Consider the following 122,429-nt stretch of genomic DNA (forward strand, 5'->3'; position numbering starts at 1 on the left):
AAGGAAACAGATCTTAGCAGAACGTATTGTGCACTCAGTTCTTTCAAAACAGTGAGATCTCCACAAGCTTCAGGATAGAACTTATTTTTTAAAGACAAGGAATAAACACTTCACTACAGCCTAGAGCTCAATAAGCAATTTCTTCTGGGAAGGTTATTAGCCTGTTTTCTGCAAGACCTCTTGCATTTTCTTCAAAAGCAGATGGTGCCCCTAGCTTCTGCTGCCAACAGGTTACTGGGGGGCAGAGACTGAGGGTGAGAGAAGCGAGAGGCGAGGCAGGCAGCTGCCGGCTAGAGCGAGACACGTGAAATGCCTCCTAAACCCCGAGCATCGCTGTGCCTGGAGCTGGCACAGGGAGAGCTGCATTTTAGTGCTCCACTTTGGACTCATAGGCCGAAAGCGCGGCGGTAGGGAGGGGGCGGGGGACGGCCAAGAAAAAGGAGTTAATTTTCTTCTAACCTATGCTAGGATACAATTCATACAAGCGAAGCTCATCGGTTGTAAAAGCGTGTGCCTCGTTTTGCACGGAGCCGAGCAGCCCGGTCCCCACTGCTGCCGCTTCTGGCTGGCGAGTGATGGGGATGCGGCCGGGCTAGGGCCGGGGACGCGGACAGGGCCGGCGCCGCAGCCCGGGCCGCTCGCGGGGCCCGGCCCGGCCCGGCCCGGCGCCAGCGCGGCCCCGCCCGCCCGCCCGGAAGAGCCGCGGGCCGGGGCCGCCTTCCTGCGGCGCGGCTCCGCCTCTGCCGGGCAAGATGGTGGCGGCGGCGGCGGCGGGGCAGCCGTGAGCCGGGGCAGCCGTGAGCCGGTGCCTCGCACGCCGCTCTCTCCCTCCCCGTCCCTCCGGCCGCTGTGGCCGCCGCCGCTGCTGCTTGGCGGCCCGGGTGTGCCCGGCGCGGCGGGCGATGCGGGCGGCGGGGCTGCGGGGCTGTGTGTGAGCGCGCCGCCCATGTGGGTGTCCCGGTGAGGCCGGGGGCAGCGGGAAGATGCTGCTGTCGCTGGTGCTGCACACCTACTCCATGCGCTACGTGCTGCCCGCCGCCGTCATGATGGGCACGGCGCCCACCTACATGCTGGCCTGGGGCGCCTGGCGCCTGCTCTCCGCCGTGCTGCCCGCCCGCTTCTACCGCGAGGTGGATGACCGGCTGTACACCATCTACCAGAGCATGGTTCTCTTCTTCTTCGAGAACTACACGGGCGTGCAGGTGAGCGGCAGGGCAGGGCAGGGGGCGTCCCGGGAGCGGTGCCGGCTCTGGGCTGTCCCCCGGCCCCCTCGGGCCCGCGGGCAGGTGCGGCCGTGGCCTGTGCCCGGGACCGCAGAGCATCCGCCTCGTTCCGCAGCCGCCGCTGCTCCTCGGGTGATGCTTTTCACGGAGTGTTGGTGTTGTGTTCGTTTTGCAGGTCGGGGAACGGAAGAGATGCGACACCGGTCGTGCTCTATTCAGCACTTGAATGGCAGCCGTCTTTGCACACTTGAACCCCTGTGGCCTGTGCTGCACAGCTGTAGCATTAAATTGGCAGCAGATGAGAAAGCTGTCATCAGCTATAATTGTACATAATGCACGTACAAGTTTTTAATAAATAGATTACTTAATCTCTCAATTATTACAGATTTTTAGTTTTCGTGCAGTCTGCCTCATGTCGCTCTTTGGCCCTTAAACTTTGGATCAGCAATGGATTGTGATTATTCAGGATCTCGGTTTCAAGTTAATAAGTTGGAATTGGAGGCCTCTCTTGTATGTTCAGAGGGATATTTGCATTCAGGTGATAATACCTCACAAAGTTCTCAGTGTTTGAGAGGTTATATATTTGTCTGTAATTTGGAAAGTAGGCAAGGAGACTTTTAATTCTGCATGTAAAAAATAATAAACGACAGGTCTTTCTTGTGTCTAAACATGGCCTTCAAAATTTTTTTAATATACAGAAGGCTGTCTGAACATAGCATCAGCTCTAGGTGCTTGAGACCAAAGAATAGCAATACATGTTGACAGATGACAGAGCTCATACAAATAAGGTTTTCGCATATTCATGGCTAAGGCCTTTTTCCACTCTGTAATGAAGCATTTATTTCAGAATCAGGCTGGATCTCCCCTAGTTTCCACTCTTGAGTGCAGTTGTAGGCCTTGATTTCATACTGACTCTTGGAGAGAGTGACAAAGCCAGCTAAAGGTAGAAGAGTTGCACTCTGACATCAGAGTAAATAGAACGGATACAAAACTGAAGCAAGGTCTTTCTTTTGTGGTAGTTCTTGATTCAGCTTGTAATTTATGCAGTTTTGCATTATCTCTTGTCCAAATAAGCTAACTTGTGTTGTGCTTGATATATTAAAAAAAAAAGGAGCAGTAGTTCACACGTACTTATAGTTTTAACTGCCTTCTGTTTTATGTAGTGTCTCTGGTGCAGATACTTTAATGTGTAGTAACATATCTTGGTCATTAACTGCTAAAAATAGTGGTACAGAAGTTTAACTTGATTATTCTAAAAATGAGAGCCAAAAATCAGTGTATAAATTGTAATGAAAAAGCTACTCAAGCTGCCTACAACTGGTGTGCAGACAGTAGCAAACACTTAGAATTTTTAAAAAGAACTTTTATCCAAAAAATACCTGTGACATTAAAGAAAGGAAACTGCTAACCAAAAGAAACAGGAAGGCAACCATCATCTGTTGACCTCTGTTTCATTGCGTTGATAAACTTCATACAAACAGAAAAAAGGTGATGATCAATTGTAGGCCACTAACAGGAGATCAATTAGAAGAATTGAAATAGAGATGTTTTATCACAGTAAACAAGAAATAATGATAAGAAATTGTGGAGGAGGCATACGTCATAGGATAAATAAAATAGTAACCATTACTGGAAGGTAAATAAAAGCTTGGAAAATACAAATACATGTGTAGAGAGATAAGACCCTTAAAATCCATGAGTCGTTTAACTGGAAGATAGTCCCCATTTGTTTAAGGAAGAGAAACAGGGTGTCCTTTTAGACCTACTCTAGTGTACGCTGCACGTGTTTTAACTTGAAACTCACAGTGGAAAGTTAACCATGTGCCTGAGTATGTGAGATTGGGATGGTAACCTGAGACCTACTGTGGATGGGCTGTCTTAAGGCATGTAATTAGATGCAGAAGTGTAGCATCATTAAACTTAATTCAAATAAACCAGCAAAAATAGTAGCTTCGTAAAGGCAGTTGTAGGGCTCTACCAGCATTAAGGCACCATAAGGGCCATGGAAGGGAGGAATTCTGCATCTTTTTCAAGTCTATTAATTTATTCAATTGATTGAAGTGTGTTGGGGTGTTTATTTTTGTGACTGAATACATAGGAGACAACCTCATCCATCAGAATACTGGAACTTGTTGTAGTCTCACTCGAGTCGTTAGGAATCTATAGATACTTAAGTGACTTTTTGTTGATGTCTTTAAAATGTCTTTAATGTTATGTACTGTTTAGCATTCTTTGGTTTTACACTTAAGGTATTTGTGGTTTTTCAATACAAGAATACGCTGAATCAGTTGTGGATATTTGAAGTGTCTGATCTTAAAATAATTTTCCAAAATTCCCAGTAATGGTGAGTGGGTATTAATAGGGTAGAGTTGGTTACAATCATAAACATGGATAACTATATTTTTTATTCAAATATTAGTGTATTGTGATATTTTCTATTTATTTATCTGTCAAGAGGTGATGTTCCTCTCTATCATTTGCTGTTAATCCATTAAGTATCTAAATCTGTCTCCCCCTCACAGCTACATGCACAAGTGTATTTTTCTTCGTTTTGTTCTTCTTGACTTGGATGTTCTTAGCCAATTCTTTAAAAACAAAAACCATAGTTCATGCTAGGAAGACTTTTTATCTTTATAGCAAACTCCTCTGTTTTGATATGTAACTAAGTAAGGTGATAACCTGGTCTGCATGATAGAAATTCTTGAAATACTAATCTTTCCCTTTCTCTTAAGTATTTGACTTGAGATAGAAAATAATTGCAGAGCTATAATTGCTGTGAGCTCTGGGTATTTTAGGTCCTAGAGAGTGGCTCACGAACTACATGTAAAAGTTTTTTACTTGGTAAGTAAAAAAGTATTTAGTTGTAAATACTTTCTCTTTTTAAATTTTGGTCAGACTCTTTTTTCCACTGAAACAATTTTGTTTTACAAAGCCTAAGAGAACTCAAGTTTACTTGGCATCAGTTTAGGTTTTCCAATAATATTAGAATTCACTAACAAATTGCCAAAAATAATCCTTTTTGCTGACTGTCATGCAAGAGTTGGCAGTAGAAGACTGAAGAGCCAGTATTGAGAGTACAGAAAGCAACAACAACATCCCAGTGCTGTGAGGTAAACTCGACAAAGCCAGTATGCCTATAAAGTAAAATCCTATAATGCTGTAAATTTATCGGTGCAATTACATTTTAGCAGGCATCCATGAATTCTATTAAGCAGCTATAAATAGATTAATTAATCTGTGGCATTGTGATAGTGCTGCTCAATAATCTCTAGGATTATATACTCGCAGTAACGAAATGTGTAGATGTGGTATTGGAATGTGGCACAGAGAGAACATCCCTGCTTTGGCCCTGTGTGGCTTTGTACCTGTCCTGCCATAAGATGCAGGTGCCCTACCATTTTCCTTCTGTTTTCTAGAAGGAATATTGTATAAAGTGAAAATAATTGTATGTAAAGAGAGTCTCAGAGAGCAAAGGATGTTAATTTTATCAGTGATGAGCTAAAGCAGTTGCTGGTACAAACAGGTACAACTTCGGAGGACTTGCATCTGCAGGTGCTAATAGTTGGTTTGGCCCCAGGTTTCTGGATCATCAAGTAGCTGATGAACTGTGGTTGTGGTACTGCTTTTCTCTTTACTGTGTCAGGGGAGTCTGGTCTCTTCCACTTCAAATAGGCTATAAACTGTTGAATCTTGCCATAGAATGTGAAAACCAGGATGGCTGCAAATATGCGTGTGATTAGAAGGGTTGAAAAGACTAGTAATTCAATATGATGAATGCTCTCATCTCTCTTTGACCCTGAGTGTCTTATCCCAGTTGCTGTCAGGGTGATGAAATTAATGCCTATTGTGTTTGTGCACATGTTTTAGATCAGATGAGAACTAAATGTTCTTCAACTTTTTTTGTTTTAATTGTGTTTGATATTTTGTACTGAATGCTGGTGAAGAAATAATAAAGAAATCATCACTCATTCTGCTTCCTAAAGGATCATTTTCATCTGAAAGGTTTTGACAATTGAATGAAATCCATAATTGAATTAATGCTGATGGATTTTGTTCAGTACTTGTGTTAGCTGTGTTCCCTACCCCCACTTCCTGATGAATAGAATTTTTTTGAAAGCGATGTTTTTATTAAAGACATAATGAAATTCTGGTTTTCATTGTCTTTACAGGACTCTGGAAAGGCTGTAAGAATCAGATAATACCTCGGTGTCGTTTAGTAGAGCTAATTAATTATTTTATAAAGTACAAGAGATGCTTGTTTAACAGAGCAGTGTGCTTCCTGGATTGATATTGAAGCTTGGACTTGCTGTGTCTCAATAGGGTTAAAAACTACTTAGGTTTAGAGCAAACTAAAACTTTGTGGAGCAAATGTGTCTCAGAACTCTTGAAGATACTTTCCAGTGGAGTAGAGCTTGGGATTTTTTTCATACCTTGGCTTCCTGGGAAATGTACGAGGAGTGCTTGGTGTCTGAGATTGGGATGGATGCTTAGTCTTGGAGCTGTTGACCAATTTGGAGTGAGAGTGCCTGTGTCCATCTCTGTTCCAGGACAGCAACCTTCCCAGACAACATTATCTTTACTTACTTTTTGCTTTTCCTTTTGAAGCTGTTCAGCTGTCCAACAGGTAATTCTTGAGGGCCCAAGGTGGAAGTGGGAGGGCAAGAGGCAGCGCAAGTTTGACAGCCAAGTTGCAGCATACAAGGAGGTGCTCTGGTTGCTGTTGGTGGGGTGGTTTTTCGTCTCTTAGGAACTGGTTCTTCCCTCTCTGCACTGGGGGAGGCATCATAACTAGGCTTCATCATAGCAGGGTGAAGGTTTGGTTCCTGACTGCTTCCTGTTGGTAGATGTGAGTGACAGGGCTTGGCTTCTCTTTAGATGAGGAGCCATTTCCCAGGTAAATCAAGTAACCAGAAAGTCCAAAGGAAACATAACTTTTCACCTTTTTTCAGTTGTGTTTGGAAGGAAAGTGCTGACAGTTGCATTTTGGCATGAGCCTGGGTATATGAACCTGCTCTTGAGTTTCCTGAGCTCTCCTCCCTGTGTAGCAGCTCAGGAGTGGGAGGATTCTGGAATGGTATGGGAGCTGAGCGGGAAGGTGCAGAGCTGCCATCAAGGCAAACCTCTAAGCTTAGGCTGGAGCTGAGCAAGCTCTGAGGGCTCGAGCTTTCCTCGTTCATGTAGCTTGTGGCAGTAACCCCAGTTAGTGCCTGCTTACATTGCTGCTTTGTGAAACAGTGCTAGTGTTGTAAGGCATGTTGAGAGGTTAAAATAGACATACTTGTAAGTTAATTGTGATGGTAGAAATAATGAAGTAAAGGTCTTGGGGGAGTGATAGAAATGTGGGGACTGCTGCAATGCAAAGACTGAAAAGAAACTAGGAGAAGGAAGGAAAATGTATCATGTTTGTGTGGTAAACTTTTAAAAGAAGCCCAGTGAAATTTTTCTGCTGTGATGAATTTTTTTCTGGCTCCATTAAGAGGGTTTACCTTGCTTCATTTCGTTAGAGATTTCAGTGTACAGCTGTCTCCAGGCATATATGTCTTTTGTAGTACATAGCTACGTTCTGTGTTATTAGAACAGAAATTAAGTGGTACCTGCTAAGCCCAAGGGATGCAGCTTTCAAATTGAGATGCATGCCTAGTTTTAGACTCTTATGTTCAACTGTGGTATGAGGTATCAAAAACAGATAGATTAGATATATTAACTTTGTGCTTTTTCTGGTTTAGATATTGCAAACCAGATATTCGCATATATCTTCATTTTTATTCTGTGCTTTTGACCGTAGATATGAAGGTGAAAGTGATATCCTTCACGACTCTTGTTCACCAATATACCATCTAGAGTTCCAGTCTATTGCAGATCTGACTTTGGGGCAATCTGGAAAGAATTTAGTATGGAGAGGCTGCTCTGCATTCAGTGCTGGTCCTGATCATCCTCCACTTACTGCCTAATATATGAAAACTAAAATAAATAAATAAAAACTGAGGTCTAGTTAGCATTTTCTGAAATCAAGTATCAGCTACCTGAACCAAAATTTCTGTTTGGATTCATAAACTAGTAGCTTGGTGTGGAGATTTGCCTAGCGTATGTTTCATAAATGGCAAGTCACAACTGAATCTGAATTTTGTATCAGCCTTATCTGTCTCAGTCCACAATTTAAAAAAATGTGTGTTTACATTTTTAAATTAGCTGCATGTACTTATGAAAATATTAGAAAATATGTGTCAGGGAGGAAAAGCTAAGGAGTCAAAGGGCACATTTGACTGCTCTTAAAAATTCTGTTTCCAAGTATTTGACCAGTAAGTTTTGCAATATCAGGGTTTGGTTTTAAAATTTTCAATTTAAATATACTTTATTTTAATATCTTAAGATTTTTGGTGTATGGATTTTTCAGTACAATATGTTCTGACTTAGCATAATTTGTTCCATTTGAAAATAAAAATTGTATTTATCACTGTTTTTTTTAGCCAGCATTAGTTTTATACCCTATACTCTTTGTGTTTGTGTTCTAGTATATGCTAGGCTGTGGAGTTTTACAGTGCTCTTCCATAACCTTTTCTTCTGCTTACATAATATGTCCAGATACTTTATGTAAGGATGATTGTTAATTTAGATGCTTTTTCTCCTGGTACTCTACCATCAGACACTGTTCTTGCTAACAGAAGATTCTGTTCATGGTTAAACTTTTGAGTGCACTTATTTCAAACTTTTTGCCGTAGGCTTGCAGGTGGCATATCTTTCTTTTCTCAGTTTTAGTTGTGTTAGATAAAGTAGGCTCAGATGTCAGGGATTTTGACATTGCAATTATGAGGAAGCATATCTTCTCAGGGGAAAAATACTCTTTAATCTCTCTTCTGTCATTTTGAATTTATCCTATGAAGGGATTTGGTATAAAAAGCCAGGAGAATTATTTTCTTTTGTTCATTTATTTTCTGTCACATACTACTTGTCATCTTCTCTGATACAACTAGATCCTCTGTGGGAGTAGGAAATAGCATTTATGCTAGTTTGATTTTTTTAAATGTAAAATAAACTACACATTATTTGGTCAAATTTGTATTTTAGCTCATGACTAGATATAAAAAAAATAGTAGTTTGGATTGCTTTGAACTATATTGTGGTAGTTGAAATAATTTTACCTGGTGAACTTATGGATTGACTTGAAGACTTTGTTCCATTTCCTATGGCTACGTGGGAATCTGAGGGCATGCATGTTTCTTTTTGAGTAAGCAAACAGTGCATAGTTCTAAACAAGCTGCAGGTGAACTGGCTCATTCACATGCTGTGGTGGTTAGCAAATGAGAGTGATTTTAATGTGGCAATTTTTGAGGCTGATCAGTTTACTGGGTTCAATTCTGGAGGCAGAATTGTTGCAGATACCTCCCTACATGTTCTTGTGTTGTGTGGCGATTCCTTTGCCTCCCTGTTCACAGCGTGCTTAAATTCTATATACTTACTGACGATGTGTGGAAAAGCTTTCAAAAATCCTCTTCCACAATCACAGAGACTAGAAATGTTTCATAATCATCCTCATTCATGTCAACTCACTGATAGCTTCCCAGCAGCTTTCAGTCTCTACTTGATACAAACACTTGGAGCAATATTACAGCTAGAGATGCAAACACCTCTTCCGTGGAGTCCCAGGCATTTAAAAACAAAGTTCCTGTTACAAAGAGCTCTGGCCGGAGGAAACACAAGGCTGCCACAAGGTTTCCTGCTCACGTGTGGTGGGCAAGGGTATTTCCAGATTAAGCTTAAAGAGACATTACATATTTTCCACTACAGAAGGGTAATAAAGTAAACAATGACCACATTAAGTGTGGGTTGCTTTTACTCTTCTTTTAAGGAAATTACAAAAGTGTTCATGATGAAGTCTCTAGAGATGCAAAAGGCTTATATAGGGGACTTTCATTGAGACAGGTGGAATACATACTTTCACTCTTGTACTAGAAGACGTGTTCAGGTTTTATGTAATACCAAGATGCCAAATGTTCAGAAAAACATTCCTGATGAAATCTCATAATATAAATAATCACCTTTCAGATATGTCTGAAGTATATGCAGTTATTATTTTAAAACTTTCATTACTAGTGATTTATGATGAAAGTTAGGTACTTTGTTTTTCCCAGGTGGTCACTGATTGTAATGGTGTATTTCTGCCATTGAACTGCACTGTAATCAAAAGCAAGTAATTTGGAGAAAGATCTGTCAATTATTTAGGCACTGAAAACAGGATTTCTTCAGACTTTAGATGTCAGAATCTTAAAATTAAAATCATTGTAAATATTGAGGGGTTTTCCTGCTATCGACTGGAACATTTAATATATACAGATGTTTTTAAAAATTTTCTTAAGGATTCATCAGAGAACTAAGGAGTACAAGGGACAATTATCTTTAATTCTGCTCAGAATCTGTAATGCCTTTACAGTCAGCATCAGAACAAAATTACTTTTATACATGTATGTAATATATGGAATGAAGTATAACCAACCACTCATAAAAGTTTGTCAATTTAGACTGTAAGGCTAAAAGGCTTATTTTCTTATGAAAATAAGAATGTACAGGCTTAATTAACATCTGATGGTATTATTTATTCCTACTTAATCTAAATAGGTTGCTATTATAGTTTTCTTACAGAAAGGAAATTAATGACAGTAAGTTGGCCCAAGTTTTTACCAGCAATAACCATTTGTATTGCCTTAATGCTGCTGAAGCAGAAGTCACACTATCAGAATATCTGCTTGCAGAGCAGCTTCTAACTGCCCCCATTATCAGCTGCATCTAATTACAATACTAAGGTAATCTCTTTGCTAGGACCTTGATGTGATCACCAGTTGGATCTGCAAGCAGATCTTCTGATAGTATGTTACTTTTACCTACATTTATTTTTGCCATGGCAGTGTTTACTGAGCTGATACTGCTAGGATGTGATTAAATTATCTGTTTAATTTTCTTTGGTATGTAAAGATTTCATAAGCAAGAAATAAAATCCTTAACTCTAAGTTTCAGTGAAAACATGTATAAATTATGGGTTATTTGGGTGTGGCTGCCATGCAGGACTGTTTCATATTGATACGTGACCTAGCACAATTAGCAAAGCCGTAGTTGAGTACCTTGCACTGGAAAAAGCAGTCTGGTAGGGAAGCTGAAACTGGTGTCACCAGATCACCCAGGAGGTCCAATTTGCATGCCTAGATCAGCCTATCACTGAATTAGCACATTCTCTCAGCAGAACTACTTGTAACATCCTGCTAATTCATCAAAGCTTCACCTGGACAGGACAACCTGAGGTGTGTTTTGTGGTTACTGAGCCAGTGAACAGCTTGGTGTATGGTATCCATGGAAGCTGGGTACCAGCCTTCCCGCAGAAGGGATCTAATAGAATCCAGCTTCCTGTATTTGAGACCTCACTGTATTGAGTTTGACAGTGCTGCTGTGTAAACAGATGTGAAATACCCACATTAACACTAACTGTATTACCCATTACTGTAAACTGGGCTGTGAAGCAACCAAAACATGGCTAAAAGCACACACTTCAGTGTTGTGTACACAAGTAATGTTTGCAGTGTTAGGCTGTACTTCAGCATTTTAAACATTCTCCCTCAAATCTCTGCTTACTTTGGCTTGCTGTGTTGCTTTTCCTATTGACTTGTTTTCTTTGCTTGACTTCATTGTGCCTTTTTTTTTAACAGCAGATTCTATTCTAAATGAACAGGTTCCTCACTTGCTTCATTGTGGCTGACAGGGCACTATATCAGTTCATTAAGCTGATAGGTAGAATATATGTATACTGTAGTGTCTGGAGAGCCATGCATGAAATATGTGAAACACTATACTAAAATTCAGATTGCCTCCCAAGCATGTCCTGCATGTCCTGTGCTGCTTCCCCGACACTGGCTGCAGGGGACAAGACCACCCCTGCCGATGCTCTGCACATCCCGGGAGCAGCACTGCTCCTCCGAGGGCTGGCAGTCTTTAAGCCACTCTCATATCTTCAGGTTGCATCCAAAGGGGCTTGAATACAGGTGGGCACTGTGAACTCATGTTTCTGCACTGCTGTCCCAGGTGAGTCACTCAAGTGCTGCCTTACAGCACAGTGCTAGAAGCACCATGGTATGGGTTCGTTCCCCATATGGGCATTTGCTTAATAGGTGGACTCGAGGATCCTTGTGGATCCCTTCCAAATCAGAATATCCTGTGATTCTGTAATTCACTGTGGCCTCCAAACATCTGCACCAGCTAAATGAGAGTTAGAGGCTGCACAGCCTCTGCAGCAAGGAATTCTGCAAAGTTAGCTAAGAAAAACAGCAGGGAGTCCAGGGTTTTCTGGAGGCCATGAAGAAGAGTATTGTTTCCTTCTGCAGCTTTAATGTACTTTAGGTGCTCTGGTTTACCTAAACACATCAGGTGCCAGAAATTGGAGTCTTGTCCTGAGCAGACTCTTCTGCTTATACACAGGCAGGTTAATTCCTCAGATACCATCTCAAAGGGAAAAGGACATTTATGTGGGATTCAAAGCTCTTAACTGTTACCCTTCTGTTTTGTATGGTGAATGTTTTCAGAAGCCTGATGAAGCAAAAATGCTTTGGTCTCAGAAGGGGAACTGCGTGGGTGCCCACAGAGTAGGTGTCTCCTGGGACTGCAGGCTGGAAGTTGCCATTCTTAGCTACTTGTAGTAACAGTTGTAACTCAGTTTGTAGCTGAGTTCTTTAACTGAAAGTGTCTAAGGTGAATAGCTGTTTTCTAGCCTTTAATGAACTCTGTAAGCTTTCCCTCGAGATCAGTGAGATGGGTGGTGCTGACGTGGTTGATGCTGTGGATAAAGCTGGTCCATCCTCTTATACTGAGCCATCTGAGCAAACTAAATAGAGCTTTAAGATTTTCTCATTCTTACCTTTGCTTTGAAATAAAACATCCAGTTTTTGTGTGTTTAATGAGAACTAATATAAATAAGATTTTTTTTTTCTTTTTTAGTTCTTTAGTTTAGTTCTTTTTTTTTTCTTTCTTTTTTAATTTTAGTTTGGCTATGTGTTTTATCATGAGTAAAAGATTTTGGTCCATTACATGTAAACACATCTAACCCTTAGGGTAAGCCATAATGTTGTGCATAGAAGTTGTTTACAGGAACAGTGAGTGGGTGTTCCTCTGGGGTTAAAAAGTGAACTAGATCCAATCTTACTGAAATAAAAAATTACCCAGATTAACTGTTATATTTGGCAGGCACGAGCATATATATATTTTTTATGGGAATGATCCTTTATATTTGTTTTTACCCATGCGATAGTCCAAAGTGAATGCTTTAAATTGTGAGTCTGACTGCACTGAGATTTTGACTTGGTACATTAAAGTGGGAATATTTACAAGTTTAAGTTAAAAATTGTGTATTTCAAACCCTGTTTCTTTTGAGGGGCAGCTCTTAGGGTCAAGGGCAGGTTTGTTTTCCTCTTGTTCTTATCTCTTTTCTACACTTTAGAAAAGCTCAAATAACATTCAAGACCTTCTGGTTTAATGATTTGTTGTATTGGGCCTTCTCTCTTACTCTAAAGTTCTCTTTGCCAGAAACTGCATAGTGGAGCCTTAACTTGAAATTAAAGACAACAGTGTTTATGGACATCATGCATAACAGTGCTAGGAAAGCATACACTTGTGAAGTTTTAACTCTATAAGTGAGAGTAGGAGGATTTATTTCAGAGGAATTTGGGCATCTGAACTGTAAGTTCAACCCTCAGACTGCTACCTTGTTGTAAACTTTGTGTGGTACCTAGTGTCAGCAGTAAGGTTATAAATTCTGGTACTTCAATGAGAAGATACTCCTATCGCAGAATCTTGTTCAAATTTCTTAGATACTGTTCAGAATATAATTGTCAATTGATTTGTTACAAATATTATTCAGTTAGAATTTATTCTGCATGCCTTTTCTTTTTTGTTTTTGGGAAAAAATAGCTCAAGTTATAGCCTCTTTTACTTTATGCTGAATGATCTCTTGCTCACATACCAGATATTAGTATCTCAGTTTGCCAATATCTGGTTTTGGCCTTGTGTGGTTGTATTTTCAAAAAAGAAACAGCAGGAATGTGAAACATTGCCTAGAGTTAACAATATGAGACATTAGCCATCCAGTATCACAGGTTACCTCAGAGATGGACAGAGTTTCCAGAGATGCTGATATAGAGACCTCCTATACAGATCAATATGAGACTTGGCATACTAAATGATACCAATTAAGATATGAATGTTAATTCTTCCTGATGAAATTCCAGTATTTTCCAGACTAGGGAAGTGATGAAAATAAGTGGGTAAACCTTCCATATAGCACTTTGCTTTTTAGGTAAATGGAATAATTTCAAAGTAGCATTTATGTGTGATACTTCTAGAAACAAAGAGTATGTTCATTGGCAGAACAATGGTGAACATCTACCTAGAATGTACTGGTTAGAAAAAATATGCTTCATTAAGTAGTGAAAATGTTTATTAAAGGTAATTGAACAGCTGGATTGGTTCTTGAGTTCAGAATTAAAATTATTTTCAAGTATAAAATGAGAAAATAATTGAATGAATCCATTTTAAAAGGGTGATGAAGATGCTAGCATCAGCATGTTGTTTTGCAGTCATGCTCTCTGAAGATTATTTCACTAGTAGTCCAGTACCTTTCAGGGGTGAGACACTACAAGGTTGAAGTGTGTCTTTAATGTAGAAGAAGAAAAACATATAAAAAACCCCTGCTATTTGGAAGCTACAGACTAATTTCAAGGCATCCTTTAACCTCATGCTTTTTTTATTCACTCTTTATGGTTAAAAAAATGGCAAATGGTTGAGATTTTGTTCTTGATCTAATCCAGGAAAATTTATAATTTTAGGTTCAATGACAGCAAGTGTCCAGATAAAGCATGTCTTATTCATTAGATGTATAAATAAATGGTGATTTTGTGCATGCCTGTGATTCCCCATTAACTTCAATTATATTAATGTAGGGAGCTTGTGGCTGAAGGTAACATTCCATGGATCCAGTTCTGGGGCTATGGCACAAGAACAGAATGAGTTTTCTTAAGCCCTCATGAATTAGTATTTACAGTTTTGTTGATAACACAGTAGTCTGTGTGGTGGGTACTGACGTAGTGATAGGGTGTTTGTTAATGATGTTAACTTGCTGACAGTTTTCTTAGTAAAACCTCTATTACTGCATTGGCTCTCATCACTGCCTAATGCAATGAAAATAAATTATAAAGTAATAATGCCTCTTTTTTTTTTTTTTTTTTGTAGGTAATTATCTACGGGGATTTGCCAAAAAATAAAGAAAATGTAATATATTTATCAAATCATCAGTGTACAGGTTTGTATTTTTTTTGCTTAACACTTTCATAGATTTTAAAAATCTGTTTGCCTTGTCTCTTTCCAGGCTTGCCCTAACAAGCAAGAACTTCTCGTTCAAAAACCCTTAATGACATTTACAGAAACAATATGTACTTTTTGTTTCATCAGTGGCAATTAAGAGGTAATTTAGCTGATTGCTTTGGGCTTTTGTCGCTGCAGTTGATTGGATTATCGCAGACATGCTGGCGATCAGGCAGAACGCACTCGGCCACGTCCGCTATGTCTTGAAGGATGGCTTAAAATGGCTTCCACTGTACGGGTGGTACTTTTCACAGGTGAGCCACTTCACTCTGCTTGCTGCCTGTGAGTCGAACATGTAAGATGTACTCTCTCTGTTTCCATGAATGCTGTGAAGATACAGTTCTGAGCTGGCATTCAATTATTTGAACATGAAAGCAACTGGCTTCACATGGTGTAGTTAGATGTGTATCTTAGTTGAGCAGCAGTTACTAAAGCTTCAGTTTACTTTTCTAAATGAATACTTATTATGGATAAAATTAAAACTTTAGAGTCTTTTAGGAGTATTTCAGAATATTCTAAAACTTGGTTCTTTTTACAGTCTAAAACTGCAGTTTGTAGTCATGCTTTCAGAAGATTAGCAGGAGGTGTAAACAGATGTTTTTTGCTGTGTATCATGCAACAAATTAGGAGTAAACTTGCATTACTCTTTGATGTACTTATTTGTATTTCAGTTTTTAGGTTTTAGCACAATATAAAAGAAAAATTGGATCTTACTGTAGTGTGGAAGAAAGGGAGATCCTGCCTCTATGCAAATGCTGGTGGTTATTTTGGACTTCAATTAAGCAAAAACCTGAATCTAACAGTATTCTCACCTTTTTCTTTCTCCTCTTTCTGCATAATAATCCTTTTGTTTCTTCTAGTCTGAGAGCTCAGCCTGATGTGATTTAATTTTATAGAATTGCTGAGAAACAGTGGGCTTCACTGAGCAGCCAACATACTGAGTGGATATGATCTTCAGTCTAAAATGGTGGAGAGCAATGTAGATGGCTTTTATCCCTAAAATCCTCTGTGAATTTGTCATGTCTGCTCTTTGCTTTTTCTGAAAGCAGGCCTATTTCTGTGTGAAACAAAATAAAATATAGAGGTGGATGGTTTTGGAAGTATTGGCCTTTTTCTAGGTGAGCAGAAAGTGCTTCATGGTACTTGTCTCAGGGTTTGGATGGGTGCTTAGTTATTAAAATAGAAATGGATAGAGTTTTGGGTAGTGGTTCCAAAGTGTTTGTTCAATAAGGCTTCTCTCCTTTGTCTTCTCCATTTGCTTTTAATGTATTCTTTGAATATTAATCTGCTTTCTGTCCCTCACCTTATTGCCCAGGCAAAGAAATGAAAAATAAAACAACAAGCCCCCCAAAAAGCCCAAAAAAACCCAAACCCCAACCAAAACAAAACAAAAAAAAAAACCCACATGCTTAGGAAAATGCTTCTAATACAATTAGACAGTTTGATTGAATTGACTGTCAACCCTGTCCAAGAGGGCAAGAAGGTGGAGAACATTGAGAAAAATATTATGCTGGGTATGATTGGAACTGTATATTAATTTGTAAGGGAATGTATGAAGAGTAGGCAACTACCAGTGTATGTCCAAATAGGAGGATTTACTCTCCCTCATCTTTGCAACACATCCAGTGTCTTCAGCTTCATGGATGAACATCTTTGTTGTCTTTTGGATGAGCACTTTAGTGAGTAGGCTATAGATCTAGTCTGGAGCATGGGTGATTGACATTGTTTCTGCTAAATGTAGTATGTTTGGAGAAGTATATGCTGCAGAGTTCTTTTATTGGTAGGTCTGCTGTCCCTGCCCCTAAATAACTACAAACTGTTAGACCCTGTCATACCTCACTAAGGGTATGCATAAGGAGAAAATGGAATTCTCACTTGTCTAATGCTTGCCCTTAGTGCATCTCTACACTTTTGTCCACCAAAGTGACTGATCTGCTGCATGGAAATATTTTGCTCTTTGTCCTTGCCTTTAGTCACTGCCTTTAGTGGTGATATAAGTCTGCTTTAATTAAAATACAAACAGGATATATATATTCCATCCACTATCACTAGATTTCCGGAAATTTTTTTCCAAGATTTTGGAAAATTACTTTTGCTATGTGGAATATCTGGTGCTCAGTTTCCTGAGCTGTATATTGACTGTTAAAAGGAGGTTCCTGTGGAAATTAATCTGAATGTCACCTACATTTTTAATCAAAACATGTATATATTAAATAAAATCTGTTCAGATTTGGACTCCTCAAAAAATAAAACTTCTACAAGATTTAGTGGGGGGTGATTATATATGCTTTTATATATATATTTAAATCAGTGACACAATTGACAGGCAGTGGTGATGCATATATGACTAAATGACTGAGACGGGATGCAGAAGGCCTGCAGTGCAAGCTAATAGGCATTTTTATTGTTTTTATCACACCAAACAGTGCAAAAACATAAAACACTTCCTGCCCTTCCTGTTGATGTTCTGTCAGTGATGTCACTTACACTCCACTAAAAGTTTCCAGAGCCATGTAATTACGCCATGCTTACGGAATTCATATTCCCTTCCTCAGGTAAACATCCTGTTTGGAAATAAACGTGGTCTGGATGTCCAGGAGAGCAAAATTCAGGCACAAAGGAAGTATATTTGTAAACACAATCCATTGTTGACTGAGAGAGGGGCTTTTAAAGTACAGCGGAAAAAAATTATAACTTTAAAAACAGTACTTCCAGAAATCTGTTTTGAAGAGCGTTCATATATTTGATCTCTTACTGAAAAGGAAATGCAATACAAGTTGGGGAATTTGAGCTATATACAATCACATAACTAGCATTCTTCTTTGAGGCAGCTATCTAATAGCAAGGAAAGAAAAGAAACACTTAAATTAGCCTATTATGTTCCAAGTGTGATTTATTAAGTAGAACCGATTTCTTTTCCTAAAACTGTCTTTATTATTTTTGGGTAGATCTGAAATATTTCCTTGCCCCTATCATTTACTACCAATTCATTCAATCACTCCTATTTGCTTATACTGTCCAGTTCGTTCCTATTTACCCCTGATCAGGCTGGGATGTAATTTTGAAAAGGATTTTTGATACCCCACATTTTGTTTGACTTTCTAACATAGAGAGTATGCCTTTATCTTTTCTGTTATCCAGCAGCAGCTTGTGCACACTTTTGACTGTTCCTGAGTTTTAGCCACATATCCTCCCTCTCTTTAGCTCTGTACCTCTGAGCCACAGGGACCTACCATAGTGGTGGAGTTGGAGTGAATGCAGTGAACACTGATCTTGTGATACTTTGTCTGTTCTTATGTTACATGACTCTGTGCTCATTTACTTGAGAAGTGCAAATCTATTTCTGAGCATTAAAATGTCTGACATGCAACACCAGATCTATCTTTGGTGTCATGGTGTGTGTCCCTGACCAAAAAGTCCCGTAGTAACTTCATTTGTCCAAGTTGACAAATCAAACAAGGAAAAGTTGGTCCAGTATTTTTCCAGTTTACTGCAGCTGATTAGTAATTTGATGATAAGGGAATACCTCAATTCCAGGTTTCTGTCATTTATCAAAGCTTGACCTATGTGAGCTCACAGAGAATGATGACCTACCCATTACATGGAATTCTTATATAGCAGATTAATTTTTTCCCATACCAAACTGAGTTTGCCCTTCCTGGAAGTGGTGCTTGTGTTGGGTGTCAGGATACAGCTGTACTTCAGTCTGCTTAAGACTTCTGTTTCCCTTTAATAGTGTCAGATCTTGAAAACAGTCTTATATGTGGCATGTGGAGATAACATGAGGCTCTCTGTTTGCTACACAGCTGAAGAAATGTTTTTCTGTTCATGCTGCTTTCTGTCTGAAACTGTTAAACTGCTTGTTTGATGGTCCCAATACCATGCCACAGCCAAGCTCAGTGAGCTGGGGAGTTCTGTTCATGGTTTTGGTCCCCTGCCAGTCACAGCAGCAGAGCTGAGTGTTAGAGCTGGCTACTTCACCTTGGGAGGGAACCACAGATGATAAAGACAGAATATTTAGTATGCACTTAATGCATCATTGGCTTTCTGTTCCCTTTCACTGCAGTTTTTGAAGAACAACTCAAAAGTCACATCAGACACCACTAGCTAAGCAGCCACCTCTCAACACCATGAAAAGCAAATCCTGAAAGCACTTTGTGTGACCACTTCGTCTTCCCACCTCCTTCTAACCCCTCAAATTTTATTCCTGTCCATGCCAAGGACACAGCTTTGCACCCAGCCACTACCCCTGTTTCTATGATGTACTGTATCTTTTCAGAGATCAGGTATTTGAATGAGGCTCAGCTCTTAATAGTTTTAGTCTTACTGTCACCTTTCTGTTAAGAGCATGCAAAACCATAAATGGACAGAAGTTGTCTAACAAATTGTAATACCAATTGTCATGGTGAACAGAAAAGAGTATTACCAAGTTATGGAGTCAGTCAGAAAACCCTTGAAAACAATGTACTTTAAACCTGAAATTCTGTTATTTGCAAACTAATAATGTTTTTTTCCAGACTTCATTGTATCAGTAGTTCATAGTTGGTGCATGTTCATTTACATACTCTTTCTCTGTAGATAAAACAATGTGGTGGAAGAGGGAAATTATAGAGAAAATTTTTCTTTGTGTGTACTTTTACTGAAGTTTTGTGATAAGTTGTGTGCAACAAGTTATAAAACTAATCTCTTCCAGGACATAGTTTTACTTTTTATAAAAATTTTCAGTAAAAATACCTCTATAGAATTCTTTGCTTTGTGAAGATTTTGGTTTACTTAGTCAATTATTATCCTGGTATATAACTTATTTATTAAAAGTCTGGTTCTCTAATAAAGTGCATGAAGGTTTTCAAGACCTAGGTTAGTTACTTTTGTGCTATTGATAAATTTTGTATGTAGAAATATGATACTTGCCTTCCCAGTATTTGCATTAGTTACTATTTAAGAGAAGGCACTTAGAATTGAAAGCATTGACGTGTAAGTACTGACATGTAACTTCAGTTTTCTGATTTTCCCTTGATACGCAAATGAAGCTGCATGTCAGCATTGCCAGGAATAAATACCCTGGGGTCACTTTTAATGCCATCTTCTAGTTAATTAGTTAACACCTTTAAACAAAACACTTCAAGTGTTTTATGCATTGGGGGTTTTTTATGTCTGATTTTTATTAAAATAAATTTTGTGAGCTAAAGTATATGCAAATATAAAATTAGTTTCACGTGTTTTTGCAATAGGAGAAAATGTCTTGTAGGCAATTTGCAGTGTGAGTCATAAAGGTGACTTGTCATTGTCTCTTGTTTGTTCTTTGATCAGCTATTTTACATTAAACTGCTTAAATACTTTCCCTTACTTACTTAAATGCTTTCCCTTTTTTTTCTCTCTGATAGCATGGAGGAGTCTATGTAAAAAGAAGTGCCAAATTCAATGAGAAAGAAATGAGAGAGAAGTTGCGGGCCCAGATGAAAGCTGAGACTCCAGTAAGCTTATACCTTCCTTCTCATTTCTTTGACTTTTTTAATGGCAAAGGCTTGTTGGAGAAAAGAGCCATGCCCGATATCCACAAACTACTAAGATGGTAATCATGGATTTGTTTTCTTTCTGTGTTTTTACAGTTACTTTCTGTGATTAGAGTGATACCTCTAATTAAACTGAGGAAAGTTTGACTGGCTCTTTATGACTGACAGGAACTTTGTGGTCCTCTCTGTAGAGGGCAAGGCGGATCTGGAATTAGAGCATGAACTATAGTACCTTTCTTGAGAAACCTCTATTTCAAAAGAGAAACACTGTTTCAAAAGACAACATTTTAACTACTGTGTGCTTGTCAGAGACTGATACACTCGACTTCTAGAAGTCAAGAACCTTTCCTACCAAATGTTAATTAGTCATCACAATGATCAATCATTTTTAATGACAGTGGCATCTTAGAATTGAATAACTTTGTCTGCTATGCCTGGAGGAGGGAAAAAAACCCAAAACAAACTCTTGATAATTTTCTATTTGAAGAATGACTGTTACTGCCAAGTGACTTTTCTCATGACTCCCTGTATGGTTTGTGGCTCAGTGGTTAGAATCACTGTGCTTTGCTTCCATTACTTGCTTTGCATTAAATTTTTTTTCTTCCTTTTTGGCCAAGCTAAAAGAAAACAACTAAGCAAGCCTTGATATAGAACAGTAAACTTCCATTTTATTTAAAATTGTGTTATTAGGACTTAGACTTCCCATATTGTCAAAACTTTTGTAAGTGAGACTTAGGTAAAAAGAGTTCATGGGTTGTTTTGACATTCATAATAGTATTTTCTTTTCTTATTTGGAGATAGTGAGTTTATGTTTGTGCATGTGTCTCTGTTGAAAAAATAAATTGACCTTGTGCTTACTGAGAGGCGTGAGTAGTGTCCCTATTTCAGACAATGCTCAAATTCATTTTGTCTTCAAAAAATAATTTAACTTTTTTTTGTTGTTTTAATTAAGAAAGGAAAGTTAAAATTGTTAGCATATAAGTTAGGTCAGAAATACATTACAACAGCTAAACAGTATGTAGTCAAAGATGTCTATGCAGAAGATGGGCATGTTCAGTGATGGCAACCTGCACCCTCATTACTAGGGAAGGTCCTGGGATGGAAAGAGGTTGGGTTGTGTTGCTTCATTATTTGCCATATGTCAGTAGTAAAGATTCTACTTGCTGTAACGTGAGGTGTAAGGGAATAAGCAAAGGCTGCTTGCAGGATGTATGAAACATTCTTGTAGTCATCCCACTAAGCAATTCTTCCCCCTGCAGAGTGCTGATTAAGTTCATTTTAGTTAGTCTGGATGAAATAAACCAGCAAGGTGTTTTCCAGCATAGGCCCATGGATTTCTTGCTAGCTAAAAAGACAGGTACTGCTTGAGTCTGGCTTTCTGGCTTCCCTCTGCACCCCCTAAAAAGTCAGGGTTTGTTGTTATTATAAGGTTTACATTGTGGTGAGAGTCTTAATTTGAAATCTGTATTAAATTAATCTCCTTTAGAAAAATGTGTATTTTTCTTTTAATACAATCTTGAGAAGATGTGCCTAGAAATTAGTCTCATTTTGTCCTTGGAAACCTGCAAATGGTGTTCAGCTTTGCTGCAGTGTGTCATTTTAGCACAGTTGGAATACAAGGAGAGGTTTAAGCAGAAAGCTTTTCTTTAAAGATAACAACTGATGTGGGCTCTGCTTTTCATGGGGTTAGTAAGTGAAATAAATCCAGAAGTCTTTGTTTGTGGAATAATCTTTCTTCTCCCTCCTGAGTTGTGTGTAGATTGAAAGCCTATACCTAGTCTATCAGTGTTAATGCCTAATAAATATGGGACCACTTGAGTACACTGCTGTTAGCTCTCTGGGAGTTTGGTGGTGTTGGAAATGACCACAGAACCTGGATGTGGATACCAGGGCCATTTGCCTCATATTATCAGGTGTTTCAGTATAGAAGAGAAATAAGACCTGCAGAAATTAATTGTTTAAAGTCTCTCAGTCAAACTCTATAGGGAGTGACACTTAAATTTACAAAATCAAAGTTCTTAAAAGCCTATTTATTGAGGCAAATGTTTGCATCTGCAGGGGTAAAAAGACACAGACCATTGAGCTGTCATTTGAGGGAAGACTAAATGTCTTATAGCCCACTTTATCTGAGAATTTAAATGTAGATGCTCTTAAATGGCCTTTAACCTACAGTAACTACTGTGAGAAGAACATGATAGCCTGTGTCCTTATTGCATTATTCATGCAGTTCTGTAACTTAGCATGACATTTACAAGCAACCATATTGCTTTTAAAATGAAGAAATTTTGATCAAGTATGCCCTGAATTTATCAGCTTCATGCAAAAAGAACTAATCTATGATTCTGGAATTTTCATGTGCTGTATGGTACAGCTCAGGGTGGACTTTCTCAGTTTGGTGGGCAACTGGTGTAGCTTAGTCATTCTGTGTGTACATGGTAGAGTTCTTTCTTTAATGTAGTGCTAGAGATCAGCTGGCCTTTCAGCTGCTCAGGAAAGATTTATATACCAATAAAGAAGAGATGGACAGGAATCTGTGTTAAGGGTCACATCGTTATTTACAGTTTCTCTCCACGTACAATTTAAACAGAAGAATCCAGATGATTAATGTTCAGTCTGTCTGGAGCCATTCCTTTTCCCATTAAGAAATTGAAGATGTGTAGTAAGACAGAACCAGTCTTTTGTTCTCTTTAGCATAGCAAGCTCTTTACTGCTTTACTGTGGACCTTTTGTTTTGTTTTTTGGGGTTTTTTTTGGGGTTTTTTTTTTCAGTTTTTTGGGTTTTTTTTAAGTTATGACAAGTAAATTTGAGTTAAAACCGGCAGACAAAGTAAAGCTGCTTCTTGGCCTCTTACATGCCCAGTATAACCTGATCAGTGCTCTGGTATGCCTCCTTTTGTGTAGACAATGGTGGACTGTGTGATTCTCCTTGCTCACCTTGTCTTCTGACTTCATCCACCTGTCTGCTATACAGCCCCTTTTCCTGCCATCAGGTTTGCAGCTGGTCCAAGCCTCTTCCCAGATGCAACGCAACAGTGTCAGACAGGCACAAAGCTGATAGCAGACTGAAACACTGTTGCACCTGTATTTTCTTAGTGGTGATCTTGAACTAGTATATTTTCTTAGTTATTTCTGGAATTCACTTTGCTTTTCAAACTCTCATTGAATTATATGCTTAAATGGTGCATTGTTGGGACTTTTGTTGATAAAATTCACTCAAGATGGTGTGATTTGGTTTAAAACTCCGTAAAGTTTGACTGATTGCTAACAAATTGCAATCTTATGTCTTGTGAGAGTAGAAACTGTCACAGTGTTTAAAGAACACTTTTGTGTTAATGTTGTTTTAATGTAAGCCATAGATGAATGTAAGCCAAATGAATGGGTATCCAGCTGTTACTTGATATGCTAATCTACTTGATTTATAAAGAAAGTTAACTCTTCTGAACAGCAGACTTCCATTTGATAAGTGAAAATGTCACTTCTATTTTTTAATCATGCATCGAGAGTAGGAAATCTTCATTCTGAGATGTGGGATTTAACTCCGTACAACCAATATTTAGCTGATTACTATGCGTTTTGGTTTTGTCATTCATTCAGTCATAGAATAAATCATTGCCATAGGAAGAAATGTTAATCAAATAATAAAAACATAGAGGGTTACAGACACATTAATACAATTGCTATGAGGTTTCATGTAATAATTTTGTGATATAGTTACTAATTTGCAAATCCCTGACAACTGTAAATCACAGATGTCCTTGCCTGCTTTTCCCACATCACCTTTTGTATTTTGTTTCAATGATACCAGATAGGTTTTCTCATACTGTATGCTTTTCAGTTATTGATCTGAGTGGTAATGATTCTCATCCAATTCACTAAAAGCATACTTTCTAGGCAGTGGTCTAAATGGATGCAGATATGAATCTGTCTAGCTCTCAGGATACAATAGCAGTAATAATATTATAACTAAGTAAGTGCATTGTTTAAGACAATTTTGAATTTCGTAAATTAAAATATTTGTTTTCCCTTTTTGACATGAGAACAGCATGATAGCTTTAGTCAGTAGTTACCACTTCTTCATGCCCTATGTTCTTCTACAGAGTAGCATCTACTCACTCCAGTATGTTCTCCAAAGCCCTTGGCCACCTTTTCTTGCTGTATGTTTATGGTTGTTCTGTATTCCAGGGACTCATGTGTCACTCACTTTGCTGCTTTCCCTTCCTCCATCCATACCTCAATTTGTGGCACTCTGATTTATATCAGGGACTCCCTCAGCTGCCCTATCCCCTGTCTGGAAGCACGATCCCCCCTTAGTGCCACTGCTCTTTCTGTTTTCCTGTGAGACCCCAACAGTGCTGGGAAAATGAAGCATTGCTCTTTGGGAGCAGTTACCATTCTCCAGTTACCATCTTCCATTCCTTTAATTTGTGGGTTGTGACAAGTGCACTGACATTGCACTGGGGACTCTTCAGGTAGCCCCTGACTGGCAAAATGCAAAAGACTTGTATCTTTTTGATTTTTTGGCTCCAACAAGAATCAGTAGGGTTCTACTAAATTAATTCTGATCCACTCCTTGAAGCTTTCAAATTGATGAGAGATACCAAGTTTATTGACACCCACCTGTTCCACAGAAGGAATGAAAGTACCACATACCTGAGCATAGGGACCTATTTCTTGGTTTAAAATTGGTGTCTTAATGAATCAGGAACTGTGGTAATTCAAAACTGTCTCTGCTGTTTTGAACATGATGACTGTATTTTGCAGCAATAAAGTGTGTAACTTTTATGTAGCTAATTGCCCTAATTGAAAAATCTGTATTAAAAATGGCCTAAACTGCAGCTAGTGTTTTGAGGCAATTAAAATGTTTCTACAAGTTCTTATTCCAAGTTCAGGGAAGCTCATTTAGTTACTAAAATCTTAGAGATTTGTAGTTCTTACTGTCTTTTGAACTTCTGCTGCCCATGGTGGGAGAAAAGCCAGTCGTACAAGTGGTTCTGACACTTGCAGGATATCTTTGTCTTGTGCAGCACTGTATGTGAGTATAAGTAGGTAATCTATTTACATTCATGAATTCTACTCTTAAAACAGTCCTGATGAGCTATATAGTAGGTTATTATATGCTGAATTTAAAGCAAAAGCCACTTCTCTTTCTTGTTGGCATGCTTTCAACTCGGAGATATTCAGATCAACAAACCTGTTTGTCTGCTTGTGTTGTAGAGGTTTACTAATAAGTAAAATACAATTTCAGTCCCTGGTTTGTGTTAAACACATAGGACTGGAGTAAGTAGATACTGTTCCCTGTTGTGCAACCTGCTTTGGGGGTGATTATCTGAGTTGAAGACCAGTAACAATGTTGCCTGCTTTTAAGTGCTAACTATGTACCAAGAATGGTATTCCTGTCCTGTGTGCTTCACTTCCTTTGCTCTATAACCTCTTGCAGTCGCTGTATTACCCTTTAGAGCTGAGCAATGCAGTCTTTAATGGGGGTGGAACTGGAACAGCTCATCTTGAAGTACCATTGTAAGCATCCAAATTACAAGTTTTGCACATAAGCACATATATGAAAAGAAAGAAAAATGCATATGGATTTGAATATTATGTCCTTTCCAGCTACCTCTGAAATATTTTACTTAGTCACTTAAATATCTCAACATTATACTTCATATATGAAATGTATAGATGACTGGGGGAAGTGTGAACTACATCTTGGTCTAAGGATTCCTGTACTTGTCCCTATATTTATGCTACAGTTATATATGAAAAAGTAAGCACCTTGACTCTTAAACCCATTTTCTTTTGTTGCCTCACCACCAAATCAATATGCATCTTGGATTTCTGCGGGTCCTTGAACATTCTTGAGCTTCACCTGCCTCTGCAGTCTGCCAGTTTCCCTCAAATATACTGTGACGAGTACAGCCTTTCTCCTAGCTCTCTTTACTCTACTGATACTGGTTTTACTATTTTTTATGTTTATTTTATTTTTTTTCCCTGTCAGGGTCTAGGGTATGTATTCAGCTCTCCTTTTTCTTGGTCTCCAGCTGGCTTCTCTGGTTGGCACATTTCCTAGATTTCTTCCCACCTCTGCATTTTAGTGCATCTTTCAACCTTCCTCACTGTGGGGTGATTCTGGAGAGGTCATTTGCTGGGGCTTGTCTTTTGGCACTCAGCCCTTTCTTTAGCTGTTCCACAATCATTAAGTGCAAATACCAGCATACTCTGATGTTTTTGCATTCCTGTGTGTCTCTTTTTGAATTTTTATTTAACTTTGCATCTTTATGTGCTGTGCACTCCCAATTATCAAAGTCTTTGTCTAATCACTGACAATATTCCTTGGACTGTTTTGTAATTCCATTATCTTGTTTTCTTTCAAATGTTTATTGAGACTGCTTTCTGCAAAGTTAATAAATTCAGTATTTACAGTAGATATTTTACAATGAATGTGTCATGTTCAGCTGTGCAGCAGTTATTTATGACCATAGTTGCTTCTGCAGATGAGTCTTCAATATGAAATTTTCAATGTTTAAGTGATGTTTTGCATCAGCTTTGTTTGTAGGAGATATGCAAGGCACACACGCAAAAAGAAAAAAAACCAAAACCCCTCTGGTCTGTTTCAAAAGAAAATGGAAAATTGTCAAATTTGACTCTTCCTATTTGGGTACATAATCTGCAGATAGGCAGATACTTAGGCAGTCTTTACCTGTGTAGTGATTTGAGAACCCATAGATTTGGTGCTAAACAGGCAAGCAAATTAATTTACTTGGGAAATCTAACCTTGCAGACATGCATGCTTAAAGGAGTGTGACTTTAAAGTTCAAATTACGCTAATTTGAGTTCCTAATATATTTAATATCCAATTTAGTGAGAGACATAAAAGGCACCCAAGATCTATCATAATTTCAATTAATAGTATTTCTAAAACTGAATGAGTTATTGTATATTTCAGTATAAGGAAAGACTAGGGGCAAGATCACTATTAAAAAAAACTGGTCACTTTGTGATTTATATGTTTTTGTTTTCAAAATCTCTTAAAACTGATATTTTTGTTGATATCAGCTGCTTCTGACTTGCTGCCTTCTGTTGACACATGCTGTCTCCCTTCCTAAATCACATGGAGTATATTCTATGGTGTATTTTCAAAGGAAATTATTTTGAACCTTGAACAGTAAGTTTCTTAGAGCTAAGAAATTTTAGCTCAAGTATTCTGATTTTCTTTTGATCCTTACAATAGTCAATGGTGTGAGCTAAATAGAATATGGACCTATAAAGTGTTGATATTTCTTTAAAAACAGTCAGTATACATTCATTATAAGAACTTGCCTGTTTTGTTTCTTTTTTAATTCCACAGATGTATTTAGTGATTTTTCCAGAGGGGACTCGTTACAATCCAGAAATACCAAAAGTCATTGCGGATAGTCAATCATTTGCTGAAAAGGAAGGTAAGCAAAAAAAATTTTGAAAGAATTCTTTTGGTTTTGTGCTAACATATATTATATAAAATTGTTATATAATATGAAGATCATCTCACCTTAACTGGACTTTTAAACCTGCATGATTGGTGTTTAAAGGTTTAGAATAGTACAAACTCCTGTTTTTATTACAGAGTAAGATTAAAGCAGTTCATATACAGACATTTCATGCATTTTACAATGTACAATAGTAACCATACTCCAGAAGGCTCGCTATAGTTTCTACCTATAGCTTTTGTATTTGCTTGTTTTCTTTCTCCTTAAGGTTGTAAGAATTGCCTACACTGATTCAGGGCACTGATCTGTCTAAGTTGATATTGTAACTCCAATTACAATTGTTAGTAAATATAAAGAATATTTTGCATAAAGCTTGTGGTGTCTTAAAGAAAACAGTCTTCCATCATTTCACTTTTCATTAGTGTTAGTACTCCTATGGCATTTTGGTTTTCTTCGTCTCTCACCTTCCAGTCTCACTGTTCCATGGTTGAACTTTATTCTGGAGTTGCTTTGATTGTTGACATTGTCACTATAATACAGATGGAATTACTTCATCTTTGGAAAGGTTTGCAAAAAATCCAAGAGTCCCAAGATTTTTCATATTTTCTCACATTATATGCATGTAAACTTTAAATCCAACAGTTCAGTGAACGTGTTTCCTGATCTTGTTTTTTCCTGTTGACCAAAAGTGAAATAATTCACTCTAAAAGTAAACAAAGAATAACAAACAGGTCTGGTAAATTAATCTCTGTGACACACACAGTGAAATGAATTCACAAGTCTGTGAATCAGCCTGTTGATATAATCAAGCTATTAAGTATTGTTAACTCTTGTCCAAAAGGATATATGCCTTTCTTCTCCTTGGGAAGAATGGAATTTGTTTGCGTGTATGAGCAGGAGAGTTGCAGTCATAATGTATTTGTTCATAGCTTCAGTTTCCTGTCGGAAATGAAAGGCAAATGTTTCATTTGGGTTGGTGGTTCTTTGAGAGTTCAGAGGGAGGGGTTGTTTGATAGGGTTTTTCTTCCTTGCCTTCTTTTTCAGGGAAAAGGCTCTCATTTTTTTACTATTATTTTATTTCACCTTTTAATTGCATCTCTGTAGAATGCAAAACACTAAAACACTGTGTTTGTGCTTTCCAAGCACCTGTTTGTTTCTTCCAACGGTTCTCTTCCCAGTAGTGGTCTGTTTTTATTTTACAACAATTACTCCTTTTAAAAAAATCTCACAACAAATAATTATTAAACAAGAAGTATCTCCATTTCTCTTTCAGAATCCTCTTGATCTCCTTCTCCACACTGCTAAATTCTTTTGTTGTTGGCCTTTGCCACAATTTTAGGTGGGGAGGATGGGAAGCAGTCTGTGCTCCCCTGGGGCCCTGCTCACCTGCATATCCACACAGATGCAGATGCTCACGGGAACTGGAGCATTCCTCGTGCAAGTGTGTTGAGAAGCAGGGGCCGACACTGAGAGCTGAACCAGGCTGCTCCGAAGGCTGAGCCTTGAGCTCGTGCCAGTCCAGGGCACATCCCAGTATGCTGGGAGCTGTGGGGATGGGGAGCTCCACGTGGCTGCTGGCAGGATGTGATTCCTGCTGCCCAGGTCCCACCTGCTGCTGTGCAGTGCTGCTGGCCCTGGCCTGTGGCTTGCCCTCAGCAACTCTGATGTGCCCACGGTGCTGGCTGGGTGCTGGGGCTGCAGCGTGGGAGCCACGGCAGGGCAGGCTGAGCGGTGGCCGTGCTCCCTGGGAGCGCTGCTACGGGACACTGCTGAGCTCCAGCAAAAACACCTTGCCATGCTTGTCCAAAGGATCCGGGAGACTTCTGACCTCCTACAGCTTTAGGTAGGGTAGTAACACGCAGTAGTTCTGGCAGCCATAGGAATGAGGAGGACATACTATAACCTACAGTTTAAGTAAAATTGCACTTCATTCTTTGTGTGGGTATAATGAAGTCTAAGAATTTTGTCTTGTCATCTTAGTATATTTGTTACAGAGCACGGTGCTTCAGTGTGGGCATTACCAACATGTAGGGGAATTTGTTTGCTTGTTTTGTACCTTGAAATGATTTTTCCCTACATTTTTGCTCAATTTTATATTGAGAAAATACTGCAAGTATAATACTGGGAAAAGTGGTTAAATTAAGAAGAGTTAAACTAGAAACCAATGTTAGAAGCAGAGCTATTACCCCCAAAGATAACAAAGCTATTCCTAGAGCATGAGCATATCTCAATGTTTATGATGCTGTCTAAAATACTGGTTTTGACATTAGTCTGTGTATATGTTTTAGTAGTTTTGCAGAGAGGAAGTATAAAAAGCCTTTTTTACTCTGTGAGCTGCATCCTCTTCTAGAGAAGTTTCATTGGTTTAGGCAGAATTCTTGGGCTGAACTTAATTACCTGCTCTTAGTGGGACCAATTGATGAGCTGCATCTCATATCTTGGTGTTCTTTTTAAGTTTTGCATACAGTTACTGGTTCTTTACAGTTGGTTCTAGGACCAGTTCAACAAAAAGAAATTTTAAATTAATTTTTAAGAAGCTGATATTGACATAAAATGAAGTATTGTGACGTTGCTGATTTCAACTATTATGTCTTCACTCACTGATATGAATATTTAAATAAATCTTAACTGTCTATGAATAGAATGGAAGGATATCAAGCAGCAAAACATTGTAAGCTTTAAGCTCTTGAAAGAGAGGCAACACTTAAAAATAATTCACGTTACAGTTTGTTTTGCCATAGGGCTTGAGTTCTACACAAAATCTCGATTTCTGACAAGAGCACATGGTTTTCTTCTTTATGCAACAATCAAATCAAACACACAGGGTGGGTCTATATTAAGTTCTGCCCACTGAATTGAATTCAGTCAGAATTAGCAACAGAAAGGTGCTTATTTCCAGGAATACTGATTTTGTGGTGATGAACTGAGAATGTAGCCATCTAAGAGCAATGGTAGTACCTCTGAAAACTGAAGGATTACTGACAGCTTTTACAAGTGGCAAGTTTTTTTACAAGTTTTTTACAATATTCCCCTCAGATCAGCTTCTTACCTGGGATAGAAGGTAAACTCAAAATATGTTTGTTTGATTGTACTGGGAAAGAAACTTATTGATATTTAAAAATGAAACCAAAAGTCTTTAAAACTAAGTTGTTTGGTTATTTGTAGTAAGATTGATGCAGCAGTTAATCATAGAACAAGTTTAATTTTGTGAAGTTAAGAGAATCAATCTAGTATTTATATTTTTTGCCCAAAATAACAATATTTGCAGGGATTTTACAGCTACAACAAGCCACATAAGCCATGTGTTGCCAGAATATCAGACATAGATGTGTGTTAGGTTTTCTCATTTTTGGTGGAGGCTTCCAAGCTAAGGGGCATGTGTGCCCTGTAGCTGGATTTGAGCCTGATACACCTCTTTGTCCTCTCCTGGCACAAAGTAGTTCCTTGGGTGAGATGACTCCAGCAATTGCTACCAGGATGGGCATTCCCTCCATGTTTCAGTATGTTTAGTGACTTCCATGATTCTAATGGTGCATCTTGTAACATTCCCATAATCAAATATTTCTTCCTCTGCTGTCTCAAAGAACTAAGGATATAATGGCATGGGTTTTTCCCCTTGTCTTCTGAGCGTTTGCATTCCAGTTTCCAGTATTTAAGTATATAGTCATTAGTCAAGTTTACTTTTGTTTTCCATTGTGTGGGAGTAGTCAACCAACATGGTTCCTGTCTTCAAAGTCTGATGCAGTCACTCAGCTTACATACTGGTGATACCTTTCAGGCTCTGTTGCATGGGTTTAGGCATCTTAAAAGTATAGGACTTCTTCCCCACTAATCAGTGATCTTGAGTTGCTGAGTCCAGTCTTAATATGTAGGTGGCACTCATATTTTCACTGGGATTTAACTAAGCTTGTCATAATAATAGAAGTGGTAATTTTTATTGGATCTATTTAATTCAAACTGGAAATCTTTTAAGACTGGGTCTTTTTAATGATATTGGACTATAGATAAAAATGTTTATAAACCCCACAATATACATTTTAATTATTTTTATGGTAGCTTCTGGTATGAAATTTATTTCATTTGTATATAGCCAAAATATCTATATGTGGGTTTCTTATAATTTTGTAGTAGTCAGTCATAGAATCATAGAATATGCTGTGTTGGAAATTACCCATCAGGATCATTGGGTCTGAATCGTGGCCCTGCACAGAATATCCCAAACACCACAAATTTCTTTGGTTTAGTAGAATATTAATTTTATCAAAATGTTAACATACGGCATTTTAAAATTTTGAAAATAAATATAAATAATCCAAAGCCCTCCTACTCCTAATATTACTAACTCTGAAAAGTCAAAGCCAAAGGAATGAGTAGCTTCTTAAATTTAACTTGGCTTCTTTTTGCTGAATGAAGACAACAATCTTCTCTGGTGAAAGGCGTTTTTGGAATTTTGTATTAATATCCAATTTCTAAGAAAGATCATTTCATCAAGCAAACATTTAAGGAATGCATTTATTATCTTCTTTCATTTTATGCAGAAAAGTTGCTAATGTAAATATTTTTTAATGCTAAGCTTGGCTTGATAAATATGCTTTCTCCTAAGATGCTTGTGTATGCAGTATATGCTTATCTCAAAATTGTTTTACAAGTCATGTAAAAAAGAGGTGTTTCAATGGAGCTAATTGAAAATGTCTCCCTTCTAGATCTTGGCATTCATTTTCAATTATATTCTAAGACAATTAAATGTGTTCAATATCCTTAAAAGTTATTTGGAATTGTCTCTAAAGAAAATAACTCTTGGTTGTATTTATTCTACACTTTCATGAAAGCAGGCTTGGTCTAAAAGTGCTCAGTGAGATGTGGACAAAGAATGTAGTTTCTTAAAAGAGTAGGTTATGGACCTTGAGTAGCACTTGAGACCAATCATTAGAATGAAGTATGTGTTATTAAATGTTTTCCTTAGGAAATTAAGATAGGAAAACAAGAAGCTACATTGTATTTCTATAGATACCCATCTTGGAAGAAAGTGTACCAATGTGTGGTGTCTCCCATGTCTTGCTGTAGGCTGGTCATACTCCTCCTGTGGAGATTAGTTGCATTTCCTGTATACTTTAGTTCATGGTAACAGAAAAACAATTTTACTAGTGCATGCAGTTTATTAATACTGCTATCAGCTGAGTCCTGTTTCTGTAAGTTGATGGAATACTACCATACAAATGGATGAGCTCTCCCACCATTTGTTATTTTTTAAGTCTAGCTATGGACTCTGGTTTCAGTATGTAAAGCTTTGAATCACTGGAGACATTCCAGAAAGCTGGTGGGAAATAGAGTTGGGTGAGTACTTGGGATACTGCACATAACTGCAGAGCTTTCTGTCTAATATCTTCACTGCACACACATTCACATGAAAAAAGAAAGGATCTAACTGGTCTTGAAATCAGTTCATTGATTTTCACCCTGGTTTCAGTTTTTGTGTACTTGAAAGTTGAGTTTCAAGTACATGGTTTCATGGGGTGGGGAGAGAGGTGTGGAGACCTCAAACTACTTTCTGACATCCACTTTCAGTGAACAATTAATTTATGTTGTTGAAATGTGGTAATGCTAATGTAATACATATAGAGTATTCTTAAATTAAAGCTGAGGACTTTTACTGATTTCAAAATGTGGTGTGTATACATCAGGAGTAGAAATATAAGTAACAAAGTCCAATTCTGAAAATGTGGATGGTCTGCCTGTACTGAACAGCTCTTGAGTTTCTGGCCTAGATGAAGTGAAGAGGACGGTAATCTTCTACACAGAGTTGCACTTAGCTACTATTATATGTTACTTCACCCTGATGAAGTTAGATAAATGATGTTTTGTTTAGTGCCTTTTTGTTATTTTGTGTTTAGATGAAAAATTCAGCTCTATAGATTGTAATGATCTGGGCCTTTGTACTTGCCAAAGTAATTATTTTATTTCATTCAGTTTTCTTGAGGACTTTCTGAAGTAATTCTGCATGTTACAATAATGTTTTAAATGGATGATATTTTGAAGTATCATTGCTCATAATATTTCTTCAGATTTTCTTTTTTTTTTTTTTTTAATGTCTATCATTCAAAAGTTAGAAGAGTAAAGCTGTGGCTTTTTAAGGTAGAACATTACAATGTTACTAGTATCTAGTTCATTTTCTTTGGCATTTAAAATAAAATCTCATGACCTTAAATACTTTGACAGAGGGTCCTAACGGTATTGCACAACATTAAAAACAGTTTAAGCACAGTGTGTTTTGTGAATTGGATGCAGGCATCTTGCCAAGGTAACTATACTGTAACTACTTGGATTTAAATTCTGTTATGTTGATTTTAACAAAGATCATAAGTAATTGCAAGAATATGTAGTAATGTTTTTATAAAATAGATTATTTATAAGTATGTACTGAACTGGTGTTGCTGTATGTTTATCATGCACTGTAGTGTTTCTGAATAATGGATTATGGTGTTTATTGATTTAGATACATACCCATATTGTACTTAAACTCTTAAGAGCTCACTGAGAGCATGTGGAATAGGAGTGACTTATTCTACATTTGCACTTCACAGATTGTCGCTGACCGTCTTCATCACCAGAGATGGCCGTGGATTAAAAAAAATTAGCAGTTAATAGTCATAGGTACCTAACAATAATTTGTCTACATGATTCAATTCTCACAATTTTACCTTTTTCTTCCTCACAATAATAGTTTGGTAAAGGGGAAGATGAGTTTGGCAGGAAAGGAATGACAGTGTTTTTAGAATATATTTGGGAATTTGGCTCAGCAAGAGTTGTGTTGAGTGTCATGTCCACACTAATATCATTGCTGACACAGCAAGAGAATATTCAGTGCTTCATTTACAGAGTAAACATTTTGAAACATAACATAATTAGCTGTTTGATGTAACAGTTCACAAGCTAAGAAAACAGTACCACTATGTTATGCTTCAAAATATTTACATGATCCATATAACATTTTGCATGGACAGTTATCACTATTGCCAGTAAGGCATAGAACAATGGCTTCAGAAGGAGTGCTGATAAACAGTCTTTCATCTTTGTATTCAGACAAGGAGATTCTTAGCAAATATTAAGTAATCAAGATACTCATTTATATTGAAATTTTCCACCCTTAAGAATGTTAGACTGGTGTAGAAATGAGCATTATCTTACAGTGTTCACTAGATATTTTCATAATGTTTGATCAAAGTATGTTTTACCCAGCAAGGGAGTTCAGTACAAAATCAGAACATAATATATAATGTTTTGAATTGATTTAGCAAGCAGAAAGGTATCAATAGCGATAGCACAATACTTTGGTTTAGAAAAATTTTCTGTTCACCCACCAGGAACCAGTGGATTCACCAATGGATGGTTCTTTAGAAATGGACTGAAGAGTAAACCAATGAAAAATAGGCTGGAAATGAAAAGCCACAATTTTATTCTGATATTTCTCTTTGAGAAACATACACATAGAAAAATAGTGAAAAATTTTACATTGCATTTTTTTTTTCTAGAAGCCCTTTCAAGTAAATGTGGAAGGGGTGTGTTCAGGTCAAGAAAAGGTTTTGAGTTTGGGCTTATCTGTTTGCTTGTTTTCATTTTGAAAGTCAGTGTGTATTAAAATTCTGGAAAGAGGTTTATACTTTTGGGCCCGGTTTGTTTCAATGTTCTTAAGTATGCTCTGAGTATAAGTGGTCAACTGAAGTAAACATGGACATGAAGTACTGTTAAGATATGTGGAGTGGACATACCAATCGCTGTGGCTTGGCCTGGAAAAGTTAAAAGTTGATTTCTCTCAGTATGAGTTTGTCAGTAGTCAAGTCAATTGTAACAGATTGTTTGCAGGGAAGCACAGAAGATTTCCTCCTTGGTTTTGGTTCTCGGTGATGTATTTTCCCCACGGCTGCTAATATTCTGTTGGGATAGTGAGTAGGTTAGGATTCAGTATGTTCACTAAATTGGTTTGTCCTTGGGAAGTAAAATGCTGGATGAGCATTAGGTGTGCTTAAAATTCTCAGTGATTGTCTGTCAAATCTGTTTCTGATACAGAATTTCAGGAGGTGATGCTATATGTGTTTATAATTTCCTCAGATAATTTGCTCTTTTTTTTCACCTCAGCTGGATACATATAAACAGTAGAGAGAAGTGCTGATTCATCACTCATGAGCCACATTAAAACCATCACTACTTCTAGTGAGGAGTTGTAAGAAAAGGCCCTCTTACTGAGCAGCCTTCCTGTTTTAAATGTCCTTTAGGATTTCTTTTTCATCTTCTACATGTGTTCAGTAGAGCATAAGCAGAGTACACATGCACACTTTCTCAGCTGAGAATTGAGATTGAAAATAAACCTTTTGTGATTTTGAATGGAGAAGCTGACATTCCTTGGTGTGATGTTCCTTTTGTAAATGTAGTCCAGTTTACTTTCAAACACTGTAGTTATTTTTTATTTTTTCCCCTCTAGGACTTGCTATATTAAAGCATGTGCTGACTCCACGGGTGAAGGCAACTCATGTAGCCATTGACTCAATGAAAGACTATCTGGATGCAGTGTATGATGTGACTGTGGCTTATGAAGGTACTGTGGACCACAAAGGGCAAAGAAAACTGGCACCATCTATGACAGGTGAGTTGAGGCCTATGAGACATGCTGTAGCTGTATACTTCTCTATATACACAACTAACTTCAGATGCTTTGAAATGCTCTGAAGATAATCTTCACAGCACTTCAGCCATCCTACAGACCCCTGGTATGGCGTTGCTCTAGTCACTGGGCTTTTACAGGAGTTACCTGTGACAGTTCTACCCTCTGCTTCCCTATTCCAATTCTAAATATAAGTGCCCCTTGCATCAAAGGGAACTTGGAGACATAGGCAGCAGATTTCATTTATCTTCATGTTTCTTCTAGCACTGGGATTTGGCATCAGCTTAAATTCTCTCTCTTCCTCTGCTGTGCTACCTATGTGTACATGTACACATGTACATCTAATTGCTGAAGTGCACATATTTTAAAGGTAAAATGCATAGCCGTAGTATTCTACTGACATTTTTTTCAAATTGCTGCACACAGCCAGAATCTTACACTCAACAGCATTTTGTGCAAGTGGGCTTCATTTGCTTTAGTATTTTAAACTACCTACAGGGCCTTAAGAAAATCAAATTAGTTTTACATTCCTTGAGTATTTTAACTAGAAAACATGTTCTGGAGTTTCTGCTGGGGAAAACTCAGGGACAGAGAGTTTCAGTGTTTCATGTTTATTATGCTTGGTGGTGGACTGATAATTTATTCTTAAGTAAATAATTTGCTTGCACTGTTACTGGAGTGCCAGATATCATCTTTCTTTCCATTTGTAGTTGCTGTGTTACTCAGCTGTATCTGTGCCTATCTGTTGCTGGTTGGCTCAAAGGGGCACTTTTGAGTCTCTTGCACTACTGATACCAAGTGGGGAAAAAACAGCTACAGTACTTCCACAGAGCTCTCCAGAGTTATGGGTGAGGGATCAGTGTAGACTGAGGGACCTGCAGGGAACTTGTCTAACTCTTCTCCTCAACTCACCCGGTGTCACTGGGACTTGTTCCTTCTGCTGCTAAAAATAGTTTGTAGTGCAGCTGTTTCCATGTCACTTCATTAGCAGGTGTAACTCCTTGAGTCACATGCACTGCTTCCCAGGTGCCAGTTGATTAGAAGTTCAGCAACTGTCTATTTTAAAATTCCTTTGGATAGGTCAGAAACAAAACTGTCAACACTGTATTATTAACTCAACACTTGTATTGTACTGTAATGTCTTAGGATGGTTTTATTTTATGTACATTTTGTTCCTAATGGGCATTTGTAATGTCAAAAGTTCTTTTTATTATTTACAGTTATTTTATTTTTTTAAAATGCATTCTGACCCTTTTATAGTACCTTTGGAAACTGAGCAGCCTTCTTCTTGTCTTATCACCCACCCTAAGACCCCCTTCAAAACAAATAGGAGTGTTCTCCCTGCAGCATATCTTGTTTCATAACTTAATTACTAGGCAGTTTCAGCCATTCTCATGGTGAACTTCTCACTGCCTAATGGTTAATTAAACTATTAAAATGTTGTTACCTAATGATAAGATGGCAAATGTTCAAATTCCTTATAAGAACTCTTCACCTATTGAACCTTATGGTTTGCATGAAGCATGATATAATTATGAAAGGGGAACCAACAAGCTGGATTTCCCTGTTGGCTTTTTTTTTTTTTTTTTTTTTTTTTTTTTTTTTTTTTTTTTTGTTGGTGTCAAGCAGGAATCAGATGCTTTGGGGTGGCCACTCCACATCCAGCCTTTTGGAGCCTCCATGGCAGCAGTCCAGGCATATCTTTCAGTCAGGTTTACTGTTAAGGCTGGGGTAATTACTGGCTCAGCCCTGGGGTAGAAATAAGGCAGTAATACAGAATGAAGTGCAGCCAACCAGCTGTTACCCCTTACAGAGCAGATAAATGATAGATCCATGATAGATCAACATCGCTTTCCATGCTATTGTGGCAGTCACATGTATTCCATATTATATAAATTATGTAGATTAAGAACACTTTATGAATTACAGTGTGGAACATAGTTGTCATTATTTTAGGCTTTCCAGACACAAAGTAACAGACAAACAATTTCTGTTGTAAGAGATCAAGATAATTTCATTATTTGTTATGCAGAAGTCCAGCAACTGGTCTGTCAGGAGTATAACAAGAAATTAATTAGGCATACTTATGCATGTGACATTTTTTTAGCATTATTTCTCATTCACAGTGCTAAAATGAGTTGTGCACACATGAAAAGGACATTTTATTTCATATGAACATTTCATATTTGTGTTAGGACTTGTTGAGAATTTTGTTTTTCATTCTCATCGGAATAAAATGGCAGTGCAATCCTAGTAATTTTTAAAAGATAAGGCTGACATGTCTTTTTCAATCCAGCAACACTGATGGAAATTTATTGCATGGAAAACAAACGTCTGATAAACACAACTTTACTTGAGGACTTTATTTCCCATACTATGACATTTCCCATGTGAATGAAATCTGAATTCTACACAGATACAGTGTTTCTTGAAATGCATTTTGCTTTCAGTTCTATAAATCTCAATTCCTCAGAAGAGCCTGTGCCATTTCAGGAAGAACCTATACTTACCTGAGACATCATCATCTCTTGGCTGTTGTCTTCAGTAGTAAACAAAAGAGATTAAAAAGAACATTTTAGTGACTGTGAGGAGTACTGGCACACTTTGTGAAATTGTGTTAGCAAAATGTGAATGGGAAAAAATTCTGAAGAAAAGGTGAATTGCTTTTTAAATTTTGTAGTATGCAACTTTTAGTCTAAGTAGTCTTCCTTAGCAATTCAATTTTTGAATTTTTTTTTTAAGTCCAGCAATCTTAAATATACTGTTGACTTGCTCAATAAGATTAAAACAGCATAGTATGTGTTTCACTGTAAGGACAGTGAATGCCAGACATACCTTATAGAACATGATGCCATTTTAGAGCAAGCAAATTACTATAGTATATATTTTCAAATGTGTTGAGCTTTTTGTCACTACTTATGCATATTAACATTTTTTTGCACTTTTCAGTGGCAATTTTTAGAAAACATCAGATTTGATTAGTCTTTGACAGTGACTAAGACTAGATTAACTTTACACAGGGATGTTGCTTTCTGATTTTGCTTCACATCCAGTTGCAATCAATGGATGGAATTTTTTTCTTACCATTTATTCATTTGCTTTTTACAAGTTTGGATCTTGATACATTTCCATTGGAAGTTTATCTGGCACATGACAGCCTTTCCAAAGCATAGCAATTTCCCACAGGTTTCTCCCCTCTCTCTACTCCTGAAGATGGCTTGTCCAGATCATTAATGACAGAACATCGTGGTGCTGCCTGGGGGGGACCAGGCTGCTAGGCATTATTTATTTGTGTTCATTAGAATAAGTTGCTAATAATCATATGGACACTGCAGCACAGCTGAAGGACATCTCAGGTACTGAAGTCTGGAATAACTATTTAGAAGGGAAAAGAAGAAGGAGAAACTCGTGCTACATTTGTTGATACTGTTTTACTACACTGTCATCAAGTGAAAAGCAGAAATAAGTTTGGGAAAAAAGTATGAGAATGTAGTTTTCCCCCCTTCTGAATAAATGTACTAAACGTTCACATCCATCTTTGTCTGGTGTTAAAAGGCAGGTCTCATGGGACGTGGGAATTGTTATCATTCTTGCACCTGAAAGAGAATTATGTACACATCTACATCTTTATTATTCTGCCTGAAGGCTTTAGTGTAACCAGATGGTATTTATCTGGCCATTGTAGATGAAAGAGTGTGTGAAATAGCAGCATGTGACAATGATAAACACTGAATAAAAATAGCAAGTATATATAGGCTGTGTCTTAAAGAAGTCAGAGGAATTCTTGAGAGTTATTGACTCTGCTGTATATCAGTTCCAGAACAAACACTTTGAAAGTTTGTATATGTGAGTATTTCTGAAAATCTGTACATCACTTTGATCAGTATAACTTGAGAAGGTCAGACTGGCCTAACTTCCCTCAGGGAAAGCACACTTTTCCAAAAGCTTGCACTTTTATTAGGACCCAGTTAGACAGGGACTATAGAAAAGACAAGACTATAGAAAAGAAACTAGAGCAATAGTCTTTGTCTGGACTGTGGCCCAAATTTGTTCACATCCATTGTCTCTCAAGGTCCAAAGAAGGATAACAAGCACATGGTTACGGATGTAACCATCCATGAAACTATTAAAAAGCTAAATTATTAAGCTGATAAACATTATCAGAAGTATGAAACAGTCCAAAGTAAATTTTATAGTTATGAAATTACTAATAATCTCTTCAGATCTCTGCTAGATGTCATCTTCTATTGCATGAAAGAATATTGAAGAGTCAATATCATTTGTTTTAGAGTAACCAAAGAAAGGATGTAGATTAGACCTCAGGCTGGACATTAGCATTGGTGAGATTTGTATCATGTGTAGGATGGCTTTTTAGCATGTACAGTAAAGCTTCCATCAAAAACTTGTCATTCTGCATCTGTTCAAATAGAGTTTAAGTAATAATTACCTTTCATATTCCAGTATGCAAAATTTACATTGAGATATTTGGAGGAATTTCAATCACAACACTAGTTGGCAACATAGTTCTTTCTGTGGGGGCTGAACTGGATGATCTCCAGAGGCCCCTTCAAACCCTAAGAATTCTGTGATTCTTTGATATTCTATGAGACATTTTTCTTTTCAAGGAAAGCCCTAGTTTTATTTTGTGCAAAATAAAACCCTTTTAATAACATGATTTCACCAGGTATTCCACACGGTAAACTATTCATTTTTAACTGAATGCATTTTCACTTGTCCTCTGTAGGACTAGAACTGTCATTTTTAGACCCCCTGTAATTCCCTATTAGAAGCAGTTTGAAAAATATGAAAACCCGTCTGTTGATTTGGGGATGGCACTTTTTAAATTTTGTACTGGCACTTTCAGTACAGATGTGGGCATATGTATCAATATTCTGCAGATAAGGACAGTCTGGGTAAATGCAAAGATTTTCATACTGTAAGAATTAAACATTGTACTTATGGTCAAAACCCACATCACCAAAGAGCACCATCAATTTATGGGAGTGTATGAAAGCTTGGATGTAGTTCAGCAGAGAAAATGAAGGTCAGTCTGAGCATGAGTAGCACTTCTGCTTCTTTACCTGAAAACAAGGACACAAAGATGTCAGCTGTGTTTGGAATTCCTGTAGGTCAGTTTCTTGTCTCCACCATCAGCCAGTCTTGGATGCCTAAGGAAGAATGCAAGATTCAGCCAACCCTAAATGTGTCTAACTTTTCCCAAGTTTCCACAGACACCTGTGGGCACTGTATCAGTGCTCACACCCACTTGGTGGGGGTAATGACCCTCTGCAACTCCTTCTGAGCCTCAGGCATGTGTTCCTCTGCTTGTAAACCAGATTATTCTGTATCTCAGTTATTCCCAAGCAGCTCTTACTGAAGGTAAGCATCTGTAGTGCATCTGTAGGTTCCCTTTGGGAATTTATGATTTGAAAACAAATGGTCATCAGGAAAACTCTGCTACACAAGAGGCTCTTGAAAGTATTTACACTGGAGATTCATAAAATTACCCTGCACCCTGGACCTCATGTACATGCGAGAGGAAGCATTCCACTCTCCAAGCAGCCATTTATTTACAAAGGCTCAAGAAACTCCTGATCTTTATGCAAAAGTGTATCTAAACTCTGAGGATAACAAAAACAGCTTTAACTTCTTCACACCATCAGGTTTGGCCAAAAATATGTTGATCTTTGAGAGTCTGTGTTTATTTTTGGGTTTTTATGCATCACAGTCCTTTTCTTTTACTCTGTGGTGCTGTTCTCTGTTTATCAAAACAGACTCTCTGTAAGAAAGGCAAAAACATCAATACTAGCAGTACTGACATAGTTCCTAACAGATCCTGGTTTTTTGCTATAGAGAACATAGTTTTGAACTGGTTTTCTCCTAGTCCACTCCTTGTATTTTTTTATTGCCTTTTTTTCTTATTTGCTTAGTTTGAAATTTTTTTTTTCACTTCTGAAACTTTAAAAATGTTCCAGGGAAGTCACAGATATCTCCTAAATTTGCTCATTTTTAGTTACCAGTGGTGGAATACCCTTTAGATGTAATCCACTGACCTAACCTGATCCAGGTTCTGTTCTTGGCAGCCTATGGATCAAAACTGTTACACTTTTGTAAAAAACATCCTGCTAACTTGGCCAACATACAATATTCACATATTGTTACAGAGTAGTACAAAGGCCAGACTGCATCTGTTAGAATAACAGATTAAAGCCACTCAAAGATTGTTTCATTGAGCTATAATATGCAAGTACTGTGGGCCTTCATCAGAGACTGTCTTGGAAGAGCAAGACAACTTACAGTGACACTATACTACTCTACATTGCTAACATCAGTATAGCGAACTATAAATGCCATTTTCTAAGATTCTTTAGACTTCAGCATCTTCAGGAAGGTACAGGCAAATTATTATTTACCCTTGATTTTTGCAAGATTTGTGGAGCTGTAGTTCTTATCTGCCATCTTCAGGATGGTTTTTTTTAATTTATATATATATATGTATATATATGAATTTCTTTTTTTTTTAAGCTGTCATATCATTCATTATGCTTCCCTTCTCCAAACTGAAAATCTGGCCTTTTTCATGTCTCCTTTTTTGTAATGGAGGCACTTTTCCTCCTTAAATATTTCAGTTGGTCTTTTCTATGGCCGTCTCTGAGTCCACTACATCCTTCTTCAGATGCAGAGACCAGAATACACACAGTATTTAAAATGTGAATTCATAATCTTTATCTGTAGAGTGACTCTCTTTGCCTTGTTCTTGATGTCCTTCCTGAAGCTGCCCAGTATTTGGGGGATTTGAGGCTGCTGCTGAGAGGATGGTTTTAGGGAAGGGTCAGCAACTCCCTGATTGTAACCACTAATGCTAAGCATAATGTAATCAGGGTTTCAGTTCTTTTTTTTCCCCACATTTGTTTACACTGAAACTTGGCTGCCACATTTTTGCCCTGTTTGTTCAGCTTTGAGGGCTTTTTGAAGTTCAGCCAACATTTGACTACCCAAAAGAGCTCAGGGTCTTCTGAAAGAGATGTGAAAAACTGGAGCATTCACAGTTTGCTCCCTTCTTCAACTCATCAGTCATGAGACAGAGTAAAACCAGTCCTGGCATCGATCCTCGGAGGACCCCAGTGGCCAGGTCTTTTCTATCCCTAAGGCCTTCCATTTGCATCCTCTCCTTTAAGCAGCTTTTGGTCTTTAAAACATCATTTCCTCTAATCCTGTGGCAGCTTAATTTTTTTAATAGTCTTCAATGTGGAACCCTATCAGAGGCTTTATGAAAATTCAAAAATATCATGTCCAGTGAATCCCCTTTATCCACCTTGTCCTTGACACTGTTGTAGAAATCCAGCAAGTTGATGGGAGAGGATTTCCCTTTACAGAATCCACACCAAATCTTTTCAACAGACTGGGATTATCTGTGTGCTCAATGATTTTATTACAGACCTATTATCTTACCCAGTGATGGAAGACTCTGGTCCATATTTCTGTATTTCCCAGCATCATCTCTAAAGTTCTCATTTGTAGAAGGGAAACTCCCCATTTTTCTGGCACAATGGTTGTTTGTGATGATAGGTTACACATCTTCATTTTTAAATTCCACATTTGAGAGCTTCTGGATGAATGCTGTCTGGTCTTGGTGACTTCCTGACATCTGATTTGTTTATTTATATTTAGTCTAATATTTTCTGTCTGTTTATTTATTGATCTAGTTCCTTTGAATGATCTGTACAAAGAATGCAGTGGGTGTAGGAATCAAACATTTTAAAGAAAGAATGATGTAAGCAGATATATGAGCTTCTCTTGCATGGGTTTATACTTGACCATGAGCTCTGCTCTTCACACTTTTGTCATCCAGCAATCCTACCAGTGACTTACCAGGTTTACTTCTTTTAATATACTGAAAAAAGTTAAAATAAAGCACCCTTTCCATTTTTCAAGTTCATTTTTACTCCTCCTAAGTTCATGTTTACATTTGGCATGAGCAGTTTTGTGGTTTTTCCTTATTTGGATGAGCTTTCCATTCCTCAAATAGGAGAAGAAGGTAGGAGTATCATGGTAGCCTCCTTGATTTTCCCATTAAAGTCATACAGCTGTTTTTCTGACCTACACAGACTTTTCCTTTTGGATTGTTGCACATGTTTTATCCAAGCTTCTATTACAAGTTTTTCTGGGGTTTAGTATTTGGTGAGTTTTTTAATAGCGTCTAAGTTGCCTCCTTTTGGACTGTATGTTTTAGGGTGTTTTGACACTGCCTTCCCTCCCATTGTGTGTACTCCTTTAATTCATAGAATCATTAAAGTTGAAAAAAACTTCTAAGATCATGAAGTTCAACCTTCAACCAAATACCACCACACCCACTTAACCTTATCACAAAGTGCCACATCTGCTTATTTTCTTGAACACTTCCAGGAATTACAACTTCACCACTTTCCTGGGCAAGCTGTTCCAATGCATGGCCACTCTTTCAGTGAAGAAGGTTTTCCTAATACCCATCCAGGCTGAACTTCTGTGTTGCAGCTTGAGGCCATTTCCCTTGTCCTGTCACTAGTTGCCTGGGAGAAGAGGCTAACCCCAAAGAATTCTGCATTTCTGTGCTGGATTCTTTCTCTACAACCCTGAAAGTAATTGTATTGTGGTTGCAGAGCAAGACCACACCAGGATCAGCATCTTCTCCTGTGGGTTTTCTTACTTACTAGTTCTTCCAGGAAATATTTTTTTCCCTACTCTGATGTTTTTGTCCAGTTGGTTGGGTCATCCTGGTTTGGGTTTATTTGGGATTTTTCCCCCTGCTTATCCTGCTGAGGTATCAATGGAGTTCAATCAAGGCAGCTGGAATCTGACACTCTTGCTGTCATTCCTGAACCTGCAGGTCTCAGTCTGGTTTCACAATTTCTGTTCACTATTATTAAGCTTCCTTGGAAGTCATTTTATTATTTATTGTATATATATTCTAGTAAAATCTGGATTTTCCATCCACAAGAACTTTATTGTGCTTTTGTCCCCTTATTATAGAAAGTATAATATATTGTACTTTATATAGTCTTTCATGCACAGCACCCTACCCTCACTTGTACATCCTTTTCTGTCATTCCTAGTAGTCTGATTACATTGCCCACTCCTGCAAGCCCACCAGGATGTCTGTGTTACAGGAAGCAGTGATCTCTAGGTGCCAATAATTATTGTAATGTCTTCAGATTTAGGCTACTCATGTTGGTACAGAGGCACTTCTGAATCTTGCCCCACAGTGAATGGCTACATCCACCTCATGTTATATCTATCTGAACAAGTTGCTTTTTCTGACTTTCAGTCTTCCTCAACCGCCATTTGAAGTAGTCTCTTATTTTTCAGTTTTCTTGGCCAGCACCTTGGCCTAATAATGGTCCAGGTGCATCCCATTTCTCACTTCAAATCATCCTCCATCTCCTGAGCTGTATGCTCCTTGCACTGTGCGCCATGTACATGCATGGGGGCACTGATCTCTGTGTGCATATAAGTCCTTGCACGAGGTCCTTGCAGCATTCATGAGATCTCTATTCTTCAAGTGCAGGCTTGTTTCCTGGCTGTGAGCTTCAGTCTGGGCTGCACAGCATCCCCACCACGCATCCCTACATCCGCAGCACTCGCAGGTACTGGTACTGCTCCTCCACTGCTGCCAACTCCTGCAACCAACCTCTGCTGGCCCAGGATGTTTGCTTTCCTGTCTAGTGCTGCTTTGCTCTACTGCTGCTTTATTTGGTTAGAGCAAGTCATGAAATAGTTTCCTGTCAGCTCAGCTTGGGATGATGGAAAGCTTGAAGCTGAGAGACAACACAGCACTTAAATTTATGTTTGTTTTGCTGTTTGATTGTTAATTTGGTGTACAAAGTAAATGGGAGTGGAGAGATGGGATTTCTTTCTTTGAAGAGGACATAGTTTACAAACTGCTTTGGTAGCTGAACACTGAAGTCCAGACTAACACAAGTTTAAGAAGTGAAGAAAGAATCTACAGTTTAGATGAATGTCTCTGCTATCAGGGTTTTGCCTGTAAAACTACACAAACCACAAGACACCATGTTTTATTACTGAAGAGATGTATTTTTACACATTTGAAGTGCTAGTTATTTAGAATAAATACACATTATTCAGATTTCATTTTCCTGTGATATCACTATCAGTTTATCACAAACATTACTAAAATCTGTTCCAACAGGAGAGATTTGGGGCTCTAAGTGGACACAATTAAGTCAAGCCTCAGTTTGTCCATTCGTAATTTTGAAGGACTTTGGAAGCAATTACATTGCAGTAGGAGAGCCAGTGTAGGACATTGAAATCTGAGCTACTTTATTGCTGTCAAATTTAAAGTGCATATAAAAATAGACTTCATTAGTAATTGAAAACTGGAATATCTGTTTAAGTGTGACGCTGCTATCACAACTTTCTTAGGGACAAGGCAAATAATTTGGAGTGGTGGAATGAATTTGCATGGTTCAGAAGGGTAAGGCAGTCTGAGGCCAGTTGTTTGTCCCTCCTCAGTTACTGATACGTCGGTGTTTCGGAGCTTTCTCCTCCCTCAGTTTCCCTGGTAATGCTGGTAATTCCAAAGAGAAGTAATTGGCTTTTGAAGGTGAGGAGTTGAGAACTGGTAGAATTTTGCGGCAGCCCCAAATATTGGTTTGCAATTAAAAATTCCATGGATTCAATTCCTTTCCTGGAGTTTCTTGCACCTCATTTGTTAATCCCAGTGCTGCAGTGATTCCCCCTCTGAAGTCCTGTGTTTAGTGTGAATTCTGTCCCACTGAAGGAGAGATACAGTGTCACAGCTCAATAACAAAAAATGCGGAATCCACTTTATTTTAATTTTCAATTCCTTCTTTCTGCTGTGCTTGGTCACTAGAAGCATTATAAACATTCTGTGCTTGTATCTGTTATTTAACCAGATAGAAAGTTTTATTACGAAATTACCTCCCACACAAAAGTCAGTCTGTTTGGCTCCCCCACAGGTTGTTGGTGTTCATTTAACCCAAATTGTAGAGGGTTCTTGACTAATGCTATCTCCAACATAATGTTTGCTTGTAATGCATGATTTGCATTTCTGTTTTGTCTCTTGCAGGAAAGTTCAGACTTGCTTGTTCCTGCTGTTAATTATAACAAATTCTAGCAAGTTTAGGAATCTGAAAAGCCTGTCAGATGTTGGCCTTCAGGGCTAGTGTCCCTGAAGTTTTGGATGTAATTTGTGCATAATAAATTGCTTCAATAAGATTTTGTTTCTTAGCTTAATTACATAAGTCTTTTGGGAGTTAAGCTAATGTGAAATTAAGGGTCATGGGACCACCACAAGCCTTTGGAGGTTATGGTGATAAAATCCAGCTGTTTTTTCTCACAATCAAACTCCAATATGTCGTCCTTATCCAATGGTGTTCTTATGTGATTGCTGTAACTCTGTAGACTGGGGGAAGAAAAGTTTGGTTAGTTGCATTAAACACTGACATGAATTGGATAATTAAATATTAATCAATTACCTGACTTGGCTGACTGCATGTATTACAGTGTCATCTGCAGATGTCCTGAATACCCAGGCTTTGGATAAAAGGGTTTTGAATCAATGTGTGAGAATCATGACCTTCCCCAGGGTAGCACCTGAAGATCATACAGCCCTGAGTGAGGCTGAACTAAGTCAAACTCAAAAGGGAGGGTGAGGTTGTTGGAAAAAGCAGTGGGATTCAGAAAGGTGGGAAATAATGACAAAGTTTAGGACCTTCATATATGGGGATTCAATTTAGAGTGGCTGAAGAAGACCAAGGTGGGAAGTGGTAAGAATCAGCTTGCTTGGAACTTGGGCCTAAGGCAGAAAGCCAGCATCAACACTCAGATATTTGAGGGGATTTTGTTGTCTAAGTTGAATTGTAGAATTGCTACACTTCAGCTTTGGTGGGGGAAGATGTTTCTTTTTAAATACTTATGTCTTGAGTTTTGATTGGTTTATCGTTTTCCTTAATAATTTATAATTGAGTTATAAGTAACATCAGTAAGGACTTGTTTGTTCCTATGCAAAACAGCCCATGTGCTGTGAAGCAAAAGAAATTAACAGAATGTTTTAAGTATCTTTTAAAGCTGGATCTCCAGCTCTTACTGGATATGTATACCATAGATGCTTTTTATAGGAGCCTAGTAGAGAAAAAGACCAGATCATCTGGCTTCCAGGCATTTGTTTTCTAGATACAGTTTTGCATATTGTTAGAATGTTCCACTTAATAGGTAATGCCACTCAGAAGGGGATTTGTACATCATGAACATTATAAGCATTTAAGACATGAATAATACATCTGTAATTTTAAGATATTAATAGAATGCTTTTAGGTGCTCATATAGTCACTGACCTTCATGTAGTGGCCTGGATAGTATCCTTAGAGAAGCAGCCCTGCAAAATCCTTTCTTCACATTAAAGCAAGAGAAAAAAAATTCTTTTAGATAACATCAACTTCATTGTGGTTAATAAAAGCATTGCACATAACTCTGAAGAAAATGTGTACATGTACCATCATTCTGGACTGAGTCCTTAACTTGCCATCTTATACTTAACTTGCCATGTAATAGCTAGGAGAAGGTTCTACCAGAAACCTCTTGGCAGCAGCTGTGTTAGCTGCTCTGTGGCCAAGAGATGGAGATCATCCAGCTCTCCAGCTGATGGTGTGGGGCCATGTTGCTCTCTTGACACTGTGGTTCACTGAAGGGCTCTGTGCATGACGTCTGGACAGAACCACACACAGCACCTCACAGATTTCTGCATCCAAGCGCCTCAAGACCTTAGAGATCCCTTTATCTCTTCTCCTTCCCTCCCCCTCTGCAAGCACACACACACATTTGCATGAACAGGCTTTTAAAATTCCTTAAGGCAATTTCTAGTATGTGATAAGGACTGTTTTTACAGCAAAGTCCTTACAAATCAATAATCCCGTAAAGATGAAAAACAAATGGGGGATACCTGCTTTGGCAGACAACAATAAAGATGTACATGCTGTAACAATTTATTTGCACATCCATTCCTCCAGATGCCCCTTACAGTTACAGGTCAAAGTCTTCTGTGGATCTGCACTGCTGTCTGAAAAATGTCAACAACCTAAAGAGACCACCCAGTCTGTGTTACATTTTTTGCTTGTATGTATTGTAGGAAGGCATTTCTGGTCCATTTTCAAAATAGGATGACTATCCAAATTTCTGAGGACTTCTTTCCTCACATCATGCAAATCTCTGTCCAGGAATACTATGGTTACTGCTGTAACCCCTTGCTACTGATAAATGCAAATGTTACCAATACACACTGCACAGGATTTCACATTTACACCATGAAATACATTACAGTAATCATGCCCAGTATTCTTACCCCTTGTTAGTTGTAAGAAATCCCACAGTGCCATTTGAGTAATGGAGTTTTGTTTGTCCTTAATGCTTGCTCGGTAAGCTTGTCTAGGGATAAATTGAGGAAATAACGGCGCAGGGGGGCAGGGGAGAGGCGGTTTCCAATAGGGCTGTCTCAAGCTCTGTGAGACAGAAGAAAAATGAAGGGATACAAAATTAAAAGCAGCATTTTGTTCTGAGTCTTTTTCCCTATTACACTTTTTAATTATAGGTTATTGCTTTAACTGAAGCATACTTTCTCCTGGAGATACTTTGGAAAATCACTATAATTCCCATTTTGTCATCCAGCAACAAACAAAATTTAGATTTTAAAAAGGATAAGCAAGGAGGATTACTAATTTTAAACAAAATTGCAGGATGGATAACTTTATGACATCAAAGTTACTGCATCCCACACTATTGAGTGAGATTGCTGCTGAGGTAGAGGGCAATATTTTCAAGCACAGCCTTTTACAGTTAGCAAGGTGCAGTTTTGGACAGTTTTTCCATGTTGTACATGATAGTGGTCCACCATTTCAAGTGTGTAGGCCAGATGGTTTCTAAGTTCAGTGAAGTGCTCAGGATTTGAACATAAGGAGGGAAGTTTTTTGAGCACTGAAGTTAGGCTTCCAAAGCACTTACAGTCAGATTTTTTTGGTGCATTCATAACTCAGTGTTTTTGTAACTCAGTCATGTTGTTTTGCTCTCTTCTTAGAGTTTCTTTGTAAGGAATGCCCAAGAGTTCATATTTTTATTGACCGAATTGATCTGAAGGACATTCCAGAAGAACAGATGTATATGAGAAGGTGGCTTCATGAACGTTTTGAAATAAAGGATAAGTGAGTAGAAATATGTAGAACCTTCTGTTTCAAGAGTCTGTCTTATTGCTTTTATATTAATAAATATACCCATGATTTCTGTGTAGTGCCTGCTGTAGGACTCTGTGAAGAGGAGTGATGTTGGTACTCCTATTAATCTAATACAATATAATATAACCTTGGGGTTAAACCTTTTGCTCAGGAGGTTGGGATTCCTGAGGTTTTGACCTTCTTTAGATTGAAGAAGTGTGAGTCCATATTCCAGGCAAGGCCCATTCATCTGAATACTCTCCATTCATCTTCTTCATCTGTGCAGGAATGTAAGATGCCTGTGGTAGGCAAGCAAGAAAAAGCAATGTGATTCTGCCCTTGTAATCAGTGTTAAGTTGGAGTGATAGAGGGGCAGGTTTTGATCTAATCTCTTCTGCCAAAATTGTTTACAAATCTTTCCTCCAGACAGTGACTGGATAAAAATACAGTTAACCCCAAAATTCCTACCTTCACTGGGGAAACAAGGTGAAGTAGAAGTTTCATTTGTCCATTTTTGAATTATGGCAGAAGTAAAGTGCCTGACTTCCTCCATCATCTCCAGATAAAGTCACTAGTGAGTATATGCAGCAGATCTTGGAGGGACCTTGTTCTCCAGAAGGACTTTGTGCCTAAATGTAGGATTTAAGTACTTTTTGAGAGGATTTAAGTATTTTTTGAGAGATGATTGTTTAATTTGCCAGATCTGAAGTCCTGCTTAAGGGAGCTGAATCTGTTTACTTTCTAAATCCTTGAATACTTCAAGTGAGACAGAAATTTCCCTGGTTCTTCAGTTCTGTTGTGTTTTAATATTGTTCTACCAGTCTCACACTCCATGGAAGTAAAAAATGTGTTCATTTCTCCCAAGAACTTTGAATTCATTTAGAAGTTAATATGACTATCTGTAAACATGGCACTGTTACTAAAGTGTCTTAGACATTTAGGATCACTACTTTTGAAAAATAAAAAGTCTGAATTTAATTTAAATAGATAAGGAGCTGATACATAAAAGAAAAGCCTGTCCAGTGTTTATCCCTTTAGTTATCTAGTGAAAGTGAATAAAACTGAATCATCCATGTGTCATTTTAAGGTCCTGTTCACTGGAACATCTTTCCTGGGTCTGAAGCAGTCTGTCGGGCAAATTTAGAGATAGTTAAAATAGAAATAGAAATAGTTAGAAATAGTTAAAACCTCAGAATTTCCAGATGCATTTATTACTGTTTTTTAAAACTGGGAGGAAAAACGTTACTATTAACCCAGTGATGTAGTGTCTTGCTCTTGCATGTTTAGCTTCCAAGATATTCAGTGTATTGGGTGTCCTTGTTACTTATTAATTTATTTTATGACGATAGTTCTTCCTCCACCTTTGGTGCTCAGTGTATTGTTTTGTCATACAATATTGTACAGTGTTCTGGGCTTTTCTGCTGAATGCTGAATAAAATAAATTCTTGTCAACTTTTATATTCACTGTTGCAGTTGGTCCACAAGGAAAATATGGCTTTAATGCTTACAAGGGTTCAGGTTGAGTCTTTTGACATGCATCATATTTGTAAGGTGTATTCATTGTTTGAACTTGTACAGAGGAGCTGCTACATATTATGAGACCATTTACTAAAAATGTTTGGTTAGAAACAGTTACCGGGTGAAAGTAAGTTTGCTTAAAATGTCTTACTGTCTGACTTTGACCATCTCCTTTTTCTCTGCTTATAGGTTACTAATAGAATTTTATGATGCAAAGGATTCTAAAAGAAGAAATAAGTTCCCTGGAAAAAGTGTTCATTCCAAACTAAGCCTCAAGAAAACTTTGCCATCTTTGCTGTTCTTAGGTGGCCTGACTGCTAGTATGCTTCTGACAGAATCTGGAAGGAAACTATATGTAAAAACATGGATATATGGAACTTTAATTGGCTGCCTGTGGGTTAGCATTAAACCATAAGCAGATGTTAATCTCCAATCAGTGAAATGTGCAGTCTTTTCTTGTACATTGCACCAAATTTTTTCCTGACTTTATAGAAAAAAGTGTAAATAAAGCCTTATTGATCGAATATTGGAAATAATAGATTTTGTGACTTAAGCCTCTGTGTGGTTGGTCTGGGGAAAATAAATATAGATTTTCAAATTTGCTACTGATTTTTGCTGGAATAATGACAGATAAACCGAGTCATATGATAAATTGCTTTCCCCATGAACTAACATCTATCTCTCTCTGCAGATTTGAAAAAGTATGAGTTATGCATAAGGGTGTCTTATGTGGACCTGTGAATGTATTTACAGAGATTAATTTAGGGTATATATTTATTCTTCTGATATTCATGTTGAATTTTTGTTACTCTTTGATGCATTATAGCAGCTCAGTTGCATCTATCCCAGCAGTGTCACAACTAAAATCAAAACTTTCCTTTTTTTTAATTTTGTTCTTCAGTTTTCACTAAATACTGTGTTCTTTAAAAGGGACTGTGTAAGCTGGCAAATCATGAGATGTTAACAGAAGCAGAATAAAATGTTCCTGAGAACTATTGTTCATGGGGAAGAAGCTCTGTTTATCTAGTGCATGATTTTTGATTATATTGCAGTATTAGGTGATTATTTTATATATGCAAAACATTAAATTGTACCGAGCAAACAGCTTATTTTGCGCACCTTGCATTTGTGCATAAAAAGAATGTGTGCAGTGTAAGGAAATGTGAAGTTTTTGTTTCTGTCCAGAACCCTTGTAGCCTCCCTTGTGTCTGCATTACCCCTCACACCACAAGTGTTCAGCTGAGCTCACACTCCTCCATGGGTACGTGCCATAAGCAGAAGTTTCCTGTTGTCTCATGATTTTCTGGAATCAAACCTTGTAATCTGCGAAGTGCACAGAATCACTGTAATGAGGAACTTTCAGGTGTTCCTGGGAAATCTGGAGCGTGTGCCTTTCCCACTAACCTGATTTAGCCTGGTGTTTCATAGGTTGGCATCTCTGTGCTGTAGTATCCCACTAGATTCTGAGTCATTATAGGCCATGCAGACTGCACTTAGGCTGAAGTTATGGGGTTGATGTGTATGGTTTGCACAGTAGATAATAGTCAATGAAATGCATATCCTATCAGTATTTCACCTGCTTGAAAATATACTATAAGAAGCAAAATCAACAAACCCTATGAAAGTCTGTGATTCCCAAGGCTGGTATCTTTGCTGGGGAAAGCCATTTCCTGATTCAAGGGAATCTGTCTATATGTACAGCAATGGGGTAGGAAAGAAGAAGTATTTTATCTTCTTCCATTAGGGAATTGGACTCCCTGTATCAAAATTTAAAACCTAGAGAATATTTTTATATCACACTTGCAAGCTTTAAATGTGCATCTCTTTCTAGCTTCAGTACAATTTGTCTTGCTTTTGGGTCCATTGTGAGTTAAACATCTCTTAAAATTATATCTCAGTTTTTCAGATTCCACTATTGCCAGTTAATTAAAGGTTTTACCATGTGGGGTTGGTTTTGTTTTTGTTTTTCAACAGAGTGTTACAGAGGAATTACAATTCCACCTTAAAATCATTCAGTACAACTTTCAGTTTGCAGTTCTGTGTCCTTCCATAATGGATTTTGTCACTGGAGTTATTTATATCAGTGATTGATTCAGGATATGTTGATGAGCCATTTTTAAAACAATGACTGGGAACAATGTTGAAAAACAGTATTGTTATGAGGCTGTGAAAAAAAAAAAAAGAAAAAAAGCCATTTTATGTAACAGTCAAATGTGCTTACATGTAGCTCTTCCTATTCTCAGCTGACTGTTACCAGTGGGTATAACGAGAAGGCAACGTTCCTATGTTAGTGTGAGTTTTTTCAGTCGTGGAAAGAAATTTTATTCTGACATGGCTAAAATTCTTTGTAACAGCTAAGAATAACATTTAATTATACATCAAAAATAAATGCAAAATGCTTAATTCATTTGTAGGAAAATAACTGCTATTTTGGAGAGCCTAATTACATGAAATATTGGATCTCTCTTGCTGCTTAAGTACCAGGAATATAATTAACACAGTGCAGCAAACAAACAGGATGTTTATTTTGAACCTTATTCTCTATGTTAATTTTTTTTTTCCTTGCCATTAATTTATAAAGTTTTGAAACTGTAATTTGCTGATGTATTTGGCATTGGGAGTATCATATGCTATTTCTAAATATGCACTGATATTAACTTGAAATATTTCTTCATTAAAATAAGAAGAGCCAATGCTCATTCAACTTTTCTGTCCTGCCTGCTTGTTCAATTTTTTCTGCACTTTCATGTTTATAATTTGGAGCTGTTCAAACAAAGGCTGCAAGTATGATTTTAAGACCCCAGTGGAAGGACTTGTGTGAGAAGCAGTCAGCTGAAAGAAAACAATTTTGTCTATTTTTCCCATGCAGCCAGAAATGTGTTGGAATTGATCTGTGCTTGTTCCAATGCAGCACACCGCCAGATCAGTCGAATGGCAATAGCTTTTCACCCTTGAGCACCAGCACCATTTGCTGCTCGTTAATGATGTTCATTAGTGTGTAGGACCAGCTTCTGCCCAGGAATTGGTCTCAGTGGCAATGAGCCTTGGCCTGACAGCACTGGCAGAGTGTGGACAGACCCAGGAGCAGGGAAGAAGTACTACAAATAAATACCTGAAGCATGTCATGGTAGCAATGCCACCAAAGTTGTAGTGATGTGTTAAATCTCAGAAGGACCTTTATGTTCAAAAACTGCCTTTGCCAGCTGTATCAGTGCCTCTGATAAGAGCTGTTTCCCTCCCACTCTGTTCATATGCACAAGCTGTGTGTAAAACTTGCAAGACCACTAAATGCTAGTTCTACAATGACATCCTTGGGTTTACTTTGAGGGAAGGAATTCAGCTAAGCAAGTCTTACTTGATGGAGAACACAAAAAGTGAAGTGACAAAACATTTCATGATACTGAAGAAAATGCCTGAAGAAATGACTGAGGAGGACACAAAGGGCTCCACCCAGATGCAGTCCTTTGCTAACTCTTCTGAGGCTTTTTGCTGTAATACTTGTTTTTTCTCCTTTCAGTCAAATGTAGATACTTGTAAAACTTCTTTTAGTACTTAAAAGTTGGCCCCTGATTTTTTTGGTTTTTTAGCATGCAGAGAATGTATATACTTACTTCAAGGGAGAGAGAGGTAACTATTTTGTGTTTGCATAATGAAGAGGACCATGACCAGGTTTGGGATTTTTGCCTTCACGTTAAAAGTGAAAAAGATACTTTTTCCCATCACCACCTCCAAATAAAAAAACACTTATGACAGAAATTTCAATGCAATAGAAAACCAGATAACAGGTTCAAGATCTTGGCACCTACTTTAGTAATGCTTTTCCATTCTAAATATGGCAACCAGGATTTGGTCCTAACCTGCAGTTCTAGGTTACTTTTTAGCAGAGTGGCTCTGGTGGCAGGGCTTGGAGCAAACACAGTGGGGTTGCTCTTTCATTTTCATGTTCCTGCATATCCCATCAGTTTGGAGCCTATGGTCCCAGTAAAGTGTGCTGTGCAATTTGCAGAGTATAAGATAAAAGAAGAAATTGTTACTTTAGTTTCTATAATAGCAAAAGTCACACAAGTGAAACACAGAATGTTCAGAGAAGGAAAATGATCTGAAACAGATATTCAAAACATCAGCTCCAGTCAGGCATGACCACTGATTCCAGGGAAAATTTGTTTTCTGTGTGAGGACCAGTTTTCCTGTCAGCATGGTGAATATTTCTCTCACCTGTCCAGTTCCAGTCCCAGATCTGCAGCCTTACCCTGGGCTGACTGTGGTCTCTTTTTTCTGAGTCCTTCACCACTTTTCAGACTGATGCAAATCTTGGGTTTCCTTAATTCTTCTGGAACCAAAGAATTTCCCTATTTGTTTTCAGCCTGATAAACTGCTCACAGACCACTGCCACCCACGTCCTTCTAATATGTTCTCCTTTAGAGGACTGGCATTTGGTGGGCAGATGCCAGTGGAAAGGCAGGGGTCTGTTGCTGGCCAGCTGGAAGGAGGTGTTGAGCACTGAACCACTTGTTCTAGTGGAATACATCCCTGCCCGTAGCAGGTGGCTTGGGACTAGATGGTCTTTAAGGTCCCTTCCAACCAAACTACTCTGTGAAGTCTATATTGGCCATCTGAGATGGCTCTCCCTTCCTCCTGCCTCTGCCAGAGCCTGCTCCTTCATTGACTGGCACTTGACATGGCTTTGAGTAAAGAGCAGACAATCCTCTGAAAAACAGTGAGTTGTTCCTGGGTCATATTTGTGAAGTGAAAGCTCTATTAGTTAGGCTTGTACAAACTATTCCAGAGCCTTTTACGTTCTGTGGGAACTCTGTTTTTGAAGGACATTTTGATGCCTTTGTTTGTATTCCCTGTGTGACTAATTCGAACCAAAGCCATTTCAACCTGTTTGCCTAACAGGCCCAGAGAACCTAGAGAGGATGCAGATGTTCAGGGGCAGAAGTTGCTGCCAGTTTTCTGGCTGTGCAGTGACAGATTTGCTGGCCAGATCTGCTGGGCCCCTCACAAAACCTCTGTGGAAAACAGGTCCTCAAATCTGAGTCCCACCCTCACAGCCTGTGAGAGGCATCACCATGGGCTGCCAGTACAAACCATTTCAGAGTGGTAGGTCCTAACACCCACTTGGCTTGTTTGCAAGTATCCAGGATGTGCTGTTCTTTCTGTAGGGTTAGCTGAGCTTCATTGGTGCTTTGAAGCATGGATGAGCAACAAGTTGCAGAATTATGTGTACTCTTTAGGGCATCAAAGCCCAGTCACTGGGATGAGAAGGAGATACAGTCTCAACAACTCCTGGCCTGAAAAAGACCAGAGATATTTTACTTTTCCCATTATTCCATGCCCTCAGGGAGTCCTCAGTGCTATTTTCACCTGGCTAGGTTGAAAAAGATTTGAAGACCTACAGGGCCAGCATGACTACCTGATGCCAAAGGCATTGGATGGGTATGTGGATGTCTGCATTCAGCTTTGTTCCTAGGGCATTTCTGAACTGCCCTAGGAACAAGGTGGAACCAGAGATGGCCCACGGCTCACACCAGTCTGCAGGCAGAGATTACAGAGAGAGGAATAGGGGAAGGGTTCCACGCTAAAGAGCCATATTTTTGAAGTGCCTTTCCATGTTAGGAGTGAGTTCTGTGCATCATGGGCACCAGCAGATCTTGTTATCACTACAGTTGCTGTGTCCCATACTCCACACCAAGACCCTCCTTCCCTGTCTTTTTCAGGGACACTCGCAAAGGCTGAAATTGCCAAAGCAGTTTTGAATTTCTGGCTTTATTCAGCTCTGCAACTATTTCATCCAGTTGGGATCACAAGGGAAACAGAACTTAATTTCCAGTTGGCCAAGATGGGAGAGTTGACACTGTAATGATCCCAAAAAGTATCAAATGCTGTACAACATCATTAAGCACAAACAGAAGAATATGCAGATTTCTCAAGGCTGAAACCCGAACTGGAGGTATTAAGTTAAATCGCTTTTCATGCTGTATGCATTACAGTCACTGGTTAGGGCTGTCATGGTTTAACAGGCATTTGCATCTCCTGTAGTGTCTTATTACACTTTTAGCAGAAACACTATAGGTCCAGAAAATGTCATTGCCTTTATGTTAGTTTTCACCCAAGTCTTCTAAAGTTTTTAATGATAAACAGGCTATAAAATTTTGACTCCAGTCTGTATAATCTATGAGTATTTTTTGGCTTCTAGAAACTTTTTGGCTTCTAGAAACTTCACTTTTTGTCTCACGAAGTATAAAAAAAGTTGGTTTGACTTTAATGCCTTAATAAAGGATTCTTTAATAAATTCCTGTTTATCACAACGGATTGCATTAGTATGGTCACATACTGAGAGATGTTAAAAAGACTTTTAAAACACACACTGTTTTTATAGTCAGGAGAGATAAACCAAAATGCAGAAATACTTCTTTCGGGAATCCCACACTTGTAGCTAAGACTTGGTTGTAGTCGTAGGTGAATAACCTGGTTCACACAGCTGTTTAAAGACAGAGAAATAGAAGTTGTTGGAGAAATAGTGTTTTTATTGTCCAGAAAAGGAAAGGTATTCCAAAGAGCTGACAAATCATTCTGCATAACCCATAGTAGTTCTGTTGACACAGGATATGGTATTGTTTTCTAAGTTTAAACAGTAATAAGAGATTGTGCGTACATATCCTGATACTGTCAATTGTGTTGCTGACAAAATCACAAGAGATTCACAAAGCCTCAATGCTTAGAAGACATCCCCTTTTGCACTGCAGGGTTGGAAATGCCAAGTGGCTGCTGTCGCTAGCTCATCCTGTGTATCCCTTTGGAATGCTGGCTGCTGCTTTCAGAGCCTGTTTAAAACCAACAATCATTCTTGGCAGCACAAACACGTATGAAAGCAGAGGTGTGAACTGGGACATCTCCCATCACTGAGGATGCCAGGCACTGTGATAAAGCTTGGGCAGCCCATCAATTAGCCCTGCAGGAGCCAGGAGTGGGAGCTCAGGCCAACAGAGAGCTGCAGTCATGGTGAGACAACCACGTGCCTGTTTGAAGAGCAAGTCCCAGCACAAAGATGGGCACTGGCAGCACCACAGGCGTTACACCACGTGCATGGCAGAGGCAGTGTCTTCAGGGGCCACACCAGGCTCAGCTGAAGAAAATAGATACTTCATATTCCTTTTTTAATAGTAGAAAAAATTTGAAGTTTAAAAAAAGAGTCCTTTCTAAATTATATGATATCCTGGAAAGGAAGGAGTACTCTTGAACCCTCCAAGTTTGGAGTAATTTTGGGATCAAGTGATGCTACAGAATAATTGAATAAGGGTCTGCCAGGTTGCACATTCTCATCCCTCTCTTCTTTCTCAACTCAGGTCAAATCTTTCCACATGCAGTTATAAGCTTCCCTTATTCCTTAGATGCCTGACCTAAATTAAGCCTAGTTTGCAGAAGAATTTAGGACTTGCAGCTGCTGGAGAAGGCAATAAAAAGAACATGCACACATCACTATACTTGGTACAATGTTCTTCTTGGTTTGAATAATCAGGAAATATTCTAGGCTCTAGTTTTCTGTTTGTAATATGATGGCAGTGCTCTTCCTTGCATTTTAGAGGTATTCAACAAACACTTTGTTTTGTGCAGTTTTGGTGCTTTTTCTGTAATAGTCACTATGATAGTATCAGAAAGAAGTGCATGATTTTGTCTTCATAGCCAGGTTTATTTACCAAGGAGTCAGTAATGGATGGGAAGACCATCTGAGTGAGCTCAAGTGCTTAAATGAGCTCAGAATAACATGCAGAGAGGCCAAAATGAAATCCTTCACATTTTTTTCCCCACACAGCATTTCCTAGTTGCCTCCATGTTTTGTTGTGGTTTACTCTCCTCTCCATCCCCCGATTTCCACCTCAGTGTTCACACACTTCAGGTTCCTCCAGTTCTTTTCCAGGATTCCTTATGGCTGTTCCAAGTCTACTTTTCCAAATTATCTCCTCTTGCATGTCTCACCTCCTCTGAATGTAGTTCAGCTGATGTCCTTCATGTAGATTGGAAACAAACAGTTAAAAACAAACAAACAAACAAACAAACAAAAAAACCTAAAAATCTGTACTTTCAAGTATCTGGATTTAAAGCTGCTTTGTCCTGAAGCAGTTAGGAATTGCAAGTTCTCGGGAAGTCCCACTCCAGGCCCTGGAGCACGTCCCATGCTCATGAACTCACCAGAGAACAAAGCCTGCAATCTCTAGCTGGCCTCTGGCAAGCACATGTGAGCTGCAGCTGGCTTGGTTTTTATCCAAAGCTCTATGAATTGGCCAAATTTTCACTGAGAGTATAAAAAGTCCATCTCAACACTAAGGTTGAATTTTGTCCAGTTCCAAGTCCCTCTTCCAATAAGAAAAAAAGCACCACTGCTTTTCAAGGATTTCCAGAGTACTGGGAGGGGAAAATGGGTTCTTGTTTGTCTTCAATCTGGCTATGATAAGATTAAGAAGAAAAGGTGCTCTCAGAAACATGAACTGTTTTGGCTGAAACTTTGAAGAAAACCCAGCCTTCAACACACACCTGGCAAGCAAAGTGTGGCTTAAATATTTGCTAATTGGGCAAAAGTAATAAATAATAATAAATATATATAAATTATAAATAATCCCAGGATTGAGAAGGCAAGATTCATTGGGCAGTCCAAAACTTAGGTTGCACTATCAGCCATGTGTGTAGCCTGCATCTTTCCCTCCCTCAGCCTCAAACTCTGAGAAAATTTGGACTCAAGGATCAATGTGGGATTGGTTGTGGTTTGGATCAGTCTTTGTTTTTAACTGGATGTCTTCAGTGAATCCATTTTATGGCTGCACATATCTCAGATTTGCTTTCCATGTAATGAAGTTTGGCTACTTGAGCCAAACCCAGTTATATGCCTAGGAAGATTGGCTATAAAAACAAGGTTACAAATATTTAACTAAACCAAAGGGCTGAAGCAGAGAGTAGCTAAGTCATGTGCAGAATATCTGGTTTATTTCCTCATGTAAGAAAATACTGTGTTTTGTTCACTGATTATCAGTTTCTAACAATGTTCCTGAGTGTACCTTTATCATCCAGCACTGATGTGTCTTAAGTGCTTGGAATAAGTCCTGCCACCCAGGTGGGGTCAGTTTTGCTGTAACCAAACTGGCTGGCTGATATTACTAACTTCTGCCTGGAAGAATTTTGACAATTTGATTATAAAATGCATTAGAAACATGAGACTTAAGGCTGAAGGAAAGAATGCAGGCTTTAATTGAAAAGAGAAGTGATTCCTGTCATGAAGAGCACCCTACAGCACACAGTTCTTCAGTCATACAGTATACCAGTACTTCATGCTAGCAATAGCCCATACCTTGGATGTTCAGGCTCATAGGGTTCATTTTGGGGAGTTTCAACATCCTCTTTAGCCCTGCAGACAAGCTGGCCTGCCAGGGCAGCTGGAGTTTGCATATTTGTGCTGTCTGAGGTGGTTGTGAGAGGCAGAGTTGTAAGACCCTAGCACTCTGCCAAGCCTCATATCCTTCTGTGTTCTGGATCCAAGAGCTCCTCTTACACCACCTGCCACCTCAATGACTCTGTTGAGTTTGCACAGGAACAGAGCCAAGGAGCAGCTTCAGAAAAACAGCAGAGATCTTGGTGAAGAGGCAAGTATGAGCCAAGAGGCTTGTCCAGTGTTTGTTAAAATGTAATTTGTTCACAACAGCAGCAGCTCAGCCAGCATCTTGGATTAAACCCCAGAATCTGGGCCCAGCTGACACATGCAGTGTGGATGCTGTCTTACACATTGTCTGACACGAGCCTCCCCGTGCTCATATCCACTCCCAAGGCACTTGGCTACCACAGTCCTGTGAGGCTCTGTCCTCTGTGTATTTTGCCTTCTTTACTTCTGCTGTCCTCACTCACCAAACTGGAGCTCTGGGGTACTGGCTACATTTTTCCCTGAAAATGAACTCAAATTAACTCAAACTCACCTGTCTTCTTGGCAAGCCACAGTCACCAGTGGGTGACACTTCATCCCTGCAAGCTCAGCGTCTGTTGGAAACAGAAGCCTGGGACTGAATGCCCCATCTTATCCTACTTAACATCCCCAGTACCCTTGCTGTGACATGGGCTAGCTCAGCTTTTTGAAACATTTCACACCTAATTCCTATGCTGGAAGAAGTTCTGACATTGAGCTACACAGGAAGACCAGAGAGCTATGACAGTTTGTAAGCCAGGGGGCTAGAGCTGTCAGGGGCAGTTACTGTCCAGCAGCACGCACACGCCGCTGCCACGCACGCTCCGGGGCTGTGGCTGTGCCCCTCCTGGCTCCTGCCCTGGCACTCTGGCCTCACACACCCACAGCAAGCACGCCAGCACAGAGGGAATAATGCATGGGTTCCTGGGCACGAGGACTGTAGCTTTTCCTTTCCCTTATCTAGTGTTTTCCCACGTCAAGCTGCAAACACAGAAAGGACACGCGGGTTTTCATGGCAGCGAAGAAGTCAATCCCAGATCTTTCTGTGTGGTTTGTAATGAAGCTCCAAACCCGAGCTGCCCTGCATGCACAGCTTTTGTGACATGGCCACTCTAAGGTACCCAAGGCGCTTTCTGCAGGACAGATGTTCCCTCAGGAGTCCTGTGCCAGAGCGCTGGGGAGCCCGGGCTGTGACGGACTCTTGCCACCTGCCCTTTGCAGATAATCCTGCTTTTCCCAAACAAGCCCCAGGCGCAGCCTCTGCCGCCATCCCGGCTTCCCTGCGCGGCGTGACAGCGGCGCGTGGGGAACTCGGCGGGGAGCGGCCCCTGGAGCTCTCGCAGCAGGGAGAGTTGGCAGCACTGGGAATGGGCTCAATAGGGAGGGCAAGTCCGACGATGCAGGGCAGGCACTGTAACACCAAAACGTAAAGAAGGCAGGGAGGAAGACAATTAAGCACTAATGAGAACAGAGTGTGCTGCCGGTATTTGCGGGTTCCCGTAGGGATGGGGTACGGCTGGGGCACGGCGGGAAGGGAAGGGAAGGGAAGGGAAGGGAAGGGAAGGGAAGGGAAGGGAAGGGAAGGGAAGGGAAGGGAAGGGAAGGGAAGGGAAGGGAAGGGAAGGGAAGGGAAGGGAAGGGAAGGGAAGGGAAGGGAAGGGAAGGGGCAGGCCGGCTCGGGAGCGAGGGGCAGCGGCGCTCGAAGGCAGCCCCAGCCCAGCGCTTGCAGCTACCACCATCTGGCGGCGAAGCAGCAGATCCCAGCGCCGGGCCGTCCTCACCGCGAAGGGAAGGAGCAGGGAGCGATCCCGGCATTTCAGTCAGTGCTGCCCCGTGACCCCCGGCGCGGAGCAGGGGCCGGGGGCTCCCTGAGCAGGGTCCGCCAAGGGTGAGGGAAAGCGGCGGCGGGTTCGATGTGCCCAGCCCAGGACAGATCGTTCCCAGGTGATGTGCAGTATGTCCCCAAATCAGGACAGGCCCGAAAAGGTCTGCGAGACAGAGCTGAGCTCGTCTGCACTCACCAGGCCCATAGAACCTGAGTCGGAGACCTGCCTTCCAAGGAGCCCTCAGTCCTGAGGGGTGCTGTAAGAGGATGTGATGCTTCTCCTCCAACACAGCATAAATACTGTGTGCAGGGAGGAAGAAAAGATTGTACCTGCTCCTTTTTCTGTGGGATGGTCAAACAAACAAAACCAGTGACAGCAGCAAGACAGGTTCACAGCAGAAACCAAAAAAATCAGTTTAGAAAACAGAATTTCATGGGAGGGCAGAAAAGGAAGAGGACTGCCAAAATGATGGAGGATATTTATGATTTTCTACTGAAAATATGTGCAGGAGTTCTGAGCTTCAGTTTAGCGGCTTTTAAAAAACCAGTGACAGTAACAAGCCTTAATGCACCATGCTTTATGTAGGAAACTCCATTAATGCACCATAGACTAATTTCTATATTTGAGATTCTCTCTGGTCTGATAACAAATTGGAAGTGGTCTCAGGGTGTGTGGTGTGGGGGTCACGGAGCTGCAATCTGAGCCAGATCAAAGGGGCTTGAGGACTAGGGCAAGGCAAACCCAGTGATGCTTACTGCGCACCCTCAGAAAGCAAAGTATCCATGCACACTGGGAGTTTCACAAGTGGTTTACCCATGCAGAGCCTATTGAGCTGGGCCCCAGGTTCCATGTATTGACTAACCAGAACATTCCGAGTTGGAAAGGATTCACAAGAATCATCAAGTCCAACTCTTAAGAGGATGGCCCACACAGGAACTGAACCCACAACCTTGTCATTATTAGCACCATACTCTGACCAAATGGGCCAATCTCACAGAACAAAATATTTCCCCCCATGCCCCCATACTTTGCTGCAAAAACAGAGAGAAGAGAGCTCCCTGTGCTTTGACTTCCACCTCCTCCAGAAAAAAAAGACTTTCTCATCTCATTTTTGAGGGATCACTGGTGTGGGCTGTTTTGCCTTTGGATCCTATGCCAAGCCCTCTGCATTCCTTTGCTCAATTCTTGGCTGTCCCAGCTAGAGAAAGGATGTTTGGTTTAAATCTGTGGGTGGTGATCAGCAGGTCCCCAAACTATAGCTGTGCAGACAAAGCATTTGGCATCACACTTGTCTCAGATAACTTGAGACATCCATGATATATACAGCTAGAGCAGATCTGGACTGCCTTATAGCAGACAGAGGAGTCCAGACCCTTTTACTTCTCTATGCTATCACTTGGGAAACAAATGCATGTCCAGTGTTTCCTTCATCTGAACAATTTTAGACATCGATTCCAGGACAAGATGAAACAGAGCCTAGCCTGATCCATTATATTGATTATACATCTGCAGGCTGTAAGGAGAGCCCAGCCTGATTCATTGTATTGACTATATGTCTGTATGGAAAGCCCAGCCTGAGCAGCTCAGGCAAGACACCCGTGGTGGAGGTTGACTGCCTTGAGCCAGGTGGATGCTGGGCCCTGTCCCTCTGTCCCTCTGTCCCTCTGTCCCTCTGTCCCTCTGTCCTTCTGTCCCTCTGCCTCCACTGGGGCATCAGAGATGCCTGAGCACCTGCAGCCCATGGGGAAGGGTTGCAGGCCGCCTGGGCAGAGGAGTCACCCCTACAGTCCTCTGCCCCTGGCCTGGGGCGCAGAGGTTGATGTGGGGTGCCAGCCTCTCAGGCATTGCCAAAAACTGAGCTGTGAAAGCAGGCGTGTGTGTGTGGTTTGGCTTGTGTGTCTTGGGATCCTCTCATGGAGTATCCCACCCCCTCCTTTTGAGGATGGGCCTGGGGAGAAATCTGCCCTCTTGTTTGGTCTGCTTTCTCTGCCCCCTTGTTTTCTTGATATCCAGCTACTTGATATGGAGCTACTTGTTTTATCCTGTGGAGACCAACAGAAGTGGAGTTATATTTAGCAATGTTCCCATACAAAAGATCAGTCTTGTTAGGCAATGCTGGATGTGCTGCATCTAGTGAACTACATGGCTAAGTGCCATACTCTGATCCAGAAATTTCTATTGCTCAAGCAAACGGGAAGCCCAGAAAACGCAATTATATGCCTACTTTTAGGAGGAAAAATCTAAGGCATGGGCAGATCTATTTCTAACCTACTTCAGAAACTTCTAAAATGCATTTTGAGGTAGTCAGTGATGCATGTTGAGGATGATAAAAAACAAACCTTGAAGCTTAACATCATTATTCACACTGAAAACTTGGCACAGTGAAACAGCTGGGGCTGTGGGCTCTGTGCAGGGATCAGCTGTGACACATTCCCATTGGGTTCAGAGTAAATTACTCCTATCTGGTTTTCAACAAACTTGCATTAAAGTCACTGGACTGTTACAAGTTTCATTTCTCCTCTCAGGCAAGATCACTTGCTCTGTGGTGCTAATGATCTCCTAAGCATTCCTGTTGTTTAACTCTCCATAGAGTGATGCATGATGAAAGCAGGGCTGTATTTTATTACATTATAATAGTGTTTCTCAAACTTCTGTAATGAAATACCTGCAGCAGAGCCAGAATGTCCAAGGCATCTTTGTGTGTATTCAACAGCATACCATATGCAGCTATCTGTGCAGCCCATGGTCAATGAGAACCAAAGAACTGAAGAAGGAGGAATTGGTCTAGTCTCACATTACAGACTGTGCTCTATGAGAGCAGAGCTTTGCAGAGCTCCTTGGGGCCTCTCTTCTTGAGTGAATTGTGGAAGGACAAATAACCAGCATCGCCTCTCTCAAAACAAGCCATTATTCTAACTTTTGTCCTTGCTAACATACTCACTGCAACCTGCAACTTCCCTTACCTCCACAATGTACCTCTCATCATCAAGATCAAGCACATGCTTTTACTGCTCACAGAGAACATAACTCATATTGCCAACAGCTTGGTTTATATTTAGTTGTTATTAAAAGCTGGGGGAATCAAATAAAAGACTATTGGCTCTGAGAAGCTTTGCTCTGCAGGCAGTCAGATGAGATGACCTTGAGAGCTCTCCCATTTCTGGTTGCTGGAGTAATCACTGCTTCTGGGAAAATGAGTCTGAACAGGATGAATTCAGCACAAAGTTTCATTACATTTCTCTGTGCTTATGGATTCTTTTTTATGGAAAAGCACTCTATATTCTCAGCTTTCAACTTTATTTCTCTGTCCAGTTGTCCTGTTTCTATCATCCTTGTTTCATGCTGTCTTCCCTCTTTTTTTTTCCCTTCCTTGTGCTTTATAGAACACTGCTCTCTTAGCCATATAATATATCTCATGTGTTGTTTTCTTGTATGTTTGCTACTTCTGTTACTTTATCGTGGCACTTTCCTCTGTCTTTTACCACTCATTACTTTGAGGTACTCTTTTTATAGCCATGTTTTGCCCTGGTTTTGTTTTTGGGTTGTTTGGGGTTTGTTTTGTTTTGTTTTTTGTTTTTTAGGGTTTTTTTGTTTTGATTTTTTGTTTGTTTGTTTTTATTTTATCCTGAATTACATGCTGTTTCTTGGACTGGCTCTTTATTTCTTTATTCTTTACTGCATTTCTTCAATCTCTAGTACAATCTCACCACCACTTATACTACATTGACTTCATTGATTTCAGAGGAACTGCAATGGATCAAGAGGATATTCCAATTTGGAAGAGATCAAAAGCCAGATAGCATGAGGTGGTAAAATAAGGAAGAGAAAGCTTCTAATAATCATTAAGGCAGATATTCCTGGGTTGCAAAGGGAAATCTCTGCCTGAATCTGCTAGACCCAAGAGCAGACCTGCTGGCATGACTGCAGTGTGCAGCTCGGCATGCCATAAACTCACTTGAGCTTTCCACAGCCAAGTAATATAGGGTCAGGTCATATGCACCACTTCCCAGCATTTTTATGGAAAAGCAGTGTATTCATCCAATAGACACAGTCTCACATTACAACTGAATTTTAGCCTACAGCTGTCTGGGGAAACTCACATTATACAACTGGCATTTGATCACCTTTTTCCCTTGTAATTTGATTTCCCTTTTTCTCTGTCAGTGATGGTGAGCTCTTCTTTTTCCCACTATATTTGTCTCCAGGCTATGAAACACAAAGAACATCTCTCCCTTTGTTTAAATAATCTGATATACTTTGTTAAGGACAGAGAAGTAATGGGATTAGGGAGACTATTTTTATTTATTAAAACAGTGTTATCAGCTCAGTCTCTTGTGTGAAGCAGTTATACAGCTCGGCAGCACTTTCCATTGCCATAGTTTATTCCTTGTCTTGTACTTGTGTCAGCAGGACAGTGGTTAGACTGAGCAAGAAAAAACATGAGACCAAAATTAAAAGACTAGACCTAACAGCAATGAGTCTTTGAGCCAGGCTGCCAGTTATTTTCAGCTCCTCACAACAGAGCTTTCAGGGCTGGTAATGCTGCCAGCAAGTAGGGTGAGGCTTCCATTCCAGTCTATTAGTATGCATTCTTAAACGGTTGTGTTTAATCCAGGCTAATATAGCCACAATGTTTTACTGTCTCAAATATTCTTATCCTACACTATTCCCATCAGATGTGTTCATAGCCCCCTGAATCACATAGATGTCATTCCAAGCCCCTTCAAAGTCCCCAGGACATCAGGATAAGCATTTCCCTTCACTGTTCTGATGGCTCCAGTCAAAGAACAATTTTCTAGTGTTCAAACGCTCTCTCCAACATAATAGTTTAAAAATCAAAATAAAACTAAAAGCAACAACAAAATAAACCAGGAGGCAGGCCCTGTAAGACTAACTTTGCAAAGCTGACCTGCTGAATAGCCTGTGGTGTACCAGCCCAGCCCAGTGGATGCTGGCCATGCCATGGGTTTCCACCAGTCTTTGGTCACTGCAAATAAAGAGTATAGCCCTCTCCAGTGGTGACAGAAACTATCAGAGGATCACACTGTATTTCACATTGCTGCTAACACAAAATCAGAATGGCTGCCAACACTGAAACTGTCATAAAGCTGAAAGGTTGATAAAGTGGACAGAGCTGTGGAAGTGGATAAAACATAGAAGTATTTTAAATCATGCATGTTTTTTTTTAATTGCATTATATTACTTTATTTCTCAAAATAGCTGCACTAAAAGTTGTCTTGACAACATTCTCAGTGAAAATGCAGTAATTTTGTTTCTTTTACCTAGGGCAGATTATAATGGAATTATGAATATACCACCCCTTAAATAGAATTGCCAGCTTCTTTACTAAAATTAATTGCTCCTTTTCACTTTACAATAGATACATTTTTCATAGCAGGCAAGTTTAAGAGTTAATTTTCCTAATGAACACAGACAGCAGCCTGACTCCCATGCTGCCCTGGAGATGCAGTATTGCCTTACATTTTGTTGTCTAAAGCTGTCAGGATTGTATGTGCTGACTAAACTGGAATTCTGCTTCCAGATTTTCACCTTTCCCCATGCATGTCCCCATCATTTCCCGTCATTCCATCTGTTCACATAATTCCTTATGCTGCAACCCATAGATCCGTGCATCTTGCTCCTGCTGCCCAGGAGCAAGAAATCACTGGGGACTGTGCTTTCCCAAGTGCATCAGGGAAGGTAATTTTTTCTCCTGTCTGCTTTTTCTCAAAGGAAAAGTTGACCAAGGTTTGCAGAGAGGCTTCATGTAGGCACCAAATGTGCTCAAGTGGTTAAAAACCAGGCTTGCCACTTGGTTATTCCTTTCAAATTGTACCTCCGTGACTCTCAACAGGGCAGTTAAGTTTCATAATTCCTCTTGCCTCTTATGGACCTCAGGTCTTACATAATCACAGTAAGGTGATTGAGGTGGGAAGGGACTCAGAAAACTGGCCGACCCAAGCCCAAGGTCATCTAGCAGGGCCACCTATAGCAGGTTTCCCAGGACCCTGTCCAGTCAGGTTTGTAAAATCTCCAAGGCTGGTATGGGATGCTAGGGTTTAGTGTACCACTTTGGTGTGCTTTCTGAGCCCCTGCATGTAGGCCAGCAGCTGACAGACCTTTTTTCTCTACTCTGCTACTGTGGAGAGGGATAAGATATGGAATTCCAGCTGCTGGTGCAAGGGAGGAAGGTTGGAGTATGTTAGGAATTCAGACTAGCAGGTAGGAGACAATCATCCTGGGTTGAGAGGGGGTTTCTAATAAGAGAAGGGTACATGGGGTTTATGTACTAGTGTAGTGGGATAAGATTATAGTAAAGAAAAGGTGAGGTTGGAAGTATGCCTTTAGTGGTTTTGTGCAGCCCCATCCAAGGTATATTTGGAGAAAAGACAATTTCTCTCTTCCCCTTGTTCTTTCTCTGAAGAATGCAGAGAATGCATGCCAGAATGACAGTCCCTGGATTAGGACTCTTTTGGTGTTGGCCCCTTTTCCTTCCTGGGATCTGTTTTCTTTTAAGCTTTATGCTTTCAGGTGTTTCAGGTGCAACAATTTTAATCAGGTTTGTATCACACAGGAAGCCTGATGATACATCAGCCTTTCATCTGCAGCCTGTTTGATCAGGTGCAGAAATGTAGAATTCAAATTACTCTCTATCTATATAATAGGTATTGTTTCCTCTATCTCTCAACTCCAGAGCTAGAAAAAAAAGATGTTGTTTCCCATGTTTGCTTCTAAAAGCCATGGTTTTCAAACAGCCTTTTGATCTGACTGCCACTGACTGTCAAGGCAACCAGTTCCTGGCTTGCATACAAAGGGCACTCGCTCTCCCTTACCTACTGGGGACATTAAACTTCGGGGCCTCATTCACGGCTCTTGTTCGTTTCAAGCTGGGAAACTGCTGCTGCCAGGTCGGTTTGTAATGCTACTGGGCCATCTTTATAAAGTTTCATGTCTGCTTTCCAAAGTAACATGTAAATCCATAAGAGGCATGCCACTAACATTCATTTCTTAGTCAATGAATTGGACCAAGAAAACCATCTCTCAATCATTTCAATGTGACATAAAGTATATCTCAAGAAAACAGAAGCATTGATGGTGAGAGCAAAGGACAATAAGGAAGAATGGACAAATAAATAGTGTGCCCTTGATGATTTTAAAACTGCACGAATGTGAGAAGTCTGCATCTGATTAAAGAAATCCATTACTTGCATCTTCTCTCTCCTTGGCTGTGCTTACAACAAGGGAGAAAATTCATCCCTGCTGTAAGCTAACTGAAGTCATTCTGATCTCTCTGTTTTTAATGCTTACTGCTGTGCTTTTCATATTTATATGAAGAAATAGCATAAAGAAAGGAGAGAGAAAAATTAGGCAAAGTTACAATAACAAGTGAGATACCAAGGAAAGATTAAAGCATGAAACAATATGTTAGAACTCAGCATGGAGTCAAACGCACAATTTTTCTATTTCCTCTCCTCTCTCTGTCTGCACATTGTCTTGTTGGACTGTCATCAGCTTGCCATCTCATAAATGCCCGGTATATTTTATATCTTAAAATTTGAACATGCAGAAGGACAAAACTTCACTTTTAAATAAGGATATATTTCACATTTTCATTTCCAACTAACCTTAATGTGTTTGTGTCAACTACAGAAGGAGTTTCTCAAGGAAACTTCTCTGGTGTTTGGTGCGGGCTGCCCACTCCATGCCAAGGAAGGCCATGAGAATCCACACTGGAGGTGAAGGGAAAGGGACCCTCACTTTCTGTTCTCACTCTTTGAGTTAAATGTGATGCTGCTCAAGTTTATAAAGTGTGTACGTGTCTCTATATAGATATATATATGTGTGTGTTTCTAGGCAGATATATCTGTATATAGCTAATGCCTTGAAACTAATACAGCTCAATTCTGTTGGATCTTCCAAATTTGGGGACAGAAAAAGGGTAATTTTTAGAATTTCAGCTTCACCTATAAATCTTGTCTGTGTGTTTTTTGGGTTTTGTTTTGGTTTTTTGTTTGTTTTTATTGGGTTTTTTTTTGTGTGTGTGTGTGTGTGTGTTTTTTTTTTTTTTTGTCTAGACCCAAATCTCTATGCCTTAGTATACAAGGTATTTGTTTTATTTGGTAACACCATCCTGGGGAAAAGCCCAAGATAAAAGCGAATTGTGTCCTCATTGTCCTGACTCTTTCTGTTTAGGTAAGAATAAAATTTAAAGGTTAACTGGCAATGGAAAATCTTACACACTGGACAGTGGAAAACTGCAGGGTTTCAGGGCTCAAGCTGTTAATGAGTAGCAGTAAATAGTATCTTTTGTCTTCCTATCTAATTATTTTGGATAAGCCAGCATTACACTCTTTCAATTGCAAAGCAGACTCCCTGCAGAATGCCAATCCTGGCCAGCAGCAAGGGCATGCTGTATGCACACCTGGGGAAATCTGCTGTATGGATTGCAGTGTAACAAAGAGGCACCCTAGTAAACTTGGGGTTTAGACACAGTTGTGATAAACACATGTACTGAGGTTGCAAAGCTCATGTAAAAAGAAAGACAAATCAGCAATGCTGCACTGATGGCTGGAGTACCACAGTAATGGCTCATTGAGGTGTTTGCAGTGCAGACCTGCTCTGCACAAGCACAGAGCAGCAGTCAGGGAGAGGTGTAAACTGAGGAGTCCACAGCTGTTATGGACACACCAAACGTTTCTGTTTTCTCCTTGGGATAAAATTCATGTTGTCTGGATACAGCTAAGTTTGTGAGCTCAGCTAAGAGTATAAATGCATCAAAGCTGAACAAGAAAATATGGTTGTAAAAACAAGGCAATTTTCTTTGAACATGAGGTAGGTGCCTAGCCATCTAACATGCTTGCTCTGGAGTATTCTGCAATGCTGAGATATTTTAAAGGAGTTATTGGTGGATGGAAGCTATGATTTCACCCATCTGCACCTCAAGAAGAGTCCAATCACATAGAAGACAATCCTCATAAAAGAATAGTTTACATAGAGCACTGTAGTATTGGTCATGTGAAAAAAATATGGCTGACAACTCTCTTTGAACAGAGAGCAGCCCTCCTTCTTTCTCAGAAACATTGCTAAACTTCCTGGCAGGTTCAGTAGTTTAACACGAATAGCCTTGTAATTTTAATATTTTATATTTCCTAATATTGCTATTTCACAGATTCACTGAGTTTTTGAGGTTCAGAGGGACGTCTGGAGATGGTATGGTTCAACCTGCTTGCTCAAGCAGGGTGACCTAGAACTGGCTGTCCAGGAGTGTGTCCAGTTGGCTTTTGAATTCCTCCAAGGATGAAGAGTCCCCAGACTCTGGGCAATCTATACCAGTGCTTAGTTGCCTTCACAGAAAAAAGTGTTTCCTTACATTCTGATGGTACCTCCTGTGTTTCATATTTACAGAATCACAGAATCACAAGGGTATCAGACCCATCCAGCATGGGTTTAGGAGAGGTAGGTCATGTTTGACCAGCCTGATCTCCTTTTATGATCAGGTGACCTGCCTGGTGGATGCAGGAATGCTGTGGATATTGTCAATTTTGGACTTCAGCAAGGCCTTTGACACTGTCTCCCACTCCTGGAAAAGCTGTCAGCCCACAGCTTGGACAGGAGCAGTTTTTGCTGGGTTAGGAACTGGCTGGATGGCCGGGCCCAGAGAGTGGTGGTGAGCGGTGCTGCAGCCAGCTGGGGCCTGTCACCAGTGGTGTCCCTCAGGGGTCTGTGCTGGGACCAGTTCTGTTCAATATTTTTACTGATGACATGGATGAGGGGATTGAGTCTCTCATCAGTAAATTTGCAGATGACACTGAGCTGAGAGCGTGTGTTGATGTGTTGGAAAGTAGGAGGGCTCTGCAGAGAGATCTGGAATGGTTGGATGGATGGAAAGAGTCCAGTAAGATGAAGTTTACTAAGTCTAAGTGCTGAGTCCTGCATGATGTCCCCCCTGCAGTGGGAGGACTGGGGACAAAACCTGTCACTTTTCGCTTCCCTTAGCAGTGGAGAGATAGAGCAAGAGCCTTACCACAGGATCACAAATATTATCCATTCTACTACAGATTTTTAACAGAGGTGGGATAAATCATTGAGGGCTATCTGTCTCCACCAGGGAAGGAGCTTAAGCAGCTAGTTCATTACAAAACATCTAACTTGCATACAGCTCAGGTCAGTAAAATGAGCCATAAACTTGCCATATTTTTAATTTATTTTAATTCCCTATTTGTAAAATGAGGATGCTACGGCTTCCTTTTTCCTCCCATCTATTTCACCTGTATGTAGCTGCTCTGTTAGGCTGAATGGTGTTTTGCCTGGTGTCTAGAAAAATGACAACTGAAATATTTTTGAGCTTTATTGGCTTCAGGCTACCACTATTAACAATGAGGGGATGGAATACAGAGCTTCTAGAGCAACTAAGTTTTGAGCATCCATACACAACCTAAAAAAGTGACATAGAAGAGGCATGAAGGGAAAAAAAGGCAGTGAATTTCAATAATTTCTCATTGTCTCAACCTTCTGAACAGCTGCCAACTTCAAATCTAAACTGGCATACTTCTTATTTTGCTGTTTTAACAGGAGATAATTATAGCTCCTTGTTCCACAGCTTACTGTATAAAATGCTGAGCAGTAATTCTGTCTATTCTTCTTAGGTCTGAGGAACTTTAACTGCCTTTGATTCCTGTGTCCCAGATGATCACTACTAAGCAGTTAAAAGTTCATTAAAAATGAGGCCAAACATAGATGAAAATGCCAACAAAAACATGCCTGAAAAGACAGATGAATAAAATGGTAGTGCCATTAGAAAGATATTTTCTCAGACTATATTTTTTAAATATATAAAGAACATTTTATGTACTTTGATTATATTTGATTAAATTAACTTTCTTCAGCATAATTGTCCTAAGGATGTGGAATTTTAAAATGGAAATGATACTCTGAAGCAGCACCCAATGAGGGCATTTTCTGCAAATATTCATATGTATATCTTTCATGACCTAGAGTTCAAATTTATCCACTGTTTTCCACACTATGGAAATAAGTTTAAACTATAATGCACAATTTAAATGAAGATGGGAAAAACATGTTTGAGTTGCAGGCCTGTACTTTTTCACAATAGGGAAGGAAGCAGTTCCCTTGGGTTTTCTTTCTTTGGCTGTGAAGGAAAATGGCTGAGTAGTATATCCAAAACATTTCTGTGCTATTCCACAACATCAATACCTCAACCAAAAGAGGTTCCTTCTCTCAGTCTTTTAATCCAAACTCTAATAAAAACCAATAGAAATCATAATTAGAAAACGTTCTTTTAGACGTTCCTCTTTTTATTTTTATTTGAAGTCCTCCAAATTGAAATGCTGCTCAGATCATCCCTTCTCTCAGACTGAACTCTGCTAATGAGAAGGCCCTTGGCATTCTTTCTTCTTTCTGGATGGGTAGGGAACAGCCAGTGCTCTTCTTGCTAGCAGATAAACAGGTTAGATGAATAGGGCACCACAGTCCTGGATTAGGCCAGAGATTCATCACTGACAGATAGTACAAAGGTCAAATAACATCTTACCAGAAAATATCTAAAATAGTGAAGCGCACTTGTGTGCACAAGTTGAAATCATAATTCCTGGCGAGGTCACAATGATCAAATCTGTTTTCCTACATTTAAAACTAAGTCTAAACAATTACTAGTAAGCTCTGTGTTTTGCAGCACTGGTTGAAGAAGCGTAAGGAGCTGGCAGAGCCAGAGCTGGCAAACAGGAAGCGGGGCAGGATGCTGACCTGAACAAGGCAATAAAAACATGCCAGTGTCAGCCAGAACACTGCACCAAGCCAGCTGGTTGTGCCAATAGATGTTTCCTAGAGCCTGAAATAACTGTTCAGAGAGCAAAGTAGGGCAGTTCTAGTAGACAGGCAGGCTCAGTAGCCACCCCCTCTGCTGGGCAGTGGCTGTCAGGAAAAGGATACAGATAACCAGCAATATGACTGAGGGGAACAATTATGAGGGGAACCATTTTTTATTTGCCAGAGGCAGCAAATACCAAAGCTGTTGTTGGCCCATTCCTAACAGTTGCATTATTTGCAGTTTAGTCTCATGAGAAACTGATGGTCATTCAGAGATATAAAATGAGCCTCTTCGTTAGTTCATCTTATGCTGCAGGATGATAAACATGAGAAAAATATAAACATCTTATTAAAGAATAAAACAATGTTTCTGCATTTGCTCCTTAACTGCTGCAGAACTTGAGGAATAATGATCCAACTCCAAACTGCTGTGCTCACATGAACCAAACCAGAAAACCAAGAAACCTAGTGAATGTGAAATATCAAAGAGAAGATAAACAAATTCATAAAACAACATAAGATATAAAAAAATTAGGCCAGATGTGGTCATTTGTATAACCTCAACTAAGAGCCTTTCCAGATTGGTTTTGAGCCAACCTAGTGCCTTTCTCTTATTAAATAACTTCAATGATTTGTAGTCCTGTTTGTATGCAGTTTCCTCCTATTTTAATCTCCATGGGATCAGTAAAATGTTAGCTCAGGGATACTTTCTCTCTGAAGCACAAGAGGCTTAGTCAACCTGTTCTGCATAAACATGTGAAAATACACAGATCAATTGATTTACAAAAGGCAGTACAGTATCTACCTTGCCCATTCCTTCCTGTCCTGAGATAGCAAAGATTAGAGACATGGGACATATTTGTTATGTTTTCCCTATGCTTGAACAATCATACAAAAATGCAGTTCTGCTAAGTATGTAGGCTAAGAACCAAGGATACTTCAACTCCTTGTATTTTGCCATTGCAACAGGTCTTTAAGGTATGAAAGCACATTAGGTAAGCAGTAAAATCTCCCCAGGTTTTCTTGCCCACATTTCTGAAAGACAGTGAGAATGTAATGTATAATGTGACACTGAAATAAAATGGATGGTTCCAAATCTGGCAAAGTGAGTCAGTCCTTTTCCTTTTTTATGGCCTGAAATATTCAGACATACAATAGGTTTCCTTTATATTTCTGTATGGCATCTTCTATCTGACAGGATCTTGGGGACAGTTGAGTGCTATTACACACTGCTGAGAGCCTGAAGCTTCACAAGTGGAGTTCTGGAACCATGATCTAAGACAGCCATAAGGACTAACACAGAGCTGAAGGAAGCAGCAGAAGAAACAGGCTGCTCTTAAATAGCACAGTGATAGCCAAGTACCAAAGATGTACCCTTGATTGAAAGCAAAGCCTGTGACATCTTAAATAACCACAGCCTGTTGGTGGCCAAGCTGACATTTACAGTGCCACTTGGAAATCTGATGCACATCATGTACCAATTAAAGAACAACCTTTGGGCATCAGTGTGCAGTCCAGACAGACTCCTAGCTCTGTCTGGTTGGGCAAACTGCACTGGACCCAATTTGAACCAACCATTCAAAATGTGCATCTTCATCCTCCTTGTGCCTGGTCTCCCTGGCACCTCATCACCACCATAACAAAAAAATTTGATCACTCACAGGTGAATCAGACAAAGCTGACCTCCATCTGACAGTTTTAAAAGCTATTGTTCAAGAAAAAAAATATGTCAGATTGGATTTGAGCTTCTCTGGAGCAGGTGAAAGGAGATCTTCTTCTTCCCATAGTATCTACTCCATAGGAGGAAAAAACTGCAGATCCTGAATGCAGCTGAAGCAGGCACATCTGTATCTCTGCCTGAACACTACACTGAACCCCTATTTTCACCCACTGTCACAGCTAAGATGACTGAATTACAAGGTCACGTATTTTGCTGAAGGCCATATCATGAGTCATTTGATTAAAACTCTGCCCTTCCTGGCTCTCAGCCCTTTTCTCTACTCATTAGTACACACAATGTAATAAAATGTTGGAATATCCCCAGAACGGAGTCTTGCTTAGACCACTTCCTCTGTAGTTCACTAGCATAGACCTCAGTTCCTGTCTTAGGCAATTTTCCAGCTCAATTGTGATGCAAAATAACATTATAAGTTAAATTTCAAGTGAGATAATGAGCGGCTACAGAACTTCAACATTGTTCTAAATTTAAACAAAATCGCAAGAGAAATTTTAGAGAGTATTCAAGAGGATAAACAGAATAGAGGCCAAGCAAATGCATAGTGGGCACTATTCACCCTTTCTATTATCCATCTTGACAAGGGTTCTTTGATATTTAGTAATTTATGACCTCCTCCCCTTCTTTCTTTTATTTTCTCACAATTTTTAGCAAAAGCCTTTAACCAACTCTCTAATCTAGGATAACTGAAAACTGAAAAGTTGGTAAAATTATCCAGCTTTTCTGGCTGAAGAGAAATCATTGAAAATATGAGGTATTTTATTAAAGTTGCATTAACATTCTTCTAACACAGTTTAAGGAAGGGTTCATTTTATAAACTCACAGGGTGTTGGAATGAAAGATGTGATTGTTCCCATGTAACCTCATAAATTCTCTTGCTAGTCAGTTTTGAGTCTACGAGCTTCAGTAAAATTCTCATGAGAACACAGTATCCATCCATAAAAACTCCTGAACCCACCATGGGAATCAGCTGGTTTAGAAGGGTTCAGAGGTTCAAGCCTGTGGTTTATTTATTGAAATTTTCTCAGTAAATATATCATGGTATAATAGATAACAAGCACACTGTTTTGTGCTAGTAACCCATAATATACATGCATAGTAAGTTCAAAAATAGGAAGGAAGAACACTAAGTCACATTTAAATGTGAGTGCACTGATCCTTTTTTCAAAAAGAGTCTGAAATCATAAACAAGAGTGAGAATTTGCTTCCTTATTTTTCAAAACCACTGTTATCAAATGCAGCTAAGATGTTGCTCTATGCCAAGGCATAAAAAGGGAACTCAGATTACAGGAAGTTTTGACAGACTGGGCTAAGGTTAGAAAATTCTAGTCCCAGAAGATGATGGTGACTTAGAGATAACAGTGGTAGAACATTAGAAGCTGCAGAAGTACATTCCTTCACTGTAGTATTAGAAGTGTGAATCTGACCAGGAGCACCATGTCCATGCTGGAAATACAAGCCTTTCATAGAGTCTGTGGTTGAAGGCTCTGAACCAATTTTACTGACTCCCTCTATAAAGCCTCCAAACCAACCCCTAAAAAAGTGCCAATTCCTTCCTTTCCTTGGAGACAGCAAACAGCAGCCGGAATGCAATAGACAGCAGAAGCTTCTGTGAGGCAATATGGTACCCAAGAATAGCTCAGAAACTCACTCAGGTGATGAATTTGGTAGCTAGTCTGTGTCAGACTAATCCTAACACAGGATTAATGCAGTTATTTCTGCCTCAAAAGGCTTCTGAGGGAAGAAAAATACCACTAAAATCCAAATAAATATTTTTCCAGTTGGAAACCAAAGCCAGTTAGTCTATAGTCTCTGGTGGTTAAGAAGAACACTTCCACCCTAAGAAAGAGTCAATCTTTCAGTGATATTTTTTGGCAACTCGTTTCATTTCAGGCCTTTAGAAGCAGGCTCTGGAGGTGGCAAGAACAGGGAGGTGACAAAGTCACCTTCATCCCAGCTCTACAACCAGCTGCCATCTTCCTACTCTGAAAATAAACAGGCAGATAATCACAGCTCTTCTGGTCCAAATCATGCTGCTTCATGCAGGTGTGCAGAGCACTGCAGCCCCAGCACACAGCAGGGACCAGGACTGCTAACATCCCCATTACTCTAACGTGTCAGGGATGAGAATGCCATAGGCAGTCGCTGCAGTCTCTACTCTGCAACTCCCATATGCTGCACTCTTCTCCTGGCACTGCAGTATTAAGCTGAAATGGGAGAGGAGGACACTATGGGGAAAGGGTGGAATACCCTTGCATATTCCTTGCTTGGCCTCCCTGGGACACAAATACACAGCCTTCACACTCAGCTGCTCTGTGCTCCATATTGCATCCCACACTCAGGGCTCCCCTGCCTAACGCTGCCTAGAAAGAGAGCACAAGACTGTGCAGAAAATGAACCTTTAGTCTCTCCTCTCTGTACTCTGTGTGCATGCAGATCCTGATCAGAAAACCTACCATCTGCTGAAATATAAATGGATTTTACTTTTTATTCTATTGAACTCCAAGCAACTTCACAGGCTTCTTTCACTTACCATAACAGTACCTTGAATATGTTCAGAAAATTTCCTTAGCTTTGATAATAAAATTCTGGTTTTGTATTTCAAAGTAGTATACTTCAAATCCTGCTGGGAGTGCATTTTTATTAAAAATTCTCTGTATCTCTTCTTTCTCCTCATGTGAGCTATGTACAGTGTTTGGATGGCTGGATTAGAAGGATAAATAAAATAAATATTCCAACAACTTTTGTTTTGTTTTGTTTTTTGTTTTTGGTTTTCTGGAAGAAAGAAAACTTACTCTTTCTTTGTGTGTGTGTGTGTATCTGACAGAGCTGGTTTCCTTCACACTGACACACCTAATAAATGTTTAAATAAAATTCAACAGTTCAACATGTAAAATAAGCATTACAAATCTTTATTAATTTCTTAACAAGCAGTGCACATTATTATTTCCTGTTAACACCTATAGCTGTGCACATACAGGGAGTCTGCAGGCGCCTTTATATATTTATACATCTTTTCTTTGGAATAGAGCTGGCCTTTCCATTTGCTAAATCATTTACACCATAGAGACAATGGGAAAGCAATGTAATACAGCATCGATTGATTTTTGCAAAGTAGAAACCAGATCTGAATTCCATTTTAGCCTGGTCAAATCTTAGGCTTTAAGAGAAGCTTCTGCTTGGTCCAGTGATAACAGTAACTTGTAATTTACACAGCACATCTTCTGAAAAATTCTCAAACTTACAAAGATTTAAAGGGGTCACTTCTGTCAAGAGTGAACTGCAGAGAGGGATGAAAAATAGGCTTGTGTGACATAAAGAGATGGGCGACAAAAATGAAAGACAACAGACGAAAATTATTGTATTACCTTGAAAAATGTAGAGGATAATAGGTAGACACAATATAAATTCTAACACTGAATTATCCTTTAGCTCACAAAAAATGTCAGGAGACTTTAAATACCTACAGATGGTCAGTGCCTCCATTTTCAATTACCTCTGACAGATGGCCCTTCCCTACGGTCCAGTGCTGATATGCCAAGAGCAGAGATTAGAGATTGACTCCAAGGCACGAGCAGTGCCATACTTTGCAGCTGTATTTATAGACAAACCCAGAGTGTTCTTTGCCTCCGTATCTGCAATTCAAAAACTGCATGAAGACATATTGAAACAATAGCAGTCACTTGGTTCTATTCCCTGTCCTGATTTACCACTATAAATCATACTGTAGGCTATTCATCCACCATAAATCATACTGTAGGCTATTCGTCAGCTGCATGAAGACCCCAGAACGTATCAGTATCCATTCTTGCAGTTAGAGCTCTGTGTATAGTTAATGCATTTCACTATCACTGCAACTCTCTTTCATTCCCAAAAGTTGAGGATTCTGTTATAGATCAAATCATCAGTTAAATTATTGGCCAGTAATCACAAAACCTGAGCCAACTGCTGACAAATCAAATCCACAACTGGCATTTATACTAAATTAATCATGTAGCACGTGGGTATTTGCTAGCACTTTACCACATTGTACACAATGTGGTTATTTCCTGACTCCAGTTCCAGTTTCAATCATGGCTCTTCATTTTATGTAAAACATCCAAAACATAAAATTATCCAAATGTCTTTATCACCTCAAAAAATGTGAACTGTGGGAGTGTGAAATGTAAATTCTTTACAATCCATTAAATCTCCAGGTCCAGATGGTCTCTCTGCAGTTTTTCCAATTATTCAATTTGCTGTTTCCATCCTATTTATGATGCCTTTATTGAGAATCATAATAGGAATTCAAAACACATTTAGTAAAGCAACTGTTAATTTTATTTTTGGATTTTGGAGCATGAAGGGAGTCTGGAAATAGATTTGCTTGCCCACTTATCATTACCATCAACTGAGTGGGATGCATCCAGAACACAAGTCACTCTGGTTTGAACAGTGGCTGCATGGATGCATTGGCCACATGGCTGCAGGCAGCTAGGCCATGCCCCTTGCTCTCCCTGCTCCTGTGAGCCACACATCTCCCAGGGAGGGCTCTCCCTCACTATAGATGTGGCAGGGATGCACAGCACACCCTCGACAAACGGCATAGACAATGTCATCCCTGAAGATAAAGATGTGTGTGAATTAAGTATCTGTGTGTGTCTGCAGATGAAACACATCTACCTGCCTGCCCAAATTGATCATGTTACAGATGATCATCAACCAGATTAAACAGTTACTGGGGAATTACAAAAAAAATTGATACAAAGCCAGAGCAAGACTGAAAAAAAAAATACAAAAGAAGTGTGAAAACCCGTAACAAGACAGACCTTGGAAGTGAAACAACTGTCTCACGGGTGTGTGGTTCAACCCATGACTTGTAGGGAACTGCAGGGATCTGTAAAAAGATAGAGGATCCACATCTCCCACAGGAGACATAGACAGGGAAATCTGCAATCTTTGGGAAGGGAGGTGTTTTTGTAACCCATACTGCCCATGAGTTGAGGGGGTGCATACATCTCTATGCATACATGTGCCTGTGTGTTTCTGGGATTAGTAATAGAAGACTGTTTAATCTCTAGCATTGTTTGCCTATTTGTATTACTGATCTCATTGCCATAGTTCACTGATTGCTGTATAATTACACTCTGCCAATAAAGGAATAAACTGCTTTGATTTGTATTTATTTTAACTATGTGAACTCAGCAGTTTTTCCCCGCAACATGTAACAAGTTGCTGAAGCAACCAGAGATCTCTGTAACACAAGGATTTCAGGTTTTCTTCCAGAGCATTGATTGACACTGAATTAATTCATGTTTATTGAACTGTATCAACTACAGGTGAGATCCCTTAAGTGCATGTAATATTTGTCTCAAAATAATTATTTTTAAGTAAGATATTACACGCTGTTTGAGATGTCCTATTTTATATAGGAGTTCATATGCAGGTGTTATATAGTTAGGATTTGTAACTAAACACACTTCAATCTGGGAATCAGCATTCAGTGTTGGCAGTGTATTTTCCCCCTTGAGTTATCTGTGAAAAAAATGAACTGGGCTGATTTGGGTCTCTATTACTACTATCTCACAGATAAAACCCCTAGCTAAGCCAAACAAAGAATCAAAATCAGAATTGCACAAGTGGTTTTTGCATGTTGCAGGGGTTCCCTAATCCTACAGGTTTTACAAGATTTTTTTGAAACATCAATTCAGAATTTCCTTTTTCTTTAAGACAGACAAATCTTTACAATTTTATCCATTTAGCTGGCCCAGCCAATTCTCTTTCCTTCCATAGCTGTAATAATATACTCTACTATTCCCTAAAGCACATTTTGCTGTACATGCCTGGTTATGCTAGTCAGTGCTAATTTGCTACAATCTTGCTGTCCTGACTTTCCCAAACCACATCACTACAAATGTAGGCAGTTTGGTCCAAAGTGTGGACTCTGCAACAGCCTGACAGCCCTAAATATTACAAAGCATTGATGCATTACCAGTGACAGCAAACTCCCCACACATCCTCACAGTACAGATAAGGCACAAGCAGCCAAGAAATCATAAAGGCTCAAACACTTATCAAACAATGAATTTTGAACAACTCGGTAAAGAAAACTAATACGCACACAAAAAAGGTCAATTTCTGGGATGAGAATATAGCTGAATATCCCAGCCAAAGATAATTGTATTTCATAAAATTGCAAACCTCACATGAGGGTTTATAGTGGAAAAACACTGACAGGCCATTGTCTACAGCACTGTATTCACAAGGCTGCAATTATAGCTTTACCATAATGAGTGTAATTCTGTGGTCAGAAAGACTGCAAGAATTTGATATTTTCCATGGAATACTTTTTCCTTCATGGATGTTTGGCTTGAAATCTGGATTTTATGTTGCAGTGCTGTTGGCATTGTTTATCTCACACTTTCACATTTAACGATGATCTATATAAGTACTTTAACTTGGCTTCTTCTTTTAGGTGTATAAATAAAAGTTACTTAATCTTTTCCAAGCTTGAGTAATTGCACCCAACAGTAGACATATAAGCACTTTCTATCGTTTGATGTTTATAATCTTCCCTCTGCACTCACAGTGGTACTCCTTTGGGTATCATCAACCACAAAAAAAATTGAGACAGTTTTTTTTTTAATTAGGTAACTGCTGTTATTAGGCAAGATCCCTAAGGTCTCACTAAACTGTGCTTCTCCAGGAAGGCTTGGCAAGACATATCCTAACCCACGCTGACTGATGACAACCACCATGAGATACCAGTCTCACCACCTCCTCTAGCACATGTTTGTGGAAGGTTCCTGGCTCATCTGCACTGGAGGAGCACCAAAAAAACCCTCAGAGGAGACAAAAGATCTGGCTTCAGAATCAACCAAGCATAAAACACAGTACTTGTGTATCTCTAAGTGTGGGAAGAGCTTAGGAAATGGAAGAAAAACAACATGTGAACAGCTAAAAATGTTACTTCTGATAGATGTAAAAGATGGGTTGGTAATCATTACCTGAGGTTGCTGAGTAGTAGGCTGTCCTTCTTAGTGGATGTACCAACTTCTAATGAGCTCTGATGAGAAAAAGGTCAGAATCTCAATAGGAAAGTGCTGGAACAAGAACATTGCTTTTAGGGCTCAAGCCTGTTCACCACTTTTTCTCAGTAGTACATTTGTAAGCAATACTCCTGATGTTAATGTGATTATCTAAAGGCAGAAGGAATACTCATACAAATAAGGCCTGGGATTCATGCCTAGTAATCTGTCTAATCTGGCACTCTCTCTCCTTCAGCTGCACTAGATATTTTCCAACAGATGACTCTCAAATAATATTTCCAAAATACACTGATATCCTGGGGGAAATTCTATCACAACTTACAAAATCTTTCCTGAGACATGAGTATTCATCAAGTTCTATGCAGACAAAGGATCTCAGGATCCTGAGAAGTATCTCAGGGGAAAGTGCAACATCAGGAGAGCTATATTCAGTCTAAAAGTCCCTATCTAAGCACTGATACTATGTGGACTGTCTTAAAAGTGTGCGTTTCCTTAAGCTAGTGACCTATGTTTCAGGTCTCACTGAAGTAAGAGAACCCTGAGGTATCATCTTCAAAAACTAAAATACAAACTCCTACAACATTGCATTTATCCTCACATACCTGTGGACACAAAATCAGAGCCCTGAGAGGAACATAAAGGATGTCCTGGTGGGTTAGACCAACCTCCAGTTATCCCCAGTATCTTTGCTTTAATAACAAGAGATACTATTTAAAGAGAACAAGCCAGGCATATAAATGTCCTTTACTCTCCTCCATCAGCCACAATGATTGTATTAGGGAAGCTAGGGAGCATATCACTACTAAATTCTTTTTACATCTCCCTATGAATACGCAGTCCATTTAACTGTTAAGTCTCCTTTCCAATGAGCTGACCCCCTTGCTTCCAAAACCTCTGCCAGCAGTAAATTCCACAAGCTCACTATATCTGCTACATTAAGAAAGTATATTCCCTTTTATCTTTTCTAAATCAATTTCCTACTAGTTTCAACGACTGTCCCTACTTCTAGTTCTGCAGCATTTGGAAAACATCAATCTTTATTCACTCTACCCACTGCCTTGATTTTATAAATCCTTATTACATCCGTTCTCTCCAAACGGAGGCTCATGCTGTGGATAGCTTCACTTCCTTGTATTTGAACCCTGGGAGTATGGCATGTGGGTTTGAGTGGGACTGTCCCTCCATCTTTCAGTCCCTTCTTCAATACATAAGCAAGGATCATCTCTAAGGATCAGATCTAATACTACCGTTTCAGAACAAAAATGCCAGCAGTGAGCTAAATTTTCTCATGATTTATCATCATGACTCAGCAGAGAGCTCACTGAATGCCAGGTGTGGGTCAAGGAAGTGACTGAGAATGGGGGATTCAGCAACTGAAATAAGTTATTGCAAAATCACACTCTGAGCCATACTCTGTGCACCCCATAAAAGCTAGGATCTCAAAGACCCCCTGTTCTGGGAGGGATGTTGTATCTTACTTTTCCTTCTTTTTAGTGTGAATAAGCTGAAGGATGCCTACAATATGGATACTCCTGTCCACAAGCTTGCCCATACTGGACCTGAACAAGTTTCAGCCAGCTCATGCTCCTGTCTTGGCCTATGGCCATGGTCAGGAGAGAAAGAATTAGAACAGTGGGCATGAACTGAAGTCTAGGAGAGAGTGAGGACAGGGCATTTATGTATGAACTTTCATCCTAAAGCTTCCCTAGCTTCAAACTGTTTTTCAGACCAGGAAGTTTTAAAGCATGTACATGTTTTAGGTAATTTTTGGTGTATCTGGTGTATCCTGGTGTATCTTGGAAAGAGCAAGTGCCTCTGTGCCTCTGTCCTTCAGTGAGTTGTTGTCTGAGAAACTTGTCTCTCGGTATGTGCAAGTAAAAACAGACCCCTCTGTACAAGCTCATAGTGGTAAGAGGTATCAGACATCTGCCATCATAGGACAATAAATATTAGGAAAAGAGTCTGAAAATATACACACACACAAAAATTCCTTCTCTGACCCAAGAAACTTTCATGCTCATTAATTATTTTCAGTGAGCTGAAAAGACCAAATCATGACTAATAAGCCACTTCAAATAACTTTGAAATCCCTTAGGGTTTCACTCTGACTTCATGAACTACTTTACAATCTACATGCTTATTATAAAGATGGAAAATTTGGGATGTATCAGTAGCAGAAAACAGATAGTGGTCTTAATCTGGATTTGTTAGACCAAGGATTCCTGAGATACTGCGAAGAAAAACCTCCATTACTTCAGATGAAAACTATCAGCTTTTAAGAGCTCAAAACACAGAACACAAAACCACTACATTGAGCAGAACCCAAGGCAGTTTAACCACGCACTCTCAACACCACCTACTGCCCTTTGATTATTCCTGGTGAGCAGAAACAATCTAACATATGCTCTCTCAAATCACTGTACACCACAACTTCATTCTTGCACTTTGTTTCTATTGGCCTCTCCATCTTTACATGTAGCTAGAACCTAATTTCTCACACTAATATTGTGGATATTGTCAGCTCACAAGGCCCACAGGTAGGTTTCTGTGGGCATGGACCTTATTTCAGTGTCTGCTGGACTCAGCATCTGGAAGATTCCTGAGATACCACTGACCAACCATAACCATAGCTTACATTTCTCCAAATTTACCAAGAATTTCAGTCAGTGCCATACCTAATGGTTTCTTGCAGGCAAAGTTTCATGAAAAATCAAAGAAAATGCACAGCTTCAGGTTACCTCACTTTTTTTTGCTGATGCCTACAAAGACTCTCCCCAGCAGCCCACCCAGTCATGCAATCCCATCTCTTCCTTTGTGTTCTGATGCTTTGCAAAGACTCCTGACTTAAATAATTTAAACAAATGACTGATTGAATGAATTCAGCAAAAAGTGATACATTTTTCTGCCTGGTTATGCTTCTGCCAGGCTACTGAGTTGACTCAGTCATCGAGGACTGGGAGAGATGGAGCAAAACTCAACAATTACTTCACAAAATAACAGACTGGAACACAAAACTGGAAATGAAGAGGCCTTTTTGGCAGCAGTGACCTGTTAAACTTGAGCACCATCTCCTGTGAAATCACTGCCCAGGAACCCATCTCTTTTTTCTTTGCAGCCTTTAGTCCATGTCAATATATGTTTAATTCATAGAAAAAGCCTTACATTTGTGTGGCTGCCTGTCACATTACTTCATAATTATTATTAAAAACAGTATCTCTGCCTTTTACTATTTGACTGATGATTCCAGATAATTTTCAAGGAAGTGATACCTCAGAACTGCAGTATAATAACCCACAGTCAACCCAGAAAGCTGTACATCAGTCTGTACATCAACCTCCTCAGCTTTTTAATACAACCTTCTGTTACTTTGACACCACTGTCCTTCTCACTGCTCTGCATATGTGTGTGTATAAAAGTTTACAGAATTTATCCCCAACGGTCACTTTTTTGTGGTGGAATATAACAACTGACTTCTTCCTTCATTAACTAGATTATTAAACCTGAAGCCTCTGAACCTGCATTTCAGAAACAGTATTTTGTCTCCTCTTCCTTTTCCATAATCCCACCCAATGAGGAGAACACCTTTGCACAAAAATATTGCAGAACGACACCTGCCTCAGGGTGCTTAGGTGTTCTCTCCATCTCAGCACCTTTTCTTCTGTCTATGGGATTTCAGCAGCACTCTTCCATTCCCTCCATTCAGAGGCCCCATTCCACTCCAGATCCCTTCTGGTATCACATTTTGTTCTGGGATAGCAATTAGCATTAAAGTTTACTTGAAGCTTAACATTATGAGTAGCCCTTAGTGTTAATACAGGAAGACCAACAAAAAGCACAGACAGCTTACCACAGAGAGGGGTCTTTTATGTGCTTCATCCTGCCAGCACCTTCTCTAACAACAGACAGCCTCAGCAAAAATTTATCAGGGGAGGGAGATGGGCTGTATGCCACAAGCTCCTTAGAGGTTTCTTGTTTTAGACATGACATAAGCAAAGCAAGGCACAAGCTCAGACCTTTTGAGGAAAGGATGCCTACTTTCAGATGAGAATATAGCTGTAGCTAATACAAGATCACACATAATCAATACAGGTGAAATTTTCTAGGGACAAGGTGGTGCAAATTTAAGAAGCCTCAACTCAACACTTTTAATTCTTCTTCTCTTCAGGTCACATTTTCCTGAAGATGGAAAAAATATATCCCTAAAACTAAGGCAATTTGCTTGCCAGATTTGAAAATTTGTTTTTCCAAAGCAAAGAGATGCTAGGGGATCTTCAGTTAAATGGTTATGTTTATAATGGACAAAACCATGTATTTTTGCCTGAATTCATCCTTGTAGTTGGCTCAATTGTTGTAAATGGAACTTTCCAAAACCAAAGCAAACGAATCATAATACAAAACAAAATAACCAAAACAAACTAAAATAAAACAACTGGAAATAGACACCCAGCAGGGGAATTTCAGCTGATATTGGCAGTAACAAGCAAATGAAAACTATACTAGAAAGCACACAGCAACAGTAACACTGGCTATGCTGCTAGCTCTGTTACAGCTCTCTGTAAAGACTGAGGTGTTTGATTTGTCATGCTACCAAAAACTAATTTAATTAATTTGCCTCCTATTCAAAACCTCCCATCTGTGCTGTAAAATACAGCAACCATTTCACAACAGACAATAGTTGAGTAAAGCCTTAGAGAAAACAGTACCAAATACTTTTTGTAATTGAAAATTGAAGGAAACATAACAAGCAGCATATAATTATGTTAATTTCAAATTTCATACAGCCTTCATGGTTACCCAGTCTTCTTAAGTGATGAGTATCATTGAATCAGTAACCACAACTGGTCATTATCGTAGAGGTGCCAAAAGATATTGTATTTGTCACACTTTGGAATCCCCTCAAATAGAGTTGCATGGTTCTGCTCCATTTAATTCCCTGTTCATTTTACTGTGCTTTTCAAGAGCTGCAAGTCTCATAATACTTCATCAATAAATCCACTTTCTGGATTTCAGCTTATGAATCCATGTTTTGTTTGCATTTTGGAGCCATCCTGCCCTCAAGTGTCCTGTGTTTGTTTTCCAAAGTTAGTGTACCTTAAGTCTTCCTTCCCACAGACACTGTGGTGAGATAAGGAGAACAGTTCTGTTTTCCACTGAGCAGACAGACTTGGAGAGCTCACATGGAGTGGGTTTGTATTGCAGCAGTTAAACACCACCAGAAAAAAAAACAAATGGAACGTTAGGAGTGGAAATTAGATACTTTTACCCTAATGAGAATGTTGATTTGCTTTCCAGTTAGCTCTTTGGAGCGGAAAACTCCCACACCTTTAAGCAAAGAAATCTAAAGGAAACACAGGATTTTGGCAGAGATTTTCAAATGACCCCTAAAGAAGGCAGGTATCCAAGTCCTATCACATGGCATTGTGAGTCTCTCCCTGTTGTGGCCATGTTTATGCTCAGTCTGTTTGTGGGAACAAGGGAAGTGTGGGGAATGTTGCACACAGGCGCCCCTGTATCACCCCGAAGGACACGTCCTGTGCTGGTCAAGAATCACTCACTTGAGAAAAAGCTAAAGAAACTCTGTGGAGGGGGACAAAATATGGACAAAAATAGCTTGTGGTGGAATAGGTCCAGCAAAAAGGGCTAGCAGACAAGAAGTCAGAGTGTTAAAATAACCACATCAAGCACTTTCATAAATTAGCTACGTGTTTAGCATCAGAGTGTCGGGGCTTGTGCCTGATGTTTTCCCTGACAAACACATCCGAGCATTCAGCCTACGTGCCTGCTCATCTGGCTTCATGCAGCAGCCCTCACACTTCCAAAAAACACAAGCAAGGAGAGGAACCTGCTTATGAGAGGGGCGGGGGGCAGAAGGGTGCCTGACACAGCAGTGAGTGCCCCTTGCTTGGTCACAGGCCCTCTGTGGGGGCTGCAGGCAGCAGACCCTCACCCTGCCCCTGCCCAGGTCTTCGTGGGATGGGTGCACTTTGGGGACAAGCGGATCTGCAGATGGGACTCCTGGATTCGTGAGTTCTTCCATCCTAAACATGGCAAGGGGGATTGGCCTTAAAAGAGTAAAATATCCATGGACCTTGCCAGAGTCTGAAAGGCTGGATAAGGAGTCTCAAGAAGGAGATGCCCACCCTGGAGCAGGGCACAGTAACAGAGGGGCCCCAACAGAGTGTGCTGCCCTACTGCCCCAGCATAGCCACGACTCACAAAATCACAGAACAGCAGGAGGTGGAAGGGACCCATGTAAATTGTCCAGTTCATTATTAGCACCACGCTCTGTCCAACTGAGCTGAAACTTTGTGTGGTTTAGTTCACATTGCTCCTTGTCCTATTGCTGCGCACCCCCAGAAATTCTGGCACCACCCTCTCAACACCCAGCTGTGATTTATAAGCATGGATGAGATCCTCTCTCATTCTTCTCTAGACAGAACAGACCCAAGTCCTGCAGTCTGTTATAAAAGAGATCCTCCAGATCCCATGTCATCTTTGTGGCCTCTGCTGGACTCTCCCCAGTAGTTCCATGCCTCTCCTTTACTGCGGAGCCCAGACCTGGACACTCCACATGTGGCCTCCTAGGGCAGAGTGGGGAGGGAGGGGGGACCCCCTCCCGTCAGCCCCGCTCTTCCCTCGCACCCCTCGATGCCACTGCCCCCCCGGCCGCCCGGGCTCGGCCGGCTCACTGCCACCTCTCGTCCCCGCGGCCGGCTCCGCCGAACGCCGCCAGCCGCCGCTCCGCCACTGGCGCTGCGGGCGGGCCGCGCCGCCGCCGTGAGCCCGCGGGCGCCCGCCTCCCGCCGCCCACGGGCCCGGCGGGCGCGGGAGGCGGGGCCGGGGCCGGAGGGCGGTGCGGCGGGACCAGGTACGGCGGCGCGGAGCGGCCCGCGGGTGGCGGGGCAGCGGGCCGGGCCGGGCCGGGCCGGGGCGGGCCGGGCGCCGGGAAGGAGGCGCCGGCTGCGGGCCCGGGCGGGAGGCCGCCAGCGCCTGCCGCATCAAAGGCCTGGGGATCCTGCAACCCTGCCCCCCCCGCAAACCTTGTCCAGGCTGCCATGGCCGCCTAAACCCACCTTTTGTCCCCAGGGGTTACCATCTGGGGAGGAGTGGGCTCGCTGCGAGTTGCTTACTTTTAATTCTAAAGGCTTGACATAAAATGCTGAGGGAGCACTCTTTGCTAGCACCCTTTAACACTGTGGTCAAGGGTACCGGTGCTGTGGTGTAAAGAAGGATGTGCTTAATTGTCAGCTTAGTTTGGGAGGAGGAGGGGAAAGGTGTGCCCCGCCTGACGGGAGAGAGGCCGTGGTGCTGCAGGGGTTCTCTGACTGCTGCCTTTACGCAGCACTGCCAGCGGAGCAGGGACCCGCATCACTACAGAGCCTTGAATGCTTTCTGAAGCCTAACTTCAGACAATGCATCAAAATGTAAAGGTGAAATAGAAGGGGCATAGATACAGGATAAAGCACCTGTATGTGTAGCTTCCCAAAACAGCCTAAGTTTCTGCATGGAAACTGAATAGACTCAAAAAATTTGTATTTTTGCCTGGTGCAGGGTTTGTTACATGCTGCTTGAAGTGCTCCAGGTATAGTGTGGTTGAAAGGAGATGAAAGCACTGAGCTGAGCACTCAGAAGGCCTATATGTATCCACAGTGCGTTCTCAGCTCTGAAGCATGGCACAAATGCAACAAAACATGCTTTGGATGGTGTCAAGCTTTTTGCCTGCATACATGTATTTGTGACTGGGAAAATGTATGCTATATATATACCAAAAAATCCTCTAATGGAAATATGGTATACCCCTGTACTGAGGATTAAGGAAGGGCAGCAGTTAGTGAAGTGATGGAACAATAGTCAATACACACACCTTCACCTTCTGAATATTTTGACACAGTAGTCAAACACGATTTAGGAGAGTGTAGTGTTATTTAAAACCCATTAGGTAATGATTTATTTTTTACCAGGAGGAAGGAGTTTGTTTGCCTTCAGTTGCAACATATTTGGTTGTCGTTTTTTTTTTTTTTACAGAGTTGGGACCATGGCTGTTGACTGGATTGGTTTTGCATATGCTTCATTGCTGGTGGTTGGAGGTGTTGTAGCATACACTCGTAAAGGTTAGTACTGGGACAGAAGGATTTGGAAATTAAGCATTTGATTTCTTCTATGCAGTGTGAGACATGAAAACTTTGCTGTAATTAACACAGCTGCATTTTACATCCATCAAATGCTGCTGTAAATGTACTGAGTTTCATGAGATGTTCTTGGGCCAACTTAAGCATTTAAGTGAGTTTGTTTTTAGGGCAAAGAGTGGGGGGTTGTCATGTTATTTTTGACCTTAAATGCATTTTGGGCTTTCTCATCTCCTTTTAATCACGCCTATGCTGAGCACAGTATATCCTTGATTAAAGCTTATTTTCTACAGAGAAATCCAGGGTTGATTCTTACATTTCCAGATGCACAGTGGGAAAAACCCTCAACTTGTGGCGGTTGATTCTCTGGCACTGTTAGAATTGTGCCTTTTCAGAGTAAGATAACGAGTCAGGTGTTGGTGGCAGTGTACCCCGAAGCAGTTTCGGTATTCCAGGGATTTCTGCAGTGCCGCGGGTGGCAGCGCCGTGCCCGGCTCAGCCCCGGCAGAGGTCGCAGCGGTACCGGGGACCGCAGGCGGGAGCCGCGGGCGGGTTTGCGGCCGCTCTCCGCAGAGCCCCGGGGCGCATCGTAACCGGCCCTGCTCCAGTGTCCCCCACGATTCTTTGGTTTAGGGTCACCGTCTCCCTTCGTAGTGTGTATGTGCTTTGCTCTCGGAGACACAGCTTCACATCTGAATTTCTGAAAACGCGGTGGTTTTGTGTTTGCAGCCGGCTGCTCCCACTGACTATCCCGTTCACTGTTTAATACTTGGGCAATCCTCATGGCAAAACTAGATTATATTTTTATTGGTTTATTGATTTACATTTTCTTGCAAAGTCTTGATTAAAAATACTCAAAAGGATTGGGAGCTAAATGACATCGGGTGTCTGAATTCTTTCATAAATATCTGGGGATCAGCTTCATTCAAATAATGTCTGATGTGCAGATTCTACGCTTTTATCATATGGTGCCAAGACAAATGTCTGTTCAGAAATTTAAAATATTAGGAATTTATCTGGGATTTATGAACCAGTTTTTCAATAGAAGATGTCAAGTTACTTTTAAAAGCCCTGTTTTCATCCTCACTGCCATTTCCTTTTTCATTCTTTATTCATTAAATGTGATGTTGGTGATGGCATTTCTTTGTCCAGGACTGATGTCAAACTGAAAGGCCTGACATTATGACCACACATGTTTTCCAATTTACTCTTTATATATGTTGGTACATTTCTACCATTTTTGGAGACTCCCAAGTGCTGTATGATATAGTTAAAATGAACATACAATTCAGATAAATTGCAAAAATCCTTCTTAAGTATGATAGAGAAAATAGCCAAATTTAGGGTTGTATTTTTCCCAAGTTGAAAGTATTACTGGATCCTGGTCATCTCCCTCTAACTTAGTTGACTTTGCCCCTAATCCCACACATTAGAATGACTCAGGTACAGAAATATTACCTCTCTATTCACACTGGGTGAGGTAAGCTGGAATATGGCAAAATCCATTCTATTCTAGAGAGACAGCTTCTGCATAAAGCTTGAGCTTAAAGACATTGTATTGAGAAATAACACTTGCATGATTTCCTGCAGGTAGTAAAATCTCTTTAGCTGCTGGACTCGCCTTTGGCTCTGTGGCTGGTTATGGAGCTTACTGTGTAACATTTGATCCGAGAAACGTGAAGATATCATTGTGTAAGTGTTTCACTACAGTAAGCAAACAAACAAACAAGCAGCATCCTGAACTGCATGTAAAACTATCTTTTTAGTAAATTTTGGGTATTGCTTTGGTTTAAATGTTGGGTTTTAACTAGAGTTGAGCACTTCAGCTTAGCTTGCAAAATTCAGGAGCCAATTACAAGGTTAGGCAGATCATTGACACAAAGCCAGTAGGTGTGTTACCACCTGGCAGCACCTCCTTTTATGAGGTGTTTGCCTAACATTGCGCATATTGTGAAATCCAGCTGATAAACAGGAGAAAGTACTGCAATAAAATTTTTAGAGTTACAGATTGAATTTTGCAGTTTGAGCAGTAAAGTAGATATGGGATCTACTGTTGCATAATATAACGTATCCTCAGCTCCCAGTGAACGGAGCAGTTTAACTCAGTTTTTTTCCTTTGCTTCTAAGAAAGGCAGGATGCAGACTATGCAATAATTGTCATGACAGCTAGTTAGCCATGAAACCCTCATAGAGGCAAAAAACTACAATCCCTAAGGGGGACATAAACCTTGCACAAGTGAATTTGCGACAAGAGCTGTTGGGAGCTTGTCTCACTCATGGTTTTAGCTAAGGTGGTTTGGGCTGTGGTTTCACATGCAGAAATGCATTTAAAATACATTTAATCCAGATTGTGTGAGTACACAATTTGTTTTTCTCAATTTAGAATTTGTGGTATATTGTTCATTCTTTGTGCTTTGCACCAATCACAGTTATAAAATTTTCCATTTAAAAAAATAATGAGTAGCATTGACAGCAAAGTGTTCCCATCAAGTTCTTTAGTAAAGGTGGTAATTGTGATCTGCTCCTAGATGGCCTTAAATTGGATTTCCAGTTTTGCCACCATGACCTCATAGTCATGAGGTTATCTCACTGTTTAAAAAAATTCCAGAACTTTTTTTGGAATGAAGACATAGCCTTAAATATATGTAAATTTATAATAATTAGTGTGAGATGCTTTTAAGTAGCGTATGGTATTATACTTCTATGGGTCAATTAAATCGTTTAGTTAGATACAGAATTTATGGAAGACTCATTAAAACTTAATATATGTTGCCTGTTTCCCAAGTTTTGAAGGGTCTAATACAAAATTTTCCATTAATGTGCTTTTGAATGTCTGATATCTAAAATAACCAGTGTTTTGCATTTAATGTAGTCATAGGCATGTGAAGACTTGCTCAACTGGTGAAATGTATAGTACTTTTTTAGTAGAAGTTACAGCAATGAGATGAAATAGAGTTCACTACACCTGCCTTAGAAAGTTCTTGCATAAAGTAAAAGGAACAAGGACTTCTTAAAGTAGTCTTAGTTTAGAATGTTTACAAAGAAATGTTTTAATTGCTTTTTATTATAAATGTGTATTGCTTTTGTGGAAAACTAGAATGTTTTCACTTATGCCTAACATGCCAAAATGTGAAAAGCAGCTAGAGCACAAATGAAAGATGGAAAATAAGTGCATGGAAGAAAGTGACCACTCTCAACCTATAAACCACTACAGTAAATTACAACATAAAATAAAACAAGCACCCAAACCTTTAAAAGGTTAAGAAATCTAAAAGCAACACATCCATCCAAACCATAATTATTGACAGTAGTTTTCACCTATGCAATATTCTCCTACAGTAATTTAGGTAATATTTTAGTACAAGACCTTGATAGTAAGGTTGTTGTAACTTGCCCTACATACAAAGAATATATAGCCAGTGGGTACCTCAGGCAAATTCTCTTATTTGTTTTATAAATTACTATTTCAAGCATTTTATTACTTCACCTGATGTAAGCTCTGTGTTTTCTTGGATACTTTAATGCATTTTTATGTTTGAAGTAGATTTAGAAATTCAAATCTCAGTATGCAAGAGTTAGCAGCATTCACAATGCAAGTCAATTCTGATCTGAATATGATTCATTGGGTTAAATTTGTCTTGATTTATTAAATTTCTTTGGTTTAAGGTGAAACAGTGAATGTATAGCACTTTCTAAAATCTGGTCTGAAAGCTGAATGTATTAAAAAGCCTCTGGAATCTGTGAAAAGCCAGGTACTAGCAAATGGGGAAAAAAAAAACGTTACAGAGTGAATATGCTTTGTAGTTTGTAATAAACTGTAAATATACTCAGGACTCTGGGAAGACACATGCTGTGGAATAGTTCACTCTTGAGACATTCCTGAGAGGATCAAGGCTATGTGACTGGAAAATAAGAGTAATGGCTAATGGAGCATAATATATTTTTTTTGCAGGGTATCTTTGATGAGTGCACATAGTTGGTAGAGTTCTGTAAGATACTTGTAACTGTCAGGGCTTGTTTTATATGCTGAAGTGAGTTTTAAAGTAATTTTTGACACCTATGAACACAGGACTGGCCCCAGGATTAGGCAGTGGAGTTTGAAGAGAATTAGCCAGATGGTTTAACTACTCTATAAAATGGGAAGAGATCTGTGTGACTGCCGTTACTTTGGCTGTGAGAGTGACAAAGCCCAGCTGCTCATGAGAATTCCTGCCTCTCTGCCCACTTCTAGGAAGCATTTCAAGTGACAGTTCTTTAATGAAGGTAGCTATCTTTGCAGTTTCATGTGTTCTCCTCAGTCTTCTCATTTATGTAGCACTCTGCAGCCATAGTTCAAAGTGAAATCCCTATGCCTGATGAGTTCAATGCTGACTCCATTTTTAGATAAGACTGCTCCAGGAAGAAGATGCAGTTTCTTTCATAGTTGTTCTCTGCTGCTTGTTCTGCATTTATGGTCCTCTTGGGCTGCCCACCTTTGTCACAGGCAAGGATGGTTCCCTCATAGCAAAAGGCTCCAGAGGAGAGATGTTGATAGCCATATTCTATAGCAAAAACAGGTGGCAAATCTTCCAGTATAGTTTTTAAGGCTCAGCATATAAAGAGCTAATAGTCTAAAAATAAAACAGACAAGAAATTGAATGCTCCATCTCCTTGAATAGTTAGAAAACAGCTGCAATTATCTAGGGTGGTGGGATTTGTAAGACACTATTCCTGTAATTCAATATACATGTGACTGCTATGACCAAGATTTTTTGTACTTTGTTGGTATCCCCATGCATTTAGATATAGGTGAGTAGGATTGACTGACTGCCAAACTTACCTAGTCTTCATGGAATAGGATTTAGCATTCTGCTGCACATGGAAGCTTTATTTGTAGCTAAAAAAAAATCATAATGGTGTATTTTGGAAAAGCAAGAATGTTTTTATAGACTCTGTTTCTGATCTAATGTTTCAGTAAATTGCTGTTCATAGCAAAACAGCAATGACCTTTGATAACTGTGTGTTCTTGAGTGGTCTGCTGAGAAAATTGAGAACATAAATATAGTGGATTGTCTTTTACAGTTTCATCTTTTCTTTTGACCATTATAATGGGAATGAGGTTCAAGAGGTCCAAGAAATTAATGCCAGCCGGACTAGTAGCGTGCCTGAGGTAAATACATATTGCAGATCTTATTGTAAAGATTTCACTGGTTTTCAAATAGTTACCATTTCACACCCAATTCTAGGCAGTGTTGGTGGAAGTCACTGTCATTCAGCCACTATACAGCTTAAGTGAAATTAGTTTGGAGGTCACAGTCGTGTTTCCAGTGAGCAGCTTTTTCATCTTACTAGGCAGATACAGCTGTTAAGAAATTACTTTCTCAGCACAGAAAGGAGAGGTCAGCAGTTAAATATTAATGCATATTGATAAGGTTTACACATAAAATTAGTCTAATTTCATACAACACATTCATCTTAAAAAAAAAAATAGGCCAACACTTTGGTTTAGAAGTGCTGCATTCAAAACTACTGGAAGGACAGTAGTGTTGAAAACCAGGACGTTTTTGGCCTAAGAACTTTTTCCAATATGAGTGCAAATAATAAAAAAAAAATCTATCTGTTCCAGCTGCTTTATTGCTGCTGTTTGGCATTCTGAAAAAAATTCTGAATCTATTAATTTGGAATTAAATTATGGAGTAAATTCAAAACATTTTTCCCAATTAGTGTAATGCAAAACATTTTCCAGGTGTAAATCAGAATCCCCATCTTCTGAAGGAATATTAACTATTGCTTTGTCATTTTAATATTACAGAGTTAATATACGCCATTCTGTTTTACTTCAATTTCGTTCAAGGAGGAAAAAATCAGAAGCAATTTGTCAAAATTTAAGCAAAATTTAAGAATCAAGACTTACACTGGAAAATGTTATTGTCCATTGTGGATTGTTTTTCCAGCCTAGGTGGGCTTTGTTTTTCTAGACACTAAGAGTGGAAATCTGGACACCTGAACATCTTTTCAGGCTTAATAGAGACTCTAGTGCCAGTTATTTATGAATGCACTGTTATTTAATTATTACTTTCACTGATTTTACTAATGACAGCCATATTGATGTTTTCTTGTTTTGGGTTTTTTTTTCAGCCTTTTGATGATTTTGAGGCTTGTGTTTATGCTGCTGTAGGAGATTTAGAACTGAATATGACTGCCATGCCCACCAAACAGACGCTCTCTGTACTTGAAAGACAAGTTTGAACACAAGTCTTATGCTGCATTTATATTTTCTGTAAAAGATCTGTACCTGTTAATTGATTATTGACATGTGGTGATACTTTAAAATATTTTTTAAAAACTAAAGCAGGTGTTTTGTTGGTATATTTTGATCTACATTCATTTAAGCAGTCTATTAATAATGGGATTTTTCTTTGTAAGTTTGATCTTTCAGGGGTGCAGAGCACCCCAGGAAATTGAATTACTCTTGCACTGTATCTCTGAAAGAATATCAATAAATACGTGTTTATGCTAAAAAGGTATCTTGTATTGAAGTCTAATTTTGTAGTTTCTGAGACTAAATAATCAGTTCTAAATAAAAAAAGTCTTGGGCCTGTACTGTGTTACACTAGAAAACAAACTTCCTTTCCAACAAGAACCCACGTTGTTCCCCTGATTCTAAATATAAAAAATCAGTGTTTAAATAAAATGTAAAATGTTTGAAGCTTATCAGTTTTTTTAAGCAGCGGAGTGAGCCATTTTGTCAATGAAAGAGTCTGGTGCTCTGCTTTGTACTCAGTAGTGGTTTAAAACATGTACCATGCTGTAAATTGCCAGTGACATGAACCATGGCTGAGGTTCATCATGCCGCACAGAGAGGTTCCAAGCTCTCAGTACTCTGGAACAGGTTTGCCATTCCATTCTCACACAGATTACTTGATTCACTCTTGCTGAATTCCCCTCTGTAAGCAGAAGAGACTGTTCAGTTACAACTATTCAGGGAATGAAGTTGTCCTGGGGTCTCAAAGCTTGGCTAAGACTGTCTTCTGCTGTACAGGGAATATAAGCAAAATCGTTAGGAAGCAGTATGGGTGGGCGCACTCTTGAAGACAGAAATTTTGCTGCTTTCAATTTTTTTCATACAAAGCTTGCTTATGAAGGTTATCATGTATCGTGATACCTCCTTTGTGATGGTTCCTAAATCACAGCACTTGTTTGGAAGAGAGGAATAGCCCAGTGAAACGAGTACTGGGCTGGGCATGGCTAAGCACCGTTTCCTGCTACTGAGGTAATTTTAATGTGAACCTATTTGGAACTCAGCAGTGCCCAGGTCACTGAGGCACTTGTGGTTTGTACCTCTTGAGATGCACATAGCTCTTCTTAGGCACAAGTCAGGGAAGGAGTTAACTTTGCTGGGCAGCAGTTCTTCATGGACACTGGCTGACTGTTTGCCTAATCAGCTGGAGTCCTACTAAGGAGAAACAACTACATGCAAAGAAGGATGGTTTATGGCAATGTTCTTAAAGAGAACAGTGATTGTTCCCATGAAATTAGGGTAAAGAATCTGACAGAGTAGTGTATGCTTTAAGCACTATTAAGGTAAAACTCACTCTTACTGAAAAGGTAAGCAGCCAGTGCATTTGGCTTTATAACTGTGGGAAGTGACTGCAGAAGGTAAAACCTCACAAAAAATCCACTTAAGGGGCATTTGCCTCACTGACCAGCCAGTCAAGCAGCAAAAAGAAGAGCAAGGGAATAGGTGCTCTTCAGTGGATGAAAACCACAGCAGGCCAATTAAACATAAGGACTTTGATCTTTCAGTGAAAAAAAATCGCTCCTAAAGATTCATGTGGGGATTAGAAAAGTTTTTTACTACTGCCCATAAACTTAAAAGGATAATTAATTTTCATTTTATTTTAAAGATTTTATTTACTTAATTTTTAAGCTATGAAATACAGCAGGGAGACAGTGAATTTTCTAGGAGACCACCTAGAGAACAAACCCAAAAGATTCTAGGCCTGATTTTAAATGATTTCTCCATTTTCATGGTGTGGCTCCTGTCTCTGGCAGTTTATAAAAAGGGGGTTGGGGATCGTGTGGCTTTTCTACAGTACTCCAGAAGCTACAAATGAACATTTTACCCTACCAGGCATGCATGTAATTGAACACACACAAAGTGTCAGCATTTTTTATTTCATATAACTACTTCATGAAATTCTTGTTTCCGGACTCAACAGGTCCAAATTAGCTTTTTGCTCTAATTTTAAAATGTATTCACAGTGTATTGTTTCAACACTGGCCATATGATGCAAGTTACAGAGCACGTCTATACATCTATTTACTCTTACAAAGCAAGCTCTGGTAATATGCTACAGTTGGGTTATCTTCATTAGATTAGATATTGAATATTTTCCTCACAACAGCAACAAACTTTTCATCTGTTGGTGGCTTCCTCTGGCTGCCAGGCTGTAAGAATTTTTTGATTGTTGGAATGTTGCTGATTCTTCCTTTAAAAGCCTGTAAGAAGCAGCAGTAAAGCCAGTGAGATTAAGGAAAATATAATTCCATCCTTTATAGTCTAAAGATCAGGTGACTTGGATTTTTACTTGTCAGACATATTTATTAAACAGTAAAAGCTTTAAACAGTAAAAGCTAGTTAAAAGTACTAGCTTTTTCTGATCTGTAATGCTGGTGCTGTATCTTAGTTTCCCAGACAGGAATGGGAGAAATTATTATTAAAGAGTTAAGATTCATCTAGTAAAAAGTGGAAGAAAAAAAACCCCATACCCTGGATCCCAATCTTGCAGTTATATTTGAGAAAAAAAAAAAAATAGAGGCAAAGACATGACTATCTCAGTGCAAAACATTACAGAAGTCAAGACATGCAAAACTTAACTGCTCTTTGTATATGATTTCTTAAAAATATAATTTTGCTGGCAAAAAGAAAAGGACAGGAACTGCAGACACACCAGGCCACGGACTCCTTCTGGATGCTGTTGCTGTGTTTGAAGACATGGAAGTAGCAGTAAAAGGACAAAATTGGTAGCACTAGTGAGTGAATTCCTGCCAGCTGGGACAGCTGGGAAAAGCAGAACTGGGGAAGGTGAGTCCCCAGCAGCTCTGAGACAAGGCATTGCACTGAGTGCAGGTTTTGGTAGTCAGACCAGAGAAGTGTCAGTACAATGGCTCAAAAGATGTAAACATAATTAACTTTTAACAACAGTCAGTGAAATTTGTTTGTTACCTTCCATATTGACACCAGATGATTACTAACCTGCAGCAGAGGGAATGCAGACAGTACATCAGGCTTACATTCTTCTACCATTAAAATGGCTTCCAGCAGATGGACATCTGCCCAGCTTAATTTGTTGCCAACAAGGTAATCCTGTCCATGATCTTTTAAGGCCTATAAAGTATGAACAAACAAAAAAATTAACATGGGATGTAACAATTTTATCTAGTTATTTTGTTGCAGACAGATTTCTGAAAAAACACAGCAGAGCAAAGCCATGCAAGAACCTATGAAGTTAGAAAGTGATACATAAACAAAAAATTAAATCAGAATTCATGTTTCAATGTGTGTGATCCCATCTCTCACTCTAACCTACTGCTCCAGGTAGCTGTATACCAAGTCCAGTACCACAAGAAAGACTTCATCATACAAAATAAACAGGACTAAAGTAATTGGAAGAGATAAGCCAGTTTACATGTAAGCACACCTTGAATTTTTAAGAAAAAAGTTAAGTGAATTACCAGATGTTTCAGCAAAATTTGAGACTGCTGATTACAGTTTGAAATATGAAATGAATGAAAGAATACAACCTTCCCACCCTTTATCCTGTAAGGAAGGACTACTTTATGGCAAACTGCTGATGCAAGAATAAGACCCTGCCAAAGCTACTAACAAGTGCAATGGACAAGTTGAGATGAACATTGCAGCACAGCTTCAGAGCAGTTACCAGCTCTCCAGCCTACCTTTGTCCTGAAGACTGTCACCCTCCTATCAGGAGCAAGAGAAGCCTGTGTCTGTGCCTAAGTCACACCAAGGCTTGCGTTTAATTAACAAATGTGCAGTGTGCATCAGTCTGTGACTCTGGAAGCCAACTGCTTCTCCAGGCCCATCTGCCAGTTCTGCCACAGAGGCAGCAATCATGGGCAGAGTCACAGCTGATCCCTTCAGGTAGTTACTTCCTACATTGCTCTTACAAGGTCTCCCATACCTTGTTTATCAGGCTGTATGGAAGCTCCCAAACATAGCATCGGAATCTGATTGCCTGCAGGGCTTTGTATTGTCTTTTGCTGCTCCATCTGACTGCTGAGTGTTTAAAGTGAACACTCACAGCTAGGTATGTTTCCTGGCAGCTTCCTGAATGAAAAACACATAGACTGCAAACCCTGATAAGCTGAATCAATGTACATCTTAAACAGCTGGTACAGAAAGAAAATTATTAACCATTTTAACAAAATTAACTAGGCTAAAATAATGGAAAAGTTCAGCTGCTTCTTTACGTAAGCAAACAAAGATTACTTTAAAGACTGTCCTACATTAAGTATACATGCTAAAACATCACAACAGTAGTTTATGCCACCTAGGCACAGGCTTAGAGAATTTTGGTGCGTGTTTTTATTGTTTAATAACTTAAAATACATACCAGAGTTTTAATCTTTGAAATATTTGGGTGTGTAATGAATATCTCGCAGCACAGCCCTCCACTGGTATGGCAGTGGATATATATGAACTGTGATTACAGAAGTGCTGGATTATGTAATTTACATTGTTATTTTACAGGGCAGACACTGTAGGTTTTGTTTTTGCAATTTAAGGCTCTAATAGAGTGGGACATGAAATTGCATCAAGTCCTGTATTTTTTGAGTGGACTTCAGCAAAGGCTTCAAGCTGGAAACCCAGCTCATCTGTGAAACAACACAGCTTTGTACCCTTGGCAGATTTCCGAGGAGACCACTGTGCCCTGAAAAAGCACTGTGAGAAAGTGTGTACAGCACAGCCACACATGGCACAAAAGGAAAAGTTACAAACAGAAGCAAACATGTGAGATGAGGATCACAGCTGGCTCAATTCAAACAGGAAAAAAAAATGCACAAAAATTAAAATATCCTTACAGGAGAAATAAAACAACAAAGCAAACAGCAAGTTGGTAGAAAATGGAAGTTCAGTAACATCCAGGCAACGTTCCAGGGAGAAGAAAAGAACAATCCATCCCCTCCTGACCAACTCCTCTCTAGCCAAGAAAGCCTCCTCATGTGCTCTAAGGAGATGGCAGGCATACCAATGCCTTCCCTCACACCGCAGGCTCTTTGCTGCATGCTAGCCAGTAAATAATTGCTTTATGCTTTCTATGCTAGATGTAGCTTGCTTGCAGAAGCTCTCTGTGCACACCTAAGGATGCCCAAGTAGCAATTCAGAGAATGAAAATCATAGTCTCTAAATAGAATACATTTAAGCAACAGATTTGAGGAAGAACATAGAATTGGATCCTTAGCTGTAAAGCACAAATATTATTTAACTTTGAATAGCAACAATAAAGGAGGCAGAGTGGGAGACCTTATTGTTCTTTACAACACCCTGACAGGACATTGTAGTAGGGTGGAGGTTGGCCTCTTCTCCCAGGTAATCAGTGACAAAACAAGAGAAAATGGACTCAAGTTGCACCAGGGGAGGTTTAGATAAGATCTTGGGAAATTTTTGTTCATGTAAAGGGTTGTAAAGCGCTGGAACAGACTGTCCAGGGAATTGGTAGACTCACCAACCCTGAAAGTGTTCAAGAAACATGGATATGTCACAGGAGGACACAGTTTAATGCTGAATACAGTAGTGGTGCTGGGTTGACAATGAGACTGAATGTTCTTTAGAAGGTCTTTTCCAGCCTTAACAATTCTATAACACACTACACTTCTAGATAATAAGTACTGAAGGCTGGTACAAGTATTGAAATGCATTTAGGCAAAACACTGGGAGCCATCAGCCACTAAGCTAGGTTGGAAAAGAAAGACAGCAAAGAGACCCAGTACTGAAACCAGCCAAGAATTATTTTGTGGCCCTCTTTTCACGTTGCTGGATACTGGCTCCATTATACATTTCTAGAGTTCTACTGTCACGTGCCTTCTGGAAGGTACAGTGTGGGAACAGGAGAGTGGGGCAGGAGAGGGAGCCCAGAACTCACTGTCTCTGTGAACTGCTGGTGATTTATCACTTACCTTTTCATAAACAGGGAAGTACCTGGTTGTAGCTCGTTCAATGATTAAGGCAAGATTCTTTTCTTTTGTATCAGCTGGTTGAAAAGGGAGATACATGATCATTCCCATTAGGTCTGTAGTTCCCTCCACGTACATATCAATCCTGAAACAAATATTTTTGTTCAACTTGTATCATTCAAATTTTCCATTTTGATTATTTTCCTGAAATACAACTCTGAAGTGATCACTGAGTAAAATGTTCATTACTGAATATAATGTAATACACTGGTTTGTTTTTTTGGTTCTTCCACTTTGAGAAAACTTCCCATTTTTTTCAAAGCACAGATTGTAAAACGGGATCACAGTGTATGCAATAAGCAAGATAAAAGGCTGCAAATAATGTATTTCAGGTGGAATTAATGCTGTTTTCCATTTATAATCTATTCATTTACGCTGTGGGGGAAAAGACTGCATATGCAAAAGACTTTAAGGAAAAAAAATAGTTTTGAGATCTAATCATGAGAGGATGCTAGCTAACAATTGTCAGTCCATAGTAATCCCCGCAATCTCTGGAGTTGCCCTTCCATTCTCACAAAATAAACCCTCTCCAGTGACAGTCTCTTAGGCATACTCACCTTTAGGTGCAAATACTTCACAGCAACATTCTTTCTGTAAATATTAACAATCATGGAGGAGTGTTAGTAAGTGGCACACTGTTACCATACCAGGCTCTTTCCTTCAGGTCCTTCCCATAGAGGTTGTATTTTGCTGCAATGTAGCTGAGGATGGCTCTGGTCTGCACCATCCTCATCCCATCCATCTCCACCATGGGCACCTGCTGAAACAGCAGGACTCCATCTGGGGAAGAAAAAGGAGCAAGCTACTCAGACTGCTGAAATACTACACTGAAAATAAGGGAGAGACCTGGTAAGAGACCAAGACATTATCAATTCTCAGGGATGAAAGCATCCACAAGAAAGCTCTTCTTTACAGGTCACATAATATTGCAGCTCTTAAAAAAAATACCTCTTGTTGTTCTTTTGTTCTATTTGTGTGAATTTATGGTTAGGGAGTTTCGGGTTAGTTTACAGACTCACCATTGCGCAATTTTTCTAAGTCTTCTTTTGTCTCTATGAATTCTTCCTCAAACTGAAAAGCAACCATAGAAAACAGCAGCGTCACTCCGAAGGCAGTGGAGAAGTGGAAGGAAGTCTGGCAGTTAGAATGCACCTCTCCACACTATTCTCCGTACTTTTCTCATTGTGTTGACCCTGTCGAGGAATCCATTCAGTGCCAGTAGCTGGTGAGCAGCTGCAGTTCCAGCTGCTCATGGGGCCCTGGGAGCCTGAGGCAAGAGCTGGAACTGCCCCCTTTGCACAACAAAGGGCATGGGGACCTGTGGCACTGGCCAGGTGAAACACAGCAGGAGCCCATGTATTCAAACCTTCCCTTATACCTGTGAGGGTATAAAAGATCAGTAGTTTCCTTTCTTCTGGGTCCCTCCCTGGAGGCATACTGTAACTCTGTTGTTACACCATTATTAAATTATTGTAGGGACTGATGGAGAGGCTCTTGGATGGTCAGACAGGAAAGTTTCCTTGAAAGACCACCTACTTCATCTCTGCTCCAGTAGAGACTATAACCCAAGACTTTGATGTCCCCAGCCCCACAGGACTGTTCAATGCATTATGCTCCAGAAAGAACTTCCTCGTTATAAAGACCAGAGTCACCTGCATGAACCATAAATGGATACCAAATCACTCAAAAAGCAGCTGGTGCCTCATGAAATATTAAGAAACTTCTTGTAAATTATGCCTCTTTTACATAGCATTTCTCTCTTAGATCGACTAGATTTTTTTTTTAATAAGGATATTTGAATGAGGACAAGATCTTGGTTTCCTCAGCACTTGTGTCCAGCAACATTCTTGAGCACCATTTTAAAAAGCCTTTTATTTCCAACAAAGTATAAATAGCTTCAAAAAACCATATTCAAACAAAACCTTAATGTAGAAATTAAGATGTCCTAGGATGGCCTTCACCTGATGTGAATCTACATAACACTGCTGTTGGGGCAGATCTGCTGATTTATCATACTCAGGTCCTGACCCAAAGAACAAAAGGTGCTTTGTTTGGACAGAATGTTCAAAAGATTTCAGGTGGTATGCATGGTCTTTCAGTGGAAAAGACTCACGAGATACAGGGAAGTTATGAGCATTGAGAAAAAGTCACAGTTTTGTCTGTAGCAACAATTTACAATTTCAAGGTATGTTTCAAAAATGATACCCATCAATTCTTTTGTATGTTAAAATCTCTTCACTGTGTAACTATGTCTCAAGGAGTACATGAAATACGACACAAGCTTGTATCACTCAATCTAAGCATTCTGCATCACAATATGTGATGATGTGCATATCCCTAAGCACAGATGCAATTCAGAAACACTTCCAGAGAATACCTAATGTAATTACAAATCACTTTGTAAAAAAAGGTACAAACCTCAACCCCAGCTGCTGCTAGCAGCCATCGGATTGACTCCATCTTCCCCCTTCCCTTGGTGTAGTGCAGCTTGGGTTTCCCCGCCATGACTTGAGAGTTCTTGTTTCCTGATAAAATCAAGATGATGATCTTACGGAAGCATGCTTTAAATTAGCATTTTGAATGTTCCACTCCAAACTACTGAATACAGTTGGATAAATGAGAAAGTAGAAAAACAATCTAGTCCTTCATACTTGTGCTTGATGCAACAAAGTTTCCTGTGGATTAATGGAATAAAAGAAAAACTACACACTACCAGAATATGCAGCTATTCAGCCACGTCATGACAATAAGTATCTCCTAAATAATACATTATTGTACGTAGTTTTAACAGCTTACTGGGGTTTTACAACTAGAGCAGAACTATAGGGCATTCCTGAATTAGCACATTTTAACCTTGCAGTGATGCAATCTCTTCAGTAGGTGTTGGGTTTTGTCACATGTCATACCATACTTGAAAAATGTACTATATCAAATGAATGGCTTCCAAAGAACACCAAACTAGAGTCACCAGCACTCTTTTCACCTCTCTGACAATTCAGAGCCCTGTGCTCCTTTACAAATATGCTTTTAAAAGCAACATATATCACCAGGCCTACTGCGTTCCCTATCCAGCTGCTACAGTCAAACTGTAACAGAGATTTATATTCTATCTGCCCTGAAAATTTAACTTTAAAATCAAAAACCAGACTGATGGAACTGACCTCTGTTGGGAAGATAAGGCCTGAGCAATGCCCCTGGCAGCAGGGGGCTCAAGTCAGCCCATCAAATGATGGCACTGGGATGAAACACTTGGTTCTTTCAAATTTCCCTACCATGTGCAGTCACATGGCACTGTATGACATGGGCGGCTGATGTGAGCTTGCCTGATGCTGGAAACAAAGCTAACACTGTACTCTTATCACTAATGGGTCACAGAAGAATGAAGCAAATTTCATAAAACAGAGGCACAGAGTAACAGAATGCTTCATTGTTAAGCCAAAGGTTTATCCGTTCACAGGCAGGCTTATTTATGCTTGCATACACTTCACAATACATAGCTGAGCTACAAAGTAAAAATTTTGGCCATAATCCCAAGGCATCAATAAAGAGGCACAAACAGCACAACAGTGACAGGGAGACTGCATCCCTGGCCCACTCCACTGAAGTCCTTTGTGTTGGGTGCTATCTTCCACAGGCTCCACAGCACACAGCCACCACTCTGTTAGGAACTGACTCACAGGAGAAAGAGGTACACCCATCCAAAATGCAGGTCTTCAAAACCAATGCTCAGCTTCCACCTAGCTCTGTGTCATAGTTTAGCAAGAGAAGAATTTTAAAAAATAATACAAAACTTCCAAACACTAAAAAACTAGACATGAAAAAAACCTAAGAATTTACTCTTTTCTCTTCCACAAGTTACCAGCAAATCAAGTAACCATTTACAAGACCCAAACAATACGTTACCCTTTCAGTACTTCAATCCTCCCTCAAACTAGGAAAAAAAACCCCAAAATACAAACATATTAAAAAACCCATAAAACCATCAAAGTCAGTAAAAAAAATCAAATGCCAGATAAAAAAAGATAAAGAAACACCTTTATTTAAAAGCTAAAATCATCTTATAAACTATAGAGAAAAAACCTCTTTTTCCCTGTAACACAAAAAACAACAAAAAAAAATTAAAATTAATATCAAACATAAACTTCCATAATAAAATAAATATCAAAATAACTGTAATCCCATAAAAAGTTTAAACAAAGAAACAAGTAATCTTATACCCCAAGGGAAAAAATCTCACCCTAAAAATAAAAATAATTAAAAAAATTTATAATAAAAACTCCTACCTTTAAACAACTAATCTTTCAAACAATACCTCATAAATCAACATAACCCATAAAAAACTGTAAGAAAGCTTACAAAAAATAATTACAAATTTCCCCAAAATACTACTATTCACAATAAAAACACAAGAAAACTGGGTTTTTTTCCTTATAGAAAAGTCTCCATAACATTAACAAAAAAGATTTCTCTCCCTAAGTAAACTAAAAAAACCTATTTTAAAAACAGTAAACTGACTAAAATTTAAATTTTGTTTCTTTACATTATCAATAAGAAAAAAATATATATAAAAATAAATAATCTAAAAAATTTGTTCTAATTCTTATCATTCTTTCTTTTAGTTACTGTTAATAAACTTTTCTTTATATCCTTTTGAAATTTTAAACCCACTTTACCTTTCTCCTAATCCTACCTCACAACAAAAAATAAACACATTAATAATTAACCAACACCAAACCCACCACACTCTTAAAAATACATTAACCAAAAAAAATCTCCAATTAACGAACCAAAACCACTACACAAAATTAGTATTTCTACCCAGTTTCAAACTAAAACCACCACACCCTGGCAATGTCTGTATCCCCAGACACCTCAGTGGCTGGTAGCAAAGTTCTCCTGATACAAAAAGATGTGCTTGTCAATAGATCATCTTGAGTGGAGCTGGCATCTAATCCAGCACTGCTGGATGCCCAGTTAGATTTCTGACACCTGAATAGCAACAAGGCACTCAAAAAGTGATTTGGCACAGTTCCCTTGCCAGGCCCTACACACACAGGACCATGACCTACACTTCAGTTCTACTTCCCATGTATGACTTACACTACAACAAGTACGAGAGCTCCTGACCTTCTATACTTCAAAAATACTTCATTCCCTGATGCTCAGAAAGTAGGTGTTGATCTCAGCTTCACCAGAGAGGAGAACTGCACTTAAACCCTCATGGACTGGACAAACACTCTAACCTACAGCACGTGGGATCAAGGCTGAGAAACACACTCGTAAGGACAGGCTAGAAGAGGCAGAAAGAGCAAACATCCTTGACCTCTCCACACGGCAGAGCTGGAGCTGATAAAATTCAGCCCATGCAGAGTCCTGATTACCAGTCTCAACCCAGTGCTCCACTGAAAACAACTGGGAATATCCTCCTGTAAATGCACTGCTAAAGGTCCAAATTTGGGGTTCAGGCTGAACACTTACATAGGGCTGCAAAACTATTTTGATGACCCTTTTATGGCTCTGTAATTAATATCCCTTCGTAAAATAGAGAGCAGTGATAAAAGAGTCACAAAATTGCTAAATTGTCTTCTTGAATGGCAATAATGGACCTGAAAATTAATCACAAACTTTCTTGATGTTTTAATGTGCTGGAGCACAGCCACACAGGTGTCAGAGAGGCAGCTAGTGCTGTGACGGCTGTATTAAAAACGCGTCACATCGCTTTGTCCAAAACAATTCAGGCACCAGCCTTTCGGTGAGGAACAAGTAAATGAATTTAGCAGCAAGCTTATAATGTGATCCAAGATTTTAAACCTTCTTCGCAATTGGATATGGGCCCCAAAGTAGCTCTCTGCACCGCTTTGTTGCTCGGCCCCGTCCCGCACGGGGCTGCTCCGCAGGACGGCCCCGCAGCACAGCGCGGCCCCGCCCGCTCCGGACCGTCCTGAGCGGCCAAGCCGGGCTCCAAAAGCTTCCTTCCACCGCCGGGGCTAGGAGTGGCTGGACGAGGGGAAAGGCAAAGTACTCCCAGAGATTGCAAAACTTGCACTCCAAAGAGCAGTTTCTCTTCAGCTTCCCCGCTGATCCTACCCAGAGCCAAACACACACCCCCCCCGTGCTCACCCTCCCGCCCGTCCCTGCTACAGGAGAGAAGCTGGGCGATAACCCCTGGGCAAACTCCGGGAATAACCTCGAGAGCAGCACAGCAGGACGTTCCTGGAGGGCCAGCCGGTCTGTCACGCACCTCGCCCTTTGCCCTGCGGGCCGGAGCCCCGATCCCGGCAAAACCCACTCACTCCACCGGGCTGGCACCGCCCGGCCCCGCCGCGACCCCCGCCCGCCGCCGCAGTACCGTGTGCCCGGGCCGCTCCGCCGCCACAGCACCGACACAGCACCGACACGGCACCGACACGGCACCGACACGGCACCGACACGGCACCGACACGGCACCGAAACAGCACTGACACGGCACCGACACGGCGCCCGGCCCCGCCGGCACAGAGCCCTCCCGCCCCGGCAGGCGGCCGCTCCCTGCCCACCGCCCGCCCCCGCTGGCTCATCACCAAACTCTACCGCCGCAGCTCGGGGAAAAGCCGCCTCAGCCTTGTCCCTGCACTCTTGCCGAGTTTCTATTGCAAGATGCGGAATACGTAAATATTTTCTTGACAAAGGATGTGATTTGATGTTTCGTCTTTGTACAATTTCAAGCCTAATCAACGAGAAAGAAGTTCTAATCTGTGAAACAGAGAGCAGCTACCAAACAAGGTCTAAGTGAAGTCCAGCTGTGGGAAAGAGAAATTACTTGGCAGGAGAATTGCCTTTTTAAGGGTTGAACATGTTTTAAAGATCTCAAATCTAGGGGGAGCTTAACAAGGCTTGGAAAGAAGGATGTACCTCTGATAGTGGATACATAAAATACAGAATTTACAGGCCACAAGGGCATTTGGCAGAACTCCCAAGATAAGGAAGAAACTAAAAAAGCAACTGTGCTGAGATCAGCTCTGAACGGGTAAAAGATAATTCTGGCAGGGAGAGATTCCCACACCACTGACTCACAGCCCACCAATTCAAGAAACCCAACTCAAAAGAAGAGAAGGACCCAGCAAACAGACTAATTAGCATGAGAAGAGAGTGAATCATAAACCAATACAAGAGAGAACACTAATTATTAAGAGAACTAGGCAACTTGTAGTCAATGAACATTAATGCCCTTGCTTGCTAAAAATGAATAAATAGTAAAAACTTGTCGTTGATTTTAGGAATACGACTAAGCAACCAGGCTTGTACAACTCTGAAATTCATAGCCAATGTCTCTCTTAAGTGTGTAATTATTGGTTTGTTGCACACTGGGTAACAAACCTAGGTTTTCTGGATAACATTTCCACTGGGCTGGCTCAGAGGCAGCTGCACATCAGGGACATGGCCAGGACACACTGAGCAGGGGACAGGCTTAGAGGCCCCGAGGCAGCAGTGACTGTGTGACCAGGCAGAGGATGGGGCAGCAGCCCTGTGCAAGGGGTGCCAAGCACTCCTTGTGCTAGGGGATCTGGCTCTGTGTGGCCAAAAAGGGGCATCTCTGTGGGGGATCCTGAAACCACATGGACATGCCTGGATCTCGTCCTGGCATGGAGTCAATACCAAAAGGCCAAGTTGCTGGCTTGAGTTTCTGACAGCACGCAGCAGCTGCCACTGTCCAAATGCTTCAGTGAGGCAGGAGGGAAACAGCTCCTGCAACAACTCTCTGCAATATATGCTTTGCTGATGAAAAATGTGGGTTTATGTCCTCTTTTGATGATGAAAAATGGTTCCAGCTGCATGAGATTACTTATGGAGAAGCTGTTTAGCAAGAGCTACAGAGCCCTGAGTTTGCTTAGCTGAAAACTGCCAGTGTGTTCGGGCCACTCTGCCGCCACAGCACTGACACAGCACCAGTTGTAGCTGGATTTAGGGCACTGGCTCTTTCATTTACAAACTTGGTTTATTTGGTGTTTAAGTAATATCCCAGAATCACAGAATGTTTTGGGTTAGAAGGGACCTTAAAGATCATCTATTTTCAACTCTCCTGCCCTGGGCAGAAACACATTTCAATGCATAAATGTACCTATTCATCAAAATTAAACAGTCTTGTTAACCTCAGTAGTGGAGCTTGATCTAAGGGATTAGAATGAAGAATTCCAGTACAACTTCTATTAAACTTGGTTTAATATACAGTGGCATGAGTCAATATGGATTTCCACATTCCAGGGTCTCATTAAGACCTGACACCATCCTGACTCCTCCTCAATAAGTTTTAAACTGGTGGCCGGCATTTGTTTCTCAGAGTCTGCAAAGGACCTTCTGATAAAGAAAATGTTGGTGAAGCTGCAGTACAAGACTTCAAGTGTCTAGTGACAAAGCAGAGGTGTAGTAGGAGCTCTGGTCCAAGGATATTCCAAGTTAAGCTCAGAGGAAAGCTGAATCCAAATTTTCATCCTCAGCTAACCAGAACCTGCAGTCTTTTCCTGGCATTTCCCAGACAAAAACAAAACAAAACAAAAACAAACAACAACAACAAAAAAAACCAAACCAAAACAAAAAACCCCCCCCACAAAAAAAAAACCCCATAAACTACTTGGGATTATCTCTCCTAATTTTCCAACAATTCTTGGGAATGCCAGAAAAATAGAACCATACAGATCTTGGGCATAGAAGTAGCAGCAAGAAATCAATGAGCAGCCAGGTTTTGAATATCAATAGCAGGAATTTATTTCAGGTATTCTCTAGTTATTTAAGGCATTCTGTGTTGTCCAACACACCCTTTATTTACTGAACTATTTTCTTTGCTGGTAGGATCAAAAAACTTGGTTTCCAGTGTTTTCATTATTTTCCCACTGTCAGCAAACACAATGAAATAGTTTCTGCAGCTTTAGACTCAGTAGAAAATTTTGATCACTTTAGGTACCTCTTCCTCTCGTATTAGTGGTTTCCTCTGGCTGCCAGGCTGCAGGAATTTCTTTATTGTGGGGATATTACTTATTCTTGCTTTGAAGCTCTACAAAACAAAACAAAACAAAAACATCTCAGTGTTTAAGATTCATTGCAACTGTCAAACATTCAATGTTATCCATACTCTGAAAGTCCCATTAAGACTTGATGCTGCAGAAGAAACTATATGCATGCCCCTCTTATGCTTTTGGGGTTGTAGTGACAGAACGTGGCATAATAAAAAAAAGAGTATGTGAGGCCAGCTAAAATTTCTTAGGGTATCTGATTACTTTGTATGTTATTTCTGACCCTCCCACTCTCCCATATTTCTCAGTCACTTTAAATCAGTGGTCCTTTCTAATTCATTCTCCATTCAAACTGCCCATTCATTTACCTGTAAGAGAGGAAATTTGGCAAGTATATCAGGATTGTACTCCTCTGCCATTAAAATTATTTCAAGTAATTGAACATCTGCCCTGCTCAGCTGGTTGCCAACCAGAAAGTCTTTTCCATGGTCTTTCAAAACCTAAAAACAGAGAACCAGAAGCAGATCATGTCTTTTCTCTGTGTTACTTAATATGATATCTTCAAAGCACAGAAATGTCTGTGAAAGAAGGAAATGCAGTTCAAACACCTGTAGTACAAACAATGATCTGATGGCACTGCCATCCTAGGCATCATCTATCAGCTCTTTCTCTTCTACATTTCTGTCTGGCAGTTCAGTTGTGCTCATCTTGCTTTGACTGCTGTAGCTGCATTGAAGGTTAAGCTGTAGGAGATTCAGAAGGAACCATAATGCTTTTACATAAGCATGCATGGTACAGGGCCACCTGCACTTCAGGAGAAAATTTGATGTCAAAGCCGGTGCTGTAGTGCCTTTTGTCTGAAACAACACACACACTGAAACATGGACATTTGGGGAGTTCAGTGTGTGCTGGGTTTTTGCAGCTTTACATCTCTCCCAGATTTGAAGTGCCTTCTGTCCCCTCTGTAGTGTCCTGTCTCCACCTTGATCCCAGCACCAGTAGTTTGTTTTTTCTTCTGTTGTCCTCCATAAAACTTGTGTGCTTCCAGGATGGAGGTTCAAGATAACAGTATCAACACAGCTACAACCTCTTTGCCACATACCTTCTCAAAGACTGGGAAGTATCTGTTTGTTGCCTTGTCCATCATATTTGCAAAATGTTGCTCCTTTTGGTCTGCTGGTAAGTAGCGATATTTCAGGAGTAACTCATTCAGATCGAACATTCCTTCTACGTACATATCGATTCTGAAAGGAATAGATCCACTTGGTCAGGCCACACACAGTAGCTCTGAACAGCACAATAACTCCTGGCACAACTTCACTGAAATGCTGGGACATCCCTGCCCCTTTTAACTTCCACACACATACCCTGACAAAGTTCCCCCCGGAATGCAGTTGCACTGGAGGCAGGCAGGAGAGGAGCTTGGGCCAAAGGCAAATGCAAAACTCCTAGGCAAAACCTAAACACTGTAGCCATCTCACTTACTGGGACTGATTCTTGTCTGGACTATGCATTTTTGCACCTGACTACAAAATTGTCATGTGTGCCATCCAAACTTGTGTTAAAAATCTAATCAGACAGCCTAAGTTTAACAGCAGGTCCATACCATTTCTAGCAAATATCTTGACACATGTTTACCAGTGCTTATTAATTTCAAGCATTCAAAAATATCTCAGGTCAAAACTTGCCCTAGGCCTCCTGTCTTTTAATAACATGTTATTAATTCTAATTCTATACTAATTCCTGGTTATTAGAGAGAGAAGAGTTTTTGTTTCTTTAAAAGACATTGCCCTGAATGTGATGAGGAGAAAATGATGCTGCTGACAACTGCAGGAGAAAATGAAAAGCAGCATCAGTAGGACAGTCTGCCCCCCTGACCGCTGTCTTCTGATAAGTGCATTGACCTCTGACTGATGATTCCTGGGCTCGCTTGCCCTATGGAATCCAGCTGGCTGTCTCTGCTGCAGACATCAGCTGCAGTCACAGTCAGCTCATGCTGCACAAAGCAGCGCTGCTCTCTCCCACTGAATCAAGCTGTGAGCTGGGATATCCTTGAGTTACACTGGGCTGCAGTGTGAGCTGGGGTCTAACAAGCAAAGGTGCTACTGTTACAGTACAGGGCTCTCTCCTTCACGTCCTTCCCGTAGAGGTTGTACTTCGTTGCTATGTAGTTGGCAATGGCTCTGGTCTGCACCAGCTTCATCCCGTCGATCTCTACCATTGGCACCTGCTGAAAGAGCAGGGATCCATCTAGGCCAAAGGGAGACAAAAGGAGAAGTTCAGTCCCTGAATGAGGACCACCAGTATGTGTTAGGCAAAGCAACCACATGTGTTATTTTATTGAGACTCTGAATCATTCAGGCTGGGTAAAAGACCTAAGATCATCAAATCCAACTGTAAAACCAACAGTGCCCAATTCCACCACCAAATCATGTCCCCAAGTGCACATCTACACACAGTGACTCAACCACTTCCTTGGGCAGCCGTTTCCAATGCGTGACAACCCTTTTGGTAGCAACCTTCCTCATTCTTACAAGAAGGTGTGGAAAATGCTCACCATGCAACAACCTTTTCTTAGTGACATTAATAACTTAATACGATAGCAATGAACTTGTGAGAATTTCAGATTTGGGGAAAAAGCCAAATGCAGAATTTGCAGCTGCCTCACACTGAAAAAGATATGTACTGCATGGCTCTAACATAGGTGGTTTTCATGGAGGTTAATACAAAAAGGAAGGATTGAAGGATCTGATCTAGCCAATTTCTGTCATGTTTTGTTAAATATATCTGGACTTTCTAAGCACTGGCCAACACACAATGTGAATAATAATGAACATATAAATTATAGTGAATATAAAAGCATAAAAGATCTTTGTGACTACTTTATTGACTATACAAATGGCATCTCATCTGTACAGGCACAAAGTAGGAAAGAGTGAGTTCTGTGAGATTCCTGCAAGACCCAAATATCACTTGGAGTGAGGCAGGATCCATGCAACTCTTTTGCTAGTATGCAGAAGACTTGTCTTAGCAGAAAGGAAGTAAAAATACCTTCAGAAAGAGAGGCATCAGGTCAGAAAAGTGTGGAAGAGTTTTTGCATTATAGAATCACATTTCTTGACTCAGATAACTGATCAGATATGTTTCTCTTTGTAAGTGTGCATTTAGCTTTGGGACACGCTTGTGTCCCAAAATATTTTTTGAAAGGCAGCCTGTAACAGGGGGACCTGTCCTACAGGACAGCAGGACTACAGATGCCAACCCAAGCTCAGATTGCTTTTGACAGACCAGGTGAAGAGCACAGACATGCAATTTAGTTTAGAGGAAACATGATTATTACGATCAGGAAGATGGAGGCTAAAGCCAGCACAGTGGGTAGTTGCTCTGGGAGGCAGGAAGGCAGCAGAGGTATGTACAGGTAAACTCGGAAGTCTAGAACTCTGTTTTCATAGGGATTATAAAACAACAACTTTGTAGGCAACCTAAGATGCTAATGAATGTCAAGATGATCTGATGACAAAAGCTTCTATTCTCATAGGATGGAATGCAATGGACACAAGCTGAAGCAAAGGAGAGTCAACCATCTGAACTTGAAGAAAGGCTCTTTGACTGTGTGGGTTGTCCAGAGAAGCTGTAAATTCTCCATCTTTGGAGATACTCAAAACCCGGCTGGAAATGGTCCTGGGTAACTGGCTGGAGGGGGCCTTGATTGAAGAGGGGAAGTGAAGTAGACCTTTTGAGAGGTCCCTTCTGACCTCAGCCATTACGTGATTCAGGGAAGATTGAAGCAACTGCATGATGACACCACCTAACGCTGCAGTGTGCACCTCTGAGACTTCATATACAAGTCAGTTAAGAGATTTTCTTTTTAAGACACTAAGACTTAAGAATTCTTTGGTGCTCTCAGGCAAGTAACTCTAATTCTAATTCTTCTTATTCTTACTATTGCTGCTGTTATTATCTAAAAGTGAAGGAAACTTACCCTTCTGTAGCTTTGTCAGATCCTCCTTTTTTTCTAGGTAAGATTCTTCAAACTGCAGGAAGGAGAAAAGTTCTGTTGTCATTCCATGATTTAACTTCTTCCTCATTTAGGTAAAGAAGGTGTAAAAAGATGTGTTTTGGGCAATTTTATTTCTTAAAACACGTATCATATTTGAAAGCTGTCAGGTACATTGGCCATCACTGTGACAGAAAGACATGGATCTTGAAACACACAGATTCCCATACTCCATCTCTGGTTAGTATCAGAGGTAAAAAAAAAAAAAATACTTTGTGGTTTACAATATCCAGTACCTTCAAAGGTAAACTACGTCATGACAGCAATAATAATCTCTTGCTGTTTTGGAAATTGGAATTTAACTGAAGGTACTCAGAATTGCAGGTGCTTGACCTCTGTGATCAGAAGATTAAGAGGCCAGGTTCTGCAGCTGGGGTTTTAAATCTCTTCTATCTCTAGCTACATGGGAGAAGCATTTGTGGTGCTACCAGCAGGTTTTGCACCTGATGCTTGGAAGTGAGCCAGGAACTTGCCCCCTGCTTGGGTTAGCTTGTGGTCACTCTTGGCTTGCTCAGCAATGCACTAAAGGCAGAGCACAAAACTGCTGCTCAGTCACCCTTTTCAGAAGGGACAATAAAAGCACATATTTGTCACAGGATCTCAGTATAAAAGACCAGAAGCAAACCTCAACGCCAGCTGCTGCCAGGAGCCACCGAATTGGTTCCATCCGGCCACGTCCATTGAAGTAGTGCAGCTTGGGTTTTCCAGACATGTTTCCACGTGCCTAATTCCCTAGTATCTGCAATGAAGTTTTGCAAGATAAAGATTCACAATCCTTGTTTGGAGTCTAACTAGCTCTCAAAGTTATCTTGTTTGAAACCATCAGTTATGGTCCAAGACTTGAATCAATTAATAGTGGAGTTAAAAGTTAGATTATATTGAGAGACTGCCTCGTATCATTCTGCCTTCAAATGTTTCTTACACATGCAGAATATTTAAGCAGAAACTCTGTAATTAGAGCGATTGGCCCAGTCAGAGAACAATTGAATCAAAGCCATTTACATCCAAAGCGTTCCGTTCTGGCCATAAAGCAGAGGGTGCTCCCTGTGTATGTTGGCTTTATCTCAGAATACAGTTTACTGTTTAATCGGATACATGCTACAAAGTCATCAGTTTCTGTGCTTGCTCAATCAGCCATTATGTTCCACTATAACCGGCCAGGAAGGAATTCCTTCCTCAAGTCAGCCACTTTTACAGCACTCCCTGCTTCTGTAATTTCTTCAGACAAGCTCCAAAACATGGAAATTAATTTTGCCTCTAGTAACATCACATTTGCCTTTACCACAGGCACAGCCTCAGGGCAATGTTTGCTTGGTCCAGTTCCAGCTCTGCTGGAATTTCAAGTAACAACAGTTTCTAGGCAGACTGTCACCCACCCGACTCAGAACTACGTGTGTACATCAGCGACAAACATACACAAATAGTGCCCAGCCTATACCAGCCTCACAGCTATTGACGCCCTGTCAGCAACAAAGCTGAAGCATTAACAGCAGCAAAAGGAAAAGGGCCAAACCACCACCATAATCCCCTTGTAAATAACGTTAGCTTCTCTACAGTAGAAAGGAGAAGGTGAAACACGCCTCACTTGTGAGATCTAAACTTCTTTTTCTTAATTCTGTATACCTCAAAAGCAGCTGATTAAGATTTTAACATTTAGTACACATAACCTTGTTAGTAAATAAAGTACATACACACATTTAATCTATAAAACCCATTCAGTGACTGAGTTTCGTGTACAATAACTCCCTGCATGTCCAAAATAATATCCCCACTTACCTTGTGCACTGTGTAACCCACTCTAAACTCACAGCAGTTCTACCTTGAGATTATATAACTCTGGAGCCCCTCCTACAGAGAATTACAAACACTTGCCTGCAAATGAGAAACCTCTTTCCCTTAAGCAAGCAAAACAAATTAGCTCTGTTTAGTTACTTCTCACCTACAGAAAATAAATTGCTGATTACTGCTGACAATGTAGAAATGTAAGGTAGATGAGAGGTCATGGTTACTGGGAACATCTGTGCCAGCATAAAATAGTAATATGCTTCCTATTTCCTAGTTAAAAATCATTATAATGGCTGAAAAGCTCACTCAGTAGAAAAGAATGTTGCTAAGCCAATCACACTTTTATTCTAATGTTTTCTGTATTTTACTTTTTACACGTTGCCACTCTACATAAATCACATCAACTAATTCAGCTCAAATCTATTACAAGCTTCTGTGCCTTGCTTAGTGTATATTCCTTAAGGACACTTCTGCTGAATTTCATCTCTGGACATTTGGGTCAGTTTTGAATTTTTTTCCATCAAAAACATTTCCCTGAATTTGACTCAGTGAATATACACAATAAAGAAAACTGTGAGAGACAGTGAATGAAGTGTGGTAGCAGAAGACAAACTGCACTCTGCACTCCTGTTTTCTTTGGCCAACTATATTGATTTCCATATGTCAGTACAGAATTGTTTCCCATGCACCATCCTGCCTATCTAACCTACGTGATTAATACTGATATAGTCAAGGTCAACATATACATGCTGAATTGCTCTGAACATAGCTGTGAGATGGGATATTATTCTTATGTTACACAGGGAGGTTGTATAAATTACAGTTTCTCACACACAAAAAAAATTGGTTGTTACAGTAGGAGGGGCTTTCTCCTTCAGGTCCTTCCTGGACACTAGCTGCAAGTGTTGTTTGAATGCTTCAGTAAGGCAAGAGGGAAACAGCTCCTGCAACAACTCCCTTTAACATATGCTGTGCTACTGAAAAATACGGGTTTATTTCCTCTTTTGATAACAAAAACTGGTTCCAGCTGCATGAGATTTCTTATGAAGAAACTGTTGGCTTTAGCAAGAGATACAGAGCCCTAAGTTTGTCCAGCTGAAAACTGCCAGTGCTCCAGTTGTAGCTGGATTTAGGGCACTGGCCCTTTCATTTACAAACTTGGTTTATTTGGTATTTAAGCAATATCCCAGAATCATAGAATGGTTTGGGTTAGAAGGGACCTTAACTCTCCTGCCCTGGACAGGAACACATTTCACTACATAAATGCACAAATTTATCAAAGTTCAACAGTCTTGCTAACCTCAGTACTGGAGCTTGATCCAAGTGATTAGAATGAATAATTCCAGTATTATAAACTTGGTTTAATATACAGTGGCATGAGTCGATATGGGTTTCTACCTTTCAAGACCTGACAACATCCTAGCTCCTTCCTCAATGTCATAAATGAATCAGTGAATTTAATAATTAAAGGAATTTATTAAATTAAATCAAAGTAAAATTGGAAAAGCAAATCAGCACCAAGCCAGGCAATGGGTGCTGGATGAACTGGGTCCAGACTAATGCAGCACCATACCCTGCCAGTTCCCAGGGCACTGATTTCAGGGTCTTCTTTATGCTGTTTCCAGACGTAGCGGGATTCTTGAGGGGTCCTCCTGTTTCCTTTTTGTCCTTTTTCACATATTCATGCGTGTTCTTTTCTTGTGGTGCTTCTAAAGGGAAGTTTTCCCAGAATCCTCTGGTTGCTGAAATCCTGTTAGATGGTAATCCCTCAAATATCTTGTTCTGTCAAGGAATATTCATCTTATCTTTCAAAGCATATCTTCTAGACAGAATAATCCTTCAGAATAACCATCTTTTAAGACAGGAATTCATCCTGTGTATATTGCTCTTTCCCCTCACTTGGTTCCATTAAAAAGGATACTGGATTTTTTAGTTCTGAGCACGAATTTATTCTAAATTGTGTATTACAATTTGGTACACATAACCATGTTAGCGAAGAAAGTACATACACACTTTTAATCTATAAAACCCATTCAATGACTGAGTTTCATGTACAATTTCCTGCATTTTTAGGGAAAATAAAGCAAAAAACTCACTTACCTTGTGCACAGTGTAACTCACTCTAAGTTTACAGCAGTTCTGCCTTAAGATTGTATAACTCCCCTGGAGCCCCTCCTACACTAAGCATTCCAAACAGCTCTCTGAAAACATGAAAATTCTCTCTCTTAAGCAAACAAAACCAATTAGCTCTGATAAGTTACTTCTCACTTACAGAAAATAAACTCGTGACTCATGCTGACTATGTAGAAATGTGAAAAAAAAAATCAGAGATCATGATCATTGGAAGCATCTGTGCTAGCACAAAATGGTAATATGCCTCCTATTTTTATTGCTTGGTACCATGTTAGCCAAAAATAATTATAATCACTCAGATTAAAAGAATACTGCTATGGCAATCACACTTTTATTCTAATGTTTTACGGGTTTTTTTTCTTTTTACATATTGCCATTTTACATAAATCATATCAACTAATTCAACTCAAGCTGAATTCACAAGCTTCTATGCCTTTCTTAGTGTATATTCCTTCAGGTCACTTCTGTTGAATCTCTTCTGGACATCTGGGTTAGTTGTTTTTTGGTTTTGGTTTTTTTTTTTTTCCTGTGAAGAAAGCTTCCCTTAATTTGACTCAGTGAAAATACACAGCAAAGATGGTAAATGAAGTGTGGTATCAGAAGGCAAACTGCACTCTGCACTCCTGACTGCCTTCTCTGGACAACTGAATGGATTTCAAAAAGTCAATAAAGCATACATTCCCTTGTACCTTCCTGGCTATCTAATCTACCTGGCTAATATTGTTGTAGCCATCACCTGCAGTTACAGTACAGCAGGCAGTCTCCTTCATGTCTCTCCTGTATGCATACTTCATTGCTTGGTAGCTGAAAATGATCCTCATCCCATCAATCCTCACTGTTGGTACCCGTTATATTGATGTGTTCCATACTTGACAATAAAATAAGCTTAATAATTTATTCAGAACTAGAATCACAGGACAAGGCATCAAAAAAGTCACCACTGCATTGTATTGTCTTTTAGGAGGAGCCTAATCACCAGGTGAAACACTCTGTATCCCACATGGCACATAAAGTGAGCCCGGCTTCACAAAAGAGGACCCTTGACTGAGAGCACCTCTTGTAGCTCCCCATTCTGGTTAGGGCTCTACGTCCCTCTGTCCCCTCCTTACATTTTGGGAAGGTCTTCCATCCAGCCTTTGACACTGTTGGAAACAGTGTTTCCCCCATTTTGGACACAATGACTTATGGCACATGCGCACCAAGGAGCATCTGGCTGTTTCACAAACCCAAACTCCCTCTTAGGTAACTTGTCTGGATTCA

The 122,429-nt window shown here is 39.9% G+C and overlaps 4 protein-coding genes and 1 long non-coding RNA gene across 12 annotated transcripts; 2 read left to right on the plus strand and 3 right to left on the minus strand.

Annotated features, from left to right (window-relative positions):
* The first annotated feature begins 745 nt into the window (after positions 1–745).
* On the plus strand, positions 746–54,691 carry AGPAT5 (1-acylglycerol-3-phosphate O-acyltransferase 5). 2 transcript variants are annotated; one of them, XM_021551255.3, is made up of 8 exons: positions 746–1,202; positions 14,484–14,553; positions 14,754–14,869; positions 20,000–20,089; positions 27,471–27,561; positions 36,065–36,226; positions 50,331–50,454; positions 52,171–54,691. In XM_021551255.3, the coding sequence occupies exons 1-8, from the start codon at positions 984–986 to the stop codon at positions 52,394–52,396; spliced, it is 1,098 nt and encodes a 365-aa protein (XP_021406930.1). In that variant the 5' UTR covers positions 746–983; the 3' UTR covers positions 52,397–54,691. The 2 variants fall into 2 exon arrangements, with proteins under 2 accessions (XP_021406930.1, XP_085430728.1); XM_085574602.1 differs by lacking the exon at positions 20,000–20,089.
* A 5,167-nt stretch (positions 54,692–59,858) lies between these two features.
* LOC146767813 (uncharacterized) lies at positions 59,859–87,774 on the minus strand. The gene is made up of 3 exons (XR_014953606.1): positions 87,692–87,774; positions 83,803–83,898; positions 59,859–59,989 (listed from the first exon to the last, which is right to left on the minus strand). It is a non-coding gene; the product is annotated as an uncharacterized LOC146767813 (long non-coding RNA).
* Positions 87,775–90,683: 2,909 nt separating this feature from the next.
* TMEM14A (transmembrane protein 14A) lies at positions 90,684–98,654 on the plus strand. Its single transcript, XM_021551288.4, has 5 exons — positions 90,684–90,712; positions 91,870–91,955; positions 93,561–93,662; positions 97,032–97,119; positions 98,088–98,654. The coding sequence occupies exons 2-5, from the start codon at positions 91,880–91,882 to the stop codon at positions 98,125–98,127; spliced, it is 306 nt and encodes a 101-aa protein (XP_021406963.1). The 5' UTR covers positions 90,684–90,712; positions 91,870–91,879; the 3' UTR covers positions 98,128–98,654.
* Positions 98,655–100,111: 1,457 nt separating this feature from the next.
* Positions 100,112–110,703, minus strand: LOC110482210 (glutathione S-transferase). Of its 5 annotated transcripts, none has more exons than XM_085574605.1 (8): positions 110,651–110,703; positions 110,557–110,584; positions 106,626–106,732; positions 105,227–105,278; positions 104,855–104,987; positions 104,151–104,292; positions 101,209–101,340; positions 100,112–100,451 (listed from the first exon to the last, which is right to left on the minus strand). In XM_085574605.1, the coding sequence occupies exons 3-8, from the start codon at positions 106,710–106,712 to the stop codon at positions 100,329–100,331; spliced, it is 669 nt and encodes a 222-aa protein (XP_085430731.1). In that variant the 5' UTR covers positions 106,713–106,732; positions 110,557–110,584; positions 110,651–110,703; the 3' UTR covers positions 100,112–100,328. The 5 variants fall into 5 exon arrangements, with proteins under 5 accessions (XP_085430731.1, XP_085430730.1, XP_021406962.1 ...); XM_085574604.1 differs by having other exon boundaries at positions 110,449–110,584; XM_021551287.3 differs by having other exon boundaries at positions 110,557–110,703.
* Positions 110,704–112,924: 2,221 nt separating this feature from the next.
* Positions 112,925–121,254, minus strand: LOC110482139 (glutathione S-transferase-like). Of its 3 annotated transcripts, none has more exons than XM_085574608.1 (7): positions 121,137–121,254; positions 117,877–117,990; positions 117,177–117,228; positions 115,312–115,444; positions 114,297–114,438; positions 113,563–113,694; positions 112,925–113,235 (listed from the first exon to the last, which is right to left on the minus strand). In XM_085574608.1, exons 2-7 carry the CDS (start codon positions 117,961–117,963, stop codon positions 113,116–113,118), a joined length of 666 nt encoding a protein of 221 aa, XP_085430734.1. In that variant the 5' UTR covers positions 117,964–117,990; positions 121,137–121,254; the 3' UTR covers positions 112,925–113,115. The 3 variants fall into 3 exon arrangements, with proteins under 3 accessions (XP_085430734.1, XP_085430733.1, XP_021406784.1); XM_085574607.1 differs by lacking the exon at positions 121,137–121,254 and adding an exon at positions 120,610–120,744; XM_021551109.2 differs by lacking the exon at positions 121,137–121,254 and adding an exon at positions 119,028–119,167.
* Positions 121,255–122,429: the final 1,175 nt, after the last annotated feature.

The sequence above is a fragment of the Lonchura striata genome, chromosome 3 (assembly GCF_050655825.1).
Source record: "Lonchura striata isolate lonStrDom1 chromosome 3, ASM5065582v1, whole genome shotgun sequence".
NCBI classification, from domain to species: Eukaryota; Metazoa; Chordata; class Aves; order Passeriformes; family Estrildidae; genus Lonchura; species Lonchura striata.

What these genes read in the sequence shown, in the direction of transcription:
- AGPAT5 (XM_021551255.3), top strand. Translation starts at nt 984, where the DNA reads ATGCTGCTGTCGCTGGTGCTGCACACCTACTCCATGCGCTACGTGCTG. An exon ending in ACGGGTGGTACTTTTCACAG is followed by an intron (nt 14,870 to 19,999) that starts GTGAGCCACTTC and finishes TCTCTCTGATAG; the next exon opens with CATGGAGGAGTCTATGTAAA. An exon ending in ATCATTTGCTGAAAAGGAAG is followed by an intron (nt 27,562 to 36,064) that starts GTAAGCAAAAAA and finishes TTTCCCCTCTAG; the next exon opens with GACTTGCTATATTAAAGCAT.
- LOC110482139 (XM_085574608.1), bottom strand. Translation starts at nt 117,963, where the DNA reads ATGTCTGGAAAACCCAAGCTGCACTACTTCAATGGACGTGGCCGGATG. An exon ending in TCTGACAAAGCTACAGAAGG is followed by an intron (nt 115,445 to 117,176) that starts GTAAGTTTCCTT and finishes CCTTTGGCCTAG; the next exon opens with ATGGATCCCTGCTCTTTCAG. An exon ending in CCAAATTTCCTCTCTTACAG is followed by an intron (nt 113,236 to 113,562) that starts GTAAATGAATGG and finishes TTTGTTTTGTAG; the next exon opens with AGCTTCAAAGCAAGAATAAG.
- LOC110482210 (XM_085574605.1), bottom strand. Translation starts at nt 106,712, where the DNA reads ATGGCGGGGAAACCCAAGCTGCACTACACCAAGGGAAGGGGGAAGATG. An exon ending in CTTAGAAAAATTGCGCAATG is followed by an intron (nt 104,988 to 105,226) that starts GTGAGTCTGTAA and finishes TTTCTTCCCCAG; the next exon opens with ATGGAGTCCTGCTGTTTCAG. An exon ending in ACTTCCCTGTTTATGAAAAG is followed by an intron (nt 101,341 to 104,150) that starts GTAAGTGATAAA and finishes CATACTTTATAG; the next exon opens with GCCTTAAAAGATCATGGACA.
- TMEM14A (XM_021551288.4), top strand. Translation starts at nt 91,880, where the DNA reads ATGGCTGTTGACTGGATTGGTTTTGCATATGCTTCATTGCTGGTGGTT. An exon ending in TGTAGCATACACTCGTAAAG is followed by an intron (nt 91,956 to 93,560) that starts GTTAGTACTGGG and finishes GATTTCCTGCAG; the next exon opens with GTAGTAAAATCTCTTTAGCT. An exon ending in GGACTAGTAGCGTGCCTGAG is followed by an intron (nt 97,120 to 98,087) that starts GTAAATACATAT and finishes TTTTTTTTTCAG; the next exon opens with CCTTTTGATGATTTTGAGGC.